Source organism: Anomaloglossus baeobatrachus, chromosome 8 (genome assembly GCF_048569485.1).
Source record: "Anomaloglossus baeobatrachus isolate aAnoBae1 chromosome 8, aAnoBae1.hap1, whole genome shotgun sequence".
Classification (NCBI taxonomy): Eukaryota; Metazoa; Chordata; class Amphibia; order Anura; family Aromobatidae; genus Anomaloglossus; species Anomaloglossus baeobatrachus.
Genome location: NC_134360.1, coordinates 240,603,418 through 240,747,596, shown reverse-complemented (window position 1 = coordinate 240,747,596; position 144,179 = coordinate 240,603,418). Strand labels below are relative to the sequence as shown.

The window sequence follows — 144,179 nt, the reverse complement described above, 5'->3', positions numbered from 1 at the left end:
TGTGTGATGAAACCAGGTCAGCAGGAGACCCTTGATTTCATGTTGATTTCTTCTCCCCATTTTCTGATAATTTTAGGAATTCCTTGGCTGCAGTCTACAAATCCAGTCATCGATTGGGAGACTAAAGAAATATCTTTCCCACCCCAGAATGGTCCGACCATTAGTCCAACAGTACCGGTTCCAGTAACACAGAACGTGAAGGGCACTGTACAGGTACTTGTTCTACCCCCGGTTTATAAGGAATTTGCAGATATAAGCGACAAAAAAAAGCAGATTGGTTTCCCCCGCATAGACCGTATGATTGTCCCATAGAGTTACTCCCAGGGGCAGAAATCCCATTTGGTCATGTCTACCCGTTGGCGGCCCCAGAGTTACAATCACTGAAAGAATATATCGATGAAAAGCTAGCCAAGGGATTTATTCGACCTTCTACCTCACCAGCGGGGGCACCCATCTTTTTCGTAAAGAAGAAAGAGGGGACTCTGCGACCTTGTATAGACTACCGGGAACTTAATAAGATAACCATCCGGAACCGGTATCCATTGCCATTGATTCCCGAACTATTGGAGAGAGTACGACAGGCCAAAAAATTTACTAAATTGGATCTCCGTGGGGCATATAATCTACTCTGCATACGTCCCGGGGACGAGTGGAAGACAGCGTTCAGATGTCGTATGGACATTATGAGTAGCTAGTGATGCCCTTCGGACTCTGTAACGCTCCTGCGACTTTCCAACACCTAGTCAATGATATTTTTAGGGATATATTGGACCAGTTCATGGTGATTTACCTGGATGATATCTTGATCTTTTTTGATTCCCTACAGGAACACCAGGAGCACGTCAAGACAGTACTTGCCCGTCTGAGGGATAACCACCTGTATATTAAACTGGAGAAGTGTGAATTCCATTGCTCAAAGATTCAATTCTTGGGATATGTTATCTCTCCTCAGGGACTAAACATGGAGTCTGGCAAGATCCAGGAAATTCTAGACTGGCCGGAACCGGGAAACATCAAGGAGGTACAACGCTTTGTCGGTTTTGCTAATTTTTACAGACGCTTTATCCGCAACTTTTCGGAGATCGTCCGTCCTATCACCTTGTTGACCACAAAGGGGCAGAAGTTTGTGTGGTCCGCCCAGGCCCAGGAAGCTTTCGATCGTCTCAAGGTTTGTTTTACTTCGGCGCCAATACTAATACACTCAGATCCCGCACTCCCTTTTATTGTGGAAGTTGATGCTTCCGATTATGCACTAGGGGCTATCCTTTCACAGAGGACTGGGGACAAGGGTCTCTTGCACCCGTGTGCCTTCTTTTCTCGCTGGTTGTCCCCTGTAGAAAAGAACTATGACGTTGCGGACAAGGAATTGTTGGCTATTATTTCCGCTTTTAAGGTATGGAGACACCACTTACAGGGAGCAGCGCAACAAGTGGTAGTTCTCACAGACCATCGTAACCTGGAATTCCTTAAATCTGCCAGGTGCCTGTCTCCACGGCAAGCCCGGTAGGAGCCTGTTCCTTAACCAGTTAAATTTTATCGTTACGTACTGTCCAGGGTCACGTAATGGGAAAGCAGATGCCTTGTCCCGAATCCACGCCATGGAACCCCGTCTCAGACCGTTTTATCAGATGCCAATTTTATTGGAGTAATCCAGGACCAGGATTTGTGGAAGGACACCAAGCTGGCCTATGATGGTGGCATATTTCTTGCTGCCCCCCCGAATGATGTGACTCTTGTCCTTCGGAATGGTGTGGTTGAGAGAGCGACGTATTTATGTCGCGGAGGCTGTAAGTCTTCGGGTTCTCAAGTTGGTCCATGACTTCGTGTTGGCAGGTCATAGGGGGGTTCAGAAGACGCAGGAATTTCTGAGTCGTTTTTTTTTGTGGCCTACCTGCTTGAAGGATGTGAAAGACTATGTCCACTCGTGTGTGGTTTGTGCCCGGTGCAAGGCCCCTTTTGTTGCTCCTACAGGACTCCTTCAACCATTACCTGTACCATCTCCCCTTGGGGATCCATCTCAATGGATTTTTATTGTGGAGTTGCCCATCTGGGGCGGTAACAATACCATTTTGGTGGTAGTGGACCGGTTCACAAAGACTGCGCACTTCATTCCATGTACCGGTCTTCCCTCAGCCATAGAGACAATGGATTTGGTTATCCAGAATATATTTGGGTTGCATGGGGTACCGGATGAGATCATCTCTGACCGGGGCGTGCAGTTCACGTCTAAATTCTGGAAAGGGTTTTGTTCTGCACTCCATATTGATGTTTGTTTGTCTTCTGCGTACCATCCCCAGACAAATGGGTAAACAGAACGGACTAATCAAACCCTGGAGCAGTACCTGCGATGTTATGTCAGCCATCTGCAGGATGATTGGTTGAAGCTGCTTCCTTTGGCGGAGTTCTCGTATAACAACACTCAGAGCAGCTCCACTAAGGTAACGCCCTTTTTCGCTAACTTGGGTTATCATCCGAGTATTTTGCCTAGGTCACTGGTAGCAGTTTTGGTGCCAGTGGTGGAGGACAGATTGACGGAGCTACAGCAGAATCTAGAGGTTTTGAAGAATTCTTTGGCTTCGGCTCAGGAGCGTTACAAGAAGTCGGCAGATACTCACCGGAAACAGACACCCATGTATAAGGTAGGGGACTCTGTGTGGTTGTCCACCAAGAATCTAAAACTGGGTGTTCCTTTGCAGAAGCTGGGGCAGAAATTCATTGGTCCGTTCAAGATCACCGGGATAGTGAGCTCTGTGGCCTGTCGGCTGAAGTTACCGGAATTTGAAGGTACACCCGGTCTTTGACGTTTCCCTGCTGAAACCAGTTTCCCCTAATTCGTTTCAGGGACGTATCGTGCCTCCTCCTCCACCGGTGATGGTTGATGGCCAGGAGCAGTTTGTGGTTGGGGACATTATTGACTCCCGGCTCCATCGGCATTGGCTTCAGTATCTGGTTCGTTGGCAGGGGTACTCCCCCGAAGACGATTCCTGGGAACCTGTGGGTAACATCCGAGCTCCCCGGAAGATCGCTCAGTTTCATCAGAGGTACCCGGACAAGCCTGGCCCTGGTTTGTCCTGAGGCCGTTTCTGGGGGGGAAAGTACTGTCAGTGTTCCAGAATTTCCAGTTTGCTTCTCAAGGATCTTGCCTTTGTTAAAATGGAGTTTTCTATTCTGTTGCCCTACTTCCTGTTCATCTGTTTAAAAGCCCACCCCTAAGCTTAGTCTAGTTGCTTGAGTATACTGCTTCCTGTCTACTCCTGCCCCGCTGCTCTCATTTCCTGGTTGTTATTTTGGATCCTGGTGAATCACCTGACACCGGCCCTGGACTCCACCTGGTCTCATCGAGTTGTGCCCTGCCTATGCAACTCAGTAGCACCAGAGAAACCATTTTGTGGAGTGTCAGAATCTGTAGTGTGAACAGTGTCTGATGCCGCCAGGACACTCAGCAAATTTTGAGCCAAACTCCGGGTGACAGCTTCATCTGCTTCCTCCACCCCATCTGATAAAACTGTTATTTATAAAGCAGGCGAACTTGGAAGGCCCCAGGATGGGGAAATTATACCTGAAAGGGGCCAGGATGGGGCATGTTATACAGTACCAGGATGTTGAACATTATATGAGGAAGAGGCTTAGGATGTGAAGTATTATACCAGGAAGGGGCCCAGGATAAGAGACATTATACCTGGAATGGGCCAGGATAGGGAACATTATACCAGGACAAGGCACATGATGGGGGAAATTAGTATTAAAAGGGGATCAGTATGGGAACATTATTAGAGGAAGGGGTCAAGGATGGATGACTTTATTAAAGGAATGGGCCAGGATGGGGTACATTACAGGAAGGAGCCCATGATGGAGAACAACTGAGCGCTTGGCAGACAGCTATTTAAACTGCATTGGAGCTTTAGCCATGAAATATTTATGAGAAAATGCTGGGTTATTATAGCTGTTAAGTGACTTTCAAAATGCCTCCACTTACAGTAAAACAGTTGACTTGGATAATTAGAGAAGGAATTCTAGAAGAAACAAAATGGATGGAGTCATGTATCCCTAGCAAGTCTAAAGAGAGCTGCAGCTAAACACATTATAAAAATTGGATATTGCTATTTAAAAGAAATCATGGAAATGAAAATAAACTACAAATAAGAAGAAATAATCTTCTAAGTGCTGGTTTCTAAGAATTTAGATTTTTAATTCTGATGCCTTGGAACTCCTGCCCAGGGTACTCCCTTCATCCCACATTCTCTATTCCATCCTGACCCTTTACCTGTCGGACTTATAAAATTGGGGCCATACTGATAGACGACGTGTCCAGGAACCGTCTCCGGATGACCACCTCGTCCTTCCATGCGTTTTCCTTCCTCTTTACTCAGCATCATGCTATCCACTGATTCGGTCTACACCCACATATGGGACACCCACGTCATGTGGCTCAGCTCACTAGTCAGACCTTAGGTCCATCACTAATGCATGCTGGGCCCTATCTGCCCTCATGGCAGAAAACTGTCTCTGTGACTTCATGTTGTTGTTTTTGTCTGACTTTGGGTAGATAGTTAGAGGCTAGTCCCAACATTAACACTAAGGGGTACTTTACACGCTGCGACATCGCTAGCATTAGCTAGCGATGATGAGAGCGATAGCACCCGCCCCCGTCGCACATGCGATATCTGGTGCTTGCTGCCGTAGCGAACATTATCGCTACGGCAGCTTCACACGCACATACCTGCATGGCGACGTCGCTGTGACCGCCGAACAATCCCTCATTCAAGGGGGAGGTGTGTTCGACGTCACCGCGACGTCACTAAGCGGCCGGCCAATAGAAGCGGAGGGGCGGAGATGAGCGGGACATAACATCCCGCCCACCTCCTTCCTTCCGCATTGTCGGCGGGATGCAGGTAAGGAGATGTTTGTCGTTCTTGCGGCTTCACACATAGCGATGTGTGCTGCCGCAGGAGCGACAAGCAACATCGTACCGGCACCAGTAACGACATTATGAAAATGAACGACGTGACACAGATCAGCAATTTTTAATGCTTCTGTGCTCTTTCATCGTCCCACCTAGGATTTACACGTTGCCATGTCGTTACCGGCACCGGATGTGCGTTACAACAACCGTGACCCCGACGATATATTGGTAGCGATGTTGCAACGTGTAAAGTACCCCTAACTCTCCCTACAGTCAGACTAATACAATCTATCCCTAATAACGTATGTCACAATACACATTACATATCATAACAGTACTTGTGTGTTCAAGGGGGAACATGGGCAGTATGGCCATCTCTTTATCCCTGCCAATACACACTAGAGCATAATGAGCAAGCATTCTTGTAGGCATTTTTTAGCAACTACAGTAACTATGAGGTAAAGATGAAAAGATGTCCTCTGTTCTTCATTAATCTCTGACATTAATTCCTAATTGTTTTTCTACTGGCACTTCACACAGTGCTTCTCACCCACGATACCCCTATCATGGCTGATGGTGCTCTAATACTCTCCACCCACACACTCTCAGTATGGTAACCCTACAGTGAACCCCCTCTTAAATTTCACCCTACGTGTACAGTAGGATGCCTCCTCAGTGCCTTCAGCAAAGTATGATGTCCCCACAGTGCCAACAACACAGTATGATGTTGACCTCCAAAGCCCACAGTATAATGGCCTCCACAGCCCACCCCCCACTCAGTATGATGGCCCCCATAGTCTCCCATTTCAGGATGGGGCCCCATAGTCTTCACTTTCAGGATGGGATGTTTTCAGTCTGAAACTCAGTATCAGGGCCCCAAAAGTCACACACTCAACATGATTGCTCCCACAAAGCCCCCCTCAGAATAATGGCTTCGATAGTCCGCCAGTATTGAGGCACCCATGGCCCCAAATCAGTACGGGAGTCCCCATAGCACCCCACTCAGTATCATAGCCCCACAGCACCCCACACAGTTTGATGTCCCCATATCAGTATGTGGACCCCCACTCAGCATAAGGGCCTCCGCAACCATCCACTCAGTATGATGGTCTCCACAACTACTGACATTTAAAAAATAACCACTACTCGCCAGACTCGTTTCCCCTGCTTGCCGCTCGAGTGTTTGAAGTGTGAGGGCTGAGGATTCCCCACAGAGGGCACAATGTAGTAACGTCATCCCACCTGCAGTACTTAGAGTCTCAGACTCACAGACCCAGGCTGAATGGTGGATCACGGAGCCATTGGTTCCCTGTTTCACCATTCTATTCAATGGTATCTGCCTCCTGAGGATCAAGTTACCGCTGAAATTGTGATGACATTCGGGGTAGTACCTGGTGTTTTACAAGTTCCTTTCAGAGAATACACCCAGCTCAGTACAAAATGGATAGTTTGAGCTACTCCAATGGAATTGGAGTAGTTCAAACTATCCATTTTGTACTGAGCTGGGTGTATTCTCTAAAAGTGTGCTTTCATTCTCTACTGACCTATAAAATCGCAGTCTAAGTTCCTATCATAATAAAGCCTTGCGACGGGAAGTTGTCTGATGCAAACCAGCCGCTCTGGAATAACTTGCTCAAACACAATCTGACCAAATCATCAGTCAGCACAACCTGATAATAACCAAAGGAAACATAGGTAAGGATGGTTAACCTCGGGGAGATCAACATCAAACACCGCGGAGACACCATCACCGTGTTTCTCAACGCAGTGACACTAGGCCCCCTAGGAAAATATGCAAAACAAGAATGCCGCGGAGACACCATCACATGTTTCTCAACGCTAGCAAGAAACTAGCCAGGTTTTTCACCGGGAAGGAACAACCACGGGAAGGGCAGTCTCCAGTCAAGGAAACTGCCTATACCAAAATATGGTATCCATCTACAGACAGCTGTTTCGGGGTATTTTCCTCTCATCAGCGTGGAGTAGGAAACTGGCTAGCGGGAGCAATGCCTAGTAGAAGACTTCATAGGTAAGGATGGTTGACCTCGGGGGGATCAACATCCAACACCGCGGAGACACCATCACTTGTTTCTCAACGCAGTGACACTAGAACAAGGCCCCCTGGGAGAATATGCAAAACAAGAATGCCGCGGAGACACCATTACATGTTTCTCAACACTGGCAAGAAACTAGCCAGGTCTTTCACCGGGAAAGAACAACCATAGGAAGGGCAGTCTCCAGTCAAGGAAACCACCTATACCAAAACATGGTATCCATCCACAGACAGCTGTTTCGGGGTATTTGCCCCTCATCAGAACATTATCATTAAAGAGCATTATAATTCAGTGTCATCTGGAAAAGTGTCCCCCTGCCTGATCATGTGTGGAATGTGAATAGTGGTGATCCGAACGCATTGCGTTTTGCAGGCTTAGAGAGGGTTTCTTCCCTCCACAAGGGGGGATCTGCATAAATTGCTCCTTCAAACCGAAGCCAAATTGATTATTAACCCCTTCACGACCATGGACGGAAAGATCCGTCATGGTGCCCTGGGCCTTAAAGACCAAGGACGGATCTTTCCGTCATGGCGGAATCGCGGCACCGGAGCCCCCGGTGACTGCGATCGGTTAACACAAACCGCAGATTCGGGGAGGAGGGGACCTGTACCTGACCTCAGGAGGGGTGGTGCCTCCTCCCCGGACCTACGGAGGCTGTGATTGGCTGACGAACGCTGCTGAACCAATCACAGCCACTGTAATGTTCCAGCCATTTAAAGTGATTGAAACATTGAAATCCAGCCATGGTCAGTGCAGCTCTAGCACTGGCCATTGGCTGGAGCTGGGTGACCTCACTGGATCACCCTCCCCCAGGTCCAGTAGCTCTGATTGGAGAGATCGGCCTTGTGACCGATCTCTCCAATCACAGTGGACCTGTTGCCGGTGACCGCACCCATCAGCTTCACTTGTCGGTCTCTGCAGAACGCCAGCACAGTGAGTGTATACAGTGCAATGGCAGGGCGACAAGCTCCGGTCCCATGCTGTTATGGGACCGGAGCATGGGACCCGGAAGTTGCCGCGCTGCCATTGCACTGTATGAAACCGGCAAAAAGCCTACCGATGCACCGCCGCCCTCCATCTGCCACAGTGCCACCGCTCCCCCGATCTGCTGCCCGGCCCCTCCCCCTCATGATCGGTGCCCGCCCCCTCTCCTCCGTTATGTGCTGCACGCTCCCTCTCCTCCGTTATGTGCTGCCCGACCCCTCCCCCTCGTGATCGGCTGCCCGCCCCCTCTCCTCCGTTATGTGCTGCCCGCCCCCTCTCCTCCGTTATGTGCTGCGCGCTCCCTTTCCTCCGTTATGTGCTGCCCGGCCCCTCCCCCTCATAATCGGCTTCCCGCCCCCTCTCCTCCGTTATGTGCTGCCTGCCCCCTCTCCTCCGTTATGTGCTGCACGCTCCCTCTCCTCCGTTATGTGCTGCCCGGCCCCTCCCCCTCATGATCGGCTGCCCGCCCCCTCTCCTCCGTTATGTGCTGCTCGCCCCCTCCCCTCCGTGATGTGCTGCACGCTCCCCCCCACCTCTCACCCCCGTGATCGGCTACCCACCCCCTCCCCTGTCACCCCCGTGATCTGTGCTCCCTCCCCTGTCACCCCCATGATCTGTGCTCCCTCCCGTCACCCCCGTGATGTGTGCTCCCTCCCCTGTCACCCCTGTGATGTGTGCTCCCTCACTTGTCACCCCCGTGATGTGTGCTCCCTCACCTGTCAGCCCCGTGATCTGTGCTCCCTCCCCTGTCACCCCCGTGATGTGTGCTCCCTCCCCTGTCACCCCCGTGATGTGTGCTCCCTCCCCCGTCAACCCGTGATGTGTGCTCCCTCCCCTGTCACCCCTGTGATATGTGCTCCCTCCCCTGTCACCCCCATGATGTGCGCTCCTTCACCTGTAACCCCCGTGATCTGTGCTCCCTCACCTGTAACCCCCGTGATCTGTGCTCCCTCACCTGTAACCCCCGTGATCTGTGCTCCCTCACCTGTCACCCCCGTGATCTGTGCTCCTTCACCTGTAACCCCCGTGATATGTGCTCCCTCCCCTGTCACCCCCGTGATCTGTGCTCCCTCACCTGTCACCCCCGTGATCTGCTGTCCGCTCTCCCTTCACCTTTCATCCCCGTGATCTGTGCTCTGCTCACCTGTCTCCCCCCGTGATCTGCGCTGCGCTCCCTCTCCCACCTCTCACCCTCCCCGATCTGCTGCCTCCTTCATCTCCTGTGATCCTGCTGCCTAGATCCATCCTGTAGGGTAACTATCCCCAATCTCACCTCCCACTCCCCTTCCCTCCCATCCCCCCCATCCCCCCTTCCCCCCATCCTCTGCCGCTCCTGCATCCACTGCGCCCTCTCCCATCTGCCCCCACCCTATCCCAGCCGCCACCGTCTCACATTCACAGATGCTCCCTTTATATGCCGCTGCCCCCCATCTGCCACCCCCCCATCTGCCGCTGTTCTGATCCATCCTGTAAGTATTGTTCGTGGCTCTTTTCTAACTATCCCCAATCGCATCTCCCACTCCCTCTCCTCCCCTCCTCCCCCACCTGCTTGCCGCCAAGTGCTGATCAGCTACGTGATTGGCTAATCAGGTACGTAATTGTTGGTCTAGTTTTTGCTTTTTTTTGTGCACCCCAAAAAAACAAAACCAAAACAAAACAAAACTTGAACAATTAGGTACCTGATCAGCAATCGTCCTGCAGTCGTACTCGACTTTGGACAGGACTTTTTTTTTCCATCCCACCTAGTCCCCCCCCTTTTTTGCAGAACATTTGTGCGTGCGCCCTATTTTTTTTTCTATGCCATGGGGGTCTAGTTTCCAAAATGGGGTCACATGTGGGGGAGCTCCACTGTTTCGGCACCTCAGGGGGTCTCCAAACACAACATGGAATACGCTAATTATCCCAGACAATTTTGTGTTTGGAACGTCAAATGACGCTCCTTGCATTCTGAGCCCCGCTGTGCACCCAAACATTTGATTTACACCACAAATGAGGTGTCTGTGTACTCAGGAGAAATTCACAATACATTTTATGGTGCAATTTTTCCTGATACCCTTGTGAAAAAAGAGCTACCTGGTTGAAGTAACAATTTTGTGGTAAAAAAATTTTTTTTTTATTTTCATGGCTTAACTCTATTAACTTTTGTGAAGCCCCCAGAGGTTCAAAGTGCGCAATAACCATCTAGATAAATTCCATGAGGGGTCTAGTTTCCAAAATGGGGTCACATGTGGGGGAGCTCTACTGTTTCGGCACCTCAGGGGGTCTCCAAACGCAACATGGTGCGGCTAACGATTCCAGCTAATTTTCTGTTCAAAAAGTTAAATGACGCTCCTTCCCTTCCGAGTCCTGTCATGCGCCCAAACAGTGGTTTTTCGCCACATATGAAGTATCTGCGTGCTCAGAAGAAATTGCCCAACAAATTTTGGGGGTTCATTTAATCCTGCTACCCTTGTGAATATGCAATATTTGAGGCTAAATTAACATTTTTGTTGCAAAAAGTAAAATGTTCATTTTTTTCCTTCCACATTGCTTTAGTTACTGTGAAGCACCCGAAGGGTTAACAACCTTCTTGAATGTGGTTTTGAGTAGCCTGAGGGGTGCCGTTCTTGTAATGGTGTCACTTTTGGGTGTTTTGTGTCATGTAGACCTTTCAAAATCGTTTCAAATGTGATGTGGTCCCTAAAAAAGTGGCTTTGTAAATTTTGTTGTAAAAATGAGAAATTGCTCATAAACTTTGAACCCCTATAACTTCCTTAATTTTTTTTTTTCCAAAATTGTTCTGATGTAAAGTAGACATGTGGGAAATTTTATTTATTAATTATTTTGTGTCATATGTCTCGTTGGTTTTAGAGCATAAAAATTAAAAGTTTGAAAATTACAAACTTTTCGCGAAATTTCCGTTTTTTTCACAAAGAAACACAAAAAATATCGGCCTAAATTTACCACTAACATGAAGCCCAATATGTCTCGAGAAAACAGTCTCAGAATCACCGGGATCCGTTGAAGCATTCCAGAGTTATAATCTCATAAAGTGACACTGGTCAAAATTGCAAAAAATGTCCTGGTCTTTAGGGTCAAAATAGGCTTGGGGCTGAAGAGGTTAAATATAAAGCCCAGGGAGTTTGGGGATTAAATGATAAGGTTGATATGTCAGTGTTTTTGTAAAAAAACGTATATGATATATTTCTATGTATCCTATTTAAATATATGTTGTACATCTGTTTTTGTATGATGTTGTTTTTAATGGTATATTGCACATACATGTCTGTATTGTGCATCACATTGATTTTAAATTGCACTCCTCACCTGTTTTTAATCGACAGTGACGTAGACCTCACACAGCCCTCTCATAAGGAGACGGTCTATGCCTGTCCACAATGGACCCGAGGAAGCGTATTCATACGCGAAACGGCCGTCGCCCGTGAGGGGGCCCGCTGACAGCTCTACTCCTGCCACTTTTACTGCACCTTTTTCAAACAAAGAATTCACTGGATCTTGGTGAGTGCCGTCCTCTTTCTGATATGGACGCTACGACAATTTGACTTTCTTGCTTTGAATTCATTAGGGACCCTATTGGAACTGTCATGTCATCAATATAAATCAGCAAGTCAAAGGACCCACCAGGCACTTGCTCCCTCTTTTTTTCTGTGCCACGCTCTCCATGGTGTCTCTCTGATCCCTTCGAGGTTGCCCATTGAGAACAGGTGGAAAGGCATTAGAAGGTATACTAAGGCACAGCTCCCGTTCCATCTGGTTGGGAATCTGGACCTTAACCTTCCATCCCTGCATAAGCACCATATGTCCGCCCTCGGGGTGACATAGTTCTCCAACTAGTCCTTGGGATAGTTAAACTGTGGATCAGTTATATTTATGGACTGGGCACAGTAATTTTTACCCAAGGTTTTCATGTTCTTAGCGGCGCCTTTCTTCTAGAAGCAAGTGTAGTTTCCCGTGTAGGTCATTACCAAGGTGAGTATGTCTTTTCTAAATACAGGGGTAGTTCCTTAAAGAAAGGTTTTTTTACATTTTTCAGTTGTTACGTTGTGATTAGACTTACACAGTTGTAAAATGCACTGCAGTCCCTCTGGGTTATTCTTCATGACTGTAAGCAAAAAATGCAGTACCAAGCTGTGGCCGAGCTCTTGCACATGCAATACAACTAGTCTTCTCTATAGTAAACACTATATAGTTCATCCATTCCAAGCATTCATTTTTCTCTGTATACCCTGTCTCTAGGGCCAGCGTTTCCTCGTATATCATACCATACCATGTCATAACATGAAAATGAACTACTTCTATTTCTATAAGATTTAATTATGCTCTTTTATTTCTATATAGAAGTGAAATCTACCTGAAACATAAGCTCCTATTGTATACAACTTCTAGTCCCTAGAATCAGGTCTTCCTAATATGATTAGAAGTTTGTTGCAATTAACATTGGTGGTGTATTCTGAACTAGCCATTTTTATAATCTTGAACCTCTGCTGTAGCTTAGTGTCAGAATTTGTACCGCAGTTTATATTATATCCATAATCTTCCACCATATTTCAGATGGTGAAGGCCCAATTCTTACATCGGACAGAAGTCGGGGTCATTGAGGGTGGGACACACACATATCTTTCTGCCCATGTCAAATTATCTACATTCTCTTTTGTTCCACATTTATCTTTATCAGTGAGTAAAAATCCACTTCCACTATGGATGTCTCTCCCTGGTAAAAGGTTATATTAGTTACTAGGTAGTCTAATCCAAAACTACTATAGGTTCTTGTAGGTGTGACATATGTTTCTTGGATCATTAGTATTATATCCGTTTCCTAGGCTTCGCCAATTATTATCGCCAGTTCATCCCTCACTTCTCTGCTCTGACGGCGCCTCTCTCCGCTTTGACCAAGAAGGGGGCCAACCCGAAAGACTGGTCACCTGAGGTCGACACCACTTTTTGTTCCCTAAAGCGGGCGTTTGCCTCCTCTCCCGTTCTCCACAGACCAGAGTTGAACCGACAGTTCACCTTGGAGGTGGATGCCTCCTCCTCAGGGGCTGGGGCCGCGCTTATGCAGAGGTCATCCACCGGGAAGATGGTCACCTGTGGCTTCTTCTCCAAAATCTTCTCGGCACCCGAACGCAACTATTCCATTGGCGATCGAGAGCTCCTGGCTGTCAAGCTGGCTTTGGAGGAATGGCGTTATCTCTTGAAGGGTGCGGTATAACCGGTTATCATTTACATCGACCATAAGAACCTAGAGTATCTGTGATCTACGCGAAGATTGAACCCGCGAAAAGCCCGTTGGTCTCTGTTCTTTGACCGGTTTGACTTCCAACTCCATTTCCGGCCCACGGACAAGAACGTGCGGGCTGATGCCTTGTCCCGGTTCTTTGTTCCGGTAGAACAAGAAGAAGAGACAAACCAGTCCATCATCTGTCCCAGTAATGTTATTCCGGTGGCTCCCGTCACTCTGGCACAGATACCCCCTGGGAAGACGTTCGTCACAGAGAACGACAGAACTAAAGTCCTTCAATGGGGGCATTCTTCGAAGGTGGCCGGACATGCCGGTCAGAAGAAAATGTGGAGTACTATCGTCCGTCACTATTGGTGGCCGTCCCTCCGTAAGGATGTCATCTCCTTTGTCTCCGCTTGACCATCCTGTGCCCGGAACAAGACGCCCAAGCACTTGCCCTATGGCCGTCTCCTGCCTCTGCCGATTCCCTCCGTTCCATGGCAACACATTGCCATGGATTTTATCACGGACTTGCCTTTGTCCTCCGGACATACGGTTATCTGGGTCGTGGTGGATCGTTTCTCGAAGATGGCACATTTCGTCCCCATGGTCGGACTGCCCTCTGCCCAGGAGCTCGCTGATGCCTTCATTCCGCATATCTTCCGGCTGCACGGCTTTCCCTTGCATATAGTGTCCGACAGGGGAACTCAGTTCACCTCGCGCTTCTGGAGGATGCTCTGTGAACATCTGGGAGTGTCTCTGGACTTTTCCTCGGCCTACCATCCCCAGTTGAATGGCCAAGTGGAACATGCCAACCAGGTCCTGACTTCATTCTTTCGACACTACATCAACGTCCATCATGACGACTGGTCCACGCTTCTCTCTTGGGCTGAGTTCTCCCATAATCATCACGTCAGTGAATGCTCCTCCAGCTCTCCCTTCTATGTTGTCTACGGTCTTCAGCCTTCCGTTCCCTTACCGGTATCCTCGACTTCTGATGTTCCCGCTGCAGATGCCCTGTCCAAAGACTTCTCCAATATATGGCGTACTGTTAAAACCTCCCTTGAACGTGCTTGCACCCAGATGAAAAAACATGCGGACAAGAGACGCCTTGACGCTCCTCACTTCTCTCCTGGGGATTTGGTATGGCTTTCCTCCAAATGCATCCGGTTGAAGATTCCTTCTTACAAGCTGGGTCCGCGGTACATCGGTCCTTTCAAGGTCGTGAAACGGATCAACAAGGTCTCATACCAACTGCAGCTCCCAGCCACGATGCGGATCCCGAACTCCTTCCACGTCTCCTTGCTCAAGCCAGTCGTCCTTGGTCCCTTCTCCTCTGATGCCGATACTCCTCCTCCTCCTATTGCTGACGACGATGTGTATGCGGTAAGAGATATAGTGGCCATGAAGACCGTGCGGGGTAAGCAGTTCTTCCTTGTTGATTGGGAGGGCTACGGTCCCGAGGACTGGTCCTGGGAACCCCGGGAGAACGTTGACACTCCTCTTATACGCGACTTCTTGTCCCGGTTTCGGGGAGGGGGCGTGAGGGAGGGGGTACTGTCACGCTCCCCGGGTCCCGGTGCCGCCTGTCACTCACCGCTCCGGTTCCCAGATTCTTCTGCCCGCGGCTGCCCTCCTCACTCTCCCTCCTCTGCGTCCTCCGTGCCCCCTGCCCGCCAGTCCCGGCGTTTCCCTGCGACCCAGGACACTCTGTCTTGTCCCCCTGCATCTCCTGCACCGCTTCCTGCCCTGGTCTCCGACACGCGAGCCTCACGCATGCGCATTAGGGCGCGCGCGCGTTCACTCACCTCTTCTTAAAGGGCCAGCGTCCCGGAAACAGAATATGGTCAATTACAGGGTATATTAGGACTTCCTTTCCATGTGGGCGGTGTTTGATCAACATGTTCCCATAGCTAGGTGTTCAGGTCCCTATGTGTCTTGTACCCAGATTAACCCTGTCTCCTCTGCAGAGCCCGTCTGCCGTCGTGACCTGGTCCCGGAGAGCCGATTACCGAGGAGGTGTCCCGGTGACTGTTTGCTGAGGATCCAGCCATCTCCCGTCAGCCTGAACCCGTCAACTGGACTTTACCTGGAAGCTTCAGTCTGCACGTCTCGCTGGACCCGGACCCCATCTGCTGTTCCTACCCGGCACCTACATCCGGGTCTGTCATCCGTCCTGCCTACGGTGCCCGTTGGACTCAGAGACATTCCTGTACAGATCCCTGAAGGACTCTTATCCCGTACCCCTAGTGATCCAGCGACAGTGCATCAAGGCCCTCTGGTGGGGTGATCAGACAGTCCCTGTAAAGGGGTTAGCTCCGGGTTGCCTCACTGGGGGAGTCCGGTGCATGGCCCAGTGAATCCACCTCCCGGACGTAACATATATATATATATATATATATATATATATATTTATACAGTGCCTACAAGTAGTATTCAACCCCCTGCAGATTTAGCAGGTTTGATAAGATGCAAATAAGTTAGAGCCTGCAAACCTCAAACAAGAGCAGGATTTATTAACAGATGCATAAATCTTACAAACCAACAAGTTATGTTGCTCAGTTAAATTTTAATACATTTTCAACATAAAAGTGTGGGTCAATTATTATTCAACCCCTAGGTTTAATATTTTGTGGAATAACCCTTGTTTTCAATTACAGCTAATAATCATCTTTTATAAGACCTGATCAGGCCGGCACAGGTCTCTGGAGTTATCTTGGCCCACTCCTCCATGCAGATCTTCTCCAAGTTATCTAGGTTCTTTGGGTGTCTCATGTGGACTTTAATCTTGAGCTCCTTCCACAAGTTTTCAATTGGGTTAAGGTCAGGAGACTGACTAGGCCACTGCAACACCTTGAATTTTTCCCTCTTGAACCAGGCCTTGGTTTTCTTGGCTGTGTGCTTTGGGTTGTTGTCTTGTTGGAAGATAAAATGACGACCCATCTTAAGATCATTGATGGAGGAGCGGAGGTTCTTGGCCAAAATCTCCAGGTAGGCCGTGCTATCCATCTTCCCATGGATGCGGACCAGATGGCCAGGCCCCTTGGCTGAGAAACAGCTCCACAGCATGATGCTGCCACCATCATGCTTGACTGTAGGGATGGTATTCTTGGGGTCGTATGCAGTGCCATCCAGTCTCCAAAGGTCACGTGTGTGGTTGGCACCAAAGATCTCGATCTTGGTCTCATCAGACCAGAGAACCTTGAACCAGTCTGTCTCAGAGTCCTCCAAGTGATCATGAGCAAACTGTAGACGAGCCTTGACATGACGCTTTGAAAGTAAAGGTACCTTACGGGCTCGTCTGGAACGGAGACCATTGCGGTGAAGTACGTTACTTATGGTATTGACTGAAACTAATGTCCCCACTGCCATGAGATCTTCCCGGAGCTCCTTCCTTGTTGTCCTTGGGTTAGCCTTGACTCTTCGGACAAGCCTGGCCTCGGCACGGGTGGAATCTTTCAAAGGCTGTCCAGGCCGTGGAAGGCTAACAGTAGTTCCATAAGCCTTCCACTTCTGGATGATGCTCCCAACAGTGGAGACAGGTAGGCCCAACTCCTTGGAAAGGGTTTTGTACCCCTTTGCCAGCCTTGTGATCCTCCACGATCTTGTCTCTGATGGCCTTGGAATGCTCCTTTGTCTTTCCCATGTTGACCAAGTATGAGTGCTGTTCACAAGTTTGGGGAGGGTCTTAATTAGTCAGAAAAGGCTGGAAAAAGAGATAATTAATCCAAACATGCGAAGCTCATTGTTCTTTGTGCCTGAAATACTTCTTAATACTTTAGGGGAACCAAACAGAATTCTGGTGGTTTGAGGGGTTGAATAATAAATGACCCTCTGAATAAACTTTTCACAATTTAAAAAAATAAATAAAAAAAGAAATAACATTCTTTTTTGCTGCAGTGCATTTCACACTTCCAGGCTGATCTACAGTCCAAATGTCACAATGCCAAGTTAATTCCGAATGTGTAAACCTGCTAAATCTGCAGGGGGTTGAATACTACTTGTAGGCACTGTATATACAGTCAGGGCCAGAAATATTTGGACAGTGACACAAGTTTTGTTATTTTATCTGTTTACAAAAACATGTTCAGAAATACAATTATATATATATAATATGGGCTGAAAGTGCACACTCCCAGCTGCAATATGAGAGTTTTCACATCCAAATCGGAGAAAGGGTTTAGGAATCATAGCTCTGTAATGCATAGCCTCCTCTTTTTCAAGGGACCAAAAGTAATTGGACAAGGGACTCTAAGGGCTGCAATTAACTCTGAAGGCGTCTCCCTCGTTAACCTGTAATCAATGAAGTAGTTAAAAGGTCTGGGGTTGATTACAGGTGTGTGGTTTTGCATTTGGAAGCTGTTGCTGTGACCAGACAACATGCGGTCTAAGGAACTCTCAATTGAGGTGAAGCAGAACATCCTGAGGCTGAAAAAAAAGAAAAAATCCATCAGAGAGATAGCAAACATGCTTGGAGTAGCAAAATCAACAGTCGGGTACATTCTGAGAAAAAAGGAATTGACTGGTGAGCTTGGGAACTCAAAAAGGCCTGCGCGTCCACGGATGACAACAGTGGTGGATGATCGCCGCATACTTTCTTTGGTGAAGAAGAACCCGTTCACAACATCAACTGAAGTCCAGAACACTCTCAGTGAAGTAGGTGTATCTGTCTCTAAGTCAACAGTAAAGAGAAGACTCCATGAAAGTAAATACAAAGGGTTCACATCTAGATGCAAACCATTCGACAGGCCAGAGTTAAATTTGCTGAAAAACACCTCATGAAGCCAGCTCAGTTCTGGAAAAGTATTCTATGGACAGATGAGATAAAGATCAACCTGTACCAGAATGATGGGAAGAAAAAAGTTTGGAGAAGAAAGGGAACGGCACATGATCCAAGGCACACCACATCCTCTGTAAAACATGGTGGAGGCAACGTGATGGCATGGGCATGCATGGCTTTCAATGGCACTGGGTCACTTGTGTTTATTGATGACATAACAGCAGACAAGAGTAGCCGGATGAATTCTGAAGTGTACCGGGATATACTTTCAGCCCAGATTCAGCCAAATGCCGCAAAGTTGATCGGACGGCGCTTCATAGTACAGATGACAATGACCCCAAGCATACAGCCAAAGCTACCCAGGAGTTCATGAGTGCAAAAAAGTGGAACATTCTGCAATGGCCAAGTCAATCACCAGATCTTAACCCAATTGAGCATGCATTTCACTTGCTCAAATCCAGACTTAAGACGGAAAGACCCACAAACAAGCAAGACCTGAAGGCTGCGGCTGTAAAGGCCTGGCAAAGCATTAAGAAGGAGGAAACCCAGCGTTTGGTGATGTCCATGGGTTCCAGACTTAAGCAGTGATTGCCTCCAAAGGATTCGCAACAAAATATTGAAAATAAAAATATTTTGTTTGGGTTTGGTTTATTTGTCCAATTACTTTTGACCTCCTTAAATGTGGAGTGTTTGTAAAGAAATGTGTACAATTCCTACAATTTCTATCAGATATTTTTGTTCAAACCTTCAAATTAAACGTTACAATCTGCACTTGAATTCTGTTGTAGAGGTTTCATTTCAAATCCAATGTGGTGGCATGCAGAGCCCAACTCGCGAAAATTGTGTCACTGTCCAAATATTTCTGGACCTAACTGTGTATATATATATATATATATATATATATATATATATATATATATACATATATACAAAAAAACAATTGCAATAATTGCAATAGTTGATTTACCCTTCCCATAATTAACCCTCAATTAAATTTTAATTTCAGGGGAGGATTTATCCATCATTGCAATAGTTTTTTTGTATATATATATATATATATATATATATACATTTTATCTTTGTTTTATGCTACCTGAGGAAGGGTGCGGATATATGCCCCTGAAATGCATTGTGGCTTATCAATAAATGATCTTTAGCAAAAAAAATCATTTTTCTCCTCTTTGAGCAGCACCTACCCAGTATCGTGAACTTTTTTCTTCTCCCTGAACTTCTTGTTGCATCTCCCTTTGGGAGCTCACGGGGTTGCTGCAGCCACAGCAGGAGTAACTGATTTCATTGACGCTTCACCACTGGTGACACCGGCACCGACAATCACGGGAATCTTCCGGCCCAGAGCAGGAACTGCAGTATGACACCGGTCTGAGAGCGCGGTGATCACACGTGTTCTCGGACATTACCAGTGTGAGCGGCAGCACAGACAGGAGCTACTGCGGGGACGTCGGAACAGGATCTGTGACGGTGAATAAGGGGGTGCTTAAGAATCCTCTGCCAGCACTATTTGACAGCGTTATACCTGGAGTACAACATCCTTAGGTGAGTAAAAGGAGCCAGCACGATCTGAAATTGGCATGCATCATATAAAAAGTGAAAATTCACAGATTTATTCCAACTGTACTATAATAAAAAAATTGAGATTTTTAGCAAATAATTGATCAATTCTTTGAGCCACCCCTGCCAACGTCACGGCAAATCTCAATAGGGGGGTCCTACTCTATATTCTGTATTTCATGTGCCATGCGGCCTCCTAGATAAAGTTAAAAGCAGAACCATAATGGAGCACACATACCTGTAACCTGTATATAGCCGCTTCCATGTTGCAAAAAAGGCAATTATGGATAGAGACCAGCCCAGGTCCCAGCATGTGGAGCAAGCTCTACATATACCAGGACTATATCAGAACTGACCCTCCCAGTGCCAGACAGCAACCATTGATAAAGGCGGACCAGATCCAAGAATGGTGCTTAATTAGCATTGCCTGTGGAAAGGGGTGAGGTAACTGAATCTGAACAGCTACCAACAGGAGGAATACATTGCAAACCAAAATCAGGCGTGCATGGTTTGGTGATAGTCAGTCACCAGAAATTGTAGCATAACTACAGTCATAACAGAGAAAAAGGAGCCAGCACGATCTGAAATTGGCATGAATCATATAAAAAGTGAAAATTCACAGATTTATTCCAACTGTACTATAATAAAAAAAAATGAGATTTTTAGCAAATAATTGATCAATTCTTTGAGCCACCCCTGCCAACGTCACGGCAAATCTCAATAGGGGGGTCCTACTCTATATTCTGTATTTCATGTGCCATGCGGCCTCCTAGATAAAGTTAAAAGCAGAACCATAATGGAGCACACATACCTGTAACCTGTATATAGCCGCTTCCATGTTGCAAAAAAGGCAATTATGGATAGAGACCAGCCCAGGTCCCAGCATGTGGAGCACGCTCTACACATACCAGGACTATATCAGAACTGACCCTCCCAGTGCCAGACAGCAACCATTGATAAAGGCGGACCAGATCCAAGAATGGTGCTTAATTAGCATTGCTTGTGGAAAGGGGTGAGGTAACTGAATCTGAACAGCTACCAACAGGAGGAATACATTGCAAACCAAAATCAGGCGTGCATGGTATGGTGATGGTCAGTCACCAGAAATTGTAGCATAACTACAGTCATAACAGAGAAAAAGGAGCCAGCACGATCTGAAATTGGCATGCATCATATAAAAAGTGAAAATTCACAGATTTATTCCAACTGTACTATAATAAAAATAAATGAGAGTTTTAGCAAATAATTGATCAATTCTTTGAGCCACCCCTGCCAACGTCACGGCAAATCTCAATAGGGGGGTCCTTCTCTATATTCTGTATTTCATGTGCCATGCGGCCTCCTAGATAAAGTTAAAAGTAGAACCATAATGGAGCACACATACCTGTAACCTGTATATAGCCGCTTCCATGTTGCAAAAAAGGCAATTATGGATAGAGACCAGCCCAGGTCCCAGCATGTGAAGCAAGCTCTACACATACCAGGACTATATCAGAACTGACCCTCCCAGTGCCAGACAGCAACCATTGATAAAGGCGGACCAGATCCAAGAATGGTGCTTAATTAGCATTGCCTGTGGAAAGGGGTGAGGTAACTGAATCTGAACAGCTACCAACAGGAGGAATACATTGCAAACCAAAATCATTACTTTATCTAGGAGGCCGCATGGCACATGAAATACAGAATATAGAGTAGGACCCCCCTATTGAGATTTGCCGTGACGTTGGCAGGGGTGGCTCAAAGAATTGATCAATTATTTGCTAAAATTCTCATTTATATTACAGTACAGTTGGAATAAATCTGTGAATTTGCACTTTTTATATGATGCATGCCATTTTCAGATCGTGCTGGCTCCCCTCTCTCTCTGTTTGGTTGTAGTTATGCTAAAAATGTCTGGTGGCTGGTCACCACCATGCTATGCACGCCTGATCTTGGTTTGCAATATATTCCTCCTGTTGGTAGCTGTACACATTCAGTTGCCTCACCCTTTCCACAGGCATTGCTGATTAGGCACCATACTTGGATCTGGTCCGCCTTTATCAATGGTTGCTGTCTGGCACTGGGAGGGTCAGTTCTGATATAGTCCTGGTATGTGTAGAGCTTGCTCCACATGCTGGGACCTGGGATGGCCTCTATCCACAATTGCCTCTTTTGCAACATAGAAGCGGTTATATATACAGGTTACAGGTATGTGTGCTCCATTATGGTTCTGCTTTTAACTTTATCTAGGAGGCCGCATGGCACATGAAATACAGAATATAGAGTAGGACCCCCCTATTGAGATTTGCCGTGACGTTGGCAGGGGTGGTTCAAAGAATTGATCAATTATTTGCTAAAAATCTCATTTATATTACAGTACAGTTGGAATAAATCTGTGAATTTGCACTTTTTATATGATGCATGCCATTTTCAGATCGTGCTGGCTCCCCTCTCTCTCTGTTTGGTTGTAGTTATGCTACACATGTCTGGTGGCTGGTCACCACCATGCTTTGCACGCCTGATCTTGGTTTGCAATATATTCCTCCTGTTGGTAGCTGTACACATTCAGTTGCCTCACCCTTTCCACAGGCATTGCTGATTAAGCACCATACTTGGATCTGGTCCGCCTTTATCAATGGTTGCTGTCTGGCACTGGGAGGGTCAGTTCTGATATAGTCCTGGTATGTGTAGAGCTTGCTCCACATGCTGGGACCTGGGATGGCCTCTATCCACAATTGCCTCTTTTGCAACATAGAAGCGGTTATATATACAGGTTACAGGTATGTGTGCTCCATTATGGTTCTGCTTTTAACTTTATCTAGGAGGCCGCATGGCACATGAAATACAGAATATAGAGTAGGACCCCCCTATTGAGATTTGCCGTGACGTTGGCAGGGGTGGCTCAAAGAATTGATCAATTATTTGCTAAAAATCTCATTTATATTACAGTACAGTTGGAATAAATCTGTGAATTTGCACTTTTTATATGATGCATGCCATTTTCAGATCGTGCTGGCTCCCCTCTCTCCATCCTTAGGTGAGTGTATAAAAACACACCTTTCTCATTTGAAAGTTAACTTTTGAACAGAGGAGCGCCCTCTCTTTCTTTCTTTTTTCTGACATCTGGTAAAAAAAATGTATGTCAATAGCACCTTAAGAAATATATTTACTTTAAAAATTAGTGACATATTCAATACTTATTTCATCCAATGTGTGTCACCTGGTATTTTGTAAGCATTTAACTCCACGTCCACCGGAGTACCTCAAACTCTACATGTTGTTCTTAGCTGAGTATATTCCCTGGAAAGAGTGCTGTCATTCTCTACCCAATATCTACTTATCATAATAGAATCTTGCTAAACAAAAGCATCTAAAGTCAATCCAGGTAATATTTTCTAAAGTCCACAGAAAAGTACAGACTAGCCTCATATCTATAGAAAAAATATATAGAGACTGACAGTTGTTCTGCCAGTATAGACTGAGCACCCACAGTCTAGTCCAAATAAAGCAGAACAGTCAGAGACCTGGGAGAGTAGACTGTGCAAACACTGTGACCAGGAGACCTTGGAAGATGATGAAGATTTTATAACAAATTCTGAGCTCTTTCTCCTTGAATAATGAACAGAGCTTATACATCCAGCTGGGTAAGGATAAGTGCACGTCTTTTTATGGCAGATTCCACTTGGAAAAGCATCTCAGAACTGCCGAAAAAAGTATACAAAATCATTATTATATATTATTATAGTGCCATTTATTCCATGACACTTTACATGTGAAAAAGGGGTATACATAGACAAGTTCAATAATCGTGAACATTTCTAGGCATAGACTGGTATAGGAGGAGAGAGGACCCTGCCCACGAGGGCTCACGGTCTTCAAGGAAGAAGATGAGGATAAAGTAGGTGAGGACAGAGATGGTTGTGTGATGGTTGTAGGCTTGTCGGAAAAGGTGGATCTTTAGTTTCCTTTTGAAGGTTTCCACGGTGGCTGAGAAGCCTTATATGTTGTGGCAGAGAGTTCCAGAGTATGCGGGAGGACCGAGAGAAATCTTGTATGCGATTGTGGGAAGAGGAGATAAGCGGGGAGTAGAGAAGGAGATCTTGTGAAGATCATTGGTTGCGTGCAGGTAGGTACCGGGAGACTAGGTCAGAGATGTATGGAAGAGACAGGTTGTAGGTAAAAACAACACCGCTGGGTACATGATGAGTCTTTTGTTATTTCTTCCATTTCAGTGTCTTTTCACTGTTCTTTTAACAATAATGAACGAGTTTCCAAACTCTGAAGCAATTAAAAGTGGAAACTGTTCATTCTTCCACCTACTGTCTATAGTTACAAACACAGGAAAATATGGCAAAACCGCCAGCAAAGTAATCGAAGACCGACGGCTTTTTCCTGAAGTGACTTTCCCTCGGAGGTTTCTCTATTGGAACTAAGTCATCATTTGCACATACCCTAAGGGGTACTTTGCACACTACGACATTGCAGCTGCGATGTCGGTGGGGGTCAAATCGAAAGTGACGCACATCCGGCATCGTTGTCGACATCGGAGTATGTGAATCGTTTTTACTACGATTAACGAGCGCAAAAGTGTCGAAATTGTATGATCGGTGTAGTGTCGGGCATTTCCCGCAGCGACAGGTACAGGTACGATGTTGTTCCTTATTCCTGCGGCAGCACACATCGCTGTGTATGAAGCCGCAAGAGCGAGTAACATCTCCTTACCTGCGTCCCGCCTGCAATGAGGAAGGAAGAAGGTGGGCAGGATGTTTACGTTCCGCTCATCTCCGCCCCTCCGCTTCTATTGGCCGCCTGCCCTGTGACGCCGCACGACCCGCCCCCTTAGGAAGGAGGCGGGTCGCCGGCCAGAGCGACGTCGCAGGGCAGGTAAGTGCGTGTGAAGCTGCCGTAGCGATAATGTTCGCTACGGCAGCTATCACAAGAGATCGCATGTGCGACGGGGGCGGGGACTATCGCGCTCGGCATCGCTACAATCGGCTTGCGATGTCGTAGTGTGCAAAGTACCCCTAAGGATGAAACTGTGTGGGCATAGCAGCACAATATGTTTGTGTTTGTCATGGACTGAGAGGAGGATGTTATGCCATGGAATTCCTGTATTTGTACCTGTCCCTCATTTCTAGGTCTTCCACATACTTTGGCAATGCTGATGTGTGTTTGGTCCAGCTAAAAAGCTGATTTTAATTTGAACTGGGAAGGTAGATTATAAATAGATTACAGCATATGTTAATGTACTGCAATGATGAATGTTACACTGTTCCTTATAAGAATGCAGTGCCGTATGTGATAAATCCCTCCCTTTGATAATTAGTTTGGTTGCATTAATTTATGGCTAATGGTTTTTCTTGAAGTCTTAAGGGGTACTTTGCATGTTGCGACATTGCTACCGAAATATCGTCGGGGTTTTGGTTGTTGTGACGCACATCCGGCGCCGGTAGCGACATCGCAATGTGTAAATCCTAGGAGCAACGATGAACGAGCGTGAAACAGTCATAAATCGCTGATCTGTGTCACGTCGTTCATTTCCATAATGTCGCTCCTGCTGCACGTACGATGTTGTTTGTCGCTGCAGTGGCGTCACACATCGCTGTGTGTGAAGCCGCTGGAACGACAAACACCTCCTTACCTGCGTCCACCAGCAATGCAGAAGGAAGAAGGTGGGCGGGATGTTACGTCCCGCTCATCTCCGCCCCTCCGCTTCTATTGGCCGGCCGCTTAGTGACGTTGCGGTGACGCCGAACGCACCTACCCCTTGAAGGAGGGATTGTTCGGCGGTCACAGCCACGTCGCCGACCAGGTATGTGCATGTGAAGCTGCCGTAGCGATAATGTTCGCTACGGCAGCAATCACAAGATATCGCATGTGCGACAGGGGCGGGTGCTATCGCGCTGGTCATCGCTAGCCGATGCTAGCAATGTCGCAACATGCAAAGTACCCCTTAGTCTTCACCCTGCTCCGTCCTGTGCATCGCTGCATATAGGTTAAACTTAATACAGTTAGGTCCAGAAATATTTGGACAGTGACACAAGTTTTGTTATTTTAGCTGTTTACAAAAACATGTTCAGAAATACAATTATATATATAATATGGGCTGAAAGTGCACACTCCCAGCTGCAATATGAGAGTTTTCACATCCAAATCGGAGAAAGGGTTTAGGAATCATAGCTCTGTAATGCAAAGCCTCCTCTTTTTCAAGGGACCAAAAGTAATTGGACAAGGGACTCTAAGGGCTGCAATTAACTCTGAAGGCGTCTCCCTCGTTAACCTGTAAACTATGAAGTAGTTAAAAGGTCTGGGGTTGATTACAGGTGTGGGGTTTTGCATTTGGAAGCTGTTGCTGTGACCAGACAACATGCGGTCTAAGGAACTCTCAATTGAGGTGAAGCAGAACATCCTGAGGCTGAAAAAAAAGAAAAAATCCATCAGAGAGATAGCAGACATGCTTGGAGTAGCAAAATCAACAGTCGGGTACATTCTGAGAAAAAAGGAATTGACTGGTGAGCTTGGGAACTCAAAAAGGCCTGGGCGTCCACAGATGACAACAGTGGTGGATGATCGCCGCATACTTTCTTTGGTGAAGAAGAACCCGTTCACAACATCAACTGAAGTCCAGAACACTCTCAGTGAAGTAGGTGTATCTGTCTCTAAGTCAACAGTAAAGAGAAGACTCCATGAAAGTAAATACAAAGGGTTCACATCTAGATGCAAACCATTCATCAATTCCAAAAATAGACAGGCCAGAGTTAAATTTGCGGAAAAACACCTCATGAAGCCAGCTCAGTTCTGGAAAAGTATTCTATGGACAGATGAGACAAAGATCAACCTGTACCAGAATGATGGGAAGAAAAAAGTTTGGAGAAGAAAGGGAACGGCACATGATCCAAGGCACACCACATCCACTGTAAAACATGGTGGAGGCAACGTGATGGCATGGGCATGCATGGCTTTCAATGGCACTGGGTCACTTGTGTTTATTGATGACATAACAGCAGACAAGAGTAGCCGGATGAATTCTGAAGTGTACCGGGATATACTTTCAGCCCAGATTCAGCCAAATGCCGCAAAGTTGATCGGACGGCGCTTCATAGTACAGATGGACAATGACCCCAAGCATACAGCCAAAGCTACCCAGGAGTTCATGAGTGCAAAAAAGTGGAACATTCTGCAATGGCCAAGTCAATCACCAGATCTTAACCCAATTGAGCATGCATTTCACTTGCTCAAATCCAGACTTAAGACGGAAAGACCCACAAACAAGCAAGACCTGAAGGCTGCGGCTGTAAAGGCCTGGCAAAGCATTAAGAAGGAGGAAACCCAGCGTTTGGTGATGTCCATGGGTTCCAGACTTAAGGCAGTGATTGCCTACAAAGGATTCGCAACAAAATATTGAAAATAAAAATATTTTGTTTGGGTTTGGTTTATTTGTCCAATTACTTTTGACCTCCTAAAATGTGGAGTGTTTGTAAAGAAATGTGACAATTCCTACAATTTCTATCAGATATTTTTGTTCAAACCTTAAAATTAAACGTTACAATCTGCACTTGAATTCTGTTGTAGAGGTTTCATTTCAAATCCAATGTGGTGGCATGCAGAGCCCAACTCGCAAAAAATTGTGTCACTGTCCAAATATTTCTGGACCTAACTGTATACTGTAGACAAGAGGATACATTTCTCAGGACATATTTCAGGTAACAAAGGTTATTTGCTTTATATCAGGAATAACTGCACTTTCAGAAATCATTTCTCAGCCCTCGGTAGAGGTGGGAAGCGCCCTCTTTAGAGCCCGCGACAACTTGTGGAAACTGCTCAATAATAAGGCTAAGGGGATCCTTGTCAGATCTCGTCGGCATTTCTATGAATTTTGGAATAAATGCAGCAAAACACTGGCGAGAGCGCTTAGACAACAACAAGCGTCAACATTTATTTCTAAAATTTCCCCCACACAATTGCAGGGTACTATGCTACATTCATCCCTGGAAATTGCGGAAACCTTTAAAAAATTGTACGCATCCCTATATAATCTAGAAACAAATGGCCCTTCAAAGTCATCACTTACCCTTAAACGTAAAATAGTAGATTATATTAAAGAAGCTAAAATGCCGCACTTGGAAGATTCGGAGATTGCAGCATTGGAACTACCAATTATGAACCAAGAACTATGGGATGCTATTGCATCTTCCAAAACAGGAAAAGCTCCAGGACCTGATGGCCTGCCCCTGGTGTATTATAAAAAACTTAAAGAATTACTAACACCGCACCTTCTGAGTACCTTTAATTCCAGGGCCCAGAGGGACTCAAACCCTAACGTTGATTCTTTGAGAGCACACATCACAGTAATACCTAAAGCAGGGAAAGATCCAACGCAGTGTGCTAGCTATCGCCCAATATCATTATTAAATGTAGACACGAAACTTTTTGCTAAAATACTGGCGACCAGACTGGCACCTCTGCTTCCACGAATTATCCATCCAGACCAGGCGGGGTTTATGGCAGGTCGTGAGGCACGAGACAACACAATTAAGGCCATTAATTTAATACATGCAGCAAAAACAGGAGGAATTCCGTCCTTGCTATTGTCGACCGATGCCGAAAAGGCATCCGATAGAGTGGATTGGACATTTATGGAGGTTACGCTCAGAAGTCTGGGATTGGGGGACGGTATGTTGGGATGGATATTGTCTCTATACACCGTACCATCAGCGAGGGTGCGTGTGAATGGGATCCTGTCGGACCCTTTCACCATTTCAATTGGCACCCGTCAAGGATGCCCGCTATCCCCTCTAATATTCATCCTAACGTTGGAACCCTTCCTTAGACATGTACGAGCTAATAGCGATATTGCGGGTGTGGCGGTGTGCCGGACCGTGCATAAAGTCGCAGCATATGCGGACGATCTCCTGTTTTTTATCTCGGCTCCCAATGTGTCTCTCCCTAACTTGATGAACGAGTTTCAGATATATTCTCAATTAGCAAATTTCAAAATTAACTTCTCAAAGTCAGAGGTTCTTAACATCAATCTGTCCTACAGGGAAGTGGAGGAGTTGAAATCATCCTTTAGTTTTCAGTGGGCAGTTCAGTCTCTTAATTATCTGGGAATACGTCTTACCAGTGACTTGGGCCTCCTCTATGTCCATAATTTTCCACCCTTGCTAGCATCCATTAGGAAAGACTGTGACCGGTGGGGAAAATACATGTTCTCATGGTTTGGTAGAAATCAAATCTTTAAGATGAATATACTGCCCAGGCTCTTATACATTTTCCAAGCTCTCCCAATTAAAATTCCGGCTGCATTCTTCCGAACACTCGAATCAATTCAGTCATCTTTTATATGGGCGGGCAAACCAGTACGCTTAAAGAGAACCACCCTATTTAGACCCAAACGCAGAGGCGGGATCGGGCTGCCGGATATGAAACGTTACCATTTAGCGGGCCATCTCACCAGAATAATTGATTGGTGCAGGAACGGTACACAGAAGGTGTGGATTCAAATTGAACAGTCTTTTTCTCAAATACCTTTAAATAAATTGCCTTGGGTGCTCCCAGAGGCTCCTGCGGGGCTGAAGGTACATCCAACTATTGGTCCTACGGTGACGTATTGCTATACGGGTCTGGTGCGTGCAGAATTGATCCCCCTTCACTCCCGCATGATGCCTATCTTGAGCCATCCCTCTTTTGAGCCAGGTAGAATGGACCCCATATTTCAGTTGTGGATACACAATGGGATGGATCGGGTAGAAGACTTGGGAGACCGAGAGGGTGGGCCCTCGATTGCCAATCTGGAGGCTAGACAAACCCCAGCCCCGTTGGGACGCTGGAGATGTTTACAGCTGGCACATTTTCTCAGTAAAATTCCAAATAGGGCTTATTTACAACAGCCCAAGACACGATTTGAAATTATCTGTGGGGGAACAGGCCCGACTCGACACTCGTTATCGGCAGTATATTCTTTGTTATTCTCGCCTTCAGACCAGCCTCCTCCGTCATTTGTAGCGAAGTGGGAGAGTGACCTTGGCGGGAGCCTCTCCTCTGACCAGTGGGAACGTATCTGTTCGCTTGCACACAGCTCATCCATTAGCTCTAGATTCCAGGAAGCCAGTTACAAATTGCTGTCCAGATGGTACAGGGTGCCATCTGGAATTCATGCCATTTTTCCAGGAGTGGATCCTACTTGCTGGAGATGTGGTGCGGAGGAGGGCACTCTCTTCCACGTGTTTTGGGAGTGCGAGGCGATCCAGCCATTCTGGAAAGGTGTGTCTGACATCATCCGGTTGGTTACAGAAACCACTGAGGAAATAGGTCCAGCCATCTTCCTGCTGCATCACTGCGAGACCCCACTAAAAACATACAAAGCATCCCTGAGGAAGTTCCTCATAATGGCAGCGAGACTTTGTATCCCGGAGAGATGGAGATCTCGGACCCCCCCACGGTGGCACAGTGGATCACTAAGGTCAATGACCTAATGCATATGGAGGATCTGACCTCCTCATTGCATGACTCAAGAAGTGCCGATAACATGATACTGTAGGGGACAGACTGATCTTCTAGTAGGGATGGGTGGACCTGGACTGTAAAAGTCTGGATCCACGTGGCTTCAAAGTTGCCCGGGTGCCAGATCCGGGGGTGGGATTCCGGGTGTTTGATCCAAATCCGGCACTCGAGAAATTATAAATCTAAGGGAAAAAAATAAAGAAAATAAGAATGAAGCGAGTGCTTCATACTTACCGAGGAGCCGACCCGGCTGTATGCTGCTCCTGCGTCCTCTCTGGGCCGCTTATTATTGCTCATGTCATATGCACTGCTCACCGGCCGGCCTGGCTTCTGTGATTGGTTGTAGTCAGACGCGCCCCCAGCCTGTGTGATGGCTTCTGCCTGAAGTCATTGCTCATCACAGCTCATTCATTCTCTGGAGCTCACAGTGGGCAGTCATGTTCTATGTCTGCTCGCTGTGAGATGTAGCAGAGCTGGAATCATCGTGGGATGTGTTGGGGTTAATAAAGTGGTGAAAGATGGTTTTTTTTTGTATTTTATTTCAAATAAAGTATTTTTTCGGTGTTTGTGTTTATTTACTTTCACTTACAGATTGATGCGGGTGTCTCATAGACACCTGTACCATCACTAATCTAGGGTTTAGTAGCAGCTGTGCCCTGTTATTAACCCCTTATTACCCTCATTGCCAATGCACCAGGGCAATCGGAAAGAGCAGGGTAAAGCACCAAGCTTGTCACATCTAATGGATGTGACAATTCAGCTGCAGGCTGATACTTTTAGCTGGGTCTCTCCAGCCTGAGAATACCAGCCCCCAGCTGTCGGGCTTTATCTTGGCTAGGTATCAAGATTTATTTATTATTTATTTATCTATTATTTAAATAATTTTAAAAAAACGCATGCGGTTCCTCTTAGGCCGGAGTCAGCCCATGGTTACAGGCTGCAGCCTCCAGCTGTCGGGCTTTTTCTTGGCTGTGTATCAAAATAAGGCTGGAGTCAGACTTGTGAGGGACTCTCAAGAGTCTTGGATCGCATCAACCGGCTCAGCCACACAATCTCCTCACAGGAGCAGGTCGGCTGCGTGTATTTCTATGCAGCTGCACGCTCGTGTCAGGAGAACGTCAGGTTGTGCCATGTGATGCAAGACTCTTGAGAGTCCCTCACAAGTCTGACTACAACCTTATTTTGATACACAGCCAAGATAAAGGCCAACAGCTGGAGGCTGCAGCCTGTAACCGTGGGCTTTATCTGTGCTGGTATCAGAATATGGGGGCCCCTACCCTGATTGTTTTATTTATTCATTTATTTTTATACACAATACTGACCCACAGACATTTGCACTGCTTTCCCCACCCACCCTGGCGCCTGTGATTGGTTGCAATCAGCTGACACGCTGACACTCAGGGTGGGGGCGCGTCTGTCTGCAACCAATTACAGGCGTCGGTGGGCAGGGAAAGTTGTGAATATTCAATGAGGGTTAATTGTCGGCTCCGGAAGGGAATGTGTGGCCTGGAAGCATTTTGACGCCATGACGGATGTTCAGTGAGTACACCGCGCGCGCTCCTACCTCCCTATCCCTTCTACCAACATTTTTAATTTATGGATTCTGGTTTCCTTAGACTAATATGGGTACCAGATTCCAGACCGGATCTGGATTTTTTTATTTAAATTTAGCAGGGACCCGCCAATCCCAGTTTTCTGCGAGTCCTACCAACTAGTGATATCTCTGTGCCCATCAGTCTTCCTCATTCTATGTAAAGAGGCCGGAAACAAGCGCCGAAGGGCAGAATATTGTCACTAGTCTGAAGTCAGTAGATGTAATTGCAACATAAATGGTTGAGTGTGATGGGGTAATATGTGAGGATTTAGGGCCCTACTTTAAACTTTTTCAGAGTGACCCACTTTGTCTAAAAAGGCCCTGTGTGGTGCTTGAGCAGCTCAAAAGTCCATTTGTCAGATAAGAAGCCCAGTGTGTTATACAGTAAATGGTAACTCAGCCCCAAAAGTTTCTAGTGCTACGTATCCTGTTGCTTTGTAGATTATATTGAGCCACAAGCCTCTGTGAGATCAGCACATGTCATACATGTAAGTACTTGTGTTTTCTAACCCTATAAATACTCCTCCTGGTATTATTTCCTTGTAGATAGTGCTCCTGTGAGTTACACAAGCTTTGTATGACTGTACCCACATCTACAGCCGCCACTTGTGAGCCTTGTAATAAGCATATAATTAGAGGATTGGTGAATTGTCTCTATACTGTGTCATCGAGTGATTCCTTATCGACATTTACATACATTACCGTGTAAATATATTGATGAGATTGCTAAGATATCTTGGGGAGGACATTGAGTCTATTTCAGTTTATCTATCAAACAAAGTATTATAGAATGTTTCTTTCTCTGAAAGAACTTCATGTAACATCAGCAGTAGAGCCCTACAAGATCAACCAAGAACTAAAGGTAGATGCACAAGTGCCAGAATTTCTGAGGATTTCCTGTCCAATATTTTTGTCAGAAAATTCACAGATCACTACAATTGACCTTTATCTTTAATGCCTGCACAAAAAATATAAAAAATAAGCTGCTTGGAAAACTGCCAAAAAAATTACCAAATGAAAAAATTACACTTTTTTTGTGAATTTTACTTAGAATAAAATAGTCTAAAGCCTGCTTTACACATTGCAATTTCGCATACGATATCGTATGCGATTTGCAAGGCCCCCATCGTATGTGCGGCACGTTCAATTTGTTGAACATGCCGCACAAACGATTAACCCCCGTCACACGTACTTACCCGTCCATACGACCTCGATGTGGGCGGCGAACGTCCACTTCCTGGAGTTGGAGGGACGTTCGGTGTCACATCGATGTCACGCGGCAGCCGGCCAATCTAAGCGGAGGGGCGGAGCTGAGCGGGACGTAAACATCCCGCCCACCTCCTTTTTTCCGCATTGCCAGCCGGGAGCTGCAGGACGCAGGTACACTGCAGTTCATCGTTCCCGGGGTGTCACACTGCGATGTGTGCTGCCCCGGGTACGATGAACAACCTGACGTTCAATCGTCAGGAATGAACGACGTGCATGCGATGAACGGTTTTTCGTTCAATCGCAATTGCACGTCTCTGTCACACGCTACAACATACCTTACGATGCCGGATGTGCGTCACTTACGACGTGACCCCGCCAACATATCGTAAGATATATTGTAGCATGTAAAGCAGGCTTAAAGATATTGTTTGTATAAGATGGATGGTCATAACCAGTCTTACCTTACACAGCTTACTCTGTAGTTGTGGGGCAAGTAGAGTCCCCCTTTATTTGCAATTAACTCAAAGTGGTTATTTATTGTATATAAGATAGTTGGTGCAGTCTATACGTTCAATAAAACAGGACTCTTCTGATTTCAGGAGTCCACCTTGCAGTCACAGCGCTTTATCCCGACTTCCAATACTCATTTCACTGCAATAGCTTCATCATTTTCTGCTCTGATGTACAAAAATGAACAATTCTCTTATTTTACGATTTTTACAGGAGTCAAACCCATGACTAGAGTTGAGCGGATTGCTACCGTAATAATCCGGGTCCGTCAGATCAATGTCGGGTTGCCAGAGAAGTCCGGATCCGATCCAGGATCCGGCCCTATGTAAATCAATGGGGAGCGGATCCAGGGGGGAGAGAGAGAGAGAGAGAGAGAGAGAGAAAAAAACAAAAAAAACAAAACAAAAAAAACCCCGGATCCGGATCGTGCAGTCCGAATCCCGGGTCCCACCCGGATCCGGATCTACCGCTCAAACCGCGATTTTCCGGATTTTTACAGTCCGGGTTCGATCAACACTACCCATGACCTCTATCTTTGCAGGAAGTGGCATAAGTGATGAGCCACAACTTACATTGATTAGCATGAGAAAACTTGAAAATCGTGAAGCTCTATTGCAGGCAGTGAACTCAGAACAAAATTAAGCAGGTACATAGAGATAAATCTGTAAATAGCAGGGTATCTTTTATTCTAGAGGTGGATAAAAAGTCAGATATTTTTTACTCCTACACCACTACTAAAAATAATGAAAATCAATTAAAAAATGTTATTTTCCCAGGAACAACCCACACAACCTCTAACACTGGAGGACAGTAGCTAAAGCCAAGAGCCACAGGCTGCACTGACATAACTGAGTGATTTTTTTATACTTAAAGCTACATTGCAAATACCAAACCCACAGGCAGATTATACTGCTAAATACGAGATACATCTGGACTTAGCAGTGTCCTTTTTTAAAAATAATGAACATCACAAATTAGCAAATAACATAGACATACATCGGGTGAAATAAGTAATGAAAATGAAATGTAAAGTAAATGTATTTCTCACGGAGCTATTGACATTAAATTCTCACTACGTGTAATTAAAAACCCATCCAATTCACAGAAAGAAACCAAAATATAGGTGTCCATAAATGAAGTTATGTATAATAATGAGAAATGACACAGGAAAAAAGTATTGAACCCACTTACTGACATGTATTTAATACGTCGTTCAACAGCCTTTGTTGCTTATGACAACTTCAAGAATCCTCCTGTATAGAGAAAATAGTCGCCTAAATTGCTCAGATGGAATTTTGGCCCATTTTTCCACACAAACACTCTTCACATCCTGCAAGTCCCATGGGCTCCTTCTATGAACTCTGAGTTTTAGTTGCTTCCATAAATGTTCTATTGGGTTCAAGTCTGGTGTTCGGCTCGGCCATACTAGTGTGACGCCCTGGACTAGCCAGATAGTCACAGGTAGGCGCTTGTATAACACCCGTCCCCCTAAAAAGGTAACAGCAGCCAACCACACTAAAATCTAGTCACCTCCCTCAGAGCTTGATGGTCACACCAGGGGGCAGAGCCAGGCGGTTGGTCACGCCCACCGAGGAGTCCAGAGGGCCTGAGGCAGGAGAAACAGTAGTCAGTTGAGTTGAGTGGAGTTCAAGTTCACAGTCAGTCAAGTGGAGTTGAGAGGAGGAGAGCGCAGCAGGCCTGTGGTGACAGGTCTGCAGCGGAAATTGACAGGTGCCGGGGTCGTAGCCCTGGTACCTTAGCTAGGAGGCAGGCGGTGGCCTGGCCTGCAGGAGCCGGGAAGATGGCCACGTGGAACCGTAAGGGACCGGGACAGGGTAGTGGCCCGCCGGTACCAAATCGGAGAACCGACTGGAAACCGGAGAACAAGGGGGTACTCAGACCCAGAACGAGGCCCAGAAGCCACTGGACCACGTCGAATTCACTGATTAAGGTCTGGATCTTAGGTCCTTTCCCATCCCAAGACCCGAAAGAAGACAACAGCCTACCGAGGGGGATAGAAAGCCACCGCACATGCAGAGAGATCCCACGGGCCAGTGCCTGCGGTCAAACGGACTCCACCGGTACATACACAGTCGGGGAGCGGACTCCCGCTGCTAATGCACTGACAGTCTACACCAGTGTTCCCCAACTCCAGTCCTCAAGGCCCACCAACAGTGCATGTTTTTGGGATTTCCTTAGTATTGCACAGGTGATTAATTTAATCACCTGCACAGATGATGATTCCAACACTTGTGCAATGCTAAGGAAATCCTGAAAACACGCACTGTTTGTGGGCCTTGAGGACTGGAGTTGGGGAACCCTGGTCTACACAAACATAACAAGGTGCAGGAAGAAGGCCAGGACCACCAACCCGGGTGGGCGACAAGACGCAGCCGGCTGCGGGCACTGACCACCATCAACTTTGTTCATCAGAGACTTGAGTGTGTCAGTAATCGTGAGTATAACAGTGCCATCCGTCCGCGCACCGCCCTGCACCGCCCAATTGCCACTCTCCCCAAGAGGGCCCCGGGGCCACCATCCCTGCCCACGGAGGGGTTAACATCTTGCTGCACTACCATCTCCCCCGGGTGCCCCCGTAACTGCAGCGGTGGTGTCTACACCTTCACCACGTCCCATGGGTGGCGTCACAAACTCAAACACGGCTCCGGCCGTACACCTACCTAACCACCCCCATTGAGATCGCCAGCAACCCCTTGCAGAACGACGTGACCCCCGGGTCCGGAGGTGCTCGAGCCACCCACCAAACGAGCCCGGACCCGAGCGGCTCGGGTGCAGCCGAGCGCGGGGCGGTACACTAGCAGCTTTATTTTCTTACTCTGATCTAATTAAGAGTTTCCTTGGCTGTGTGGTTGGGATCATTGTTTTCCTGAAATGTCCACCCTTGTTTCAACTTCATCATGTTGGTAGATGGCAGCAGATTTTTATCAATAATGTGTCGGTACATTTGTACATCTGCACCAAAAACACATCTAATTAAGGCGAAAAGGCATAAGAAGTGCAGCAAAAATGCTATAACCAGAGAAGACTGTTATTGCGTAGTTTGGTGCGGGAAAACTGCAGAAAATAAAAAAGACCCTGTATATTTATACAATATGTGAACATGGTCTTACAGAAGCAAAAAAACAGATGTCACATAATGATGCTTACATAAAAATGAGAAAGCTCTGGCTGCTACAACTATAAATGAAGGACCAAATAATAAATCTATAGGTCCCAACTAAAGATGAGCTAAATGCACAAATGATGTCACCTCAACCTTGGATAATCAAAAGTTGGGGATACCAGAATGTAATAGATTTGTGGCCTCTTGTCCAGCCGCCGGGTACCACTGACCTGGACACTGGACCAGAGTCCCGTGAATCGATCCGCTCATCTCTAGTCCAAACCAACCTGGATACTGTAACGTCCTGGAGGTGGATTCACAGGGCCGTGCACCGGACTCCCTCAGAGAGGCAACCCGGAGCTAACCCCTATACAGGGACTGTCCGGTCACCCCACCAGAGGGCCTAGATGCACGGTAGCCAGAACACTAGGGGTACGGAGTCTGAGTCCTTCAAAAGTCTGCACAGGGAAAGTCTATTAGTCCACAGGGAACCGTAGACAGGACGGATGTCTGGAACCAGGTTCAGGTGTCGAGAAGGAACACCGGACGGGGTCCGTATCCAGTAAGATCTGCAGGCTAAGGTTACCAGGTGGAATTGGCGACCGGTGACGGGATCAGGCTGATGGAAGATGGTGGGATCCACAGCAGACAGTTACCGGGACACTTCCTGGGGAATCAGCAATCTGGACCAGGTCAGGATGGCAGACGGGCTCTGCGGAAGAGACAGTGTTATACGGGAGACAAGGTACAGAGAGACCTGAACACCTAGCTATGGAAACACGTTGAACAGGCGCCGCCCACCTGGAAAGGGAAGTCTTAAATACCCTGTACCTGTAACAGCCATATCCTGTTCCCGGGATGCTGACCCTTTAAGAAGAGGTGAGTGAGCGCGCCCGCGCCCTAATGCGCATGCGCGAGGCCCGAGTGCCAGAGACCAGTACAGGAAGCTGGGAGGAAGGTTGAGAGGATGCAGAGGAGCCAGGCACCGAGTCCTGGATCGCAGCGTGGTGCCGGGAACGGCGGACGGGAGGCATGGAGGACGCACATGAGGAGGAGTGAGTGGGGACGCCGCAGGCAGGAGGACCGTAGACCGGAGCGGTGAGTGACAGGCGGTGCCGGGACCCAGGGAGCGTGACAGATACAGCAGCACAGTTCCGGCTTTGGGTCTACGACCAGCATTGCGGGCATCTGCTGAATATCTCTCACTGCTGCCGCCCCTCGACAACTCCTCCTGCTGGGGAAGAACAAAATAGTAAATGGGTGTGGATAGGTGCGCCGTGAAAACTTACTAAAGGATGTGTAATGCGCTACATTGTTTCTCCCTCTTTTTCTTCAAAAGTTGGGAGATACGATTGTGTGTGCCAGTCTTAGGCGGGCTTTGCACACTACGACATCGCAGGCCGATGCTGCGATGTCGAGTGCGATAGTCCCCGCCCCCGTCGCAGCAGCGATATGTGGTGATAGCTGGCGTAGCGAAAGTTATCGCTACGCCAGCTTCACACACACACTCACCTGCCGTGCGACGTCCCTGTGGCCGGCGACCCGCCTCCTTGTTAAGGGGGCGGGTCGTGCGGCGTCACTGCGACGTCACACGGTAGGCGGCCAATCAGAGCGGAGGGGCGGAGATGAGCAGGATGTAAACATCCTGCCCACCTCCTTCCTTCCGCATATCCTACGGAAGCCGCAGTGAGGCCGGTAGGAGATGTTCCTCGCTCCTGCGACTTCACACACAGCGATGTGTGCTGCCGCAGGAGCGAGGAACAACATCGGACCATTGCGTCAGCGTAATTATGGATTACGCCGACGCTGTACCAATGATACGATTACGACGCTTTTGCGCTCGTTAATCGTATCATCTAGGCTTTACACACTGCGATGTCGCATGCGATGCCGGATGTGCGTCACTTTCAATTTGACCCCACCGACATCGCACCTGCGATGACGCAGTGTGCAAAGTGCCCCTTAAGGCTGCTTTACACCAGATGATCTATCGTGCGATAGATCATCGGGGTCACAGTTTTTGTGACGCAGATCCGGCATCGCTGGCGATGCCGGCCTGTGTGACACCTCCTAGCGACGCAGTATCGCTCACAAATTGTGAGTCGTGTACTCGTCGCTAGGTTTCATAAAATCGGTTATGAAATCTGGAGACGGTTGTTCATCGTTCCCGTGGCAGCACACGTCGCTCTGTGTGACACCACAGGAGCGATGAACATCGCGTACCTGCGTACTGCAGCACCCGCCTGCTCTATGTGGAAGGAAAGAGGTGGGCGGGATGTTTACATCCCGCTCATCTCCACCCCTTCGCTTCTATTGACCGGCGGCCGTGTGACGTCACTGTGACGCCGAACGTCCCTCCCTCTCCAGGAAGTGGACGTTCGCCGCCCACAGTGAGGTCGCACGGGAGGTGTGTATGTGTGACGGGGGGTTAACGACTTTGTGCGACACGGGCAGCGATTTGCCCGTGAAATCGCATAATCGGTCGTACCGTGTAAAGCAGCCTTTAGGGGTACTTTACACGTTGCGACATCGCTACCACTATACTGTCGGGGTCACGTCATTAGTGACGCACATCCGGCGCCGGTAGCGACATCGCAACATGTAAATCCTAGGTGAAACAATGAACGAGCACAGAAGCGTACAATCTCGCTGATCTGTGTAACGTCGTTCATTTCCATAATGTCGATGCGACCGCAGGTATGATGTTGTTTGTCGTTCCTGCAGCTCCACACATCGCTGTGTGTGAAGCCGCAGGAGCGACAAACATCTCCTTACCTGTGTCCCGACGGCAATGCGGAAGGAAGGAGGTGGGTGGGATGTTACATCCCGCTCATCTCCGCCCCTCCGCTTCTATTGTCCGGCCGTTTAGTGACGTCGCGATGACGTAGCTGTGAGGCCGAACGCACCTTCCCCTTGAAGGAGGGATTCTTCAGCGGTCACAGCGATGTCGCCAACCAGGTATGTGCGTGTAAAGCTGCCGTAGCGATAATGTTCGCTACGGCAGCAATCACCACATATCGCATGTGCGACGGAGGCGGGTGCTATCGTGCTCGACATCGCTAGCATCAGCTAGCGATGTCGTAGCGTGTAAAGTACCCCTTACAATTTCAGATATAGTGTAGCACATGTGTGAATACCTTCTCTATCCCAATGTGGTTAGCAGTGTCTTTTGGAGTAGTGCTAACCTTAGTTTCTACTATAAGGTCATGTCACATACTTCTCACTTGATGCGTGACAAGATAGAAGCAGTAACTTACGAATAATATCTGTTTATACAGCAATTGTCATCTCCCATTGACACAGATTTCATAAAGAGGTCAGTGAGAAGTTTGTGTGTGTATCATGAATGAACCATGAGCATAATGAGATATAATAGAGTATAACATTGTAAAGTATCTGGAAAATTTTAATAGGGAGGAGATACAGAAGTAATAGCATACAATGAAGTTGGAGATATAAGCAGATTCTGCTTTATTAATCCAATATAGAAAACAACAGTATCTGCAAATTTTCTTAATAAATTCTTTGCTTGATTTAATCCATATAAAAGGTTAAAACATAGACACAGGCCAATCTACGCGTTTCAAATTAAAAATGATTAAGAGCGGGATCGCTCAAAACGCATAGACCGGCCTGTGTCTATGTTTACTCCTGCTCAGGAGACGGTCTGATTTTTTCCATGCACCGCACCCCTTGGGACGTCCTGGACTAATTTATGGTGAACTGATGCTTTTTTCTCCTTTTTGGCTACCTTCTGTTTTAGGCATCATTGACTTTCACGGATTTATTTTGATTTATTATGGATCAATCAAAATTCACATTCGCCTATTCATGTGGATTTTACCAGGAAATTTGATTTGCTGAGAAGGTTTTCTTCGTGAAATGAATGTCCCTTATAATGTTCTGGGGTCTGTAGAGACCCCACAACATAATACATGTAATACATGTAAAATGTAAAAAAATTAAAAAAATACTTACGCTTACCTCTCCGGCCGCCCCTACTGGTCTGTACCTGCTAACCGGTCTTCTGCGCCTCTTTCATGTCATATCTCTGCCAGGTGTTCACTCTTTCAAGGGACTTCTAGCTATGAGAAGACCTTGCAGAATGCACAATGAACTCCAGCCCTGGCTTAAAGTGAACACAGGGCCCAATATAGGGTGTGTGACAGACACGTAAAGGATCCACCAGTGGCCAGAGAGGTAAGCTACAAGAAGAAGGTTGAGAAAAAAAAATATATACCCCACCACTCACCTCTCCAGCTACTCCCACTGCCTCCGGTCCACCGTCTGGTCGGTCCTTCTTTCTTCCATTACGTTGCATCTCTGGTCTGGTGTTCATTCTAGGCCGGGGCTTCCAGGTGTGAATAGGCCCCAGAGCATGCTCAGTGAACTCCGAGATCACCATGCAGCTAGTAGCCCCAGCCTAGGGTGACTGAAGATGCAATGTAATCAAGGCTCAGAGGACTGGACAAAGCACACAGAGCAGTGGGGACAGCTGGAAAGCTGAGATGAGTATTTTTTTCATTTCTTTTTAAGCTTTTGTTCAGCAAAATGGTGGCCCCGAGAGAATTCCAAAAAAATCTATTTCTCCAGAATGCAGATTTTTGTAAAATTAGAGTAGAATTCAATTCCATGCTCATGTCTGTTCCATTACTAATGTAGCAATGTTTCTAAAGCCTTCTTTAAACCCCTTTTGTAGATACAACTGGCTCATAAACCTTTAGACCTTAGTTTATGCAAAACTGAGTACACCCCTCACGTTTTTGTAAATATTTTATTATATCTTTTCATGGGAGAACACTAAAGATCTGACACATTGATATAGTTTACAGTTAGTGTACAGCTTGTATAACCTTGTAAATTTGGTGCCCTCTGAATAACTCAACACACAGCCATTAATATACCAAGTATAATAGAAGTCAAACTTGGGACTCAAGCTCGAGTCCCCCATGGACTTCCATTATACTCGTGTATTCGAGTCTGGAAACAAACTGCTCGAATTGTTACAAGTACCGAGAACCCGAGCATAGTAGTGCTCACTCATCACTAGTTATGAGTACAGAGCACCCGAGCATGGTAGTGCTCACTCATCACTAGTTACGAGTATTGGGCACCTGAGCATGGTAGTGCCCGCTCATCACTAGTTACGAGTACCGTGCACCCGAGCATTGTAGTGCCGCTCATCACTAGTTACCAGTACTGAGCATCCGAGTATGGTAGTGCCCACTCATCACTAGTTACGAGTACTGAGTACCTGAGCATGGTAGTGACCACTCATTATTATTTACGAGTACTGAGCATCCGAGCATGGTAGTGCCCGCTCAGCACTAGTTACGAGTATCGTGCACCCGAGCATGGCAGTGCTTGCTCGTCATTACTATTTACGAGTACCGAGCATCTGAGCATGGTAGTGCCCGCTCATGACTAGTAATGAGTACTGAGCACCCAAGATGTCAAAGTTTATTTTCTGTCTTAGGCTATGTGCCCACGGGACTCTGTATCTGCGGATTTTTCTGCAGCTAAATCCGCAGCGTTCCCCCGGAATCCGCACCTTTTCATAGGTGCTGATTTTGTGCAGATTTGTTGCGGAGTTGACGCGGATTTCGCGATTTTTTTACATTCAATTGAAGAGGCAAAATCCGCAGGTAAATCCGCAACAATAATTGACATGCTGCAGATTTTTCCGCACGGAAATCCGCATGATTTCCGTTGCGTAAAAATCTGCAGCGTGGGCACAGCATTTCCCAAATGCCATAGAAATGGCTGGGGAGTAGCTGTGCTGCAGATTTCTGAAAAATCCGCGGCATTTCCGCGCATCTTCCGCAGCGTGGGCACATTCTGCAAACAGATGTGTCCAAATGTGTTTCTAACACTGGTTTATATTTCCAATATTTCAGCAATGGTTTTCTACTTTCTGGAGTGTTGACTGCTTTATAGCTCTGGTCTATGATTCAGTCATGGCCAAGACTCCAGTGTAACTGAATTGTCTGTTGAAGTCTGTGGTTGTCTGTGATCTCTCCACTCCGTTCAGAGGTGCAGACTTCTATCTGCTTTTCCATGATTTACACTGAACTTTCTTTTTAAGTTAGCTCTTCTCTCGATGAATTCATTGCATAAAGTAGTGGTTAGTAACACTTAATACTTCACACAATCACGCTTATTTTATGTACACTTCTCACTTCCGGCCTTTCATATTAGATTTAATCCTAGAAGATACAAGTTAATGATGAGTTGTAAATCTGAACATCATAAAGTACTCAAAAAGGATGTAATTATACATTGCATCAGAATTTAACTAGATAGCGACATGTAGTATAGACTGATGCACTCTAGGCTGTAATTAATGGTTTGACTTTAATGACTGTTTGTGTAGCTAATATCAAAGTGTATTACATATAAAACTTTCATTGGTATCTAATAGTGATGAGTGAATATACTCGCCACTATTTGTTACTCGCACAAATATTAAGGTATTCGTGATATCCGTTTCTCATCAAGTATTTTAGTATTCATCTTATGAGATTCGTGACCCCTCCCAGCAGGTTTGACACCTGATTGTCAGCCACTAAACATGCTTGGATTGCCTTCCAATCAGTGGCGTAACTAGAGTTTGATGGGCCCTGGTGCAAAATTTGGCCCGAGGCCCCCCTCCACGTACACCGACACTTAAGGCCGCTTTACACGCTGCGATATCTGCCCCCATCGGTTGTGCGACATGGGCAAATTGCTGCCCGTGGCGCACAACATCGCGCGGACCCGTCACACTATACTTACCTGCCTATCAACGTCGTTGTGACCGGCGAACCGCCTCCTTTCTAAGGAGGTGGTTCGTTCAGCGTCACAGCGACGTCACAGCAGCGTCACCGAACCGCCGCCCAATAGAAGTGGAGGGGCGGAGATGAGCGGGACGTAACATCCCGCCCACCCCCTTCCTTCCTCATTACGGGCGGCCGCCGGTAAGGTGAGATTCCTCGTTCCTGCGGTGTCACACCTAGCGATGTGTGCTGCTGCAGGAGCGACGAACTACTTCGTACACCGAGCAGCAGCGATATTCGAGAATAGGGGGGCATGTCGCCGATGAGCGATTTTGACCGTTTTAGCGATAGGTGTCACACGCAAAGACATCGCTAAAGCGACCGGATGTGCGTCACAAATTCCATGACCCTAACGAGATCGCTTGAGCAATGTCGCAGCGTGTAAAGCGGCCTTTAGGGTACGGGATAATGACACTGACATTTGGCTCTTACCCTCAGCACCCAGGTTTCCCATGATCTGAAATCCCTCTATCAGCACCCAGCTTTCCCATGTTATGATATCCATCTTGTCCTTGGCACCCAGCTTTCCCATGCTCTGACATACATCTTTCCCTCAGCACCCAGCTTTCCCATATCAGAGCATGGGAAAGCTGGGTGCTGAAGGAAAGAGCCTTTTTCCCTCAGCACAAAACATTTCCATTCCATGCTTGTATCTTTGTCCCCTCTAGTATATAGTTCTCCAAATACTATAATGGCCCCCACATAGCCTTCCATATAGTATAAAGAGTCCCACATAACCCTTCATATATTAGAATGCAACTACATAGTCCTCCATGTATTATAATTCACCCCATAGTTCTCCATATATTATACTGCACCACATAGTCCTCCATGTTTTATAATGTACCCCCATAGACCATGTGTAAGGTAGCCTCCAAAGTCCTCCATATATTATAATGTAGCCCCCATAGTCCTATATGTATTATAATGCAACCCCATAAATCATCATATTGTATTATGCAGCCCCATACTCCTCCATGTATAATGCACCCCTACAGTCAATGTATAAGGTGTCCTTCGTGTTTATTATGCAGTCTCAGTATCATGCAGCCCGTCCCACCCAGGGCCTCCATGTATCATGCTGCCAGCCCCCCCAGGGCCTCCATGTATCATGCAGCCAGCCCCCCCAGGGCCTCCATGTATCATGCAGCCAGCTGCCCCAGGGCCTACATGTGTCATGCAGCCGGCCCCCCCAGGCCTCCATGTATCATGCAGCCAGCCCCCCCAGGGCCTCTATGTAGCATGCAGCCAGCCCCCTCAGGGCTTCCATGTGTCATGCAGCAAGCCGCCCCAGGGCCTCCATGTGTCATGCAGGCAGCCCCCCCGGGCATCCATGTGTCATGCAGCCAGCCCCCCCAGGTGTCATGCAGCCAGGCCCCCCATGGCCTCTATGTGTCATGCAGCCAGCCGCCCCAGGGCCTCCATGTGTCATGCAGCCAGCCCCCCAGGTGTCATGCAGCCAGCCCCCCCAGGGCCTCCATGTGTCATGCAGCCAGCAAAATAAAAAAACAAGTACTGCTCTTCTCCTGCCGACTCCTGCGACCGCGGTAGTTGCGCCCCTGCCCCCATAGGTCACACACCCTGCTCCCCATACAGCCTGCACCCCCCAGATCACACACTACACCCCCATATGTCACACACCCTGCTCCCCATACAGCCTGCACTCCCCATATCACACACACTACACCCCCATATGTCACACACCCTGCCCCACATATCTCACCCTGCCTGTACCCCAACTTACCCCTCTCAAACACCCTGCACCCCCTCCCCCTCATGTCACCTCTTTTCTTACCAGTCATGTGTCCAAAACTCCTTCAGGAATCAGTATCTTTGCTTTCTGCCTGTGTCTCTTCCCACACAGTCACATGGGCATGACATCATCGCAGGTCCTGGCAGAATGGATTCCGTCTTCTGTGCAGGAGCACTTCTGCTCTGCTGCAGGTCAGAAACACCTGGTGGGCCTCTCCAGGTCAGGGGCCCCTCTACTGACTCACAGGCTGGCCCCCTGGTGGTCTCGTGGTCGGCCACTACACAGCGCACCTCCTCTCTTACAGAGAGGAGCCGGCTCTGCAGAATGGCTGCCGGGCCCCTATAACCCTGCGGGATCGGTCTTAGTGGCGACTTCTGCGAACGCGGTCGTTACGCCCCTGCTTCCAATCACAGTAATTCTGTAGTTATCATTGCTGCTAGCATTACTGTGATTGGCAGCCGCAGTGAAAATAAAAAAAAAGACTGAGATTCCCCATGGCTGTTACACTACTTCTGGGTCCGCTCATTAGATATCATATTATGCACTGCTTCCATCGCCCACACTCTCTCCCGGTTTCTGTTATTGGCTGCAGTCAGACTTCCGGTGTGCCGGCCTCTCTGATTGGCTACCCTCACAGTAGCTGTCTGGGTCCCCTAATGAAGAGTAAAAATAAATGAATAACTAAAAAAAATGTTGCAGGGTCCCCCGTATATAGATACTAAGCACAGATAAAGCACACGGCTACAGGCTGCAGCTTCCAGCTATGTGAGTTATCTTGGCTGTGTATCAATATAACAGGAACCCCATTTTGCTAATTAGTTAAATAAATAATTCTTTTAAAAAGGTGTGCGGTTCCACCTCCCCAATTTTGAAACCCAACCAAGGTAAAGCAGACAGCTTGGGACTGGTATTCACAGGCTGGGGAGGCCCATGGTTATTAGGTTACCATAGCTCAAAGCCATCAGGTCTCACAGCAGCTGTCAACCCGGTAACTTTTAGTGACCTTTTAAGAGTGCCTTTAACATTCCTTGAGTACCAGCTGCTGGGAAATCTAGAGGCTGTAATCTCTTATCAGAGTTCACAGTCTCCAGGTGTCCCAACAACTGGTAACGCCAAGAAACTTAAAGGTTCTGTTAAAGGCTCTTTTAAGGTTTCCAGGTCTCATAGCTGCCAGGAGATACCGTTGCTGGAAGCTCCAGTAACCTTTAGGTTACTGGAGCTCAAAGCCACTGGGTCCCATGGCAGCTGTTAACCTGGTTACTTTAAGGGAACCTTTAAAGAGAGCCTTTAATATTCCTTGACTTCCCAGTTACTAGGACATCTGGAGGCTGTGAACTCTGATAACATCAGTTTCCAGATGTTCTAGCAGCTACCAGAGGTCACAGCCTCCAAATGTCCTAACAGCTGGGAACTCCAAGAAACTTAAAGGCTCCTTTAAGGTTTCCAGGCCTCACAGCTGCCGGGAGCATGAGTGGCTGTGAGCTGGTAACTTTAAGTTACCGGAGCTCACAGCCACTGGGTCTTGCAGCATCTGTGAACCCGGTAACTTTAAGGGAGCCTTTAACATTCCTTGAGTTCTCAGCTGCTAGAACATCTGGAAACTGATCTGTTACCAAAGTTAACAGCCTCCAGGTGTCCGAATAGCTGGGAACTCCAAGAGACTTAAAGGCTTTCTTAAGGTTTCTGATCCTCACAGCTGCCAAGTGACTTGGTGGCTGTGAGCTCTGGTAACCTTTAGGTTACCGGAGCTTACAGCTGTGGGTTCTTGTGGCAACTGTCAACCTTGTAACTTTTAGGTTATGTGCGCACTAGCCGTTTTTACCTGCGGATTTACCCGCGGTTTTGCTGCGGAAATTTCTTGAGAATGTTTGAAATCTTTCTGCAGACATTTCCCAGCAAAACCCATGGGAAAAAAAAATAGCTGTGCGCACACTGCGTTTTTTCCTCAAGAAAATTGTTTCTGAAGATTTTCTTGAGAAAATTTCTTGAGAAAATGTGCATGTCAATTATTTTCCACAGGTACCTGCGGAATACCCCCGGTATTTCACTCCATTCACTGTAATGTAATCGGGAAATACCGGGGGTATACCGCAGGTAGCAAATGATGTGCGGTATAGCCGCGATTTACCTGCGGTAATGCTCATCGCTGCCTGCGGTTTTACAGGAAGTGATGTCATTATGCCAGGAAGAGGAAGCGGAGCAGAGTAAACACACACGTCACACTCCCTGGACGCCGCACGGAAGCACTTCTGTGTGACCTCCAGGTGCCCATGCAGTTTGTGCCCCGCTCCAGCCCCGCCGCTGCCTGCACTGCAGTGTGTCAGTGTCTGTCCGCAGTAACAGCAGCTTGTCACGCTGCAGCGCAGGCAGACACTGACACACAGCAGTGCTGGCAGCCGCGGGGAAGACGATCGCTGCTGTCAGGAGGTGAGATCATTACCTGCTGTGACGATCTCCTGTCTCCTGACGTCACCGCGGTCACTGCTGTCTATGCCCGTCTCGCGAGCGGCCCGAGACTGTCACTAGTGGTGACGTCACGGGCTCTTGCGATACTGCTGACAACGCAGCAGGCATAGAAGTCAGTGACAGCACTGACGTCAGCAGTGCAGGAGATGATCACAGCAGGTAATGATCTCATGTAACCTCCTGGCAGCAGCGCTCGTCATCCCCTGCAGTGACCTGGGCTGACCTATTGATGTTTGCTCAGGTCACTGCATTGCTCTCCCAGCCAATGGGGAACATTCTGTTCTTCATTGACTAGGACAGTGATTATGGTATGGATCGCCGTGGGACCCCCCCCCCCTTATTGGATTACGCCGGACGTGGAATTGATTGTTCTTTTCAATAAATTGGTGAAAGAGGGAATGTTTTGGGTAGTGTTTTTTCAAATTGTCTATTTTTTATTTCTTACTGACTGGGTTGGTGATGTCAGGTAACTGATAGACGCGTGACATCACGAACCCCAGGGCTTGATGCCAGGTGACATTACACATCTGGCATCAACCCCATATATTACCTCGTTTGCCACCACACCAGGGCAACGGGATGAGTTGGGGCGAAGCACCAGGATTGGCACGTCTAATGGATGCGCCACTTCTGGGGCGGCTGCGGCCTGCTATTTTTAGGCTGGGGAGTGTCCAATAACGGTGGACCTCCCTAGTCTGAGAATACCAGACCACAGCTGTCTGCTTTACCTTGGCTGGTGATCCAATTTGGGGGGGACCCCACATTTTTTGTTTTAAATTATTTAATGTAAAATAACAGCGTGGGGTGCCCTCTGTTTTGGATTACCAGCCAAGGTGTAGCTGCCAGCTGTAGTTTGCAGGCTGCAGCCGTCTGCTTTACCCTAGCTGGCTACAAAAGATGGGGGGACCTCGCGTGTTTTTTTTTTTTAATTATTTATTTATTTTATAGCTAAATACAAGGCTAAGCACCCTTTAGTGCCACATGAAAGTCACTAAAGGGTGCCAGCTTAGAATATGCAGGGGGGTGGGACATTATATAGGTCTTTCTCATCTATCTATCTATCCATCTATCCATCTTTCCCTCTATCCATTATCTGTCTGTCTATCTATCGATTATCTATCTATTATCTATATTATTTATTGCAGTTACAGCATAAAAAAACCGCAGGGACCAACCTGTGGAAAAACCGCGGGAAAACGGCGGCAAAACCGCAGGAAAAACGCATGCGTTTTTCCTACGGTTTTGGTGCGGTTTTTTTACCGCAGGTGCGGTAATCTTCAACTCCCAGAAGTTTCTCAAGAAATTTTCTTGAGAAAAATCACTTTTCTAGTGCGCACATAGGCCAAAGGAAATATTTAATGTTCCTTGAGTTCTCAACTGTTGGGACATGTGGAGGCTTTGAACTCGTGCAATGGTTTATCTCTGCTGGGTATCAATATATGGAGGACCCTGTGACATTTTTCTTATTTATTTTTACACTCTATTCGGAGACCCAGACAGCCTCTGTGAGGGCAGCCAATCAGATAAAACAACACGCCGGCAGACTAACTACAGCTAATCATAGACCCCAGCAGAGAGGGTGGGTGGGGAAACAGTGTATCCTGTACTGATCCTGAGTGACAGCCTGTATTATATTCCACAGGTGTATTGATGTATTCGCATAGTGACTACACAAGCAGAATAGTAAGTTCAGCTCTGGAGTATAACACAAGATGAATCAGGATAAGTAATGTAATGTATGTGCACAGTGTCTCCACCAGCAGAACAGTGAGTGCAGCTCTGGAGTATAATACAGGAGGTAACTCAGGATCAGTACAGAATACGTCATTTATATACACAGTGAGTTAAATAGAAAATGTGACAGTGAACTTATAAAGTAACTAATTTGTTTATGCAGTTGTAGTTCCTAAAACTATATTGGAAATAGCCATGATTGTGCCAAAATCAGGATACACTACTAGTCTTCTTACACAGTTTTGTAATGTTGTAGTGTAGTTGGTAAAATATGTGTTCCTGGTAAATGCATTCTATGATAATTGCTGTACTATAGAATATAATACAGCGAGGGTGCGGCATGTTTTTGGTCAGGACACTTTTCTTACTCTCATTGCTCTATCAAGTCATTTGAAGTTAATATAATCAATAACTAAAAGACGCCTATTACTAAAACATCTAAGCAATGCCTGGAATGATTAGAGCCATTAATAATATGAAAATTAATTTAATGAAAACACTTACACAAGTCGCTAAAACTCAATTACAACGTCATAAGGAGGATTTATTGTGAACATAGTTTTCTATAACCAGACTGCCTTAGGTCATCTGAAACTTCTCTTTCAGGTTTCCAAAAAGTTTCTTGTTATCACTTATGAGCACCGAGCCTCAGCTCTAGAATATTAATCCAAGGTTAAAAAGATTGTCCAGGAATAAAAACAATTGCACTACTAGTTTCTTAACAGACACAACCTGTGGGTAGGTATGGTACATTTCTGGAATAAACCAGCATGTTTTTCAATCTCAAACTACCCCCTCTTTAAAGGCTTATATTCAGAGTCAGCCTCATCTCTGTCTTTGTTTGGAATAAGTCAAATGTGAACATGCGCCGAAATCTGTAAATTTATCCTCATCTAATAATAGTTGGGGGTTTAACTAGGCTTTTAGCTCACCAAAAGGCAGGCATTCATTACGTCGGTCTTAAGGGTACTTTACACACAACGATATCGCTAACGAAATATCGTCGGGGTCACGGTATTCGTGACGCACATCCGGCGTTGTTCGTCGTTCCTGCGGCATCACACATCGCTATGTGTGACACCGCAGGAACGACAAACATCTCCTTAGCTGCGTCCACCGGCAATGAGGAAGGAAGGAGGTGGGCGGCATATTCCAGCCGCTCATCTCCGCTCCTCCTCTGCTATTGGGCGGCCGCTTACTGACGCCACTGTGACGCCAAACAAACCTCCCCCTTAAAGGAGAGATTGTTTGGTGTCTCCAGCGACGTCGCTAAGCAGGTATGTGCATGTGACGCTGCCGTAGCAATATTTTTCGCTACGGCAGCGATCACCCCATGACGAAACAGCGACGTGGGCGCGTGCTAGTGTGCATGACATCGCTAGCTATCGCTAGCGATGTTGCAGCGTGTAAAGCACCCTTTAGGGCATCAACATCTGAAGATGGTATGGTGAACATTGCAGTTCATCAGCATTAGCTAATAACCTGGAGACTTCACATTCCATTCAAGCAGTAGTACCCATCTTGGAGAAGTATGAAGGCTGGCCTGTAAAGGTTTAAGTGCCTGAAGAAGTAAAGCAGTCTCAGAGCTTCAACCAGCTCTGTCGTGTTTCACTGTAGGTATCACTGAGCCACCACCATGCTTCACTGTAGCAATCTTCGAACCAGAGGCTTCCAGCTCCATCATTGTATTCAGCGGTATCTGCGTCCTGAGGATACAGATGCCAGTGAAAGTGACAAGCTGAGCAAAGGGTAGGCATGTGGTCTGTGACACCACTGTATACAGTCCTTTGGATTTTTTGGTTCACACTGGAACAGCCAAAGAGCCGCATGTGTCTTGCAGGCTATATTTTCCCCAGGTCTGTGCTCGAACAAGGAGCTATAAACTCTTACCACTAGAAAACCGTCACAAGGGATTGTATACATACCTCCCAACTTTTGAAGAATAGAAAGAGTGAAAGAACATGCAGCGTGCTCCACATGCCCTGGCAATATTTTAGGCCTTAACTACCCCACAACTCACCCATTTACCATTTAATTCTCACCTGGTCACATTAAAAAGGTTCAGAAAGGGAAGGACAAACATTTAAAGGCTGTGTTCACATTACTGCTAAATCTTTTAGTTGTCCTGTCCATTATAGGAGCAGAACAATGGAAAGCAGCTTGGGTTGATTTGTCAAACACACAGCAAAGTCCGTCTGTCCCCACGGACTATAATGGGCTCCATCAACTTTCTGTCCAGGTGTATGTACCGTATGTACTGTGAAGGGGGGTTGTTTTGGTGCTCGGGTGGGTGCGCAGCCGGAGCCGCTATAGAGATTGTTTGTGACGCCACCCACGGGTCGTGGTGATGCTTGGCACCACCGCTGCTGATGATGGTGGGGGCTCCCGCGTTACGGTGTTGTGGCTCAGCTAGGTGTTGACCCCTCCGTGGGTAGGGGATGTGGGTCCCGGGGCCCGCTGGGGGGGGGTGTGATGAGGCTGCCAGAGGGGTGCAGGGCAGGGCGGCGTAGTGCGGCGCTGTGCTGGAGGGCACTGGTGTACTCACTCTGAGGAAACACACTTGAGTCACTGGTAAACCAAACACGGGATGGTGGTCGGTGCCCGCAGCCGGCTGCGTGGTTCCCCCTACTCGGGTCGATGGTGTCGTCTTTTCCCTGCACCTCCGTTAGCTGTGTAACTACTATGCCTGAACACCGGTAGTCCGCTCCCCGACTTGCAGATGCCGGAGGAGCCCTTTTGCCCACAGGCGCTGGCCCGTGGGATCTTGGTGCCTGGGCGGTGGCTTCCTATCCCCCTCGGTGGGCTGTTGCCTTCTCTCGAGACTTGGGGTGGGAATGGACCTATAGTCCAGACCGCAATCAGTAAATTTGACTTGGTCCAGTTGCTTCTGGGCCTTGTACGGGGTCTGAGTACCCTTTTCCTGGTGCTCGGTTTGACTCCCCGATTCGGTACCGGTGGGCTGCTACCCTGCCCCGATGCCTTGACGGTTCCGCCGGTTCTACTCGCGGCCTCCTGCAGACGGCCACCACCACCTGTCTCCTGGCCACAGGGTCCCTAGGCTCCAACCTAGGCCCTGACAGACTTCTCGACTCACTGCTCACTTCTCTCCTCTCACTACTCAAACTCTCACTCTCTACTCTCTGACCACTACTGTCACTGTCACTGTACTCAACTGTCTGGTTTTCCCGCCCCTGCCCATCAATCCTCCTTGGTGGGCGTGGCCAACCGCCTGACTCCGCCCCCGGGTGTGGACGTCTGGTACAGATGGGGGTGACTCAGGGCTTTTGGTGACTGATGGAACCTTTTTGGGGGACAGGTGTAATGCAAGGGCCTTTCTGTGACCCCCTGGCTAGTCCAGGGCGTCACATGTACATCGCATTTTAAACCCAAGTTCTTCTTTCTATCAGTCCACTCTCAGATACTGCCATCACCATACTTCACTATAGGCGCCATGTATTTAGAAAAATTAATTTAGAAAACTGCATGGTGCCTACAGAGAGACCTTGTAGTGCCGATGTCGTTATGTGCATGAGCCCTGCTGGTGTTGGGGAGCTACATATCATTGATGGTATCACAAATTCACAGAAGATGCCATCATTCCAGGCCCTTGGTAGACAAACATGTTTCCAACAAGGCAATGACCCAAAACACACATTTGATGCATTTCTGAAGACGAACGGGGTGAAAGTGTCTCCTGATCTGAACCCAACCGGACACCTATGGGGGATTCTGAAGAGACAAGTTGTCATCACTCTCCATTCACTGTTCAGGCTCTAAAATAGTTTGTTCTTGCTGAAAGATTTATGGTGCAAAATGTCGTCAACTTTTTCATTCAAGGCCTAGTGAAAGACTTGGTGCTGTCCATAAAAATCATGAAGGTCGTATAAAATATTAGATGTAGTAGTTTATTATGTAGGGTGTATTCATTTTTGCATCAACTAATCTGAGTAAAACTTAAGAATTTGAAAGTTATATTATTAACCCCTTCACGACCAACAACATACTGGTACATCATTGGTCATGTCTTGGTAATCACCGCCGGCTACTGTGGTGAGCAGGCGGTGATCCCTGCACGTCTGCTGATTTGAGCAGTAGACATGTAGACATGTTGGGCTATTAGATGCCACTTAGATTGCACTGTCAAAATGTGACAGCGCCATTTAAATAGCTGCAGCAGGAGGCCCCGTGACGTGATTATGAGGAGCCAGTTGTTGCCATGGTAGCTTGGGGTCATGTAATGACCCCTGACGCGACCATGATGTATTTCATGTGAGAGCCGGGCAAAGTGCCGATTCTCACAGGAACGCTGCATTTCTGCTCATCACAGCTGTGCAACTTTGATCAACAGAAATGCACAAGCAAGTAAAATAAATAAAAAATGTAAAAATAATTATGAAAACATAAAAAAATAAAAAAGTTTAAATCACCCCCATTCGGCCCATTGAAAATAAAACAGTTAAATTTTTTTTTTGTTTAAATACACATATTTGGTATCGCCGCGTTCAGAAATGCCCGATCAGAATATAAAATGAATTAATCCGAATAGCGTGTGCAATGCAAGTCAATGGGGAAAACTCGCAAAGTAACTAGTAACCCGAATACTGCACTTTTTGCTACTCACAGGAATAGTACGGCATTCAGGTTACTCGTTAGTTTTCCCCATTGACTTGCATTGCACACGCTATTCGGAATGAATACGTGAGTATTAGACAGTACTCGTTATGAGTATAGTGAGTACGAACAAATAGTTAGGTACTCGCTCAACTCTGATTATTACCCTTACTACATTTATGTTATGGGTTAAAAAAAGTGTATGACACACAGACTTGTCGAAATTTTACAGATTGTTCCTGTATTCAGTGAGATATTTATTAAAATCATACTTTTCAAAGAGGGTGTACTCATTTATGCAAACATAGTGCTAGGGCCATATAAGTATGGTATATACTGTATCATGTTCAGCCATACGTCTGCAGTGCTCTGCTGCATTGTGGACTCATAGAGAGCAGTCAGAGAGGACAGGCTTGTGTTCAGGCTGTAAGAGAACCAGGCCTCGTTGCCCATAGCGACCAATCACAGCACAGCTTTCACTTTACCTCAGCAGAGATGAAAGCTAATCCCTGGTTGCTGTGGGGGATCCAGTCAGTGCTGGTCAGTGAGGCGTCCGCCACATACCGTCTGTCCTGTGACAACATTTATGGTATATAATATTTTGACGCTAAAAAAATGAATGTGACTTATAAATGTTTCCATTTAGTAGCCAGAGGTGCTGAGGGCAATTCTTGTGTATAGTATAAAAGCAAGATTAGAAAATATAAGAGGAGACTGGGAGGCAGCCCCATCTTGTGTATCTTGTGGGAAACAACAGCTGTGAGGAGGCGCAGGCTCCATCATTTACTTCAGTTTCATGGTCATTAGTAAATCTATCAGGCTAAGAATGGGGAAAAATTGCAAATTGTCACCAGTTTCTCCACAAGTGCGGCTTCTGTAAAAATTTGCAGGGCAGTGATACCAATATTATATATATATATATAGAAACATATTTTTGTACTTTTTATTGGTATTTTTACACAGTATTTCTGTATAAAGCAAAAATCATGGTCTCCTATGAGCGGCTGGCATTCATGGGAGTGCCGTGTTGACCAGGGTCGGACTGAGTCTGAAATTTACCTATGGTATTTGGATGCACAGAGACCAATGCTGTCCCTGTCCCCGAGCCCCAGATAGGGACATCCATTACTAATATCACCCTGCCTGGAGGAAATCACAATTTACTACAAGAGCAACATTCCTAATAATCTCAATAATACCGCGATATAAGATTGAATAATAATAATATTGCAATAATGATATTGCAAGATAACAGACAAATACCGACAAACCATAACTGAACATTACCACTATATACCATAGTGATATACCACCATACTGATCGTTATAGGGCTTGAGGATAAAGTGTATCTGACCTCAGACTTCTGAATCCTCACAGTGCGCAGTGACTTTACCACAAATATGCTTTTCCACATCTCCGGCCACATTTTTACTAAACGTACTCAGTTTTGCTAAATTCACTTGTATTGTGTGAGGCCGTGCACGTCTAGTCAGCATGTGACCGCATATATACAAATCATATACCGTACTTGTGGTCACATTGTCACCAATTCCCAGTGCTGGCATCGGAGAATCCTCACAGCACACTAGCATGTGAGGAGTCAGATCTCTGCAGTCACAGAGTCACTGCAGACTTTAACTTCAACCCCTTTAACCAAGACCACTGTACTACGACTGATATTACCACCATACAGTGACCATATAATGGTAATATCATCGTGCTCTGCAGACTATGTACAGTGCAGGTTCTCACCAATAATGTTCTCACTGATTATTGTCATTCATTTTCCTTTTACCTTTCGCCATGACCTCTTCTTCCATCCATAAGGCTGCTTCCACACTACGTTTTTTTAACAAGCGTCCTGAACGTTTTTTTGCAGCCAGAGCTGATCCAGTGCAAATACGTTTTAATTCCAAAGCATTTTCAATGGACACGCGTCAACATGCGTTGACATGCATTTGCGTGCGGTATAGTGAGGATCCAGCGACTTGCAGTATTGTAACATTTTTCAAAAACGCTACTTGTAGCGTTTTTGAGCTGCGTCCAAATACTGTTTGTCACTAGATCCTGACTATACCGCACGCAAACACATGTGAACGCTGGCATGCTGATAGACAGGATCCTCTTGGGCACAAACCAGCCTGGCGTGATCACAGAGTCTCTCTCTGTCTCTCTCTCTGTCTCTGTCGGTCGGTCTCTCCCTCTCTGTCGGTCTATCTCACTCTCTCGATCTCTCTCTGTCGGTCTCTATCTCTCTCTGTTGGTCGGTCTCTCCCTCTCACCCCCTCGCTCATACTCAACGATCACGGGCGTGGCACTGCACGGCTGTCACACTGCTCTGGTGGCTTCTCCTCTTTTGAAAATGCCAGCCGCTCATTTTTCCATCTCGTATTCACTGCTTCACCCACCCACCGGTGCGTATGGTTGGTTGCAGTCAGACAAACCCCCATGCTGAGTGACAGCTGTCTCACTGCAACCAATCACAGCCGCTGGTGGGCGGGTCTATATGGTGCAGTACAATAAATAAATAATTAAAAATAACGGCGTGTGGTCCCCCTAATTTTCATACCAGCCAAAGTAAAGCCACACGGCTGAAGGCTGGTATTCTCAGGATGGGGAGCCCCACGTTATGGGGAGCCCACCAGCCTAAAAATATCAGCCAGCAGCTGATGTGACAGTCTCGGGACTCTACTCGTCTCATCCCGAATTGCCCTGGTGCGGTGGCAATCGGGGTAATTAGGAGTTAATGGCAGCCCATAGCTGCCACTATGTCCTAGGTTAATCATGTCAGGCGTCTATGAGACACCCCCAATGATTAACCTGTAAGTGAAAGTAAATAAACACATACACCCGAAAAAATAAAAAAATCCTTTATTTGAAATAAAAGACAAAAAAAACCACTCTCTTTCACCACTTTATTAAAATCCCCATATACCCCTCCAGGTCCGGCGTAATCCACACGAGGTCCCACGACGCATGCAGCTCTGCTACATGAACATGACAGGAGTGGCAGTAGAACACTGCCGCTCCCTGTGAGCTCCATGAAGCAACTGAAGTGAGTCGCACTGTCAGCGGTGACATCACTCAGGTAGTGCCGGTGTGTGCGATGATAATGGGAGTGGTAGTGCCTGTGTGTGTGCGGTGACGACGGGTGCGGTAATGCCTGTGTGTGCGGTGATGAGGGGTGCGTTAGTGCCTGATTGTGTGCCGTGATGATGGGTGCGGCAGTGTCGGTGTGTGTGCGTGCGGTGATGTCTCTCTCTCTCTCTTTCTCTCGCTCTCACTTCTCTCTCTTTCTCTCTCTCCCACTTTCTCTATCTTTCTCTCTCATGCGTTTGCATGCGTTTCTCTTTGGAAAAACAGGATACGGTTTTGCAGCAAAAAAACGTTCAGGACGCATGTTAAAAACACGTAGTGTGAAAGCAGCCTAACTCATCCCTGTAAAATGTAACACGCAGACATTTTTAATTTACTGCTTTTATAGGACCCTCCTGACATTCCACCACCTCTACACAACCCACAAGTTGTGCTGTCTTATAATAAGTCCCCTGTGCCTGCTTTAATAATAATACACCTTGACACCTTATAATAAGGGCCCCGAAACTACTTAAAATAATGAAAACATCCCCTGTGCCTGCTTCTTCTTCTTCTTCATAATAATAAAAATAATAATAATAATAATATTATTATTATTATTATTATTATTATTATTATTATTACTATAATGCCTCCTTGCTTCCCCTATAATGATAATGATCCCCCATTGTGCCTCTTTATAAGGCCGGAGTTCCACTTGCGTATAACTCATACGAATCTCTCATCGGTATCACCTGGCACGGCCGCACACTCTCTGGACACGAGCGCCTCAGCTGTATGGAAATACATGCAGCCGACCCGTTCCTGTCAGGAGAGTGTGTGGTCGTGCCGGGTGATACCGATGTGAGACACGCATGAGTCATACGCAAGTGGAACCGTACGCAAATAGTGACTCTCAGTGTTTATTGTAATAAAGTTGCTGAGCAGGGAGTACCTAGAAATAACAGGCGCCCCATTGAAGGCCTTCCATGTCACAGTCAAAGAAATATCTCCAAATTTTTTAAAAAAACAAAGAAGGATATGTATGGATATGTATTGCGGCACTTATGCAGCTATTTTGCCCCTAAGTGATATCTGTTAGGGCCAGGTGGACGGGCAGACCCAGGAGGTGGATCCACTGGGCCGAACTCCTTAATGAAGGCAAGGGGTCCGGTAGCCGGAGCACTACGGGTAGCAGGACAGTCCGTGCAAAAGAGTGGAATGGAGAAGTCCCTGGGACCACGGAGTCACTGATGGTAGTCCGGGTGACGGAGCTCAGGTTCGGAGGCCGAGATGTTGTCAGGCAGAGTCCGGAACCGATGGAGCGCGAGGACGGATCACCACAGGGATCAGGGATGGTACGGACTGACGGGATGGCAGATAGTCAGCGTTCGGGGTTCGGGAATCGGCAGGACCGGATGGTGAGGCAGGAGCGGCTCTAGAAGAGAGATAGGTAAGTATATCACAGAGACACAAGGAGACCTGACTCCTAGCTTAGGAAACACGAAGAACAGGCCCCGCCCACTTGGACATTAAACCCCTTTATACCCTGTACCTGTGTGTTCAATTTCCTGTCAGTGGACGCTGGCCCTTTAAGAGAGGGTCAATGACCGCGCGCGCGCCCTAATGCGCATGCGCGAGGCCCGGGTGCCAGAAGCCAGGGCAGGGAGCGGTGTATAGGAAGCAGGGGAACCGGCCTGGAGCAGAGCTGCCGACGGGCGCCGGGAGCGGGGACCGGGCCGCCTGGGGACCGCAGGTGATGGAGGCTGGAGTCCGTGGAGTGGGGGATGCCTGACAGAGGAGCCGGGGAGCGAAGCAGGGAAGCCGGGGAGCGTGGCAGGTGAGCCGGGGAGCAGAGCAGGGGACCCGGAGAGCGTGACAATATCACTCATTCTGATATCCCTTTCATGACTCGCTTAAAGTATTATGCCCCCATATGGTATGACAACCCACACAGAATGATTGTCCCACAAATCCTACACAACGTACGATGCCCCACTGCACCAAACACAGTAAGATTGTCACCTCAGCCCCTAATGCAGTATTCACCACAGCCGCTAATATACAGTATGAGGTGTACCACAGACCCCCACATAGTAGGATGTCCACCATAGAATCTATATAAATTATGGTGTCCACCAAAGCCCCCTATACAGTATGATAACCCCACAGCCCGCATACAGTATGATTTCCACCACAGCTACCCCACACAGTATAATGTCCATCACGACCGAGCTACACAGTATAATGGTCGTCCCACAGCCACACAGTATGATAGATCCCCCACATACTATGAAGAACCCCCATAGCCTCAACACAGTATGAAAGTCCTCCTACAGGCCCTATATATTATGATTGTCCATGTGAAAGCCCCTTATAAAGCATGATGGTCCACCTCACAGCCCCTATATAGTATAATGGTTCCCCAACAGCCCTTATATACTATGATGGTCAACCTCACAGCCCCTATATATTATGATGGACCACCTCACAGCCAGCCCCTATATAATATGATGGTTCACTTCACAGCCCCTATATAGTATGATGGTCCTCCTAACAGCCCCTATATAGTATGATGGTCCTCCTCATAGCCCCTATATACTATGATGGTTTACCTCACAGACCCTCATATATGATGGTCCACCTCACAGCCCCTATATAGCATGATGGTCCTCCTCACAGCCCCTATATACTATAATGCTTTACCTCACAGCCCCTCATATATGATTGTCCACCTCACAGCCCCTATATAGTATGATGGTCCACCTCACAGGCCATATATAACATGAAGGTCCACGTCACAGCCCCTATATAGTATGATGGTCCTCCTCAAATACCCTACAAACTATGATGGTCGTCCTCACAGCCCCTACAAACTATGATGGTTTACCTCACAACCCCTCTTATATGATGGTCCACCTCACAGCCCCTATATAGTATGATGGTCCTCCTCACAGCCCCTATATACTATGATGCTTTACCTCACAGCTCCTCATATATGATTGTCCACCTCACAGCCCCTATATAGTATGATGGTCCACCTCACAGGCCCTATATAATATGAAGGTACACGTCACAGCCCCTATATAGTATGATGGTCCTCCTCAAAGACCCTACAAACTATGGTGGTCCTCCTCACAGCCCCTACAAACTATGATGGTTTACCTCACAACCCCTCATATATGATGGTCTACCTCACAGCTCCTATATAGTATGATGGTCCTCCTCACAGATCCTATATAATATCATGGTCCACCTCACAGCCCCTATATAGTATGGTGGTCTTCCTCACAGCCCCTATATACTATGATGGATCACCTCACAGCCCCTCATATATGATGGTCCACCTCACAGCCCCTATATAGTATGGTGGTCCACCTCACAGCCCCTGTATAGTATGATAGTCCTCATCATAGCCCCTACATACTGTAATGTTCCACCCTCACAGTGCCCTATATTATATGATGGTCCACCTCAGACCTCACAGCCCCCTATTATAGTATGATGGGGAGCAGTGCTATGTACTGTAAGTGAGCATGACATATGGAATAGTAATATTCTTGGGATTTCTTACAAAATCTATAATAATAATAGGATGTTCTCTATATGATTGTGTATTTTATTTTCATATAACATAAATATTTATTGGTTGTTTATATTGTGATTTTCGCTAATAAAGATGTGAAAGGATCCGCGTTGCAGGGCAGAAGTCACACCCAGCAGCACGTTGACTCAGTCACTTAAACCAAGGTGTAATATTGTATGTGAAATACAAGTTCTGCCCCCTGCTGGTCAAACAATGTTACATTTCAAATATTTATACAGTGGGGAAAATAAGTATTTGATTCTCTGCCAATTTTGCAACTTTTCCCACCTACAAAGAATGGAGAGGTCTGTAATTTTTATCGTAGGTAACTTGAACTGTGACAGATAGAATAAAGAAAAATCCAGAAAATTACATTGTAGGATTTTTAAATAATTTGCATTTTTTTGCAATGAAATAAGTATTTGATACAATAGAAAAACAGAATATATTTATTTTTTATTCATTCATTCATTCATTCATTCATTCATTCATGCATAGTTGTAGCAGCCAGAACGTTCTCATTTTTATGTAAGCTTCATTCATTATATGACATCTGGCTTTTTTGTGTCTGTAATGCTATGTTCACACAGTGCATTTTTGCATGTTGTTTCATTGGTTTTATGCAAATCAATAAGTGCTTATTACAGTACCAGCAAAACCTACGAGAGTCCAGAAATCTCATGCACACGGATGTAGCCTCTTGTGCAAGATTCAAATATGGTATTTCAGTTGAGATTGCAGATCCAATGATAGATTTATTGACAGACAGGAATTAAACGTTTTGCAAATGAACAGGGGAAGTTATACTGGTAACAGTTAATCTTTAACACACAGGAACTCCTAGCTGGGGTGAGCGGAATGTCTGTCATCACAGCTATTACAACAAATACTATACCAGGGGTCTCAAACTCTGCTGGGTGTATGGGCCGCACAGAGGAAAAGAAATAATTTGGGGGGTCGCATTCTTTGGAGGACAAAGTGACATTTTTATTGGTACCATATATATAGAATTAGCAGTGCTATTTATGTGTGTTAATGATATCATTACCTAGTGACTGATTTGATAGAGTTGGAGCAACAATTTGTGTTGTTGCAGTTCCTGGGGTGGTTGTTGTTGTTGTTGCAGGCCCTGTGGTTGTTGTTGTTGCAGGCCCTGTGGTTGTTGTGGTCGCAGGCCCAGGGGTTGTTGTGGTCACAGGCCCTGGGGTTGTTGTGGTCACAGGCCCTGTGGTTGTTGTGGTCGCAGGCCCAGGGGTTGTTGTGGTCACAGGCCCTGGGGTTGTTGTGGTCACAGGCCCTGGGGTTGTTGTGGTCACAGGCCCTGGGGTTGTTGTGGTCACAGGCCCTGTGGTTGTTGTGGTCACAGGCCCTGGGGTTGTTGTGGTCACAGGCCCTGGGGTTGTTGTGGTCACAGGCCCTGGGGTTGTTGTGGTCACAGGCCCTGGGGTTGTTGTGGTCACAGGCCCTGGAGTTGTTGTTGTCACAGGCCCTGGGGTTTTGAGTGCAGAAAATCTGCAATCAAATCTGCAACATGGGAACATACCCTAACAAGATCAGCAAAGCGCAGCAGCCTCAGGCGTCAGTCTCTGTAGAGCCACAAAGACCTCATATACATGTACATATTTACTGAAGTAGAGAAAATCAAGAAAATATCTATAACCTCTTTCTTTACAGTGTTTTTATGGTGGACATTTAAATGTTTTACTGAGTCGCCACATTTATATGACTGTCCTTCAGAAGATCGCAGCACAAAGTACTGAATTCCCCATTTTCTGCAATGTTTGAGGAGTGGACCCCAGCCCCCGAACATTTTGCACCACGGATTCCTGATGCGGAAGGTTAAGGTGTGGTATAAAAAGCTGGCCATGCACATCGTGCAGATGGCACTATACAATGCTTTCGTGCTCTCACGATGTGCAGGCCAGACCAACATCTTCCTTCAGTTCCAGGAGGTAGTAATCAAGACCATGATCTTTGGAAGAGGAGAAGAAGAAGAAGGTGAAGCAGCAGTTCCTACTACCTCTAGATCTAAAGATTCCCGTGTCGTACCAGGGCAACATTTTCCTAGTGAGGTACCACAAACCACTGGAATAGGAAGAGCGCAGAAAAGGTGCCGGGTGTGCTATAAAAAAGGGGTGAGGCGGGAAACCGAGTATCAATGTGATACCTGTCCCGACAAACCCGGACTTTGTATGAGTGACTGCTTCAAAGTCTATCATTCGTCCGGGTACTAAATTGATATATGCCAACCTAAAATTCCTGATGCATACTACACGACAAAGACGGTGACCTGATGCACGCTACATGACAAAGATAGTGACCAGACACACTACACGACAAAGACGGTGACCTGATGCACACTACATGACAAATATGGTGACCAGACACACTACATGACAAAGATAGTGACCTGATGCACACTACACAACAAAGACGGTGACTTCACAAAACCTACACAACACAAATATAAAATTGACATTCCATGTCCATGATAAAATACATCGCTCATTCCCTTCGGAGCCCTGCTGTGCGCCTATACAGTGGTTTTTCGCCACATATGAAGCATCGGCTTACTCAGGACAAATTTCCCAACAAATTTTGGGGTCCATTTTATCCTGTTCCCCCTGTAAAAATTAAAAAATTGAGCCCAAAATAACATTTTTGTGGAAAAAAAAAATACTTTTTTGTTTTTTCGGCTCAATGTATGAAGCACATGAGTGTTATAAGTGCTCATTTCCCATCTATATTTATGCCTTGGGGGTCTAGTTTCCAAAATGGGGTCACATGTGGGGATTTTCCACTGTTTCGGCACATCAGGGGCTCTCCAAACACAACATGGTGCAGCTAACAATTTCATCTAATTTTCCGTTCAAAAAGTCAAATGACGCACCTTCCCTTCGGAGCCCTGCCATGCGCCCAAACAGTGGTTTTCCGCTACATATGAGGTATCGGTGTGCTCGGAAGAAATTGCACAACAAATGTTAGGGTCCATTTAATCCTTCTACCGTTGTGAAAATGCAATATTTGAGGCTAAATTTGCATTTTTGTAGCAAAAAGTAAAATGTTCATTTTTTCCTTTCACATTGCTTTAGTTCCTGTGAAGCACCTGAAGGGTTAATAGCCTTATTGAATGTGGTTTTGAGTAGCCTGAGGGGTGCCGTTTTTGGAATGGTGTCACTTTTGGGTGTTTTCTTTCATGTAGGCCCCTCAAAATCAAATCAAATGTGATGTTGTCCCTAAAAAAAGTGGCTTTGTAAATTTTGTTGTAAAAATGAGAAATTGCTCATAAACTTTGAACCCCTATAACCTTCTTATGATTTTTTTTTTTTCCCCAAAATTGTGCTGATGTAAAGTAGACATGTGGGAAATGTAATTTATTAATTATTTTGTGTCATATGTCTCGCTGGTTTAAGAGCATAAAAATTCAAACTTTGAAAATCACAAAATTTTCAATTTTTTCCGCAAAATTGCCGTTATTTTCACAAAGAAACGCAAAAAATATCGGCAGAAATTTACCACTAACATGAAGCCCAATATGTCACGAGAAAATAGTCTCAGAATCACCGGGATTCGTTGAAGCGTTCCAGAGTTATAACCTCATAAAGAGACACTGGTCAAAATTGCAAAAAGTGGCCAAGTCTTTAGGGTCAAAATAGGCTGGGGGCTGAAAGGGTTAATCAGTGAGAGATTCACACATAGGACCTTCTAGATATAACCTCTATAAATTTTTGCTTTATTCGTCAATATCTCTCCTCTCCTTATTTTAAAGCGTCTAGTGCCTTAAACATCAATATTGAGGATTTACTTAGGCCCCAATAATTAGGGTATTTATTTAGTGATCTAGCCTATTGTCTAAAATGGGTTTTTATGAAAACTGCATCCTTATTGAGATGACATATAATTTTCACGCTGCATCATATCCCATTTTTCAGCAACTAAAACAACAATCAAAAAAGAAGCAACGCGGGCACAGCAAGTCATGATTCTCATAGACTTTGCTGGGATGATTTTTCCTTGGTTTTTAATGATTAACCTTTGTACGGCTGAATAGTTACAATTGTAACTATTCCCTTTTTAAATTGCAATATTTTTTTTTTTTTCGAAAAACCGTAGAGGGCTGAAATTTCGTGACATCTCAGCAGTTTTGGTCCAGAATATATTGGCCAAATTTCAATAAAATATCTCCACCCCCTTCCGAGATAAGGGGTCGAGAAATTTTGGCAAAATTATGAAGCCTGACAAAGGTTAAAAAAAGCAAGGAAAAACGCTAGAAAAAACACCATGTGGGCACAATACCTTATACAGTGACACACTTTAATTCATCCCGATGCCACTCAGTGCTAGTGCAACCTGCAATGTGTCCCGTTTCATAGTACTGCTATTACTCCCGTGTGTCCCATATGCTGACACACTTTATTTTGCTGAACATCATACAGCGCTATTGTAAACCACACCGTGTACTATTCGTTGCTCGTTTACATTAACGCAGCATTTATATCTTTGCATGCAGTAATTAAGTATCCATTAAATTGCCTGTGCCCAGAGGCGTAATGACCGCGGTTGCAGAGGTCACCATCGCTACCAGGCCCACAGGGTCAGGGGTCCCACACCCGCCCTGGAAATCAGCAGCCGGCTCCTCTCTGTGATGGAGGAACTGCTCTGTTCTGTGGCAGACTACGCAGCCGCTATATGGCCCGTGACTCGGGGGCCCAGTGTCAGTGGCGGTAGCACTGGACCCCCTTACCTGTCAAGGCTCTTTCCCTCAGCACCCAGCTTTCCCATGCTCTGCTATACATCTTCTCTCAACACCCAGCTTTCCCATGCTATGATATGGGAAAGCTGGTTGCTGAGGGAAGGATGTAGAGCAAAGCAGGGGGAAGCTGGTTGACAAGGACAAGATGGATATCAGAACATAGGAAAGCTGAGTGCTGATAGAAAGAGGGATTTCAGATCATGGGAAACCGGGGTGCTGAGGGAAAGAGCCAAGTGTCGGCGTCATTATCCCGTACCCTGAGTGTCGGTGTACATAGAGGGGGGGGGCCCAGATTCAAACTTTGCACCACAGCCCATCAAACTCTAGTTACGCCACTTCCTGTGCCACTTTATCGCAGCACTCTTTGCTTTTTTTAACTAGGCGCTATTAATTGTTGCAACCTAGTCTACCTCGCTTCTACTCGTTTCGTCAACCCTATATTGGAGGAACTCATCAGGAGGCCTATTTTATTTACGACTTCCCCTTTTTGATGCTTGGGGATATATATCTTTATGGCATAAATATATTGTTATGGCTCAGATACACCCCATTTTGTAACAATGTCAACCATGCGTGCTGCGCATACAGGTACAGCTAATATAGATAAATGCCAGCCCTCTTCCATGACGCCCCTCCAGGGTCAGCCACTCACGAGGTTCGGCTCATCAAAACAATTGCGTGAGGCTGCATCACCGCCGTTATCCGCAGTGTCATTGGGCAAACGGCGATGTGGCGTTACTAGTATACAGAGAGACGCTATTCACTTTGACAGAAGCCATGTAAGTGTCTATTCTTAACAGAAAGCTGCGATCACAGTGCATATACCAAGACACCTGTCCTCTACACTACTTCTTTCCACAATAACTTTAACGCAAGGAGGATCAGAAAAATGATTAGGATCACCTTAGAAGAAATTTTCATTTTGGCGTCCTTAAATAATGTTAAAGGTCGACTCCTTGACAGTTAATTAAGAATTACATTTATTTAGTCTTCAAAAGGGACACATAAGGGGGAGAATATGATTAACTTGTACAAGTACATAAAGGACCTATACAAAAAGTATTGTCAAAAATTGTTTCACGTAAAACTACTTTAAAAGATGAGAGGGTACTTCTTGCACCTGGAGAAAGGTTCAATCTCCAGAGGATACACAGATTCTTTAACATGAGAACCATTAGTCTGTGAAACAACCGACCTCAGGCCTCGGTCATAGCAGGAACAGTTGATTGTTTAAAAAAAGGCTTAAATGCTTTTTTTAGAATCAAATTACAAAAATAATTATAGAAATGTATAAAATTCTTGTTCTGAATGTAGATCAGGTTGATCATAGGTACATAGTTACATAGGTTGAAAAAAGACCTAGGTCCACGAATTATACAATTTGTCATTAAAGGCCGCTTTACACGCTACGACATCACTAAAGCTATGTCGTTGGGGTCACGAAATTTGTGACGCACATCCGGCCATGTTAGCGATGTCGTTGCGTGTGACACCTATGAGCGATTTTGAATCATCGCAAAAACGTTCAAAATCGCTAATCGTTGACATGCCCCCCTAATCTCTATCATTGTTGTTGCTGCAGCTACGATGTAGTTCGTCGCTCCTGCGGCAGCACACATTGCTATGTGTGACACCGCAGGAACGAGGAACCTTACCTTACCTGCGGCTGCCGGCAATGAGGAAATAAGGTGGTAGGCGGGATGTTACGTCCCGCTCATCTTCGCCCCTCCGCTTTTATTGGGCGGCCGATAAGTGATGTCGCTATGACGCCGACCGAACCGCCCCTTAAAAAGGAGGCGGTTCACCGGTCACAGCGACGTCGCTAGGCAGGTAAGTACGTGTGACGGGTGCCCGCGATTTTGTGCGTCACGGGCAGCAATTTGCCCGTGATGCACAAACGATGGGAGTGGGTGCGCACGCTAGCGATATCGGTCACGATATCGCAGCGTGTAAAGCGCCCTTTAGTCATTTATAACCAACTATGTTATGTGTACTGAGGAAATCATCCAGCCCTGATATAAAAGCTGTTATAGTATCTGCCATTACTACCTCTTGTGGTCAGGATTCCACAGTCTAACAATAAGGAATAACGTTTGGAACACCATTCTAAGTCTGAACTGGGTGCAAAAACCTAAAAAAAAAAAAAATAAAAAAAAAAAAAATCACTATGGGGAGATAAGGTATGCACACCAGTGACTATGTAAGGGGAATACATGAAATAGCAGAAACTGCTGTGTGAATACTGACTTGAAAAATCCAATAGCTATATGCAAGAGTGAAAATGTGAAAGATGGAATCTGCATTACTGTCATGAACATATGAATCAAGAGAAATTTAGCTACTGAATTGATCAATGCAATAGAGCCCCAACACTACGCCAAAGTATTTCTCTACGTTGGGGTCCCTAGCTTGTGTGTGTCCTCTCATGCAGTTAAAAAACTTATCGTGTATGGGAAGCTGAGACCCAGGCTATATATGCGTATGATATGGATTGGCAATAGGTGTGAGTGGGGAGGGTTCACAAACGAAAAACTACTAACAATACTAACAATAAGGAATAACGTTTGGAACACCATTCTAAGTCTGAACTGGGTGCAAAAACCTAAAAAAAATCACTATGGGGAGATAAGGTTTTTGCACCCAGTTCAGACTTAGAATGGTGTTCCAAACGTTATTCCTTATTGTTAGTATTGTTAGTAGTTTTTCGTTTGTGAACCCTCCCCACTCACACCTATTGCCAATCCATGTCATACGCATATATAGCCTGGGTCTCAGCTTCCCATACACGGTAAGTTTTTTAACTGCATGAGAGGACACACACAAGCTAGGGACCCCAACGTAGAGAAATACTTTGGCGTAGTGTTGGGGCTCTATTGCATTGATCAATTCAGTAGCTAAATTTCTCTTGATTCATATGTTCATGGCAGTAATGCAGATTCCATCTTTCACATTTTCACTCTTACATATTGTGAGGCAAATCCCGGGATATGAAGATGAATTATGACTCCAGTCATAATCCCTCATCACTCCCTGGCAGTGCCCCCTCCCTTCTTGTTCTCAGTGTTCCACTTACACCTCCATGGCCATGTCCTGTGATATGGAAATGAGGTGGTGTGGGAACAATGGACACAGGATGACTCCCTGCCGTCACCCTGTAACAAGAGTTGTATCTCATTAGCAAGGCTATGGAACTAGCTAGACAGAACGACTCCAGTAAAAAATGGTTCATATCTCGCAAGCCATATTTCCGATAAATATGGCAACCATAAAAATGGTGTCTCCGCATGTGGACGATGCCGGCACCCCCTTTTTATGGGAGCAGGACATTGGGAAATGCCCCAGGCGTGATATCAGCCAATGGGGAACTGGCAGACAGGTCATGAGTCCCCTCGTTCTGTAGCTAAATTCATAACTGTCACAATGAGAGCATTGGCGTCCGCCTACGACGCTCCCAGGCAAAGTTATGGCCATATTCCATGTTGTGGATATTGTCCATAACTCAAGCCAGGGGTGGAGCAGTGCTCCCTCTGAGGTCACTAAGGTAGGAGGGGACCTGGATTGCCCAGGTTGATAACCCTACTTCGGCCATTTTCCAGTGTTCTTCTGCTCGGGGGCCTGGTTGGGAAAGACCTGTGAGGGAGTTCCTGGAAACCTGGTCTACAGCGCCCCCCTGTGGCCAGACGCAACAAGGTAACTGCTGGAACTGTGTATGCCTGTTTGTAACCCATGCTTTGATTGTAACTGTACTCTGACATATGTATATTCTGTAGATTCCCTATTGTATATATTGTAGTTTCTAGTGTGCTTTAGGCTGATTAAATTATATAATTAATCTTGGGCTGTTCTGTTATCTCGATCTTGAATCCCACGTCTGTGTGTTCGGCTAATAGTTACCGTAAATCGGTTGGTGGCAGCGAATTGTGCCAAGGATTATTGTGGGGAGGCCAGTGAGATTCGGGGAGATTTTATATATTCCGCCCGCGGAGGTCGGGGGAATATATACCCTACTCTCACCGGGGACCCTTCAATAATCGGCATAAGTAGTATAGCGGCCTCCTTGCTTATTGTCGGGCAATTCCATAATTGGCCTGACTATAAGAGGGGCGCTAGAGAGCGCGTCACGTGCTCTGTCTGTCGGTCGGGAGGTATAAAGGAGGGGTGACCCCCCCACTTGTTACCCCCCGATTGTGACGTACTGGTAGCCAGCGCGGGGGATTTCTGAGTGACCCCCCCGGTGGTTTGTGACATATTGGTGGCATAGCGGTGGGATCGAGATAATAGTGTGTGTGAGTGTGAGACCCATACTCCCAGACACTAAAGACTGCCTGCAGCAGCTGTGGCTGCTGGGGTCTTCAGACTAGCTCAACACTAGAGTGTCAGAGTGCAGATACTGTAAGGTGTGTGGAGGCATCAGGTGTCAGTTCTGTGTCAGTGACCAAAAGTCTGCAAGAATGGCTGATGGCACCAGGAGCAGAGCTATGCAACTGGCCAATGCTAAGGCAGGAGCCGAAGAGAGGGAGGACGGTGCTGTGGACAGCAATGAGGAGGTTGCCCACGAGTCCTCCAGGAGCTCGACGCCAGGAAACCGTTCTGCCGAGGACATTGCGCAACCTGGCACTGCTGGACAAGATGAGGAGGAGCTCACCCAAGGTTCCTCAACGAGCCAGATGCCAGCCCTCCGCTCTGAAAGGGACAGTGAATCACCAGGCTCCGCAGCGTGCCGCAGATCACCACGTGCCATTCCACCGAGCCTGGGAGGCTCGGATAGCCTTCTTCAAATGGCTATGGCCCTTCTCCAGGCTGGAGACCAGAAGGGCTACAAGGAACTCCTGGCAGAGCGCAGGGCAGAGCGGCACGCAGAGCGTGAGGCTGCGGAGCGAGAGCGGCAGGCAGCGCGTGAAGAGCGAGAGCGACAGGCAGACCGTGACTACCAGCTGCAGCTAGCTCAGCTCCGGCCCTCATCAGCCACATGTGACCTTCGAGACACCAAACTTCCAAAGGTCCGTGTTGAGGACTTCCCAGTGCTGGAGAAGGATGGAGACTTGGACTCTTTCTTGACTGCTTTTGAACGGACTTGCTTGCAGCACCATCTGGACAAGGACCAGTGGGCCAAATACCTGACCCCCCGTTTAAGGGGTAAGGCCCTGGATATCCTTGGGGACTTGCCTGCTGAGGCAGATCAGGGCTACGACACCATCAAGCGGGCCCTGATCCAACAGTACAACCTCACTCCAGAGTCCTACCGCAAGAAGTTCCGGAGCCTACAGAAGGGACCAAAGGACTCCTGGGCTGACCACCGGCGGGCACTTGCCCGAGCTGCCGACCACTGGACCCAAGGCCTGCAGCTTTCCACCGGACCGGAGATCCTGGACTTGTTCATCACGGAGCAACTCTTGTGGAACTGCCCTGAGGATCTCCGCCAGTTTATCCGAGACCAGAAGCCAAAGGGGTCCACGGCTACAGCTGCCCTTGCCGATGACTACACCAACAACCGGGCCCCTGAGGCCAGGAGAGCGGCCACCAGCAGCACCTGGAGAGGGGGTAAGATGAATTCTGCGACTGCCCCACCTGCCCCTAGACTGCAGGGGGTGTCCCCCTCAACTCCCCTCTCCAGGCCCGTGGCGGAACCAAGACGGTGCCACCAGTGCAACCTACCTGGACACTTCAAGGCCATGTGCCCTCAGCGTCCCAAGGCCCCGGCTCCGTCCCCGTCCCAAGGGCCGCCCAAGGTGTATTGTGTGGGTGGGGGTGGTGGTAGGTCCCTGGACAGCTTCCAACCTGTCACCGTCGGCCGGTCTGTGACCATAGGACTGCGAGACAGCGCCTCGGAGGTGACTCTGGTGCGGCCTGAGATGGTGTCCCCCCAAGACTTGATCCCTGGAAAAACCCTCGCTGTCTCCGGGATTGGAGGCACTGACCCGGCGCTGCCTGTTGCTGACATTTATGTGGACTGGGGCGCAGGGCGAGGGGTGAGGGAGGTGGGGGTAACTGATCGGATCCCTGCAAACGTGCTACTTGGGACAGATTTGGGGCAGATAACCTCCCAGTTTGGGCCCCAACCAAGGGCTGAACCTTCAGCCCGTACTGACATGACTCCTAACAATGTTAATGTGTTATCTATGAATGATGTAAGGGAGGAGGGAGTGAACTCTGATTTTTCTGCTTGCATAGACACCATAGACACACACGCAGCTGCAGCTGTGACAGGGGAGGGGGTCAGAGAAAGGTGTGACAATGCCTCTACAAGTAACCAGCCTGTGAGCTGGGATCTGTTGCCCTCTGCAGGGATAAGCAGAGAGCAGGGTGCTGCAGGGGGAGGACCAGTGTGTGGGGTGGGGGCTACCACAGCAAATGTGGGGTCCCCAGAGATTTCACAGCGGGGTTCTGTTGCTGCAGGAGGGGAACAGGCAGGTGAGATTAGGGCCGGTCCAGGAGCGGAAGTGCTCCCAGGTAAGATCTCGGTGCATGGTTCCCCCACAACCGGGGTGTCAGGAAGCCAGGTAGGTCTGCCTGAACCGGCGACTTGGTCAGGAACGGAGGAGGAGCAGGCACGACCCACGGTCGCAGCGGCTGTGGCCGCTGTCACCCGCAGTGGGAGTGCTGGAAGCCAAGGGGCCTCCCGGAGGTCCGATAGCTCTTCCCCTTCTGACCAAGTGGCAGCCGAGTCAGGTGGAGGCCAGGACACAGGTCCCGGGGTACTGACTGAAGATGTGACAGCCTCGTCGATTCTGGCCACATCTAGTCAGGGGTTTCAGGCAGCGTTAGAAGCTGACGACAGCCTGAAAGCTCTTAAGGAGCAGGCGGCACAGCCTCCCTCGGACTCGGACCCGGAGCGAGTGGTCTGGGACCAAGGACGGCTGTACCGGGCCACGGTCCAGCAGGGTTCACCGGAGGCGTGGCCCAGGGACCGACAGTTGGTGGTACCCTATCCGTTCCGGACGGAGTTGTTGCGGATCGCACATGAGATTCCGATGGCCGGACACCTAGGGATCGCTAAGACCAAGGCCAGGTTAAACCAGCATTTCTTCTGGCCAAAAATGGGGGCCGATGTGGCTGCCTACTGCCGTTCGTGTGAAACCTGTCAGAGAGTGGGGAAGGCGGGGCCACGCCCCAAAGCCCCACTGGTATCTCTGCCAATCATCGATGAGCCTTTCAGGAGGGTGGCTGTGGATCTGGTCGGCCCGCTGGCCATCCCCAGCAGCTCCGGGAAACGCTTCATACTGACGGTAGTGGACTATGCCACCCGGTACCCAGAAGCAGTGGCCTTGTCGTCCATTCGGGCTGACAAGGTGGCCACCGCATTGCTGGAGATTTTCTCCCGAGTGGGTTTTCCCCAGGAAATGCTCACTGACCGGGGGACCCAATTCATGTCCCAGCTGATGGAGGCCCTCTGTAAGCAAGTCCAGGTGCGACATCTGGTGGCCAGCCCGTACCATCCACAGACTAATGGCCTGTGCGAGCGGTTCAATGGCACCTTAAAGCAGATGCTTAAGATGTTGGTCGACTCCCATGGGCGTGACTGGGAGCGGTATCTCCCACACCTGTTATTTGCTTACCGGGAGGTTCCACAGGCCTCAACAGGATTCTCACCGTTTGAGCTCCTGTACGGGCGACGTGTGCGGGGCCCCCTGGCTCTGGTGAAAGAGGCTTGGGAAGGGGATTTGGCCACCCCTGGAGTGTCGGTTATCGAGTATGTCATGCGCTTCCGGGACAAAATGCAGGCCTTGACGCAACTGGTACACGACAATATGGCTCAAGCCCAGGCCGATCAGAAGCGTTGGTACGACCAGAACGCTTGTGAGAGGACCTACCAAGTGGGTCAAAAGGTGTGGGTACTGGTCCCCGTACCACAGGACAAGCTTCAGGCAGCCTGGGAAGGCCCATACCTCGTGTACCAGCAGCTCAACCCTGTGACGTACCTGGTCACCCTGGACCCTGCCCGTGGAAGGCGGAAGCCCTTCCATGTGAACATGATGAAGGCACATCATGAGCGGGAGGCATGTGCGCTCCCCGTGTGCAACCTGCCCGAGGAGGGAGAAGCGGAAACCCTCTTGGATATGCTAGCCCAGGTTAGGGCAGGCGGATCCATGGAGGATGTGGAGGTTGGCCACCAGCTCTTGGAGGACCAACGGTCCCAGCTGTGGGCCACCCTCCTCCCCTTCCGGGGGTTGTTTACCAACCAGCCCGGAAGGACTGACTTGGCTGTCCATCACGTGGACACTGGGGATCATCCCCCGATCCGGCGTTCAGCATATCGGGTCTCCCTGGAGGTGCAGCAACACATGCGCCAGGAGATTGACGAGATGCTGAAGCTGGGGGTGATCCAGGCATCCAACAGCGCTTGGGCCTCGCCTGTAGTCCTCGTCCCTAAGAAGGACCGAACCACTCGGTTCTGCGTGGACTACAGGGGGCTCAATGCTGTCACGGTCGCCGATGCGTACCCAATGCCACGCATCGATGACCTGCTCGATCAGTTGGCCGGGGCTCAGTACCTGACCATCATGGATCTGAGCCGGGGATATTGGCAGATCCCCCTGACTCGCAAGGCCAGGGAACGCTCTGCCTTTATTACCCCATTTGGACTGTACGAGTCCACGGTGATGCCATTCGGGATGAGGAATGCCCCTGCCACTTTCCAGCGGATGGTCAACACCCTGCTCAAGGGACTTGAAGGGTACGCGGCCGCGTACCTAGATGACATTGCCGTCTTCAGTCCCACCTGGGAGGACCACCTAGAGCATCTAGCACAGGTGCTCAGGCGGATCCACCGGGCAGGTTTGACCATCAAGCCGGGAAAGTGTCAGCTGGCCATGAGCGAGGTCCAGTACCTCGGTCACCGGGTAGGCGGGAGAACACTGAAGCCCGAGCCTGAGAAAGTGGAGGCCATCGCATCCTGGCCCACCCCCAGGACCAAGAAGCAGGTGATGTCCTTCTTGGGGACCGCTGGGTACTATAGGAGGTTTGTTCCATGCTATAGTAGCCTGGCAAAGCCCTTGACGGACCTCACCAAGAAGAAGCTGCCCTCTGCAGTCGATTGGACAATGGACTGCGAGACAGCCTTCCGGGCCCTAAAGGACGCCCTGTCCAGCCCGCCCGTGCTACAGGCAGCCGACTTCACGCGGCCGTTTGTAGTACAGACCGACCCCAGTGACTTCGGCCTCGGTGCGGTGCTCAGCCAGGTGGACTCTGCGAGCCAAAAGCACCCAGTCTTGTACCTGAGCCGGAAGCTGTTACCGAGGGAAGTGGCCTATTCCACAATGGAGAAGGAGTGCCTGGCCATAGTGTGGGCCCTGCAGCGTCTGCAACCCTATCTATACGGGCGCCACTTCATCGTGGAGATGGACCACAATCCCCTCAGCTGGTTGCACACCGTCTCTGGGACGAATGGGCGATTGTTGCGATGGAGCCTTGCGCTCCAGCAATACAACTTCACCATTCGCCACAAAAGGGGCCGTGACCACGGTAACGCAGACGGGCTGTCCCGACAAGGAGAGGTCGCGGACGGGCGCACGGGGGAACACCGGAGTGTGCTGCCCCCTAGCGCCCTCAAAAGGGGGGAGGTGTGAGGCAAATCCCGGGATATGAAGATGAATTATGACTCCAGTCATAATCCCTCATCACTCCCTGGCAGTGCCCCCTCCCTTCTTGTTCTCAGTGTTCCACTTACACCTCCATGGCCATGTCCTGTGATATGGAAATGAGGTGGTGTGGGAACAATGGACACAGGATGACTCCCTGCCGTCACCCTGTAACAAGAGTTGTATCTCATTAGCAAGGCTATGGAACTAGCTAGACAGAACGACTCCAGTAAAAAATGGTTCATATCTCGCAAGCCATATTTCCGATAAATATGGCAACCATAAAAATGGTGTCTCCGCATGTGGACGATGCCGGCACCCCCTTTTTATGGGAGCAGGACATTGGGAAATGCCCCAGGCGTGATATCAGCCAATGGGGAACTGGCAGACAGGTCATGAGTCCCCTCGTTCTGTAGCTAAATTCATAACTGTCACAATGAGAGCATTGGCGTCCGCCTACGACGCTCCCAGGCAAAGTTATGGCCATATTCCATGTTGTGGATATTGTCCATAACTCAAGCCAGGGGTGGAGCAGTGCTCCCTCTGAGGTCACTAAGGTAGGAGGGGACCTGGATTGCCCAGGTTGATAACCCTACTTCGGCCATTTTCCAGTGTTCTTCTGCTCGGGGGCCTGGTTGGGAAAGACCTGTGAGGGAGTTCCTGGAAACCTGGTCTACAGCGCCCCCCTGTGGCCAGACGCAACAAGGTAACTGCTGGAACTGTGTATGCCTGTTTGTAACCCATGCTTTGATTGTAACTGTACTCTGACATATGTATATTCTGTAGATTCCCTATTGTATATATTGTAGTTTCTAGTGTGCTTTAGGCTGATTAAATTATATAATTAATCTTGGGCTGTTCTGTTATCTCGATCTTGAATCCCACGTCTGTGTGTTCGGCTAATAGTTACCGTAAATCGGTTGGTGGCAGCGAATTGTGCCAAGGATTATTGTGGGGAGGCCAGTGAGATTCGGGGAGATTTTATATATTCCGCCCGCGGAGGTCGGGGGAATATATACCCTACTCTCACCGGGGACCCTTCAATAATCGGCATAAGTAGTATAGCGGCCTCCTTGCTTATTGTCGGGCAATTCCATAATTGGCCTGACTATAAGAGGGGCGCTAGAGAGCGCGTCACGTGCTCTGTCTGTCGGTCGGGAGGTATAAAGGAGGGGTGACCCCCCCACTTGTTACCCCCCGATTGTGACGTACTGGTAGCCAGCGCGGGGGATTTCTGAGTGACCCCCCCGGTGGTTTGTGACACATATAGCTATTGGATTTTTCAAGTCAGCATTCACACAGCAGTTTCTGCTATTTCATGTATTCCCCTTACATAGTCACTGGTGTGCATACCTTATCTCCCCATAGGATTCCACAGTCTAGTCTGACTGCTCTAACTGAATAGAACCATTTTCTATTTACCGTAGCTGCCGGAATCGCTTTTCTTCCACTCGCAATGAGTGCTCCCTGGTCCTTTGTATTGTCTTTGGAAGGAATAAGTCATGTGCCAGTCCTTTATAGTGACCACACATGTATTTATAGTATTTATACATATAAAGAAGATCTCTGAGACATCTTTTTTCTAAGCTAAACAAATCCATTCAATTCCTTGTAGTAATTTAGTTGCCGCCTCAAAACTGGATCCCATATTCCAGATGTGGCCTTACAAGTGATTTATAGAGGGGTAACAATACGCTGGGATCACGGGATCTAATCTCTCTTATATACTCTAAAATCTTGTTTGCTTTAGCAGCTGCTGCCTGACATTGAGTGCTGCTGCTCAGCTTACTTGTTACCAGAATACCCAAGTCCTTCTCCTGTTCTGTAGTCCCAAGTTTACTTCCATTTAATGTATACGCAGCTATAGGATTACTCCGTCCTAGGTGCATTGCTCTACATTTATCAACATGAAATGTAATTTACCAAATGTCTGCCCATTTCAACATCTTATTCAGATCATTTTGTAATATTGTACTATCAAGGTCAGTTTTTAGCATTCTACATAGTTTGGTGTTATCAGCAAAGACTGACACTTTACTATCTATCCCATCCACAAGGTCATTAATAAGATTAAAAAGAATCGATCATGGCAAAGAACCGTGCGGTACCCCACTGCTGACTAAAGCCCATTTAGTGAATGACTACCATTTATGATCGACTCTCGAAATTATGAGAAAAATCCTATAGAATGTAAGCCCGCAAGGGTAGGGCCCTCTTCCCTCTGTATTAGTCTGTCTACTGTAACTTGCATATGTATTTTGTATGTAACCCCCTTCTCATGTACAGCACCATGGAATCAATAGTGCTCTATAAATAATAATAATAATAAAAAAATTGTGGTCTTAATGGCAGAAAGAATCATGAATTATGCATTTACCTAAACCCCAATGCCTTTATCCCTTCTCATTCATCAGTTGAAGTTAATGAACTTTTGTCTTTTTATGTACGTGGTTTCAGTGAACTATACATCTGGTTTCTTTGTCATATTTAGAACCAACTTTTGCAGTATTTTCTCATCAATTCTCCTCTTTTCTCCTTGTTCTGGTAGGTTCTTGGCTGTTCCTTGTGTAACAAACGTTTTGATATTATTTTGAACTGTTGAAGCTGGCATACAAAGGTCTATGGAGATAGTCTTGTACCCCTTAAGGGTGCTTTACACGCTACGATATCGCTAACAATATATCGTCGGGGTCACGGTGTTTGTGATGCACATCCGGTGCCATTAGCGACATCACAGCGTGTGACACCAAGGAGCGACGTGCAACGATCGCAAAAACGTCTAAAATCGTTGATCGTTGACACGTCGCTCTTTTTTAGGTAAGGTCCATGTGGGAGAAAGGCAGCACAGCTGAGTTTAGTTGTGTCACAGTCCCTTTGATAATATCTATGCAACAGAGAAACAAAATAAAAAAATGTTTTATTACTCCCTGCAGCCACTGTTACATTGTGTGTCCAGGTCAAGATGAAAAATTTGCTGAAAAGTCTTCTTTAGGTATTAGAGCCACCATTAATAGGTCAATGTTAGCTCGTGTGAGTGGTGACAAAGTGAAAGAAGTTCATTTCTAATTAATCATATGTTAGTAAAATATTATGACGTCTACATGTGTGTATGTGTAAATGCATCCAGTAGTTCAGATGGTCCCTTAATCTGACACTTGATGCCAGATTAACAGAATATATTATGCTTCTGCCTTTGATTGTCATATTTTTTTTATTTATAAGGCCACAGATTATATATCAAAATGAGGAAAACCATTACATATATTTATAAATACAAATATCAGGTTGGCCACATTAAATCCATAAAAAAGAGAAATCATTCAATAAATAGACATAGGAGATAAATAAATGAAGCGCTCATGGGTGAGCTTGATATGTGCATCATGTGCAGCAGACAGGCGTGATGTTAAACCATTGTCCTGTTCGTCATATAACGTATTCCATGTGTGACCTCTGTCCATCCATTGGTAATGCCAAAATCATTGTAGACATTAGTGCAAATCCATAGGCCTGCATTACATTTCTGACCCTCCTATCCTTCCAGATAATTACCAGTGACCACAGCTATGAGAATATTACAAGCATGAGAATGTGGTCTCCAATATTGGAAGAGGCAGCTGGGAAATGACAGATTCGTGAAGCAGGGGTTTATTAGGAGATAACAGGAAAGAGGACATGAAATAGTGGTCTTAGTCCAGTGTCTCTCCAGATGTGCAAAATAACTAGAATTGCCCGACAGCTGCAGACTGTATGGAGATTGCTTCTCTTTGCGGTTGCATTGCTAATTTGCAGGTTGTTAGATGTATCAGGATCAGTAATTCTTTCACTACTGTTGCCACTTTCTTTCAGAAATATTGGACGTCTCTCATCGCACTTTGTCCCTTTTTTTCCTTGTTTATCAGATCATCATTGAATCCACGTCTCTGCCCGGGAGAAAATTACATCACTGAATGAGATGGATACAAGAATGATATACCCGCCATTGTCTGCAGGTTTGTGCATAAGCATAACTCACAGCTGTCCTTTCTTGGGGGATATAGCCACATAATATTTGTCAAAGTGGGTGAGGCTAGTGAAAAGTGCCCAATTATCTGACTTCATCCAGACAGAGTCACATAGGACATCGGAGGAGAAACCAACAGAAATTCTCTTACCGTTGCAAGTGTCAAAACTTTAGGCCGGAATGCGACCAGTAGGCAAGATAAAGGGAACACTAGCAATTCTGGCGGCCTAAAAATGAAAAACAAATTGATGAAAAACACTGGTATGACAGAAAATCTGCAAAATAACCAAGAATGAACTTTACAACCATTTTGTACCCTATTCTGCATTCCACCTTAATCAGGGACCCCAGTATTAAATTAAGAGGGCCATACTAATGAAAACTTCTAATATGTGTTTAGGAGCATGCACACACAGCTGATGGGCTGCTACAATGTATCAGTGTAGGTAAAAAGCTATCAGCCTGGTCTAACACAGGGGAGAGATTTCTGCTGCTGTACTTAGCTTACAGAGCATTGATACATTGTAATAATTATATCAAATGTATAAAACACCCCCCCACTTTCGATAGTCATTAAATATATATTAGAGAACAATTTTGCCATAGTAATCATTTTTTTTATTTCAGCATATCAGCTAATTGCTACAGATCAGGTTTTGAAGCCCCTGATAATCCACTCATATTGCAGTTATTATGTTGGGATAGAACCACAAACCAAACCAGAAAATGGAGGGACATTCTTTGGGGCGAGGTTCAAGAGACCCAAATTATGCATAGTAAACTCTGCAAAGTATGCTTAAAAGCTGACTAGACTGAGCTTCCTGCCTTCATGATTGTGGTGTCAAATGCTCCCGTAACTTAGCAGAGGGTATCCATCATTATATTTATAGGAGTCACGATATTTGTCTACGTACCACAACAAAGCATACAGGTACAATAACGATAACGACAATGACCAGCACTATTAGGGCAATTCCAAAGGCAGGGATAGTGTCTGGAGCAGCAACGCCAGCAGTATTTCCTGTAGAAAAACAAAATGCAGCAAAATTATGCTCATAATATACATGTATTATTTATCATTATACAATATATGTTTTTGTTAAGACAAAATACCTAAGATTACTAAAAAAAATATGTTTAGCAGTGCTATGTATCTGTATTACTGGTCTCATTACCTTGTGGCTGACTTGATTGAGTTGGAGCTACACTTTTTGATGTTTCAGTTCCCAGGGTTGTAGTTACTGGGGTTGTTGTGGATGTAGGTCCTGGGATTGTTGTTGTTGAAGGTTCTTTGGTTGTTGTTGCAGGACCCATGGTGGTTGTTACAGGTCCTGTGGTGGTTGTTGCAGGTCCCGTGGTGGTTGTTGCAGGTCCCGTGGTGGTTGTTGCAGGTCCCGTGGTGGTTGTTGCAGGTCCCGTGGTGGTTGTTGCAGGTCCAGTGCTGGTTGTTGCAGGTCCCGTGGTGGTTGTTGCAGGTACCGTGCTGGTTGTTGCAGGTCCTGTGCTGGTTGTTGCAGGTCCTGTTGTGGTTGTTGCAGGTCCTGTGGTGGTTGTGGCAGGTCCTGTGGTGGTTGTTGCAGGTCCTGTGGTGGTTGTTGCAGGTCCTGTTGTGGTTGTTGCAGGTCCTGTTGTGGTTGTTGCAGGTCCTGTTGTGGTTGTTGCAGGTCCTGTGGTGGTTGTGGCAGGTCCTGTGGTGGTTGTGGCAGGTCCTGTGGTGGTTGTTGCAGGTCCTATTGTGGTTGTTGCAGGTCCTGTGGTGGTTGTGGCAGGTCCTGTGGTGGTTGTTGCAGGTCCTGTGGTGGTTGTTGAAGGTCCTGTGGTGGTTTTTGCAGGTCCTGTTGTTCTTGATGTAGGTCCTGAGATTGTTGTTGCAGATCCTGTGGTGGTTGTTGCAGGTCCTGTAGTTGTTGTTGCAGGTCCTTTGGTTGTTGATGTAGGTCCCGAGGTTGTTGTTTCAGATCCTGTGGTGGTTGTTGCAGGTCCTGTGGTGGTTGTTGCAGGTCCTGTTGTTCTTGATGTAGGTCCTGAGGTTGTTGTTGCAGGTCCTGAGGTTGTTGTTGCAGGTCCTGTGGTGGTTGTGGCAGGTCCTGTGGTGGTTGTTGCAGGTCCTGTGGTGGTTGTTGCAGGTCCTGTGGTGGTTGTTGCAGGTCCTGTTGTGGTTGTTGCAGGTCCTGTTGTGGTTGTTGCAGGTCCTGTGGTGGTTGTGGCAGGTCCTGTGGTGGTTGTTGCAGGTCCTGTGGTGGTTGTTAAAGGTCCTGTGGTGGTTGTTGCAGGTCCTGTTGTGGTTGTTGCAGGTCCTGTTGTGGTTGTTGCAGGTCCTGTGGTGGTTGTGGCAGGTCCTGTGGTGGTTGTGGCAGGTCCTGTGGTGGTTGTTGCAGGTCCTGTTGTGGTTGTTGCAGGTCCTGTGGTGGTTGTGGCAGGTCCTGTGGTGGTTGTTGCAGGTCCTGTGGTGGTTGTTGAAGGTCCTGTGGTGGTTTTTGCAGGTCCTGTTGTTCTTGATGTAGGTCCTGAGATTGTTGTTGCAGATCCTGTGGTGGTTGTTGCAGGTCCTGTAGTTGTTGTTGCAGGTCCTTTGGTTGTTGATGTAGGTCCCGAGGTTGTTGTTTCAGATCCTGTGGTGGTTGTTGCAGGTCCTGTGGTGGTTGTTGCAGGTCCTGTTGTTCTTGATGTAGGTCCTGAGGTTGTTGTTGCAGGTCCTGAGGTTGTTGTTGCAGGTCCTGTGGTGGTTGTGGCAGGTCCTGTGGTGGTTGTTGCAGGTCCTGTGGTGGTTGTTGCAGGTCCTGTGGGGGTTGTTGCAGGTCCTGTTGTTCTTGATGTAGGTCCTGAGGTTGTTGTTGCAGATCCTGTGGTGGTTGTTGCAGGTCCTGTAGTGGTTGTTGCAGGTCCTGTTGTTCTTGATGTAGGTCCTGAGGTTGTTGTTGCAGATCCTGTGGTGGTTGTTGCAGGTCCTGTAGTGGTTGTTGCAGGTCCTGTTGTTCTTGATGTAGGTCCTGAGGTTGTTGTTGCAGATCCTGTGGTGCCTGTTGCAGGTCCTGTGGTGGTTGTTGCAGGTCCTTTGGTTGTTGATGTAGGTCCCGAGGTTGTTGTTTCAGATCCTGTGGTGGTTGTTGCAAGTCCTGTTGTTCTTGATATAAGTCCTGAGGTTGTTGTTGCAGGTCCTGTGGTGGTTGTGGCAGGTCCTGTTGTGGTTGTGGCAGGTCCTGTGATGGTTGTTGCAGGTCCTGTGGTGGTTGTTCCAGGACCCGTGCTGGTTTTTGCCGGTCCTGTGGTGGTTGTTGCAGGTCCCGTGGTGGTTGTTGCAGGTCCTGTGCTGGTTGGTACAGGTTCTTTGGTTGTTGTTGCAGGTCCTGTGGTGATGGTTGCAGGTCCTGCGGTGGTTGGTGCAGGTCTTGTGGTGGTTGTTGCTAGTCCTTTGGTGGTTGTTGCAGGTCCCATGGTGGTTGTTGCAGGTCCTGTGCTGGTTGTTGCAGGTCCCGTGGTGGTTGTTGCAGGTCCCGTGGTGGTTGTTGCAGGTCCCGTGGTGGTTATTGCAGGTCCTGTAGTGGTTGTTGCAGGTCCCGTGCTGGCTGTTGCAGGTTCTTTGGTTGTTGTTGCAGGTCCTGTGGTGGTTGTAGGTCCTGTGGTGGTTGTTGCAGGTCCTGTGGTGGTTGTTGCAGCTGCTGTGGTGGTTGTTGCATGTCCCGTGGTCTTTGTGGCAGGTCCCGTGGTCATTGTGGCAGGTCCCGTGGTCATTGTGGCAGGTCCCGTGGGGGTTGTTGCAGGTCCAGTGGGGGTTGTTGCAGGTCCAGTGGTGGTTGTTGCAGGTCCTGTGGTGGTTGTTGCAGGTCCTGTTGTTCTTGATGTAGGTCCTGAGGTTGTTGTTGCAGATCCTGTGGTGGATGTTGCAGGTCCTGTAGTGGTTGTTGCAGGTCCTTTGGTTGTTGATGTAGGTCCCGAGGTTGTTGTTTCAGATCCTTTGGTGGTTGTTGCAGGTCCTGTGGTGGTTGTTGCAGGTCCTGTTGTTCTTGATGTAGGTCCTGAGGTTGTTGTTGCAGATCCTGTGGCGGTTGTTGCAGGTCCTGTGGTGGTTGTTGCAGGTCCTTTGGTTGTTGATGTAGGTCCCGAGGTTGTTGTTTCAGATGCTGTGGTGGTTGTTGCAGGTCCTGTGGTGGTTGTTGCAGGTCCTGTTGTTCTTGATGTAGGTTTTGAGGTTGTTGTGGCAGGTCCTGTGGTGGTTGTGGCAGGTCCCGTGGTGGTTGTTGCAGGTCCTGTGGTGGTTGTTGCAGGTCCTGTTGTTCTTGATGTTGGTCCTGAGGTTGTTGTTGCAGGTCCTGTGGTGGTTGTGGCAGGTCCTGTGGTGGTTGTGGCAGGTCCTGTGGTGGTTGTGGCAGGTCCTGTGGTGGTTGTTGCTGGTCCTGTGGTGGTTGTTGCAGTTCCTGTGGTGGTTGTTGCAGGTCCTGTGGTGGTTGTTGCAGGTCCTGTGGTGGTTGTTGCAGGTCCTGTGGTTGTTGTTGCAGGTCCCGTTGTGGTTGTTGTAGGTCCCGTGGTGGTTGTTGCAGGTCCCGTGGTGATTGTTGCAGGTCCTGTGGTGGTTGTTGCAGGTCCCGTTGTGGTTGTGGCAGGTCCTGTGGTGGTTGTGGCAGGTCCTGTGGTGGTTGATGCAGGTCCTGTGGTGGTTGTTGCAGGTCCTGTTGTTCTTGATGTAGGTCCTGAGGTTGTTGTTGCAGGTCCTGTGGTGGTTGTGGCAGGTCCTGTGGTGGTTGTGGCAGGTCCTGTGGTGGTTGTGGCAGGTCCTGTGGTTGTTGTTGCAGGTCCTGTGGTTGTTGATGCAGGTCCCGTTGTGGTTGTTGCAGGTCCCGTGGTGGTTGTTGTAGGTCCTGTGGTGATTGTTTGAGGTCCTGTGGTTGTTGTTGCAGGTCCCGTTGTGGTTGTTGTTGCAGGTCCTGTGGTTGTAGATCTGGCAGTTGTTGATAATGGAGTAGTTGTTTGTGATGTGGTAGGTACTGGAGTAGTTATTACTTCACCTGTAAAAATAGATTAAAAAAAATTAACAAACTTTTGTTGTCAATACTAATATATACTGTTACTAATTTTCTATTTAACGTTTATAGATGTTGCCTTGGTAAAAACTCTATGAAACACATCGTGAACTATTGTAAAACCTGTCCCCAGTGGAAACATGTTTAGATGTTTATTCACTTTATTCACGAATACTGACATGTTTTCAATTTTGCTTTTTACTTTCTGGTGAAAATGTCATTACCATACTTGTACACAAGTTGCTGCTGAGGCCTTGGAAGAATCTAGTTACCAGCCACATTAATGTTCACATCTTTACTTAGGGGTACTTCTCACATAGCGAGATCACTAGCGAGATCGCTGCTGAGTCACGGTTTTTGTGACGCACCAGTGACCTCATCAGCGATCTCGCTGTGTGTGATTCTGAGCAGCGATCTGGCCCCTGCTGTGAAATCGCTGCTCGTTACACACAGTGCTGGTTCATTTTTTGGGCGTTGCTCTCCCACTGTGAAGCACACATTGCTGTGTTTGACAGCGAGAGAGCAGCAATCTGAATGTGCAGGGAGCCGGCATCTGGAAGCTGCGGACGCTGGTAACCAAGGTATACATTGGGTAACCAAGCGAAGCGCTTTGCTTGGTTACCCGATATTTACCTTGGTTACTAGCGTACGCCGCTCTCACGCTGCCAGTGCTGGCTCCCTGCACACGTAGCCAGAGTACACATCGGGTAACTAAGTGAAGCACTTTGCTTATTAACCCGATGTGTACCCTGGCTACGAGTGCAGGGAGCCAGCGCTAAGCGGTGTGCGCTGGTAACCAGGGTAAATATCAGGTAACCAAGCAAAGTATTTTGCTTAGTTACCCGATATTTACCTTGGTTACCAAGCGCAGCATCGTTTCCACGAGTCGCTCTTGGCTGGTGGCTGGTCACTGGTGAGATCTGCCTGATTGACAGCTCACCAGCGACCATGTTGCGACGCACCAGCAATCCTGACCAGGTCGTATCGTGGTTGGAATCGCTGGTACGTCGTTTAGTGAGACGGTACCCTTAGGGTTACTTTACACGTTGCGACAACGCTAGCATCGGCTATCAATGCCGAACGCGATAGCACCCGCCCCCGTCACACATGCGATATGTGGTGATTGCTGCCGTAGCGAACATTATCGCTACGGCAGCATCCCACACACATACCTGCTCGGTGACGTTGTTGTGACTGCCCAACTATCCCTCCTTCAAGGTGGAGGTGCGTTTGGCGTCACAGGGATGTCACCGCGACGTCACTAATCGGCCAGCCAATAGAAGCGGAGGGGCGTAGATGAGCGGGATATAACATCCCGCCCACCTTCTCCCTTCCGCATTGCTGTCGGGACGCAGGTAAGGAGATGTTTGTCGCTCCTGCGGGTTTACACACAGCGATGTGTGGAGCTGCAGGAACGACAAACAACATCGTACCTGCGGTCGGCCCGACATTATGAAAATGAACGATGCTACACAGATCAACAATTTTCGACGCTTTTGTGATCATTTATCATCGCACCTAAGATTTACACGTTGCAATGTCGCTACCGGCATCGGATGTGCGTCACTAACGACGTGACCCCCAACGATATTTCGGAAGCGATGTCGCAACGTGTAAAGCCCCCCTTAGTTTATGTGTGAACATCGATGCAGATTTGGATTTAACTCCTGATGTACCAGAGGTTAATGGCTATAACAAGATCAGCACAGCGCAGCAGCCTCAGGCTTCAGTCTCTGTAGAGCCACATAGACCTCATAGACATGAACATATTTACTGAAATAAAGAAAATCAAGAAAATATCTATACCACTGATATAAACGCCTAACCTACTGCTTTATAGTGTTTTTATGGTGTACATTTAAACGTTTTTCTGAGGCACTAATTTTACATGACTGTCCTTCAGAAGATCACAGCACAAAGCACTGAATGTCGGGATCTGCCATGTTTGAAATGAATGTCCTTAATGTGACCGGCTTCATAGGAGATTTACAATAGACTACAATATGAAGTATTGGAGTAGATTGTACAAGCAAAGGAGACTAATAAAAAAAATTAAAGAATTGTGTATAGAAAATCTCAATTAACTTATAAAATGCCCCCCCAAAAAAATAATTAAAACTTGTAAATATTACAACATAATACCAATAAAAACAATAAAAGCTCAATAAATCAAGGTCTTGAATTTATTTTTTTTTAACTAAATTAACCTAAAATGCTGCCCATTTGATAAGTTCCTATAAGCATCAATCAGGAAGGGGTTAATAAATCACAAAAGCAATAAATAATTATTGCCACCACCATCAAAGTTACTGTTCTCATGAAAATAACCCGTCATTTTACTGTACAGTATAAGAAGGACAAAAAAAGCAAAACAATAAATGGGGAATTTCTGGGGGGTTTATTTTTTTGCATTCCTTACAAAGAGGCAATTCTAAGAATTATTAAAAAAAATTATGGATACCCCCAAAACAGCACCAAAAACTTTATCCCTTCCTGCAGGAAAAAAAAACCAGGCCTCACATGATTACACCGACTAAAACAAAAAAACCCTCAGCCATCATCTTCTTCATCATCTGCCTTTAAGGCTATGTGCGCACTAGAGCTTTTTACCTGCGGATTTACCCGCGGATTTGCCCCGGAAATTTCTTGAGAAATGTCTGCAATCTTTGTGCAGACATTTCCCATGAAATTCAATGAGAAAAAAAAATAGTTGTGCGCACTGTGCGGATTTTTCTCAAGAAAATTTCTTGAGAAAATTTTCTCGAGAAACTTTCTTGAGAAAATGTGCATGTCCATTAATTTCCGCAGGTACCTGCGGTATTCCGGGGGTATTCCGCAGGTAGCAATGATGTGCGGTATACCACCGGAATAGCCGCGAATTACCTGCGGGAATGCTCATCGCTGCCTGCGGTTTTGCAGGAAGCGATGTCATTATGCCAGGAAGAGGAGGCGGAGCAGAGTAAACACAGACGTCACACTGCCTGGACGCCGCACAGAAGCACTTCCGTGCGACCTCCAGGTCTGTCCCGTGCAGTCTGTGTCCTGCTCCGGCCTCGCGGCTGCCTGCACTGCAGTGTCAGTGTCTGCCCGCAGTGTCAGCAGCCTGTCACGCGGCAGCGCAGGCAGACACTGACACCCTGCAGTGCTGGGAGCCGCGGGGATGACGATCGCTGCTGTCAGGAGGTGAGATCATTACCTGCTGTGACGATCTCCTGCCTCCTGACGTCACCGCGGTCACTGCTGTCTATGCCCGTCTCGCGAGCGGCCCGAGACTGTCACTAGCGGTGACGTCACGGGCTCTCGCGATACTTCTGACAACGCGGCGGGCATAGAAGTCAGTGACAGCGCTGACGTCAGCAGTACAGGAGATGATCACAGAAGGTAATGATCTCATCTATGCTCCTGATGGCAGCGCTCGTCATCCCCTGCAGTGACCTGAGCTGACCTATTGATGTTAGCTCAGGTCACTGCATTGCTCTCCCAGCCAATGGGGAACATTCTGTTCTTCATTGACTGGGACAGCGACTATGGTATGGATCGCCGTGCCCCCCCCCCCCCTTATTGGATTACGCCGGACGTGGAATTGATTGTGCTCTTTTCAATAAATTGGTTAAAGAGGGAATGTTTTGGGGAGTGTTTTTTCAAATAAAACTTTTTTTGTTGTCTATTTTTTAATTATTACTGACTGGGTTGGTGATGTCGGGTATCTGATAGACGCCTGACCTCACCAACCCCAGGGCTTGATGCCAGGTGACATTACACATCTGGCATCAACCCCATATATTACCCCGTTTGCCAACGCACCAGGGCGCGGGATGAGCTGGGGCAAAGCGCCAGGATTGGCACGTCTAATGGATGCGCCACTTCTGGGGCGGCTGCGGCCTGCTATTTTTAGGCTGGGGAGTGTCCAATAACAGTGGACCTCCCTAGTCTGAGAATATCAGACCCCAGCTGTCCGCTTTACCTTGGCTGGTGATCCAATATGGGGGGGGACCGCACGTTTTTTGTTTTAAATTATTTATATATTTTAAAATAACAGCGTGGGGTGCCCACTGTTTTGGATTATCAGCCAAGGTGAAGCTGCCAGCGGTGGTCTGCAGGCTGCAGCCGTCTGCTTTACCCTAGCTGGCTACAAAAAATGGGGGGACCTCACGTCGTTTTTTTTTAATTATTTATTTATTTTATGGCTAAATACAAGGCTAAGCACCCTTTAGTGCCACATGAAAGTCACTAAAGGGTGCCAGCTTAGAAAATGCAGGGAGGTGGAACATTATATAGGTTTTTCTCATCTATCTATCTATCTATCTATCTATCTATCTATCCCTCTATCTATCTATCTATCCATCTATCCCTCTATCTATCCATCTATCCCTCTATCTATCTATTTATTCATCTATTCATCTATCTATCCCTCTATCTATCTATCTATTCATCTATTCATCTATCCATCTTTCCCTCTATCCATTATCTGTCTATCGATTATCTTTATTATTTATTGCAGGGACAAACCTGCGGTAAATCCGCGGTAAATCCGCGGCAAATCCGCGGCAAAACCGCATGCGGATTTGGTGCGGATTTTTTCCGCAGGTCCGGAAATCTTTCACTGGCAGAAGTTTCTCAAGAAATTTTCTTGAGAAACTTCACATATCTAGTGCGCACATAGCCTAACAGTGGCCAAGTGGAGCTGAGCCTCATAAATGCCAATGTTAGTTTCTGAACGAGACATGTAAAGCGCAAATTTGGGTTTAAGAGATGAGATGTTTGCAGTTTTAAGTCCCCTAAGGGGAACTAAAAAAAATAGAAAATTGGAAATGAAAAAAATATCTAAAAAACAAAATGAAAACAAAAATGTAATCACATTCTCTATTCGCCCATTAAAATGTTGTTTTAATAAAAAAATAAACATGTTTGGTATTATGGTGTTTGTAATTGTCAGATCAATCAAAATACAAAATGAATTAAATCAATTAATAACAACCATAATAAAATACAAAATTAAACCATAAAATTTTAGTTGTGGAAACAGGTCTCCCCCACATAGAACTTGTTTGGGTATGTGCGAACTCTGCAGATTAGGTGCAGAAATTTTCTACACCTAAAAATGATGCAGCTTGTGGCAGAAAAACACCAAAAAATGCATGTTTTTTTTCTGGGGGGGTTCATTGCGTTTATGTGCTATGCGTTTTTTTATTGATGCAGGACAAAGATGCACCAACAATTGACATGCTGCTTCTTTTTTCTGCACCAAAAACTGCATGGAAAAAAAAGAAGCAACGTGCGCACAGCATTTCTCAATTCTTATAGCGTTTGATGAGAGAAGGCAAATTTGGGCACAAAAAAAATGCAGCAAAAACGCGCAAAAACGCAGTGTGCACACACAGCCTTAATATTTTGGCAATATGTGGTAGACCTCTCTAAGGCCCCCTTCACATGCATGTGTCTCCGATACGTGCTAGTTTCGTTCTCACATGTACCGGAGACACGGGCACACGTAAACCCATTAAAATCAATGGGTTTATGTGCACGCATGTGTGCAGCCATTGACCCGTGCCTCCGTGTGGAGCAGACGTGAGCCTGTGTGCTCCACACGGATGCATGTCCGGTTTTCTCTGGCAGCACGGGTGTCACACGGCCGCACACGTACCACATGGATGTAGTGAGGATGCGGTCCTGTGTGAAACGCGCCGGAGAAAACTCACGTGTCAGAGAAAAAAAACAAATCTTTACTCACCTTCTCCTGCCCTGCTGTCACTTGCTGCCAACCGCCGCTCATTATGCTCATTTAATATTCACTTCACTGCGGCAGAAGCAGCAGCAGCGGGGAGTCGGCAGGGCTGGAGACCGAAGTTCAGCACCACGGACAGCGACGCCAGGGACAGGTGAGTTGAAAGTTCTCGTTCTCCGTGTGTTATCACGGAGAACACACGTAGTGCCATAAACACGGCACACGGAGGGGAAAACGCACCTTTGACACGTCCGTGAAACACGTGCATGATTTTCACGGATGTGTGAAGGGGGCCTAAGAAAGAGCTATTATCGAATCCAGATGCGCACGTTGCACTTTATTTGTCAGCATTTTTTTTTTTTTTACAAAAGTTTGTGACAAAAAAGAAGTAGCATGTTGATTCTTTCTTGCGTTTTTTGTCATTTGTCACCTATTGAAATCATTGAGGGCATCAAAAATGCAAGGAAAACGCATGCTATCAAATTGGTGCGTTTTACATGCATTTTGCATGCTGTTTTGTCAACAAAAATGAAGCTCACCAACTTAGTTCTAGAAGGACAAAATCAATGCTGAAGACCAGAGGATGGGATGAGGCAGAGGTAAGTCATAGGAGACCAGGGTGAATAGGTAATGGTGCCTGGAACGACAGCAGGCTGGGTGCAAATGTCACTGTGTCCGGTGTGCTGACTGTCTGGTAGCAGGCCCATCCTCTGGTCTTTGCTATCCTAAGCTCAGATTCTGCCAAGCATCTATTTTTGTGCTTATCTACCTCTTGATATATATTCCTTGAAAAAGGCTCTAATGTGAGACAAAACGTTGGCATTTTGGTTGACTCCTTTTGCAGAATATGATAATAAAATATTCTTCAATATCATATTGAAATTTTTTCCTATGCGTTCCAGAAATATTAGTATTAGGCAAACCACCTGAGTGACTGAAGTGAGCTGCACGATCAGCAGTTCCCTCACTCAGGTGTTTGCGGTCACAGCTGGAGACCTCCACCTGTGAGCGCAAATCATCCGAGACTGAAGTGAGCCGCATCTTGAGGACTCATGTGAGTGATGGCACTGCCCATTGCGTGGCTCACTTCAGTAGCGGCCTGAATCTCACAGCAGTGAACCCGTGACGTTATCGCTGTGACACACGCCGGTTTGTGGGGCCCGCAGCTGTGATTTCAGGGGTTCACCCGAGTTCATTCTGATTGCTGCAGCTCTTTCCACACTTACAGCTGGCAGTCATACTGTATGGCTCCTGGCTGTGACAGGACAGGGATGTAGCAGAGCTGAATCGCTGTGGGACCTCGTGTGGATTACTTGGAACCTGGAAGGGTGTTTTGGGGGTTAATAAAGTGGTGGAAGAGGGGCTTTTTATTTTATTTCACATAAGGCCTAAGGCCATATTATATAGCTGCTCTCAGTCTTTATTATAAATCAAATCCAATATGCAAATACCCAGGGATGTTTTATGTAGAGGCTAAAGTCAGCGAAGCCAAAACCTCCACCTCAACAAAATTTAATATCAAGATCAAATGTTTAAAAGGGAATCTGTCAGCAGGTTTTTTTATTTAATATGACAGCAGCATAATACAGGGCACAAGAGCCTGATATTAACCCCTTCACGACCGCGGGCCGTAAAATTATGTCCCTGCGGTCATAACCTTACTGCCCGCGGTCTGCCGGCGGCAGCATGCCGCGATCGGCGCCCATCTCAGCTGATTTTCACAGCTGAGATGTGTGCCTGCTAGGCACGAGCAGAATCGTTATCTGCTCGTGCCGTTTAACCCCTTATATGGCGCTGTCAATATGTGACAGCGCCATTATAAGCGCGATCGCGGTAAAATCTTACTTACCGCCCGATCCCGGAAGTCACGTGACGCGATCACGTGACTCCCGATAGTTGTCATGGTAGCACAGGGTCATGTGATGACTCCTGTACTACACCTGACTTGCTTTCACTTTCGCTGTGCCGGGGGCACAGCAAAAGAGAAATAGAGCGTATCTGCTGTTTACAGCCGTGTAGCTGTGATCAGCAGATACTGCAGAGCGATCGGATTGCTGATCGCTATAGCCCCGTAGGGGGACTAGTAAAATAAAAAAAAAAGTTAAAAAAAAGTTTTAAAAAATTAAAAAAAAAACAAAAACCTAAAAGTTCAAATCACCCCCCATTTGCCCCATTGAAAATTAAAGGGTTAAAAAAATAAAAAATACACACACATTTGGTATCGCCGCGTTCAGAAACGCCCGATCTATCAAAATATAAAATCAATTAATCTGATCAGTATACAGCGTAGCGGCAAAAAAATTCCAAACGCCAAAACGACGTTTTTTTGTCGCCACAACTTTTGCGCAAAATGCAATAAGAGGCGATCAAAACGTAGCATCTGCGCAAAAATGGTACCGTTAAAAACGTCAGCTCGAGACGCAAAAAATAAGCCGTCACTGAGCCATAGATCCCGAAAAATGAAAACGTCAGCTCGAGACGCAAAAAATAAGCCGTCACTGAGCCATAGATCCCGAAAAATGAGAACGCTACAGGTCACGGAATATGGCGTAAAACGTGCGCCACTTTTTTCGGACAAACTTCCGATTTTTTTTAACCCCTTATATAAAAGTAAACCTATACATGTTTGGTGTCTACGAACTCGCACTGACTTGAGGCATGACACCCACACATCAGTTTTACCATATAGTGAACACAGTGAATAAAATATCTCAAAAACCATAGTGCTATCGCACTTTTTTTGCAATTTTTCTGCATTTGTAATTTTTTTGACGTTTTCCAGTACACTATATGGTAAAACTGAGGGTTTCATTTAAAAGTACAGCTCGTTCCGCAAAAAATGAGCCCTCACATGACCATATTGACTGAAAAATAAAAAAGTTACGTCTCTCAGAAAATGGCGAAAAAAAAAAACGGAAAGCGAAAAATCGGCCGGACGTGAAGGGGTTAATAGGGATCTGTCACTTGCTGGGCTTTGTGCTGTAGTGTCTATACAATCAGTATTTTATCAACATGAGGTTAATTCTACTGGACTAAATCTTGGGTGCCAGGTGGTCAGCAGTCCTACTCTGAATAAATGTTTAACTCCTTGCTGACAATTACACAGGAAGGTGTGACTCAGGGGAGTGTGTGGAGTTATACACAGCCCAAAAGTCTTAGTAGGGGCGTAATGGTATCGGTTTCGACCAGGACCGGGAGTGGAAAGAGGCCATATATACCAGGATAGGGGACATATATACCAAGATGGGTCCAGGATGGGGAACATATATACCAGGAAACGGAACATAAATATGATGATGGGCCACGTATATACCAGGATGGGGAGCATATATACCAGGATGGTGAACATATAAACCAGGATGGGCCCAGGATGAGGAACAGACAGTATATACCAGGATTGGAAACATATATAACAGGATGGGCCATATATATACAGTATATACAATGCCTTGCAAAAGTATTCGGCCCCCTTTGAACTTTTCAACCTTTTCCCACATTTCAGGCTTCAAACAAAGATAAAAAAAATTATTTTTTGGTGAAGAATCAACAACAAGTGGGACACAATTGTGAAGTTGAACGAAATGTATTGCTTATGTTAAACTTTTGTAAAAAATAAAAAACTGAAAAGTGGGGAGTGCAATATTATTCGGACCCGTTAAGTTAATACTTTGTAGCACCACCTTTTGCTGCAATTACAGCTGCAAGTCTCTTGGGGAATGTGTCTATCAGTTTTGCACATCAAGAGACTGAAATTCTTGCCCATTCTTCCTTTGTAAACAGCTGGAGCTGAGTGAGGTTGGATGGAGAGCGTTTGTAAACAGCAGTTTTCAGCTCTTTCCACAGATTCTCGATTAGGTTCAGGTCTGGACTGTGACTTGGAACTTAGATAATAGTATAATGCCATAAGCATTCCGAAAAAGCATACAATGAAAAATGCCACTTGCTAACTTGAAAATGTGAATAATGAAATGCATACCTGCCATGAATATTAGGAAAAAGGAGATATTTAGCAATTGCATTGATCAATGTAACTGAGCCCCAAAACCTCGTCAAGGTATATCTCTATATTGGGGTCCATTGCTCTATGACCCTAACTGTGTGTCATCTCATTGCAATTAAAAACTGTTATGTGTAGAGAGGGGTAACCAAGGACTTGCTTATATAGGATACTTCTGGATATGTTTATTTGTGAACCATTCCATTGTAGATTTTGCTTTATGTTTGGGATCATTGTCTTGTTGGAAGACAAATCTCCGTCTCATTTCTTTTGCAGACTCCAACAGGTTTTGTTCAAGAATGGTCCTATATTTAGCTCCATCCATCTTCCCATCAATTTTAACCATCTTCCCTGTCCCTGCTAAAGAAAAGCAAGCCAAAACCATGATGCTGCCACCACCATGTTTGACAGTGGGAATGGTGCGTTCAGGGTGATGAACTGTGTTGCTTTTACGCCAAACATATCGTTTGACATTGTGCCCAAAACTTTCGATTTTTTTGTGCCCAAAACTTTCGATTTTGGTTTCATCTGACCAGAGCACCTTCTTCCACATTTTTGGTGTCTCCCATGTGGCTTGTGGCAAACTTTAAGTGACACTTTTTTATGGATATCTTTGAGAAATGGCTTTCTTCTTGCCACTCTTCCATAAAGGCCAGATTTGTGCAGTGTACGACTGATTGTTGTCCTATGGACAGACTCTCCCCCCACAGCTGTAGATCTCTGCAGTTCATCCAGAGTGATCATGGGCCTTTTAACTGCATCTCTGATCAGTCTTTTCCTTGTTTGAGATGAAAGTTTGGATGGACGGCCGGGTCTTGGTAGATTTGCAGTGATAGGATACTCCTTTCTTTTCAATATGATCGCTTGCACAGTGCTCCTTGGGATGTTTAAAGTTTTGGAAATCCTTTTGTATCCAAATCCAGCTTAAAGGTCCTGTCACACACAGAGATAAATCTGTGGCAGATCTGTGGTAGATCTGTGGTTGCAGTGAAATTGTGGACAATCAGTGCCAGGTTTGTGGCTGTCTACAAATGGAACAATATGTCCATGATTTCACTGCGACCACAGATCTGCCAAAGATTTATCTCTGTGTGTGAAAGGGCCTTTAAACTTCACCACAACATTATCACGGACCTGCCTGTTGTGTTCCTTGGTCTTCATGATGCTTTCTGCGCTTTAAACAGAACACTGAGACTATCACAGAGCAGGTGCATTTTTACGGAGACTTGATTAAATACAGGTGGCTTATATTTATCATCATCAGTCATTTAGGACAACATTGGATCATTCAGAGATCCTCAATGAACTTCTGGAGTGATTTTGCTACACTAAAAGTAAAGGGGACAAATAATATTGCACGCCCCACTTTTCAGTTTTTTATTTTTTACAAACGTTTAACATAAGCAATAAATTTCGTTCTACTTCAGAATTGTGTCCCACTTGTTCTTGATTCTTCAACAATATTTATCTTTATGTTTGATGCCTGAAATGTGGGAAAAGGTCGAAAAGTTCAAGGGGGCCGAATACTTTCGCATATATATATATATTTATATATATATATATACACATCTATCTAATATATAAAGCTGAGTGTATATATGTGTGTGTGTGTGTGTGTGTGTGTGTATGTCCTGTAAAGGAATCCGCACCATTGCATTATTGCATTTGCAATCACAAAATTTTGCCCAGACGCCTTATGTGACTCAGGGAACGTCATAGACTATGTTTGGACGGGAAAATTTAACCCTGCACTTTACAGTTAGTCTCCAAAATCCTGCCTCTATTAATCTGAATGGAGCTGGGAGATACGGGCTATTAGTAGCAACTATCAGTGGTTGCTATAGGAACAAAATAAACTGTTAGTATAAGAAGCTTATGTGTGAGGTAATAAGATGTCGGTGGGGAGACGGATAGAGGGAGACAGAAAAAGACAAGACAGACAGAGACACAGAAAGAGACAGAGAGATAGAGACAGAGACAGCCGGGCAAAGAGACCGCCGGGTAAAGAGACCGCCGGGCAAAGAGACCGCCGGGCAAAGAGACAGCCGGGCAAAGAGACAGCCCGAGAAAAAGACAGCCCAGGAAAGAGACAGCCCGGCAAAGCGACAGACGGGCAAAGAGACAGCCCTGGAAAGAGACAACCCTGGAAGGAGACAGACGGGGAACGAGACAGACGGGGAACGAGACAGAAAGACAGAGAGAGACAGGCAGACACAGAGAAAGAGAGAGACACAGAGAAAGAGACACAGAGCTAGAGAGAGACAGACAGAGAGACTGATACAGAGACAGACAGAGAAACTGATACAGAGACAGACACACAGAGACAGACAGAAACTCGAAGAGAGACAGCTACTATCCCGGGCGACGCCCAGGTACTACAGCTGATATATATATATATATATATATATATTAGTGGAACCTTGGTTTAAGAGTAACTTGGTTTAAGAGTGTTTTGCAAGACAAGCAAATCTTTTTACAAATTTATAGCTTGGTTTAAGAGCAATGCTTTGCAAGAAGAGCAAATACTCACCATGCACACTTCCGGTTTTGTCCTTTCACCACGTTCGGACCTACTCTGGAGGTAACTTTCTGTATATATGTACTGTATACATTATACCATTGTACAGTATAGTATATACTATACAGCAGAGGTTCCCAACTCCAGTCCTCAAGGCACACCAACAGTGCAGGTTTTCAGGATTGCCTTAGTATTGCACAGGGGTTGGAATCATCACCAGTGCAGGTGATTAAATTACCACCTGTGCAAAACTAAGGAGATCCTCAAAACCTGCACTGTTGGTGTGCCTTGAGGACTGGAGTTGGGAACCTCTGCTATACAGCATGTCTATCAATTTGCATTTGTGGTTACAGTATTATACTTTCTTTCTGCTAACCAGCACAGCACATTGCTTGTACCTCTCGCACACCAACAATTTTATTGTAAGTTAAAATGCAGTTTAATTTGTTTTTATGTTTTTTTACTGTACAGTGTTTTGTATTTGTGTACTGTAATAATTTTATATGACTACAGTACATTATTTTGCATTACTGTAATAAGTTTGTATAAATACAGCAAATATTTTTGGGTTGTGGAACGAATTGTCTGTGTTTCAATTATTTCCTATGGGAAAATTCGCTTTGATATAAGAGTACACTCCCGGAACCAATTATGCTCGTAATCCAAGGTTCCACTGTATATACCAGGATGGGGGACAGATAAATCAAGATGGGCCCAGGATAGGGAATATTACTTCATAATGCGGGAGGGGTGGTAACTCATTTGTCCATATTGGATTTAAAACACTACAAGGGCCCATACATTAGAACAACATGCAGGTTGGGGAGGAAGGGGTTGGTGCTAATTTTACACTGGGGCCCATCGGATTCTAGTTACACCACTTATCTCTGCCATATCTATATCAGACAAACAAGGATTCTATCAAAACTACACCAAGCAGTCCAGTAACTACATCGCTGGAATCAGGCTTTCTTGCTCTACATTATGCTGCTGTCAGATAATATACCAAAAACTGAAAGATTGATTCCCTTTAAATTGGCTGTTCCCTACTTGGACGACCACTACAGGGAGCGGCCCATCTGGCATTTGCCAGACTTGCCCTATGGCCAATCCGGCCCTGCATACATACATACAGACAGACACACACGCAGCTCAGCGGGGCCCACACAGACAGCTCCAGGGGGCCAGCACATACGACTTCGGGGAGGGGGGGCAGGGCATACATCGCGCGGGGGAGAAGCGCATGCAGTTCACCGGGGCCCATAAATCGGGGGGCGGGAAGGGCACATACAGATCGAGGGGGGGTCCCACATACCGCTAAGGTCACGGTGGAGAGGGCCCACACAGCGCCAAGGGAAGCGTTGTGCTGGAGGTCACTGACTGGCACTGCGCCACCTCCATCTGTGGGACCGAGCAGGACGCCGTGCTAGCTCCGCCCACAGATGAAGCTCAATCCAGGAGGACGCAGCGAACGCTGTGGTCTGCTCGCCTTAAAGGGACGGCAGCCACAGTTTCCTGCCGAGGACTGCGGTCCCCGAAACTCGGCCCGGGGGCAGCAGAACTGATGAGGCCAAGTGGGCCCCCCCAGCTCTCCAGGGCCCCGGCATTTGCCCGGGTGTGCCGCCTGCTGACGCCGGCCCTGTCAGAGGTTAGTGGCTGTAACAAGATCAGCACAGCGCAGCAGCCTCTGTACTCTGTAGAGCCACATAGACCTCATAAACATGTACTGTACATATTTATTGAAGTAGAGAAAATCAAGAAAATATCCATAACACTGATAAAAGTATACCATATTAAACCCTTTTTACGGCTTTATAGTGTTTTTATGGGGGACATTTAAACGTTTTTCTGAGGAATCACCTTTATATGACTGTCCTTCAAAAGATCACAGCACTGCTTTGTGCACCAGGTATTGATCAAAAAACAAGTGCATTTGTATTAAATTGCGTAAACCTTAGATGTTAAAGACTACAGTCACTACAATGTGTCTGACAGAAGCAAGGAGCTCACTTTGCCAGCTATCAGCCCTTTACAACGCCAACTTACTGTCCTCCACTGATGGACAATAATGCTTTGACTCAATACCATGCATTTAAAAGCATAAAGCAGTATTAAGCAATCAGACTACCATTTCAAGTGATCATAATCACAGGGTACTGATGGTGTTTAACAGGAGGCCTACTGAATGCCTGGTGTGTGCCATGTTTGCAATGAATGTTCTTAATGTGGCCAGGCTTCATAGGAGATTTACAATAGACTACAATATGGAAGTATTGGAGTATAATGTAAAAGCAATGGAGACTAATCAAAAATATTTTAAAAAATTAATATATTAAAGCTCATTTAACTCTTTTACCCCGAAAAAAAGTCATAAATATTACAAAATAATACCAATAACAGCAATATCTAGAACCTTTAAATATACATACATATCCATAGAAAGAGTGAATGAATACCGTCATAGGTATATCATGCTGAAAAGCATTTAAAATAATATATGGAAAACCCTGTGTGGGTGACCATAAATAGAAAAATTGCAAACCACTAAGATAAAGTACAAAAAGCAGGAGAACAGAAGTGGTTAAGATGCAAAATGTATACTAAAGTTTATTATTACATGCAAATATATTGTTAAAGCACATAAATAAATTATATAGTGCAAAGAGACAGAGGTTGCATTGGCACAATACAAATAAAAGGACAGGTCACATAGTAATATGTACCAAGATTGTCAGTTCATATAGAAAAATCATTACTAACACATGTGACCACCCATAAAAAAACACTGGTGATTCAACAAAGTAATGGACACAGACACCTAGTCAAAGCCGTCCCCAGTATAAGTTTTACATACCAGGGCTGTGTCAGAGTCAAAACAAATCACCAGAATAAAGTTTAAAGTGCCAAGTGCAAGACCAGAAGTCCCCCCCATACAAACGGTGGCGTCACAAACTATATACCAACTCCCCTGTATATACCACTCCCCTCTTACATTTGGAGTAGCCGCACGACCCCCGTGTCCGGAGACCCTCGAGCCACAGCGAACCTGGATCCGAGCAGCTCGGCTGCTTCCACGGGGGCAGCACATAATCTCTGGATTTTGGTCCCCATAGACTTATACGGGTACCAGATTCCGGAGTAGATCCGGGTTTTTTTTTTAATTCAGCAGGGACCCGCCGATCCCGTTTTTTTGCGAGTTCGACCAACTCTATCAATGACTTATGTTCCAGCATGAATAATACAATCATGCAATGAATGAACACATACATACATGTATATAGATATATTCACACACACACAACACAGACGTGGTCAAAATTGTTGGTGCCCATCGTTTAATGAAAGAAAAGCCCACAATGGTCACAGAAATAACTTGAAGCTGACAAAAGTAATAGAAAAAAAAAAATTCAACTCACCGTGTTGAATCAGTCTCAAAGGCTCTCTGGAGCTTTGGACAAGGTGCTGCCACGCCTAAAGCAAGTCCATGAATGAAGAAAAGTCCAGCTTCCACAGAGAGGTCCTTATTTTTTGCTATTTTTTATTTTTCTTTGGCACAAATAAATAGGCACATAATAGTCAGGACAGAGTCATGACCACGTAAGCAACGCGTTTCGAGTGAAGCAGCACTCTTAATCATGATTAAGGCGTGCTTTGCACGTTGCGACATCGCAAGCCGATGCTGCGATGTCGCACGCGATAGTCCCCGCCCCCGTTGCAGCTGCGATATCCTTGTGATAGCTGCCGTAGCGAACATTATCGCTACAGCAGCTTCACATGGACTCACCTGTCCTGGGACGTCGCTCTGGCCGGCGACCCGCCTACTTATTAAGGGGGCGGGTCGTACTGCGTCACTGCGACGTCACACGGCAGGCGGCCAATAGGAGCGGAGGAGATGAGCGGGATGTAAACATCCCGCCCACCTCCTTCCTTCCGCATTTCCTACGGGAGCCGCGGTGACGCCGGTATGAGATGTTCCTTGCTCCTGCGGCTTCACACACAGCGATGTGTGCTGCCACAGGAACGAGGAACAACATCGGACCGTCGCGTCAGCGTAATTATGGATTACGCCGACACTACACCGATGATACGATTACGACGCTTTTGCGCTCGTTAATCGTATCATCTAGGCTTTACACACTACGATGTCGCCTGCAATGCCGGATGTGCGTCACTTTCAATTTGACCCCACCGACATCGCACCTGTGATGTCGTAGTGTGCAAAGTACCCCAAAGAGTGCTGCGTCACTCGAAATGCGTCACTGACGTGGTCATGACTCTGTCCTGACTGTTATATGCCTATTTATTTGTGCCAAAGAAAAATAAAAAAATAGCAAAAAAATAAGGAACTCTCTGTGGAAGCTGGACTTTTCTTCATTCATGGACTGACAAAAGTAATACTAAATAAAAAAAATCTATGAAAAAGGAACAAATAACAGTCAGACATTGCTTTTTAACCATATTTCCACAGAATTTAAAAAATAATAAAATTCATGAAACAGGCCTGGACAGAAATAATGGTTCCTCCTTAACTTAATATTTTGTTGCATAGCCTTTTGAGGCAATCACTGCAATCAAACGACTCCTGTAACTGTCAATGAGACTTCTGCACCTCTTGACGGGTATTTTGGCCGCTCCTCAAGAGCAAACTGCTCCAGTTATCTCATGTTTGAAGGTTGTCTTTTCCAGACGGCATGTTTCACCTCTTTCCAAAGATGCTCAATAGGATTTAGGTCAGGGCTCATAGAAGGCCACTTCAGAATAATCCAATGTTTTCCACTTAGCCATTCTTGGCTGCTTTTAGCTGTGTGTTTTGGGTCATTATCCTATTGCAAGACCCATGACCAGCGACTGTGACTAAGCTTTCTGACAGTGGGCAACACATTTCTCTCTAAAATCCCTTGATAGTCTTGAGATTTCATTGTACCCTGCACAGATTCAAGACACCCTGTGCCAGATGCAGCAAAGCAGCCCCAGAACATCACAGAGCCTCCTCCATGTTTCACAGTAGGGACAGTGTTCTTTTCTTGATATGCATTATTTTTCTGTCTGTGAAGATAGAGCTTATGTGCCTTGCCAAAAAGTTCCATTTATGTCTCATCTGTCCATAGGACATTCTCACGGGAGCTTTGTGGCTTGTCAACATGTAGTTTGGCAAATTCTAGTCTGGCTTTTTTATGGGATTTTTTTCAACAATGGTGTCATCCTTGGTCGTCTCCTATGAAGTCCACTTTGGCTCAAACAATGTCGGATGGTGCGATCTGACACTGATGTTCCTTGAGCTTGAAGTTCACCTTTAATCTCTTTAGAAGTTTTTCTGGGCTCTTTTGCTACCATTCGTATTATCCGTTTCTTTGATTTGTCATCAATTTTCCTCCTGTGGCCACGGAGGTTGGCTACAGTCCCATGGATCTTACATTTTTTAATAATAACTGCAACTGTAGTCACAGGAACATCAAACTGCTTGGAGATGGTCTTATAACCTTTACCTTTAACATGCTTATCTATAATTTTATTTCTAATCTAATTTCTAATCTCTCTTTCCTTCGCTTCCTCTGCTCCATCTTGAGTGTGGTACACACCATGTCACCAAACAGCACAGTGAGTATCTGTAGCCCTATATACAGTCCCACTGACTGATTACAAGATTGTAGACACCTGTGATGTTAATTAGTGGACACAACTTGATTTAACATGTCCCTTTTGTCCCACTATTTTCAGATTTGTATTTATTATTACTTTTGTCAGATTCAAGTTATTTCTGTGACCATTGTGGGTTTTTCTTTCATTAAACGAGGGGTACCAACAATTTTGACCACATGTGTATATACTGTATCTATTTATATATCTATATATACTGTGTGTGTGTATGTATATATATATATATATATATATATATATATATATATATATATATATATATATATATACATACATACATACATACATACATACATACATACATACATATATATATATATATATATATATATATATATATATATATATATATATATAAAATGAACCAAGAGCGGCACAGAAAAAAACAATTATGGGTGCAGGGCCTACCAAGCAATTTTTCAAATTGCCAATAATATAGACAAAAAGAAAAGGAGGACATAACTCTAATATTAAAGCTGAAAAAGCAAACCTTTATTGGCCCATGATGTGGCCAATTAGCCACATTCTTGTATGGGATTTAATAAATATATTTCATTCATTTGGGAATCCTCCTTTCATTCATGGTTCTTTTTTTCTCTTTGGTTCATATAGTGTTCAGTATTTTGTGAGATGATCCCATTAGAGCCCCCTCCTCTCTCAGTCTTGATATTGCTGGTATAGCACCAATCCGAGAGGTTTAGTTTCAACTATTTTCATTTTCATAAAACTCAAAAATGGGCAACCCCTTTAATCAAGGACGGTATAGAAGGTAAGGCAAATAAACTCCCAACAAAGAATATAGAAAAAAAAAAACAGAGTCTGTACTTTTTTGATGGTCTGTACTTTCTTAGGATGGCCCAGTCTGGCCTTGCTATTGCTTAGGAAGGCTTGAGATACTATTATGTAGTTCTGAATAATCCCAGCGTAGACTTACCTCTAGATTCAATAGTATAAGGATTGATCAATAAACCATCAATGGTGTTTGGTGGGGTAGCGTTTGTCACTCCATCATAGACAGTATCAACCAAACGTCTGGGCGTAGGGGTTACGGTCTCATTTGCAAATTCTACATCCATTTCAGGCACTAAAGAGCCGCTCCTGCAGGAAAGATCCAAAAAGTCAGGTTAGAAGTGTGGAGTAATCAGTGTATTGTATATATGACAGCAGATGGGGGGTGTAAAGGATGTAGAGGAAGAGGATCAAGCTGTGGTAGGGATTACTGATTTTTGATCACCTGGTCAACCACATTTATACAAGTATATATTGATTATAACTTGCAAAGTTTTAAAGCTTATTGAAAATATAGTGCGATTATTTATTATAAAGGAACCTTTCACATTCAGAAATGCTATTTATACCGAGATATAGGGTTATTCTGCAGATAAGTAGAAATTAAACCCTGACAGCTGGTGAAAAGTGCGACTACAGGGACAAAATTAAGTTTTATTTCCTCTGCAGCTACTGGCTCCAGTCTGTTGTGAATGTCAGTTATGCTGTTGCTGCTGTGAGGCTCCCTCTTGTGGGCAGGAATGGTTTTGACAGAGACCAGGTGTTCTTGAGCAATGGGCGTTTCCATTGCTAACTCAGCCTATTTTAGCCTTGGCCTCCTGGCAGTCTGAGCCGGTTATCATTGTCCTGTCGCTCACCTGCCTTTTCATCTTGCTTCTGACCACATCTACCCCAGATAAGTGCTTGGTTCTTTCTTAGTTGTATTGTTCTTTTTGTTCTTATCTCGGTTTGTCATTTACTGTGGTTATTGTCAGTTTATTTGCATGCAGGAATCTTCCCTCTTTGTTGCTTAGCTGGGAAGCTCCCTGCAGCTATGTTTGGAGTTTTGCTCCTATAAAGGCCCCTTTACACACTGAGACTTTCTAGCGATTCCACCAGCAATCCCGACCTGGCTGGGATCACTGGAAAGTCTCTAAACAGTCGCTGGTGAGCTGTCAAACAGGCAGATCTGGCCAACGACGCAGCAGCGATACGGACCTGCAGAACGACCTTGCTAGTCATTGGGGACGTGTCACAGCTGCTATTTGACGAATCACACCTATGCTAGGGGCGTGGTGTTTGGCGCTGAAGCCACTTAAGTTCCCTTTTTAACCCCCCTCCCTCAGCTCCAATTGGTGATCGCTAGTGCGTTCCTATTGGCGTCCCCAAGCTTGGAAAGATTGGCAAAATTCGCGATTGTATATCCTTTGTTCCTGAGCTTCTGTTGCTTAGCGCATCTTTGTAGAGTTCTCTGTGCGGCGACTGCACCCTGGTTTATCTATACAGCATCAATACAGCTTCAATCAAATGGTGCTTACCGTATAGGCTTTATAGTATTGCAGACTGGAGAACTCTCTAATGATCCGCAAACCAGCACGCTCAGGAATAAGGTAGCGTTGAAACAAAGGACGGAAGTGCTAAAGTTGCCTTCTTTTCAGTGAAAGCCGCCCAATCAGAATGCAACAGCGACCACCAATCGGAGGTAAGGAGGCGGGAAAGGGAACGCTATAGCACGCCTATGGGCTGGTTTCTAAGTCGCTAACGATGTCGTTGTAACGGTGTCAAACACACCGATGCATGCTGCGCAGCGGAAAATAAAAGACCAAAAAATGGTCCTGAAAGATTTGTAGCGATCAGCGACCTCACAGCGGGGGCCAGGTCGCTGATGTGTGTCACACATTGCAATGTCGCTGGAGAGGTCGCTATTACGTCACAAAACCAGTGACGTTACAGCGATATCGCTAGCGATGTTGCAGTGTGTAAAAGGGCCTTAAGTCCATGTGTTTGTTTCTTCTTGAATTTGTAATTGTTCCTGTTTTTTCTGTTCATTAGTTTGACAAGAGCGCCTGATATAGGACGGAATACAGATCGTGCGATCTGAGGACCTTTTTGTACTATCAGGTATTTGGGTTTTTGTAGGGTTTTTCTCTGGCCAGCATCAGCCCCTTTCCTATTATTTCCTATTTAGTTAATGGGGCCTCACCTTTGCTAATCCTATCCTTTATCTGTGTATTGTATTTTCTTATATCACCGTAGTCTTTGAATGTGGGGGGCTTGCTATACCTTTGGAGGTCTACTCTGAGGCAGAGAGTTATTCATCATTCCTTCTTTTAGGATAGCTAGTTTCTCCGGCTGGGTTTGCGGTGCATAGGATGTTAGTTCACTCCTCAGCTACTTCTAGTGTTGGTGGTTAGTAAGGGGATGGCGGCCAGATTAGCTGCCAATGCTCTTGTCACCTTTGTGCCTATGATAAATTGTGATCTTCCATGGTTCCGGATCATAACAGCAGTCTTTGGGAGGTGCAGGGATCGGTTACAGTCACTGCGCAATAAACAATGAGTGCATGATTAATCACTCCCCTGCACAGCGACTGACAGTCTGCTCTGTACATACAATCTACAGTGGGTACAGAAAGTATTCAGACATTTTTTATTCTTTGTTTCATTGCAGCCATTTGGTAAATTCAAAAAAGTTCATTTTTTCTCATTAATGTACACTCTGCACCTCATCTTGACAGAAAAAAACAGAAATGTAGAAATTTTTGCAAATTTTATAAAAAAAACAAAACTGAAATATCACATGGTCATAAGTATTCAGACCCTTTGCTCAGACACTCATATTTAAGTCACATGCTGTCCATTTCCTTGTGATCCTCCTTGAAATGGTTCTACTCCTTCATTGGAGCCCAGCCGTGTTTAATTAAACTGATAGGACTTGATTTTGAAAGGCACACACCTGTCTATATAAGACCTCACAGCTCACACTGCATGTCACACCAAATGAGAATCACGAGGTCAAAAGAACTGCCCAAGGAGCTCAGAGACAGAATTGTGGATAGGCACAGCTCTGGCCAAGGTTGCAAAATAATTTCTGCAGTACTCAAGGTTCCTAAGAGCACAGTGGCCTCCATAATTCTTAAATGTAAATAGTTTGGTACCACCAGAACTCTTCCTAGACCTGGCCGTCCAGCCAAACTAAGCAATCGTGGGGGAAGAGCCTTGGTGAGAGAGGTAAAAAAGAACCCCAAGATTACTGTGGCTGAGCTCCAGAGATGCAGTAGGGAGATGGGAGAAAGTTCCACAAAGTCACCTATCACTGCAGCCATCCACCAGTCAGGCCTTTATGGCAGAGTGGCCCGATGGAAGCCTCTCCTCAGTGCAAGACATATGAAAGCCCACATAAAGTTTGCAAAAAAACAAATGAAGGCTCCCAGACTATGAGAAATTCAAGAATTTTTCAATTCTGAAAATCAAGATTCTCTGGTCTGGACGAAGATAGAATTTTTTTGGTGATAATTCTAAGTGGTATATGTGGGTAAAACCAGCCACTGCTCATCACCTGCCCAATACAATACCCACAGTGAAACATGGTGGTGGCAGCATCAAGCTATGGGGTTTTGTTTTTTTCAGCTGCAGGGACAGGAAGACAGGAAGAAGGGTTCTTCTGGTTTAAAGAAATTTGCAAAAATGTCTATATTTCTGTTTCTTTCTATCAAGTTGGGGTGCAGTGTGTACATTAATGAGAAAAAAAAACTTTTTTGAATTTACCAAATGGCTGCAATGAAACAAAGAGTGAAAAATTTAAAGGGGTCTGAATACTTTCTGTACCCACTGTAGGAGATAATAGTCGACATCCGACCCTATCTCCTACACTGTAGCTTCTTACTGCAGTGACCTGGGCACACACCCTGGGCTGTCCAGGTCACAGTTGTGAGAGGAGAATGGCGCCATCTTCGTGAAGCCCACAATGTATGGTATGCCTTCCCTTGTAGTTGCCCTGTGCTAAGCAAGCTGAGTGGCGACAGGAGGAACTGCTGGGACACCAGGCTGACAGGAGGAGGTGTCGGGAGCAGAGGTCTGGGAAGAGGTGGAGTACCGGCGGCAGAGAGCAGCAACCTGACATCATTAGTTCAGTACCAGGCTGCAGATCACTGCTCATCGCCACTGTGTTCAGAGCACAGCAAAGAAATCATCACGCTGCTGAGCTCTGAACACATTGAGGCAGCTTTGCTATATTCCTGCAAACTGACATAGCAGAACTGTGTACTGTATGGAGCGCTATGGGGCACATTATACAGTGGAGAACTATGGGGCACATTATACAGTGGAGCAGTATGTGGGGCACATTATACAGTGGAGCACTTTATGGGGCACATTATACAGTGGAGCACTTTATGGGGCACATTATACAGTGGAGCACTTTATGGGGCACATTACATTGTGGAGCAGTATATGGGGCACATTATACAGAGGAGCAGTATATAGAGCACATTATAATGTGGAGCACTATATGGGGCACATTATACTGTGGAGCACTATATGGGGGATTTTGTACTGTGGTGCACTATATGGGGTACATTATAGAGTTGAGCACTATATGGTGTACATTATACTGTGGAGCACTATATGGGGCACATTATATTGTGGAGCATTATTTGGAGCACATTATACTGTAGAGGACTACATAGGGCACATTATACTGTGGAGCACTATATGGGGCACATTATACTGTGGAGCACTATATGGGCATTTTGTACTGTGGAGAACTATATGGGCCGCATTATACTGTGGAGCACTATATGCGGCACATTATACAGTGGAGCACTATATGCGGCACATTATACAGTGGAGCACTTTATATTGGACACATCATACAGTGGAGCACTATATATTGGACACATTATACAGTGGAGCACTATATATTGGACACATTATACAGTGGAGCACTATATATTGGACACATTATACAGTGGAGCACTATATATTGGACACATTATACAGTGGAGCACTTTATATTGGACACATTATACAGTGGAGCACTATATATTGGACACATTATACAGTGGAGCACTATATATTGGACATATTATACAGTGGAGCACTATATATTGGACACATTATACAGTGGAGCACTATATATTGGACACATTATACAGTGGAGCACTATATATTGGACACATTATACAGTGGAACACTATATATTGGACACATTATACAGTGGAGCACTATCCCAGCCGTCCTCTAACACGTTCCACGTTTCAGTATCGCTTTGCAGTCACCAGCAGAATGGTTCCTCTCTGTGATCTTAAAATTCATCCTCCTGAGAGTTGAGCGAGTAACTATTTGTTCGTACTCGCTATACTCATAACGAGTACTGTCTAATCCTCACGTATTAATTCCAAATAGCGTCTGCAATGCAAATCAATGGGAAATACTTGCAAAGTAACGAGTCACCTGAATGCCGTACTATTCGTGCGAGTAGAGAATAGTGCGGAATTCGGGTTAATCGTTACATTGAGAGTATCCCCCATTGACTTGCATTGCATACGCTATTCGAAATGAATACGCGAGTATTAGACAGTACTCGTTATGAGTATAGTGAATACGAATAGTCAGGTACTCGCTCAACACTAAGGCTATGTGTCCACGGGAGAATGTATCTGCGGATTTTTCTGCATCAAAATCCGCAGCTTTCCCGCAAAGTCCGCACCTTTTCATAGGTGCGGATTTGCCGCGGATTTACCGCGGATTTGATGCGGATTTTGGTGCGGATTTTTTTTTTTTTTCCCAATTTTAAAGCCAAAATCCGGAAGAAAATCCGCAACAATAATTGACATGTTGCAGATTTTTCCGGACGAAAATCCGCACGATTTCTGCTGCGGAAAAATCCGCAGCGTGGACACAGCATTTCCCAAATGCCATAGAAATGGCTGGGGAGTAGCTGTGCTGCAGATTTTCGGGAAATCCGCGGCTTTTCCGCGAGAAATCTGAGGCAAAATCCGCGCATTTTCCGCAGTGCGGGCACATAGCCTAATCCTCCCTTATTCTTTTGCAAACCACCAGAAGGGGAGTGAATTGGACCATGTGACCAGGCCCCGCCCACTTTCACTGCTGTTATAATGTAGGCTAGTTGTACACTAGGTTTTTTATGACAAATTTTAGCAGCTGCTCCCCCTAGTGTTAAAAAAGGGAAAACGTAAACCTTTTTAAATTATTTTCATATTTTACGCCATTAAAACAAATACTTTTTAAACAAAGTAAATATTAATATTTTACATTTTTTGAATTGTTGAAAAAAATGTTTGTTTTTTTATGGCGCCTTCCCTATAAACCACCCCCCAAACAAACAGATAAATGAATGTGGCAGTAGTGATTTCCCCGGCAGCTGATGATAATAATTATATTCCTCCCGGCTTATTATCACTGTATCCTTCACACTCATATATAAGAACTTACCTAAATATTATTATGGTTATTCTTATAACGATGAAATATTTGTTTAAAAACACCATCACCTGTAGAGAGAGATGAAAGGAGAGAAGGGTGAAGGTCCAGTAATGACAGTGGGAATCCCCCATCATCCTGTGCTGTGGCTTCTAGTCTGCTCTGCTGCAGTCTATACTCCTAGATGGGAGCGACGCAGCAGATGATAGACAAGTCACTACAGGAGGGGAAATGGAGCAAATGTTGTTATAAATTTCCTATATGTTTCTATCAGTCGTAGATTGTTATTTTAACTGTCAAAAAGGAAAAAATGAAAACCAGGAATTATATCGTAGGAGCATTTAATTGAATACATTTCACCTGTCTTCTTTAGAATTCATTGTCACTTACTTTTTGTATTATTTCAGTGGACTGTCTTTCATAGTCTGTAGACGATCGGTCCTGGAGACTGGGCGTATATGTTCTGTTTACAATCTTGAATGTTAATGGTAGTATGTTCTTAGCAGTTGTGGTTGACACTAGCATAGTAGTCATTGGAGGCTTAGTACTGGTTGGAGGCTGTGTGGTGGTGGGTGGTTGTATAGTAGTTGGAGGCTCTGTTGTAGTAGGAGGCTGTGTTTTAGTTGGAGGCTCACTGGTAGTGGGAGGCTGTGTTTTAGTTGGAGGCTCACTGGTAGTGGGAGGCTGTGTTGTTGTAGGTTCTGTGGTAGTTTGAGGTTGTGTGGTAGTTGGAGGTTCGGTAGTAGTTGGAGGCTTTCTTGTAGTTGGAGGCTCAGTGGTAGTGGGATGCTGTGTAGTAGTGTGAGGCTCAATCGTAGTGGGAGGTTGTGTTGTAGTTGGAGACTCATTAGTAGTTGGAGGCTTTGTTGTAGTTGAAGGCTCAGTGGTAGTGAGAAGCTGTGTTGTAGATTGAGATTTTGTGATAGTGGGAAGCTGTGTAGTAGTTGGAGGCTCTGTGGTAGAGGGAGGCTGCGTTGTAGTGGGAGGCTGTGTTGTAGTTGGAGGCTCAGTGGTAATAGGAGGCTGTGTTGTACTTGGAGGTTTAGTGCTTGTAGTAAGCTGTGTGGTGGTTGGAGACTCAGTGCTGGTTGGAGGTTGTGTGGTAGTTGAAGGCCCAGTACTAGTAGGAGGTTGTGTGGTAGTTGGAGTCTCACTGCTGGTAGGAGGCTGTGTGGTAGTTGGAGGCTCAGTGCTGGTAGGAGGCTGTGTTGTAGTTGGAGGCTCAGTGCTGGTAGGAGGCTGTGTGGTAGTTGGAGGCTCAGTGCTGGTTGGAGTCTGTGTGGTAGTTGGGGGCTCAGTGCTGGTAGGAGGCTGTGTAGTAGTTGAAGGCTCAGTGCTGATTGGAGGCTGTGTGCTAGTTGGAGGCTCAGTGGTAATGGGAGGCTGTGTTGTAGTTTGAGGTAGTGTGGTAGTTGGAGGCTCTGTGGTAATGGGAGGCTGTGTTGTAGTTGGAGGCTCTGAGGTAGTGGGAGGTTGCGTTGTAGTTGGAGGCTCAGTGCTGGTTGGAGTCTGTGTTGTAGTTGGAGACTCAGTGCTGGTTGGAGGCTGTGTAGTAGTTGGGGGTTCTATGGTAGTTGGGGGCTCAGTGCTGGTTGAAAGATGTGTAGTAGTTGGGGGTTCTATGGTGGTTGGAGGCTCAGTGCTGGTTGGAGGCTGTGTGGCAGTTGAAGGTCCAATACTAGTAGAAGGCTGTGATGTAGTTGGAGGCTCGGTGCTGGTTTGGGGCTGAGTCGTAGTTGGAGGCTCAGAGCTTGTAGGAGACTGCGTGGATGTTGGAGGCTCAGTGCTGGAAGGAGGTTGTGTGGTAGTTGGAGCCTCAGTGCTGGTAGGAGGCTGTGTAGTAGTTGGAGGCTCACTGCTCGTAGGAGGCTGTGTGGTAGTTGGAGGCTCACTGCTGGTAGGAGGCTGTGTGGTAGTTGGAGGCTCACTGCTGGTAGGAGGCTGTGTGGTAGTTGGAGGCCCAGTACTAGTAGGAGGCTCTGTAGTAGTTGGAGGCTCAGTGCTGGTAGGAGGCTGTGTGGTAGTTGGAGGCTCAGTGCTGGTTGGAGTCTGTGTGGTAGTTTTAGGCTCCGCGCTGGTTGTTGGCTGTGTGGTAGTTGGTGGTTCAGTGCTGATTAGAGTCTGTGTAGTTGGGGGCTGAGTGCTGGTTGGCGTCTTTGTGGTAGTTGGAGGCTCAGTGCTGGTTGGCGTCTTTGTAGTAGTTGGAGGCTCAGTGCTGGTTGGACTCTGTGTAGTAGTTGGAGGCTCAGTGCTGGTAGAAGGCTGTGTAGTAGTTGGAGGCTCAGTGCTGGTTGGAGTCTGTGTGGTAGTTGGAGGCTCAGTACTGGTAGGAGGCTGTGTGGTAGTTGGGGCCTCAGTGCTGGTAGGAGGCTGTGTAGTAGTTGGAGGCTCAGTGCTGGTAGGAGGCTGTGTAGTAGTTGGAGGCTGTGTGGTAGTTGGAGGCTCAGTGCTGGTAAGAGGCTGTGTGGTAGTTGGAGGCTCAGTGCTGGTAGGAGGCTGTGTGGTAGTTGGGGGCTCAGTGCTGCTAGGAGGCTGTGTAGTAGTTGGAGGCTCAGTGCTGGTTGGAGTCTGTGTGGTAGTTGGAGGCTCAGTGCTGGTAGGAGGCTGTGTGGTAGTTGGGGGCTCAGTGCTGGTAGGAGGCTGTGTGGTAGTTGGAGGCTCAGTGCTGGTTGGAGTCTGTGTAGTAGTTGGAGGCTCAGTGCTGGTAGGAGGCTGTGTGGTAGTTGGAGGCTCAGTGCTGGTAGGAGGCTGTGTGGTAGTTGGAGGCTCAGTGCTGGTTGTAGGCTGTGTGGTAGTTGGAGGCTCAGTGCTGGTAGGAGTCTGTGTAGTAGTTGGAGGCTCAGTGCTGGTAGGAGGCTGTGTGGTAGTTGGAGGCTCAGTGCTGGTAGGAGGCTGTGTGGTAGTTGGAGGCTCAGTGCTGGTTGTAGGCTGTGTGGTAGTTGGAGGCTCAGTGCTGGTTGGAGTCTGTATAGTAGTTGGAGGCTCAGTGCTGGTAGGAGGCTGTGTAGTAGTTGGAGGCTCAGTGCTGGTTGGAGTCTGTGTGGTAGTTGGAGGCTCAGTGCTCGTAGGAGGCTGTGTGGTAGTTGGGGGCTCAGTGCTGGTAGGAGGCTGTGTAGTAGTTGGAGGCTCAGTGCTGGTAGGAGGCTGTGTAGTAGTTGGAGGCTCAGTGCTGGTAGGAGGCTGTGTAGTAGTTGGGGGCTCAGTGCTGGTAGGAGGCTGTGTAGTAGTTGGAGGCTCAGTGCTGGTAGGAGGCTGTGTAGTAGTTGGAGGCTGTGTGGTAGTTGGAGGCTCAGTGCTGGTTGGAGTCTGTGTAGTAGTTGGGGGCTCAGTGCTGGTTGGAGGCTGTGTAGTAGTTGGAGGCTCAGTGCTGGTTGGAGGCTGTGTGGTAGTTGGTGGCACAGTGCTGGTAGGAGGCTGTGTGGTAGTTTTAGGCTCAGTGCTGGTAGGAGGCTGTGTAGTAGTTGGAGGCTCAGTGCTGGTTGGAGGCTGTGTGGTAGTTGGAGGCTGTGTGGTAGTTGGAGGCTCAGTGCTGGTTGGAGGCTGTGTAGTAGCTGGAGGCTCAGTGCTGGTTGGAGGCTGTGTGGTAGTTGGAGGCTGTGTGGTAGTTGGAGGCTCAGTGTTGGTTGGAGTCTGTCTAGTAGTTGGAGGCTCAGTGCTGGTTGGAGGCTGTGTGGTAGTTGGAGGCTGTGTGGTAGTTGGAGGCTCAGTGCTGGTTGGAGTCTGTGTAGTAGTTGGGGGCTCAGTGCTGGTTGGAGGCTGTGTAGTAGTTGGAGGCTCAGTGCTGGTAGGAGGCTGTGTGGTAGTTGGAGGCTCAGTGCTGGTAGGAGACTGTGTGGTAGTTGGAGGCTCAGTGCTGGTAGGAGACTGTGTGGTAGTTGGAGGCTCAGTGCTGGTAGGAGGCTGTGTGGTAGTTGGAGGCTCAGTGCTGGTAGGAGGCTGTGTGGTAGTTGGAGGCTCAGTGCTGGTAGGAGACTGTGTGGTAGTTGGAGGCTCAGTGCTGGTAGGAGGCTGTGTGGTAGTTGGAGGCTCAGTGCTGGTAGGAGACTGTGTGATAGTTGGAGGCTCAGTGCTGGTTGTAGGCTGTGTGGTAGTTGGAGGCTCAGTGCTGGTAGGAGTCTGTGTAGTAGTTGGAGGCTCAGTGCTGGTTGGAGGCTGTGTGGTAGTTGGAGGCTGTGTGGTAGTTGGAGGCTCAGTGCTGGTTGGAGGCTGTTTGGTAGTTGGAGGCTCAGTGTTGGTTGGAGTCTGTGTAGTAGTTGGAGGCTCAGTGCTGGTTGGAGGCTGTGTAGTAGTTGGAGGCTCGGTAGTGGTGGGAGTCTGTGTGGTAGTTGGAGGCTCAGTGCTGGTAGGAGGCTGAGTAGTATTTGGAGGCTCAGTGCTGGTAGGAGGCTGTGTAGTAGTTGGAGGCTGTGTGGTAGTTGGAGGCTCAGTGCTGGTTGGAGTCTGTGTGGTAGTTGGAGGCTCAGTGCTGGTAGGAGGCTGTGTAGTAGTTGGAGGCTGTGTGGTAGTTGGAGGCTCAGTGCTGGTTGGAGTCTGTGTAGTAGTTGGAGGCTCAGTGCTGGTTGGAGGCTGTGTGGTAGTTGGAGGCTCAGTGCTGGTAGGAGGCTGTGTGGTAGTTGGGGGCTCAGTGCTGGTTGGAGTCTGTGTAGTAGTTGGAGGCTCAGTGCTGGTTGGAGGCTGTGTAGTAGTTGGGGGCTCAGTGCTGGTTGGAGACTGTGTAGTAGTTGAAGGCTCAGTGCTGGTCGGAGGCTGTGTGGTAGTTGGAGGCTCGGTAGTGGTGGGAGGCTGTGTGGTAGTTGGAGGCTCAGTGCTGGTTGGAGGCTGTGTAGTAGTTGGGGGCTCAGTGCTGGTTGGAGGCTGTGTAGTAGTTGGAGGCTCAGTGCTGGTTGGAGTCTGTGTAGTAGTTGGGGGCTCAGTGCTGGTTGGAGGCTGTGTAGTAGTTGGAGGCTCAGTGCTGGTTGGAGGCTGTGTGGTAGTTGGTGGCTCAGTGCTGGTAGGAGGCTGTGTGGTAGTTTTAGGCTCAGTGCTGGTAGGAGGCTGTGTAGTAGTTGGAGGCTCAGTGCTGGTTGGAGGCTGTGTGGTAGTTGGAGGCTCAGTGCTGGTTGGAGGCTGTGTAGTAGCTGGAGGCTCAGTGCTGGTTGGAGGCTGTGTGGTAGTTGGAGGCTCAGTGCTGGTTGGAGTCTGTGTAGTAGTTGGGGGCTCAGTGCTGGTTGGAGGCTGTGTAGTAGTTGGAGGCTCAGTGCTGGTTGGAGGCTGTGTGGTAGTTGGAGGCTCAGTGCTGGTAGGAGGCTGTGTGGTAGTTGGGGGCTCAGTGCTGGTAGGAGGCTGTGTAGTAGTTGGAGGCTCAGTGCTGGTAGGAGGCTGTGTAGTAGTTGGAGGTTCAGTGCTGGTAGGAGGCTGTGTAGTAGTTGGGGGCTCAGTGCTGGTAGGAGGCTGTGTAGTAGTTGGAGGCTCAGTGCTGGTAGGAGGCTGTGTAGTAGTTGGAGGCTGTGTGGTAGTTGGAGGCTCAGTGCTGGTTGGAGTCTGTGTAGTAGTTGGGGGCTCAGTGCTGGTTGGAGGCTGTGTAGTAGTTGGAGGCTCAGTGCTGGTTGGAGGCTGTGTGGTAGTTGGTGGCTCAGTGCTGGTAGGAGGCTGTGTGGTAGTTTTAGGCTCAGTGCTGGTAGGAGGCTGTGTAGTAGTTGGAGGCTCAGTGCTGGTTGGAGGCTGTGTGGTAGTTGGAGGCTGTGTGGTAGTTGGAGGCTCAGTGCTGGTTGTAGGCTGTGTAGTAGCTGGAGTCTCAGTGCTGGTTGGAGGCTGTGTGGTAGTTGGAGGCTGTGTGGTAGTTGGAGGCTCAGTGTTGGTTGGAGTCTGTGTAGTAGTTGGAGGCTCAGTGCTGGTTGGAGGCTGTGTGGTAGTTGGAGGCTGTGTGGTAGTTGGAGGCTCAGTGCTGGTTGGAGTCTGTGTAGTAGTTGGGGGCTCAGTGCTGGTTGGAGGCTGTGTGGTAGTTGGTGGCTCAGTGCTGATTAGAGTCTGTGTAGTTGGGGGCTCAGTGCTGGTTGGCGTCTTTGTGGTAGTTGGAGGCTCAGTGCTGGTTGGAGTCTGTGTAGTAGTTGGAGGCTCAGTGGTGGTAGGAGGCTGTGTGGTAGTTTGAGGCTCAGTGCTGGTAGGAGGCTGTGTGGTAGTTGGAGGCTCAGTGCTGGTAGGAGACTGTGTGGTAGTTGGAGGCTCAGTGCTGGTAGGAGACTGTGTGGTAGTTGGAGGCTCAGTGCTGGTAGGAGGCTGTGTGGTAGTTGGAGGCTCAGTGCTGGTAGGAGGCTGTGTGGTAGTTGGAGGCTCAGTGCTGGTAGGAGGCTGTGTGGTAGTTGGAGGCTCAGTGCTGGTAGGAGACTGTGTGGTAGTTGGAGGCTCAGTGCTGGTTGTAGGCTGTGTGGTAGTTGGAGGCTCAGTGCTGGTTGGAGGCTGTGTGGTAGTTGGAGGCTGTGTGGTAGTTGGAGGCTCAGTGCTGGTTGGAGGCTGTGTGGTAGTTGGAGGCTCAGTGTTGGTTGGAGTCTGTGTAGTAGTTGGAGGCTCAGTGCTGGTTGGAGGCTGTGTAGTAGTTGGAGGCTCGGTAGTGGTGGGAGTCTGTGTGGTAGTTGGAGGCTCAGTGCTGGTAGGAGGCTGAGTAGTAGTTGGAGGCTCAGTGCTGGTAGGAGGCTGTGTAGTAGTTGGAGGCTGTGTGGTAGTTGGAGGCTCAGTGCTGGTTGGAGTCTGTGTGGTAGTTGCAGGCTCAGTGCTGGTAGGAGGCTGTGTAGTAGTTGGAGGCTGTGTGGTAGTTGGAGGCTCAGTGCTGGTTGGAGTCTGTGTAGTAGTTGGAGGCTCAGTGCTGGTTGGAGGCTGTGTGGTAGTTGGAGGCTCAGTGCTGGTAGGAGGCTGTGTGGTAGTTGGGGGCTCAGTGCTGGTTGGAGTCTGTGTAATAGTTGGAGGCTCAGTGCTGGTTGGAGGCTGTGTAGTAGTTGGGGGCTCAGTGCTGGTTGGAGACTGTGTAGTAGTTGAAGGCTCAGTGCTGGTTGGAGGCTGTGTGGTAGTTGGAGGCTCGGTAGTGGTGGGAGGCTGTGTGGTAGTTGGAGGCTCAGTGCTGGTTGGAGGCTGTGTAGTAGTTGGAGGCTCGGTAGTTGTGGGAGGCTGTGTGGTCGTTGTTGTTAGTCTTGTGGTTGTTGATACTGAAGTGGGAGGTTCTGAGCTCGGTGCCTGAGTCGGTATTGTTTCACCTGCAGAAATAGAAAAATTTATATTTAGAAACTGTTCTGCACATTTTGATATTTCTAGACCTCACTATAAACCTCCATCAATCTGATCCTGGATTATATAAAGAATTAGTACAGATGATTCCTAGATTTATTCACCAATCACTGACATGTTCACACTTCATCCGATTGCTGGAACTATGACAAAACTATGTATTGAGATTTTGATTGGATGACAATCCCCATCTACATCAATTCCCACAAGTGGTAGATATGATTGAATTATGTGACTGTAGAGCGGGCTTTACACGCTGCGAACCCGCCCCCATCGGTTGAGCGACACTGGCATATCGCTGCCCGTGTCGCACAACCTCGCTTACCCCCGTCACACGGACTTACCTGCCCTGCGACGTCGCTCTAGCCGGCGAACCACCTCCTTCCTAAGGGTCGCTGGGCTTGCAACGCCCCAGCGACATCACACGGCAGGCGGCCAATAGAAGCGGAGGGGCGGAGATGAGCGGGACGTAAACATCCCGCCCACCTTCTTCCTTCCGCATTGCCGATGGAGGCAGGTAAGGAGATGTTCCTCGCTCCTGCGGTGTCACACATAGCGATGTGTGCTGCCGCAGGAACGAGGAACAACATCGCTAACATCCTGAAACGATTTTTTGTTTCAGGACGACCTCTCCACGGCAAACGATTTTGCCCTCTTTTGCGATTGTTTAAGATCGCTCTTAAGTGTTACACGCTGCGATCTCGTTAATGACGCCGGATGTGCGTGCGTGACCCCGACGATAATTAATCAACAATATCGTAGCGTGTAAAGTCCCTTAAGAGTGTGGTCAGAAAAGAGAATACTCAGATTAGGCGCCCCACGTAATTTGTGCACCAACATCGTAATCTGCCAGAGAACCAAGGTCACCAGGAAGCCCTGTGTCAGGAGTGTGTTTCCTCAAGGGAAGAGGTAGAAGGAAATGCTGAGTCTGGTGACCATGTGGCGCCCCTGACCTGGTCAGGCACCACTGGGTACTGCACCCATGCTGGGTCAGTACATTCAGGTAATCCAAAGGCTGAAATAGGGTATGTACTCACAGACACATAGCAACCAGGGTTCACACACACCATAGAGGGGACCCCTGGGCAGACCCAGGAGGGGGCGTGGCCTCCACATCTCAGCTAGTGGTGAGGTAGAGAAGCTGGAAGTTAGGCGGCGGAGGCTGTAAGGAAAAGTAGGAGGAGTTAGCCAGTCTGTTAGTGGAGAGCGCAGAGTGTGGTCCCAGGGAGAGCGAGGGGCGTAGACACGCTAGTCAGACCCCACACGTGTAGTGGTTGTTGGGGGGGGACAACGGTCACCAGAAGTTGGACAGAAAGACGCTGAGGAAGTCAGTTGGTCAGGAAGACACTGAAGGAGTCAGTTGGTCGTGTACGGAGACTTCTGGGGGCTAGGCACGCACGGGTAACAGGTCCCTAGAGCCAGACATCCATTTAGTGGTCTGCTAAACCTGCCGGTGGAGAGGACCACAAGTCCCACACCAACCAAAACAGAGTCCGGGCATCAGCAGCAACGAGGGGGCCCATAAGGAGGATCGAGCCTGGAGCCATCTTCCTTGGTCCATGCTGCCAGCAAACGGGCCAAAAAGGGGCGAAAAGGCAGAAGCGACTTCCCTAGATGAGTCCCACAGTACTTCAAGTCAGGGGCTGTCCGAAACAAGAAGTGCTAGGAAGGCGAGTTGACAGTCACCCTTATGCCAGCCTGAAGGATACCTGGTTTCTCCTGGTTCATCTCAGCATCGCCCGGGTTACCTCACAACAATACCAACAGCAGTGAGTAAACAAGTTTAAAGACACTTTGGACTGAGACTGAGTTATTCTGCGACCTGTTGTTCTACACCCAAACACCCAAGCCCCTGGGGCTAGCCTCACTCTCGGGAGGCCACACCACCTGACTGCAGATTCCATCAGCCCCAGACGCTCGTTAAACTGCAGTGGCGGTCACCTACAACCCTGACTGCAAGCCGAGAGTGGCGTCACGACTCAGAAGTAAACAATCAGACATACCTGTTCCCAGCGGTAATCATTGCGGAGCCACTGTGCGGCATCCCTGGAGGTGGAGTGGTGTCCCTGAGGCGACCGCTGCAGCGGTGGGCGACACAACTACTGTAGCGCAGTTGCCAAATAAAAATGGCTGGGCCAGCAACGTGAAGACAGAGTTGGTGCCAAGAAAAGGCCAAATAAAAGAGATCTCAGAGAGCTGCAAGATGCAATACATAAAGGTCTGGAAGAGTGAATTAGAGAACTCCCAGAAACTCACCATCTACCGGTCACTGCGGAGGGAGTACACTCTGGCCCCATATCTGGAAAGGTTACGCCACCCCAAAGACAGGCAGACCCTGAGCTTGTACAGACTGAGTGCCCACAGCCTAGAGGTGGAAACAGGGCGGCACCGACAGACATACAAGCCGCGGGAGAACAGACTGTGCCAGCACTGCCAGCAGGGGGCTCTGGAGGACGAGACGCATTTCCTACTGCACTGTGACAAATACTCAGCAGTGAGGGCCTCCCACTTCCAGAAATTTACCACCCATACCCCGGACTTTCCATCCATGGACGAGGACATGAAACTCCGCTTCCTACTGGGGGAAGAGGAATCAATGGTGGAGATCGCCGCCCAATATGTCACCACATGTCATAAGCTGAGGGGAACCTAAGACCCCTAAATGGACTTTCAAAGCCCAAATTGTGCCCCCAACTCCCCATAACCCTGATCCCCTCCCACCACACTTACTGTATTTCTCCTGCTTTGGCAACACTTATTGTATTTTGGTCCTGCCAATAAAGCATATTTGAATTTGAATTTGAAAATATCAGGTGAAAGGACTCGTGTGGAACAGAGCAGGACAGTGTTGACTGCAAGGAAATCATCTGGAAGTGCACTGAGTCCAGAGGAAGTTTTGTGAAGCCCCCAGAGGTTCAAAGTGCTCACTAAACATCTAGATAAATTCCATGAGGGGTCTAGTTTCCACAATGGGGTCACTTGTGGGGGAGCTCCATTGTTTAGGCACCTCAGGGGGTCTCCAAACACAACATGGCATCCATTAACTATTCCAGACAATTTTGCGTTTGAAAAGTCAAATGACGCTCCTTGCCTTCTGAGCCCTGCCGTGCGCCCAAACAATTGATTTCCACCACATATGAGATATCGGTGTACTTAGGAGAACACGCACAATTAATTTTATGGAGCATTTTTTCCTGATACCCTTGTGAAAATGCTAAATTTTATGGCTAAAATAACATTTTTGTGTAAAAAAAGTAACATTTTCATTTTTTCTTTCTACATTGCTTTGGTTGCTGTGAAGCTCCTAAAAGGTTAATAAACTTCTTGGATGTGGTTTTGAGCAGAGTGAGGGGTGCAGATTTTAGAATGGGGTCACTTTTGGGTATTTTCTGTCACTTGGCCTCTCAAAGTCACTCCAAATGTGATGTACTTAAAAAAAAAAAATTTCTAAATTTTGTTGGAAAAATGAAAAATTGCTGATGAACTTTGAATCCTTCTAACTTCCTAACGAAAAAAAAGTTTGTTTCGAAAATTGCGCTGATGTAAAGTAGACATGTGGGAAATGTTATTTAGTAACTATTTTGTGTGACATATCTCTCAGATTTATCGGCATAAAATGTCAAATTTTAAAAAATTGCGAAATTTTCAAAATTTTCGCCAAATTTCCAAAATTTTCACAAATAAACGCAAAACATATTGGTCTAAATTTACCACTGACATGAAGTACAATATGTAACGAAAAAACATAGTCAGAATCGCCAGGATCTGTTGAAGCGTTCCAGAGTTATAACCTGTCAAAGTGACACTGGTCAGAAATGTAAAAAATGGCCGGGTCTTTAAGGTGAAAACAGGCTGGGGGCTGAAGGGGTTAAGTATATTATACAAGCAAAGAAGACTAAAATGAAAAATAGTAAAAATATGTATACATAAAAGCTAAAATAACTCCTTTAGGCCCTGTGCGCACACTGCTTTTTTGCTGCATTTGTGGTGCAAAATTGGTGCAGTTTTGTTCATAAACTTCATGCAGCCCTTCCCCAGCAAAGTCAATGAGAAATCCGAAATGCTGTGCGTATGTTGCTTCTTTCTTCCTAAGGGTGCGTGCCCACGATCAGTGTTTATAGAGTTTTGGACGCAGCTGAAGCATGCTGTGTCCAAAACTCTGCGTTGCACAGTACAAGCATACTAGACGGGATTTCTAGAAATCCCATGCCCACTGTTCTTGTTTTTTCCACAGCAAACACTAATCTGCAGTGTGACTTTCCAGACCGCAGCATGTCAACTGTTTGCTGCGGATTCGCATGCATCCTCCGTAGGAAGAACAAAAGCGAGAGACCACAGTGCACTGAACCCTCATCATGGGTACAAGCAGCTGCGGTCTCCTGTGTTCTCCTGTGGAGGAGACACGTGGACCCGCAGGTCAGGGCCCGCTGCGTCCAGGACACAGTGAACCTGATCGTGGGAACATTCCGTTACAAATTTTGCTGCAGTTTTTCCGCAGCAGAAAGGAGCAGCATATGACTTCTTTTCTGCAGGTCCCTGCGTTTGTCCCTGTGTTTTGCCATTGATAATGTTTGAAAAACGCAGGAACAAAAACACAAGCAAAAATGCACCAAAAACGTACCAAAACGCGGCAAAAAATGCATGCATTTTTGGGTGCTTTTTTTGGCCAGAGGTGCATTTTTCTGCCAGAGGATGCGTTTTTTGTTGAAGAAACAAATCTGCAGTGTGTGCACATAGTCTTATTCACCCCCCCCACTAAAAAAAGAAACTAAAAAGTTATAAATATCACAAAATAATACCAATAACGACAATAGAACCTCAAATAATCAAGCTCTTCACAACTATTTCACACATGAAATAAAAAAAGTTATGGCTCTCAGAATAATTAATTTTTTAAGTGCATTAACCTAAGGCTATGTGCGCACGTTGCGTACAGTCACTGCAGAAATTTCTGCAGCGATCTGAAGAGCACACGTGCGCTTCAAATCGCTGCAGAAACAGTCCGTAATGAAAAAAAAAAAAAGCTGATTCCATGCGCTCTGCCTGCAGCTCCTGCCATAGACAGAGCAGGGGCTACCGGCAAAGCGCATGGAAGAAGTGACATGTCACTTCTTAGAACGCGCGCTTCGGGCAGCAGCCGAAGCGCTGCGCTCTAAGACGCCACGTGCGCACGGCCCCTGCACAATCTCCATAGATTATGCAGGGGCAGGGGACGCAGGACGCATGCAGTTACGCTGCGCTACAAAGCGCTGCGTAACTGCATGTAATTACGCAACATGCGCACATAGCCTAAAATGCTGCGGATTTGATAAGTTCCTATAAGCATCAATCAACAAGGGGTTAATAAATCACAAAAAAACAATAAATAATTATTGTCACCACCATTATAATAACACATTCTAATGAAAATAACCTGTCATTTTTTCTGTACAGTATAGGAAGGAGATAAAAGCAAAACAATAACTGGGGAATATCTGGGGGGGGTTTTTTGTTTATATTTTTTTATTCCCCACAAAGAGGCAGTTCTAAAAATTACACAGGTCTGCGACTAAAAAGCTGTTTGATCATTTTCATCTAATTTCCATGTATTTTGGTGTGCTGAAAATGAAAAAAAAATATTGAAAAAAATCCTGGATGTCAGGATTCGCCACAAAATGCAAAATTCTCTTCAAATGTAGTACATTTTTCATAATTTTTTGCTTTTTTTAGGGTTTTGAAAGTCAAAATAACTATTAATTAATTCACATCAATGAATTAAAGATATATAATGCCAAAAAAATATAACTTTCAAAGAAAAGAACTTTCAGAGTGAGCTAATGAAACCAGCATCAATATTTAGCAAGCTGAATGAGCGGGCTCTGACATGCCCGGGCTTGTTTCAATTGTTTTATCTTTGTTCTCGCCTGTTCACACTTTTTAATCTCAGTTCGTGTTAGGCTAGGTTCGCACACTGCGTCTTTTTGACGCTGCGTTTTTGTGCGTTTTTGGCCACTAAAAACGCACAAAAACGCACCTGCGTCGAAAAAACGCATCAAAAAACGGATGCGTTTTTGCCGCGATTTGGTGCGTTTTTGGCTGCGTTTTGCTGCGTTTTTTATCTCTGCGTTTTGCTGCGTTTTTCCAATGCATTGCATGGGGGGAAAACGCAGAAAAACGCAGGAAAGAACTGACATGTCCATTTTTTTTTTTTAACTCAAAAACGCAGGTAAAAAAAACAGATGTGTGCGGACAGCAAAAATGAAAACTCATAGACTTTGCTGGGGAAGCAAAGTCCTGCAGTTTTGAGGCCAAAAACGCACCCGAAAAACGCGCAAAAACGCCGCGAAAAACGCACTGTGCGCACATAGCCTTAGGCTAGTTTCATACTTGCGTTGGGCGAAATCTGCTGGGTCCGTTGCTGCGTCGCTTTGACGCATCCGTTATTTTTGTGGTGTCAACGGATGCAACGGATCCGTTATTTCACAGGAATCCGTTAGCTGATTCCTGTGAAATAACGGACCCGTTGCATCTGTTTGGCGTCCGTTAGGCGTCCGTCTAACGTAATGCGTCGGCTCTGGGTTTTTTTTCATTCTGGGCATGCTCAGTAGAAATTAGTGGACTCCAGCAGCGGATTCCGTCGTAAAGCACTTTGCAATGGAATCCGCTACCATAGGGGGCCATTATAAATTTTTACGGAAACAACGGAATCCGCTGCTCGGCGTCATTTTGACGCAAGCAATTAACTTTACATGCTACGTTGTTTCCGCTCGGCGGAAGCAACGCAGCGTCGGCCAACGGAAGCAACGCAGGTACTTTTGGCACAATCCGTCATCCATACAAGTCTATGGGAAACAGCGGAATCCGTTAACGGACTCCGCTGTTTTCCAAAAGGGCGGATTGCGACTGAAGGAAAACAACGCAAGTGTGAAAGTACCCTTAGCTCTTCATATTCAACCGTGTTTCCCAAAATTAGCATTATGGCTCAGCGGAAGTGTATTAATTCGCCTGACAGTTTGTTACATTTGTGGTGAGTATACAGTGTTGAAGCAACAGCTGAATATTACAGACTTTCTGAAAAAAGTATACTTCGCATATTTTGGACTAAAGCTTGGAGATCAAGATAAAGCTTGGGCGCCTCATAAAGTATGCAAACGGTGTGTTGTAGACCTCCGAAACTGGTTCAAAGGTAAGAAAAAAGCTTTCCGTTATGGGATTCCTATGGTATGGCGAGAGCAAAAGAACCATAGTGACGATTGTTACTTTTGTTCATGCGATGTGAAAGCATATAATTCAAAATGGAAGCATTCCATTTCATACCCCAATATTCACTCAGCAAGTCGTCCCATCCCCCATAGCACAGATATACCAGTACCCAAGGCCCCTGCTACCTTGGAAGAGATAACTATGTCCGAAGAAGGTGGAGTCATATCTGAACCAGATGAATCAAGTTCTGACTTTGAAGATGATACAAGACCAAAATTGTTTTCCCAGGAGGAGATGAATGATTTGGTAAGAGACTTAAATCTTCCCAAAGATGCCGCTGAGTTACTCGGCTCAAGACTCAAAAGGAAGAATTTATTGTTGCCAGGAGTGTCTTTTTCATGGTTCAGACATCGTGAAGACGAGTTTGTTCCTTACTTTGCCAAGGAAGATAAGTTGGTTTATTGCATCAATGTCGAAGGTTTGATGGGTCAATTCAAAATCCAATATGATTCAGCGCAATGGCGTCTTTTTAGAGGTTCTTCAAAAAGAAGTCTCAAATCAGTTTTACTCCACAACAGCGGTTTTTATGCTTCCATCCTTGTAGGTCATTCCGTACACCTCAAGGAAACCTACAAGAACTTGGAATTGGTTCTTCGTAAACTTAAATATGAAGACCACGGTTGGCAAGTGTGCGGGGATTAGAAAGTCAACAAGCTGGGTATACCAAATACCCTTGTTTTCTGTGTCTATGGGACAGTTGAGACTGACAGAATCACTGGACCAAGAAAAATTGGCAGCAGAGGGTGCTCACAGTTGGTGAAACAAAAGTCCTCCGAGAAACTTTGGTTCCTCCCCATAAAGTTCTTCTATCACCTCTCCACATCAAATTGGGATTGATGAAGCAATTCGTAAAATTACTTCCAAAAGATGGAGAATGCATCAAATACTTGGTCGCCAAGTTTCCAGGCCTCTTGAAGGCAAAATTGAAGGAAGGTGTCTTCGTCGGACCAGACATTAGAAGGCTTATAGCTGATCAAGAGTTTATCAATACCATGACGCATCCTCAAAAAGAAAGGTGGATTGCATTTAGAAGTCGTAGAGAAATTTTTAGACAATAGCAAAGACCCTGACTACAAACAAATCGTCGGACGAATGCTGAAAGCATTTCAAGCTTTAAGTTGCCTGATGAGTTTGAAAGTGCCTTTCCTCCATTCCAACCTTGCCAACTTTCCTAAAAAATTTGGGAGCTGTGAGGGAGGAGCAAGGTGAACGATTGCACCAGGACATTAAAGAGATGGAAAGAAGATACCAGGGAAGATGGAGCATTACAATGATGGCAGACTACAAGAAGGTACCAGGGAAGATGGAGCACTACAATGATGGCTGACTACTGTTGGACGCTTCAGAGAGACATTACATATGCTACTCACACGCCTAAATGTACCAAGAGAAGCCTCACAGGGAAGAAGAATCCATTTTAGTGTGTGTTAGTGAGCTCATTGAAGTTAAAAAAATGATTTTCATGAAACATTTGTAATAAAAAATTAATTTTAATGAGTCTATTTTCATTTATTTTGAGGTATTGTCTTATTTAACATAGTTACTTAAATTGTCACAAAACGTGTCTGCTCCACATGGAGGCACAGGCCACTGGCAGAACACGTGCGTGCACATATACCCATTGATTTTAATGCGTATACGTGTGTCCGTGTCTCCGGTACATATGGAAATGGACCAAACACGCACGCGTTTCATGGACGTGTGAAGGGGGCCTAAAACAGATAAAAAAACTCAGCCATCATCTTCCTCTGACATCTTCTTCATCATCTGCCTCTAACAGAAGCCAAGTGGAGCTGAGCCTCATAAATGCCAATGTCAGTCTCTGAAGGAGACATGTAAAGCGCGAGTTCAGGTTCAAGGGATGAGATGTTTGCAGTTTTAAATCCCCTAAGGCCCGTTTCACACGTCAGTGAAAAACACTGACGTTCTAAACACGCACATGTCCCCGCGTGTTCCGTAATTCACGGCACACGTGGGTTGTCTATGTGCAATCCGTGATTGCAAATGGACATTACTCACCTGCCTTCACTGCTGCTCTCCATGGTGCTGAACTCCTCGGCTCTGCAGCGTCCGCCCACCGCGCTCTCTGCAGCTACTTCCGGGTCGGCTGTTCCTGCTTTCATGAATATTCATGAGCCGGGCAGTAGCTGCAGAGAGCAGAGGCTGCACAGCGAATCACTGGAAAGGGGATTTGAAAATGTTTATTATTTAATATGTCAGTGTTTTTCTGATACTTGTTTCACGGATCACACCATAGTGTGGTCTGTGGGTCATCAGTGAAGCCAGAAAAAAACGGACTTGTCTCCGTGCAGAATCACGGACACGCGAGTACGCTGCACGGAGACACTTTCAGTGAAAAATCACTGATGTGTGAGCAGACCCATTGATTATAATGGGTCTGCGTATGTCAGTGATTCTGGTACGTATAAAAAAAAAGCACATACGTACCAGAATCACTGACGTGTGCAGGGGGCCTAAGGGGACTGAAAAAATAGAAAATTTGAAGTTAAAAAAATATCTAAAAAAGAAAAAAAATTGAATCGCCTTTCCTATTCGCCCATTCAAATTTGTTTTAATGAAAAAATAAACATGTTTTGCATTATGGCGTTTGTAAATGTCTGATCTATCAAAATACAAAATGAATTAAATCAATAGGTAACCACCACTAGAAAATAATGGAAACCACAGAATTGTAGTTGTGAAAATAGGTGTCTCCAAAATAGAACTTGTGTAGGGTATGTGCGCACGCTGCAGATTAGGTGCAGGCATTTTCTACACCTAGAAATTCAACTTGTGACAGAATCGCATGCTTTTTTGGGGGGGTTTCGGAGGGTTTTTGTGCCATGTGTTTTTTTTTTAGTGTATTCAATGGCTAAAAAATGCAGGACAAAAACGCTTCAACAATTGACATGCGGCTTCTTTCTTCTGCACCCAAAACTCCATGGATGAAAGAAGCAACGTGCGCACAGCATTTATGGATTCTCAAAGACTTTGCAGCGAGAAGGATAGGCATGCAGTTTTGGGCACCCAAAAAACAAGGCAAAAACACAAAAAAATGCAGCATCCACACACAGCCTTAATATTTTCGCAATGTGTGTAAGGCTATGTGTGCACGTAGCGTAATTTCATGCGTTTACGCTGCGTATTGCACTGCAGCGTAAACGCATGCGTCCTGCGTCTCCAGCACAATGTATGAAGATTGTGCATAATCCATGCACACGTTGCTTTTTTAAACGCAGCGTTTTGGATGCCAAATATTTGACAAAATCGATGTGTTTAAAAAAAGCAGCATGTCACTTCTTTTGTGCGTTTTGAATGCTGCTCCCACTCTGTCTATGGGAGAGGCAGCATCCAAAGCGCATGAAATCAGCATCTATTCTGCAGACACACTGCATCCATTACGCAGTGTTTCTGCAGCAATTTGAAGCGCACATGCACTGCCAAATCGCTGCAGAATTTTTAGTATTGACACGACGCAACGTGCGCACATAGCCTTAGACATCCCCAGGAAGGAACTCCTATCTAATCCAACTGAATCCTATGCAGTGCCAATTTTAGACAAAGTGTGACCAGGGACAAAAGTTAAAACTGGTGCCCCAATGCTAAAATATTGCAGCAATACACAAAGATATTTAGGTTGCATTTACATGGGCTGATTTCAAACTGTTAAAGCACCATGTCAGTGTTTGTTTGTTTTTTCAACACTGGAATGGTGCTTTATATGTAAACCCTTTGCTCACTGTATTAAACTTACTGTCCAGCAGCTTCATCGTTTTTCAGCTTTGTTACTGCAGCGCCATCTTGTACCCATAACTTCTGACTGGCCATAAGTCAAAAGTTACATCACAATTGTTTAATGCAAGTGTTGAGGAGGACCTTTCCATCAAATACTTAATTAACCTCTTGAGAAGGGATTGTGGGAAATATGTCGATTTGCCTTAGATAATTCAGGTTTCAGATCATACATATGACACAGATATAAAGATGGCTGCTATTGCCTGTTCACCACACCTTGCTTGGAATGCAAGGAATGTCCAGATGAAAGAAGACCACCATATAAGGGAAGACCCCTGGTCAAGCTAGAAGACCAACCCTCAGATCAGATGACATCACAGACCAAATCATCAGCATGGATCCACTAAATGACGTCCCTCCCATCACCATGGTTTCATCCACTGGAGTCAGACCCGCCCATCAACAGCAACACGGATCTCCCCATTGGCTAGCCCATGAACTATCCCACTAAATCTGCATATCTGAACTTGTGTACGCCCCTAGCCTATATCAAGAGGACGCATGCTCTTCCCTGTTCTGTTTTGGTGCCATCTTTAATGTGACCAAGAAGAGATTTCATATCCGACTGTGTCTGGTGTGAATTCTTTTATGCATGCACTTGGCCCATATCAATTCGGCCAGGCAGTAGGCAACTAGTGATCTCTGGTTAAGAGTTCACCTTAACACAAGTTTATGAGAACCAGAACAAGGTGCGAACGAGGCTCTCTTAGACTTCTATTAATTTGTAACTTCAGGCGCACAACATTAAACACTGCCTATCGCTGAGAGGCACTGGGTACTTTAGGCACTCTCCCACTAGGGGAGATGCCTGAGCAACGTGATTAGTTAGTTAGTGGCTTGTTCCCTAACCAGCTAGTTGTCAGGTCCCCCTGTCCGCTGTGCATCCTCGTGTCAGTGAACAGTGTCCTTGCCTGTTTTCAGGCCCGCCGGTATCCCTGTGTCCGCCCACCCTGGTCTTGCTATCTGCCTCAGCCGTCCCAGTGGTCTCTATCTATACTAGGGACTGTACCTGTCCATCCTGGCCGTGCTATCTGCTCCAGCTGTCCTTGTGGTCCCTGTCTACACTAGTGACTCTGACTGTCTGCATCTGTGTCCGGCCTTGCCTTGGAGGTCAACTGCCACAGTCCCGCTCACTGCTCTGGGAGTGGCACCTGGCGTTTGCCTCGCGGTGGGTGCTTTGTCAAGCTTCTTCCACTAAAGGGTGAGCCGAGGTCACCCCTGTTGGTCCAGTGGGTCCACTTCTGATGACCACAGTACCATCTCAAGCGGTGAGCCTTACAGCCGGCAGGTAACAAATCGCAAGAGACCAACCCGCTGAAAAAAGATGAAGATAGTGGCAGGTGAATATAAGACAGGGGACAGGGGACTTAGATTTAAAGCACCACACCAGCTTTGAAACAAGCAAAAAAAAATACTGGAGTGAGCTTTAGAGACTATAATGAAGTCGTTTGAGCTCATTTATCAGCCACGTTGGAAGAGCTGCTCTCAGTCTTTATTATAAATCAAATCCAACCTTCAAGTATCTAAGGATGTTACATGTAGAGGATAAACTCAGAGAGGCCAAAACCTCCACCTCACCAAATTAATATTAAGTTCAAATGACTTAAAGGGAATCTGTCAGCAGGTTTTGTTATTTAATCTGAGATTACCGTATATACCAGGACGAGTCCAGCATAGGTAACATATATACCAGAAAGGGAACATATATACGAGAATTGGCCACATATATACCAAGATGGATGACATATACAAGTGCATCTCAATAAATTAGAATATCATCGAAAAGTTGATTTATTTCAGTAATTCAATACAAAAAGGGAAACACATTATATATATATGTATATATTCATTACACACAGAGGGATCTATTCCTATATATTATAGAGACATTACACACAGAGGGATCTATTTCACGTGTTTATTTCTGCTAATGTTGATGATTATGGCTTACAGCCAATGAAAACCCAGAAGTCATTATCTCCGAAAATAAAAATTATTACCACAAAACACCTGCAAAGGCTTCCTAAGCGTTTAAAATGGTCCCTTAGTCTGGTTCAGTAGGCTACACAATCATGTGGAAGACTGCTGACTTCACAGATGTTCAGAAGGCAGTAATTTACACACTCCACAAGGAGGGTAAGCCACAAAAGATCATTGCTTAAGAAGCAATTTACTGTACTGTACTGAGTGCATTTACTGTACAGACTTTTCAGTAGGCGCCAACATTTCTGAGTTTAAAATCATTTTTTCAGTTGGTCTTATATAATATTCTAATTTTCTAAGATAATGACTTTTGGGTTTTCATTGCCTGTAAGCCATAATCATCAACATTAACAGAAATAAACACTTGAAGTAGATCCCTCTGTGTGTAATGACTCTATATAACATATAGGAATAGATCCCTCCGTGTGTATTTACTCTATATAATATACTAGCTGTACTACCCGGCTTCGCCCGGGTTAATAACTGCTGTTAACAAAATAGAATGTATTAACATTCCCTGGATAGAATGTATAAATAGATTGTATTAACGCCCGGGATAGTAACTGTCTCTCTGTTTTTCTCCCATTCTCTGTCTGTCTCCCCCTCTGTATATATCTCTCTGTCTCTCTCTCTCTCTCTCTCTATCTCTTTGTCTGTCTGTCTCATTTCCTGTCTGTCTGTGACTGTCTCTGTCTCTTTCTCCATCTGTCTCAATCTCTTTCCCTGTTTGTCTATCTCTTTCCCTGTCTGTCTATCTCTGTCAGTTTCCCTGTCTGTCTCTTTCCCTGTCTGTCTCTTTCCCTGTCTGTCTCTTTCCCTCTCTTTCCCTGTCTGTCTCTTTCGCTCTGTCTCTTGCCCTGTCTTTGTCTGTCTCTTACCCTGTCTGTCTCTTTGCCTCTTTTTCCCTGTCTGTCTGTTTCCCTGTGTCTGTCTCTGTCTCTTTGTCTGTGTCTGTCTCTTTACCTGTCTGTGTCTGTCTCTTAACCTGTCTCTCTCTTTCCCTCTGTTTCCCTCTCTGTCTCTTTCCCTGTCAGTCTGTCTCTTTGTCTGTGTCTGTCTCTTTCGCTGTCTGTGTCTGTCTCTTTCCCTGGCTGCATTGTGACACGCCAACATTCCATATAAGGGTGTGGCTGCGCATTCTTCTGAAGTTCTGGCTGCACTGTGGCTCTCAGCTCCATTCGCTTTAATGGAGGCAGGTTTTTTGGTGAATAACTGTAAAGAGCGGGGTTAAAATTTCCCCTCAAAACATAGCCTATGATGCTGTCGGGGTCCAGAAGTGTGCGTGTGCAAAATTTTGTGGCTGTAGCTGCGACGGTGCAGATGCCAATCCCGGACATACACACATACATACATAGATACATACATACATACATACAAACATACACACATTCAGCTTTATATATTAGATAGAAATAGATCCCTCTGTGTGTAATGACTATATATAATATATAGGAATAGATCCCTGTGTGTAATGACTGTATATAATATATAGGAATATATCCCTCTGTGTGTAATGACTCTATATAATAAATACGTTTCCCTTTTTGTATTGAATTACTGAAATAAATTAACTTTTTGAGGATATTCTAATTTATTAAGATGCACTTGTATATAGCAGGACATTGAACATATAAACCAGGATGGGCCCTGGATGAGCAACATACAGTATATACCAGGAAGAGGAACATATATACTAGGTTGGGCCACATATATACCAGGATGGGTCAAATATCTATATTTATAATTGCCTTATTCTGTCTGTCTGTCTGTCTGTCTGTCATGCTCCAAAATTGTGTCCTTACGGTGACACAAAGCTGATTGGCCGCTGGGCTCGCCATGGCCCCGCCCCCCCACACGGATTGGCCTCTCGCCCCGTCTCTCTGCAGGCCCCGCCCCCCTCACGCAATGCACGCTCGCTCTGGCCCAACTGACACGGAGCTCCGACTCCCAGGTGAGTACACACACACACACATCAGATCACACTCACTCTCACACACACCTCACACATCACATCCACACACTCACAACATCCTGGGATATCGCTTGCTTCTACACCGGCTCCGTCACGATCCCAGCAGCGCCAGACATAACCTTGCGATGCTGGGATCTTGACGGAGCCCGTGAACGCTGGTAACCATTATACACATCGGGTAACTAAGGTCCCTTGGTTACCCGATGTGTATCATAGTTACCAGTGTACACCGGCTCCGTCAGGATCCCAGCAGCGCCAGACATAACCTTGCGATGCTGGGATCTTGACGGAGCCCGTGAACGCTGGTAACCATTATACACATCGGGTAACTAAGGTCCCTTAGTTACCCGATGTGTATCATAGTTACCAGTGTACACCGGCTCCCGGTACACATGTGCAGGGAGCCGGCATTATACTCCTCTCCCCCCAGGACTACTCCTCCTATTACAGTCCTCCTATTATACTCCTCTCTGAGTATAATAGGAGAACTATTATAGCATGGGGGATGTAACACGATGGGGTGCGCAGCATGGGGGATGTAGCACGATGGGGAGTGCGCAGCATGGGGGATGTAGCACGATGGGGAGTGCGCAGTATGGGGGATGTAGCACGATGGGGGGTGCGCAGCATGGGGGATGGAGCACGATGGGGGGTGCGCAGCATGGGGGATGTAGCACGATGGGGAGTGCGCAGCATGGGGGATGTAGCACGATGGGGAGTGCGCAGCATGGGGGATGTAGCACGATGGGGAGTGCGCAGCATGGGGGATGTAGCACGATGGGGAGTGTGCAGCATGGGGGATATAGCACGATGGGGAGTACGCAGCATGGGGGATGGAGCACGATGGGGAGTGTGCAGCATGGGTAATGGAGCACGATGGGGAGGTGCGCAGCATGGGGGATGTAGCACGATGGGGGGTGCGCAGCATGGGGGATGTAGCACGATGGGGAGTGCGCAGCATGGGGGATGTAGCACGATGGGGAGTGGGCAGCATGGGGGATGTAGCGCAATGGGGAGTGCGCAGCATGGGGGATGTAGCACGATGGGGAGTGCGCAGCATGGGGGATGTAGCACGATGGGGAGTGCGCAGCATGGGGGATGTAGCACGATGGGGAGGTGCGCAGCATGGGGGATGTAGCACGATGGGGAGTGCGCAGCATGGGGGATGTAGCACGATGGGGAGTGCGTAGCATGGCGGATGTAGCACGATGGGGAGTGCGCAGCATGGCGGATGGAGCACGATGGCGGGTGCGCAGTATGGGGGATGTAGCACGATGGGGAGTGCGCAGCATGGGGGATGTAGCACGATAGGGGGTGCGCAGCATGGGGGATGTAGCACGATGGGGGGTGCGCAGCATGGGGGATGGAGCATGATGGGGGAGTGCGCAGCATGGAGGATGGAGCACGATGGGGAGTGCGCAGCATGGACGATGGAGCACAATGGGGAGTGCGCAGCATGGGGGATGGAGCACGATGGGGGGTGTGCAGCATGGGGGATGGAGCACGATGGGAGGTGCACACCTCCCCCCAACACACACACACACACACACACACACACACAGGGAACCACAAACACCACCATCCACAGACACCCACACACACAGACAACGCTGCACACACACAACACCCAACACACAAACACCGCGGCATACATAAATATACGCACATACCGCACAACACACACATTGCACAAAACATACCTCCCCCCAAAACACACCACACCCACACAAACCGCGCAACACACACACAACGCTACAGACACACAGCGCTCCACAAACAACGCAACACACATACAACACCGCTCTTACCCCCCGCCACACCCAGACAACACCCAGAACATGTACAGCGCCCTACACAAACACTTGGTAACTACACACAACAACATCTATATATATATATATATATATATATATATATATATATATATATATATATATATATCTATAACAAAAATCATACATGAACTACACAATACGTAAATTCTAGAATACCCGATGCGTAGAATCGGGCCACCTTCTAGTATATATATATATATACTATTATATATATATATATATACTATATACCAGGATGGACCACATATATACTAGGATGGAGAATATATTAACCAGGATGGGGAATATGTAAACCAAGATGGGCGAAATATATATATACCAGCATGGGGGACATATATACCAGGATGGGCCCAGGATGGGGGACATATATACCAGGATGGGCCCAGGATAGGGGACATTACTTCATAATATGGGAGGGGTAGCTACTCATGTGTCCTTATAGGATTTAGAACACTACAAGGGCCCATACATCTGACCACCATGCGGGGGTGGGGGTTGGGGGAGTGGGTCCAAATTTCACATTGGGACTCATCAGATTCTAGTTATGCCACTGAGTCTTATCTCTGCCATATCTATATCAGACAAACAAGGATTCTATCAAAACTACACCAAACTTAAATACTGATTCCCTTTAAATTGGTTGTTCCCTAATTGGAGGACCCCTTCTGAAATGAAACAAAGCCCCATTGAAAATGAAAATAGCTTATACTCACCTCCTGGACAGTCGCCATTCCAGCATCTGCCGATACTCACGTGACGTTGGGTTTTGTGATGTGAGGAAAACAGACCATTAGAGGCGGCTGATTGGCTGCAGCGCTCACATGACATAACTATATCACACAAGGGCAGCAAATTCAGCGCTGACATCGCTCGGCAAAGAGAAGAAAGAAGCCGTGTATCAAAGGAGGATCCAGAAATCAATTAAATATATTTACTAAATCACAGATGAGACAAATACATTGAAAGTCCTTATAAAACCTGTAGGTTTGGAAACAAAATACACAACACCCTATTGGGCACAACCTTTTGTGTATTTTGTTTCTATAAACCTCCGAGTTTTTACACTTTTTTATTGTATTTGTTTTGTCTGTGATTTAATGCTGTAAATATATTTCATTCATTTGGGGATCCTCCTTTGATACATAATTATTATTTTATTTCTTTCCTATAGTGTTTAGTATTTTTTGAGATGATCCCTTTAGAGCCCCCTCCTCTCTCAGTCTCGACATTGCTGGTATGGCACCAATCCAGGAGGTTTAGTTTAGGCTATTTTCGTTTTCAGTGAACTCTGAAGAGACAACCCCTTTAATCTAAGTATAGAAGGTCACAAAAACCAGAGTCTGTACTACTTTAGTGGCCTGTATGTGCTTAGACTGGCCCGGCCTGGCCTTCTTCTTGCTAAGGAAGTTTGTGTACTATTATGTAGTTTGGAATAATCCCAGTGTAGACTTACCTCTAGATTGTATACTAGGAGGATCGAACTGTAAACCATCAATGCTGTCCTTGGAGTCGTTTGTCACTCCTTTATAGACTGTATCAACCAACATCCTGGGCGTAGGGGTTACTGTCTGATTTGCAAATTCTATTTCCATGTCAGGAACTAAAGAGCCGCTCCTGCAGGAGAGATCCAAAAAGTCAGGTTAGAAGTGTGGAGTAATCAGTGTATTGTATGTGACAGCAGAAGGGGGGATATAGAGGACGAGGATCCATCTATGATAGTTAGGAATACTGATTTTTGACCAACTGGACATTAACTTTTATACAAGTATATATTGACTATCACTAATATTATATTATTATTATTATTATTATTATCATCACTTGTAACATTTTCAAGTTTATTGTAAAGATGATGCAACTTTTTTATTTTAAATTATCCTTGATTAACCTGTCACATTCAGAAATGCTATTTAAGCCAATATATAGAGTTAATCTGCAGGTAAATGGCAACTAAACCCTGACAGCTGGCGAGAAGTGCGGCTACAGGGAAAAAACTATGTGGCTTGCAGTAATTGGGGAGGTGCAGGGAGCGGTACAGTGACAGCTGAATACACAGTGAGTGCACAGTTATCACTCCCCAGCACATTGATTGACAGTTTGCTCTGTACATACAACCTACATACACACTGTAGAGCAGGCGGTCTATCAAAGTGCCTACGAGCGATTACAGCCGCAGTCATAGTGTAGTGAGGAGTGAATGTAACCGCTCCCTGCACCACTCCTCTCTCTATCTATCTATCTATCTCTCTCTCTATATATATATATATATATATATATATATACACAGTAAATAAATATATATATATATATATATATATATATATATATATATATATATACATACCACATACGCAGTGGCGTAACTAGAGTTTGATGGGCCCTGGTGCAAAATTTGGGCCGGGGCCCCCCTCCATGTACACCGACACTTAGGGTACGGGATAATGATGCTGACATTTAGATTTTACCCACAGCACCCAGGTTTCCTATGATCGGAAATCCCTCTATCAGCACCCAGCTTTCCCATGATCTGATATCCATCTTGTCCTCGTCTCCCAGCTTTCCCATGCTCTGTCATACATCTTTCCCTCAGCACCCAGCTTTCCCATATCAGAGCATGGGAAATCTGGGTGCTGAGAGATGTATAGCAGAGCATGGTAAAGCTGGGTGCTGAGGGACAGAGCCTTTTTCCCTCAGCACAAAACATTACCATCCCATACTTATATCTTTGTCCCCCCTCGTATACAGTTCTCCAAATACTAAAATGGCCCCCACATAGCCTTCCATATAGTATAAAGGGTCCCACATAACCCTTCATATATTAGAATGCACCTCCATAGTCCTCCATGTATTATAATGCATTTCCCATAGTTCTCCATATTTTATACTGCACCACATAGTCCTCCATGTTTTATAATGCACCACCACAGACCATGTGTAAGGTAGCCTCCATAGTCCTCCATATATTATAATGTAGCCCCCATAGTCCTATATGTATTATAATGCAGCCCCATGAATCATCATATTGTATTATGCAGCCCCATACTCCTCCATGTATAATGCACCCCTATATTCCATGTATAAGGTGTCATTTATTTTGTATTATGCAGCCCCATACTCATCCATGTATAATGCACCCCTATACTCCATGTATAAGGTGTCCTTCATGTTTATTATGCAGTCCCATAGACCTCCATGTATCATGCAGCCAGTTCCACCAGGGCCTCCATGTGTCATGCAGCCAGCCCCCCCAGGGCCTCTATGTGTCATGCAGGCAGCCCCCCAGGGCCTCTATGTGTCATGCAGCCAGCCTCCCAAGGGCCTCTATGTGTCATGCAGCCAGCCCCCCAGGCCTCCATGTGTCATGCAGCCAGGCCCCCGGGCCTCTATGTGTCATGCAGCCTGCCCCCCCCAGGGCCTCTATGTGTCATGAAGCCATCTCCCCCAGGGCCTCTATGTGTCATGCATCCAGCCCCCCCAGGGCCTCCATGTGTCATCCAGCCAGCCCCCCCAGGGCCTCCATGTGTCATGCAGCCAGCCCCCCAGGGCCTCCATGTGTCATGCAGCCAGCCCCCCCAGGGCCTCCATGTGTCATGCAGCCAGCCCCCCCAGGGCCTCCATGTGTCCTGCAGCCAGCTCCCCCAGGGCCTCCATGTGTCATGCAGCCAGCTCCCCCAGGTGTCATGCAGCCAGCCCGCCCAGGGCCTCCATGTGTCATGCAGCCAGCCCCCCCCAGGGCCTCCATGTGTCATGCAGCCAGCCCCCAAGGGCCTCCATGTGTCATGCAGCCAGCCCCCCCAGGGCCTCCATGTGCCATGCAGCCAGCCCCCCCAGGGCCTCCATGTGTCCTGCAGCCAGCTCCCCCAGGGCCTCCATGTGTCATGCAGCCAGCCCCCCAGGTGTCATGCAGCCAGCACCCTCAGGGCCTCCATGTGTCATGCAGCCAGCCCCCCACCCCAGGTGAAATGCATCCAGCTCCCCCAGGGCATCCATGTGTCATGCAGCCAGCCCCCACAGGCCTCCATGTGTCATGCAGCCAGCCTCCCCAGGGCCTCCATGTGTCATGCAGCCAGCCCCCCTAGGTGTCATGCAGCCAGCCCCCCCAGGGCCTTTATGTGTCATGCATCCAGCCCCCCCAAGGCCTCCATGTGTCATGCCGCCAGCCCCCCAGGGCCTCTATGTGTCATGAAGCCAGCCCACCAGGTGTGATGCAGCCACCCCCCCAGGGCCTCCATGTGTCATACAGCCAGCCCCCCCCCCCAGGGCCTCTATGTGTTATGCAGCCAGCCCCTCAGGCCTCCATGTGCCATGCAGCCAGCCCCCCCCAGGGCCTCTATGTGTCATGCATCCAACCCCCCCAGGGCCTCCATGTGTCATGCAGCCAGCCCCCCCCCAGGTCAAATGCATCCAGCTCCCCCAGGGCATCCATGTGTCATGCAGCCAGCCCCTCCAGGCCTCCATGTGTCATGCAGCCAGCCCCCCCAGGGCCTCCATGTGTCATGCAGCCAGCCCCCCTAGGTGTCATGCAGCCAGCCCCCCCAGGGCCTCTATGTGTCATGCATCCAGCCCCCCCCAAGGCCTCCATGTGTCATGCAGCCAGCCCCCCAGGGCCTCTATGTGTCATGAAGCCAGCCCACCAGGTGTGATGCAGCCACCCCCCCAGGGCCTCCATGTGTCATGCAGCCAGCCCCCCCCCCCCCAGGGCCTCTATGTGTTATGCAGCCAGCCCCTCAGGCCTCCATGTGCCATGCAGCCAGCCCCCCCAGGGCCTCCATGTGTCATGCAGCCAGCCCCCCCAGGGCCTCCATGTGTCATGCAGCTAGCCCCCCCAGGGCCTCCATGTTTCATGCAGCCAGCCCCCCCAGGGCCTCCATGTGTCATGCAGCCAGCCCCCCCAGGGCCTCTATGTGTCATGCATCCAGCCCCCCCAGGGCCTCCATGTGTCATGCAGCCAGCCCCCCCAGGGCCTCCATGTGTCATGCAGCCAGCCCCCCCAGGTGGCATGCATCCAGCCCCCCCAGGGCCTCCATGTGTCATGCAGCCAGCCCCCCCAGGTGTCATGCATCCAGCCCCTCCAGGGCCTCCATGTGTCATGCAGCCAGCAAAATAAAAAAACAAGTACCTCTCTTCTCCTTCCAACCCCTGCGACCTCGGTAGTTACGCCCCTGCCCCCATATGTCACACACCCTGCTCCCCATAAAGCCTGCACCCCCCCATATCACACACACACTACACCCCCATATCTTACACACCCTGCCCCACATATCTCACCCTGCCTGTACCCCAACTTACCCCTCTCAAAGACTCTGCATCCCTTCACATGCTTCTGTCACAGCTGCAGCCCTCATATCCCACTCACCCTGCACCCCCTCCCCCTCATGTTCCCTCTTTTCTCATTACCAGTCATGTGTCCAAAGTATCTTCTCCTGCTTTCTCCCTGGCAATCCTGTGTCTCCTCCCACACATGGGTATGACATCATCGCAGGTCCTGGTAGGGATGGATTCCGTCTGCCGTGCAGGAGCACTTCTGCTCTGCTGCAGGTCAGTAACGCCTGGTGGGCCTCTCCATGTCAGGGGCCCCTCTGCCCCCCTGCTGACACCGGGCCCCCCTGACTCACAGGCCGGCCCCCTAACGGTCGCGCAGTCGGCCACAACACAGCGGCACTACACATAGGGGCCCGGCAGCCGGCTCTGCAGAGCGGCTGCCGGGCCCCTATAACCCTGCGGGCCCGGTCGCAGTGGCAACCTCTGCTACCGCGGTCGTTACGCCCCTGCACATACGCACACTGGATATGTAAAGTATTCAGACCCCTTTCAATTTTTCACTCTTTGTTTCATTGCAGCCATTTGGTAAATTCAAAAAAGATAATTTTTTTTCTCATGAATGTACGCTCTGCACCCCATCTCCCATCTTGACAGAAAAAAATGTATTAAACAAGAAAAACTGAAATATCACATGGTCATAAGTATTCAGGAGTCTTTGCTCAGACACTCATGTTTAAATCACATGCTGTCCATTTCCTTGTGATCCTCCTTGAGATGGTTCTACTCCTTCATTGGAATCCAGCTGTGTTTAATTAAACTGATAGGACTTGATTTGGAAAGGCGCACACCTGTCTACATAAGACCTCACAGCTCACACTGCATGTCAGATCAAATGAGAATTATGAGGTTAAAGGAACTGCCCAAGGAGCTCAGAGACATAATTCTGGCAAGGCACAGATCTGGCCATGGTTACAAAAGAATTTCTGCAGTACTCAAGTTCCTAAGAGGACAGTGGCCTCCATAATCCTAAAATGAAAGAAGTTTAGGACCACCAGAACTCTTCCTAGACCTGGTCGTCCAGCAAAACTGAGCAATCGCTGGAGATGAGCCTTGGTAAAAGAGATAAAGAAGAACCCCAAGATCACTATGTCTGAGCTCCAGTGATGCATTAGGGTGATAGGAGAAAGTTCCACAAAGTCAACTATAACTGCAGCCTCCACCTGTCGGGCCTTTATGGCAGAGTTGCCCAACAGAAGCCTCTCCTCAGTGCAAGACATATGAAAGCCTGCACAGAGTTTGCAAAAAACACATAAAGGACTCCCAGACTATGAGAAATAAGATTCTCTGGTCTGATGAGACGAAGATAGAATTTTTTGGTGATAATACTAAGTGGTATGTGTGGAGCAAACCAGGCACTGCTCATCACCTGCCCAATACAATCCCAACAGTGAAACATGGTGGTGGCAGCATCATGCTATGGGGTTGTTTTTCAGATGGGGGCCGGACGACTGGTTGCAATTGAAGGAAAGATGAAAGCGGCCTAGTATGGAGATATTGTGGACGAAAGCCTCTTCCAGAGTGTTCTGGAACTCAGACTTAGTTAAAGTTTCACCTTTCAATAAAACAATGACCCTAACCACACAACTAAAATAACAAAGGAGTGGCTTCAGAACAACTCTGTGACCATTCTTGAGCGGCCCAGCCAGAGCCCTGACCTAAACCCAATTGAGCATCTCTGGAGAGACCTGAAAATGGCGTCCACCAACGTTCACCATCCAACCTGACGCAGCTGGAGAGGATCTTCAAGGAAGAATGGCAGAGGATCCCCAAATCTAAGTGTGAAAAACTTGTTGCATCATTCCCAAGAAGACTCATGGCTGTACTAGCTCAAAAGCAAAGGGTGGTTCTACTCAAAACTAAGCAAAGAGTCTGAATACTTATGACCATGTGATATTTCAGTTTTTCTTGTTTAATAAATTTGCAAAAATGTCTATAACGCCCCTGAATCCATCAGGGAGCTACAAGGTACTGCATCCCCACCAGGATGCAGGGCTACCCCCAGGGACCCAATAGACCAGTGCCGGTAACACCCAAACATTCCCGTTTATCCCTGTTTCAGTCCCCAAATTCCCCAAAGACTGGTGACAGACTAGGGTTGGACCCAGTGGATGGCCACCTAGAGAGTGGAGCCGATCCAGTCCACTAGATGACCAGGTGGGAGGGGCAGACAGTGAAGAGTCAGTAGTTGGTCGGTGACAGTAAAGGCGTGTGGTAGCACTGACAGAAGTGGGACGGTGACCTGAGGGCCCAGGCGTGTGGTTGCCGGTGGAGTACAGTGGAGTACTCCCGGAACCATAGCACCAACGGGGTACAGAATCCTAGGTCAGGCAAAACCTCCAGGCAGACCTGATAAAATCTGCACAGTGAGGGGACCATCAAGGACCTCACTGACCTTGAAGTTTGGGACACAGTAGCAATGGGATAACCGGGGAACAGGACCAGAGACTCCAACCCCACAGGGTTCACGCTACCGTCATATGGACTATCGTTGAGAGACTACCAGGAGGGGACCCCCAGACGCTCCAAGCCAAGGGGACCCACCAACCAGAGACAGGTGCAGGGGAAAAAAGTCACCAGGTCACTACACGGGCACTGGGCCTAAGAAGACCAGAGGTTAAGACCAGCCTTCCTCGGGTGACCAGTTCACCAGAGACTGCGGGTAAAGACACCAGTTATATTGCAACCCCTTGTGTGGCCCACCTTCTTTCCACACCTATCAACTTCACCTACCCTCTGGGGCCCGGCCATGCTTGCGGAGGGCTAAATATCCAGGCTGCCACCAACACCAGCCCCAGTAGTGAGAACTGTGCAGCGGCGGCTCCATCTACATAGCTGCAACCCGCAAGTGGCGTCACGTTATAAACTGTATTCTAACCGCATTTGTAAATATACCCCTTTTAAAAAGCGTCCCCAGGGTCACCGGAACCGGGCAACGGCCACAGCACACCCGTGACACAGCATCCCCGTACATATACAGCCCAGGACCGAGTACACCATCGTCCTGGGCGACACATTTCTACATTTCTGTTTTTTTTCTGTTAAGCTGAGGTGCAGAATGGACATAAATGAGAAAACAATGATTTTTTTTTTGTAATTCACCAAATGGCTGCAATAAAACAAAGAGTGAAAAATTTAAAGGAGTCAAGAAGCCTGAATACTTTCCATACCCACTATATATATATATATATATATATATATATATATATATATATATATATATATATATATATATATATATATATATATATATAAAAAAATATATATATATATCCCGTATATATATATATATATATATATATATATATATTTCTGTAGGTAAATAGCATTTCTGGAAGTGGAAAATGCCTATAAAAATGCTAAAGAGGAAAAAGAAATTGCACCAATTCATCAAACATTGTCCACCCCTTTACGATGAATTCATCAAACTTTTGTCAGCACAAAAAAAACCATGATGAAAAAATACTTAAAGGAAAAGTGATAGGTTTTTTTTTTTATTCTATTTTTATTCAAACACTGGGGCCATTTTGCCATTTTGTATTTGCTGGTGTGTAACGATACTTACAAACCAAAAATACAGCAGCCCCTGTACATAGGAGATGATAATATGTGTCCAAAACCCCTTCTCCTACATTGTAGCTTCTTCCTGCAGTGACCTTGACACACACCCTGGGCTGTCAGGTGACAGCTGTAAGAGGGGATCGGTGCCATCTTTGTGAAGACAGTTCCCCTGTAACTGCTCTGGGCTAAGTGCGAGCCAAGTGGTGAGAGGAGGAACTGCCGGGACACCAGAGTGACAGGAGGAGCTGCCAGGAGCAGAGGTCTGGGATTAGGTAAATACCAGCGTCGTGGAGCGGTGATTGCAGCCTGACGTTATTAGTACAAGCTACAGATCACCTCCAACGCCGTGTTCAGAGCACAGCAGAGAAATAATCACGCTGCTGTGCCCTGAACTCATTGACACAGCTCTGTTATATTCATGCAAACTGATATAGCAGAATAGTGTGCTGTATAGAGCACTATGGGACATATTATATAGTGGAGCATTATGGGGCACATTAAACTGTGGAGCACTATATGGGGCACATTAAACTGTGCTGCACTATATGGGGCACATTATACTGTGCTGCACTATATGGGGCACATTATACTGTGCTGCACTATATGGGGCACATTATACTGTGCTGCACTATATGGGGCACATTATACTGTGGAGCACTATATGGGGCACATTATACAGTGGAGCACTATATGGGGCACATTATACAGTAAAGCACTATATGGGGCACATACTGTGGAGCACTATATGGGGCACAATATACTGTGGAGCACTATATGGGGCACATTATACTGTGGAGCACTATATGGGGCACATTATACTGTGGAGTACTATATGGGGCACATTATACAGTAGAGGAACACTATATGGGGCACATTATACAGTGATGCACTATGCTGGCTGTCTTCAGTGACACTTTCTACATTTCAATATCGCTTTGCAGTCACCAACAAAATGGCTCCTCGCTGTGATCCTAAACTTCTCTTATCTTTTTGCAAACACCCAGAAGGGAAGAGGATCGATGACATCAGACACATGTGACCATGCCCCGCCCACTTTTACTGCAGTTGTAATGCAAGCTAGTTGTACATTAGGTTTTCATGCCGAATTTCAGCAGCTGCTCCCCCTAGTGTTTAAAAGTGGAAAATATAAAACTTTTTAAATTATTCTTCATATTTTACTCAATTAAAATAAATAATATTTAAATAAAACATTGAATCATTCATATTTTACATTTTTATCAGTTGTTGAATAAAATATTGTTGATTGTGGCCTTGATGTGGCTAACAGTAGTGCTGTTCCCGGCTGCGGCTGATAACAGTTATATTCCTCCCGGCTTATTATCATTGTATCCTTCACACACATATATAAGAACTTACCTAAATATTATTATGGTTATTCTTATAACGATGAAATATCTACTTAAAAACACCATCATCTGTAGAGAGAGATGAAAGGAGAGAAGGGTGAGGGTCCAGTAATGACAGTGGGAATCCCCCATCATCCTGAGCGGTGACTTCTAGTCCGCTCTGCTGCAGTCTATACTCCTAGATGGGAGCGACGCAGCAGATGATGGACAAGTCACTACAGGAGGGGAAATGGAGCAAATGTTGTTGTAAATTTCCTACATGTTCATATCAGTCGTAGATTGTTATTTTAACTGTCAAAAAGGGAAAAATGAAAACCAGGAATTATATCGTAGGAGCCTTTAATTGAATACATTTCACCTCCCTTCTTTACATAAATGAGATTAAAAATCCTCACTGCTCGTATGTGTGGTTTATAGGAATTCATTATATTAGATTGTAAACCCCACAGTGGAGACATCAGATATGAGAATATAATCTGCATCTATCCCCCAGTAGTACATGATAAGAGATACACATCCTATGCCATGTGCGGACTGCACCCTAATAATATAAATATGAATGTGGAGATGAATTCATTGTTACTTACTTTGTGTATTATTTCAGTGGACTGTCTTTGATAGTCTGTAGACGATCGGTCCTGGAGACTGGGCGTATATGTTCTGTTTACAATCTTGAATGTTAATGGTAATACATTATTAGCAGTTGTGGTTGTCACTAGCTTAGTAGTCGTTGGAGGCTTAGTACTGGTTAGAGGCTGTGTGGTAGGGGAAGGCTGTGTGGTAGTTGGAGGCTGTGTGGTAGTTGGAGGTTGTGTGGTAGTTGGAGGTTGTGTGGTAGTTGGAGGCTGTGTTGTAGTTGGAGATTCAGTGGTAGTAGGAGGCTGTGTTGTAGTTGGAGGCTCTGTGGTAGTGGGAGGCTGTG

At 46.8% G+C, this 144,179-nt stretch overlaps 1 protein-coding gene and 1 long non-coding RNA gene across 2 annotated transcripts; both read right to left on the bottom strand.

Moving 5' to 3' along the window:
• Positions 1-77,991: 77,991 nt before the first annotated feature.
• On the bottom strand, positions 77,992-113,303 carry LOC142249332 (uncharacterized; the record flags this gene model as incomplete). The annotated part of the gene is made up of 8 exons (XM_075320962.1): positions 77,992-78,722; positions 78,954-79,029; positions 79,717-79,823; positions 79,978-83,805; positions 102,653-102,816; positions 108,942-109,000; positions 109,320-111,882; positions 112,633-113,303. Coding segments are annotated over 7 exons (7,449 nt in total), but the record flags the coding sequence as incomplete, so codon positions are not given.
• A 2,668-nt stretch (positions 113,304-115,971) lies between these two features.
• LOC142248953 (uncharacterized) lies at positions 115,972-143,326 on the bottom strand. Its single transcript, XR_012724965.1, has 3 exons — positions 143,268-143,326; positions 134,464-134,624; positions 115,972-116,152 (listed from the first exon to the last, which is right to left on the bottom strand). It is a non-coding gene; the product is annotated as an uncharacterized LOC142248953 (long non-coding RNA).
• Between the last annotated feature and the right edge of the window lie 853 nt (positions 143,327-144,179).